The 136238-nt window shown below is 46.5% G+C and overlaps 2 protein-coding genes and 2 pseudogenes across 2 annotated transcripts; 2 read left to right on the top strand and 2 right to left on the bottom strand.

Annotated features, from left to right (window-relative positions):
• Window positions 1-171: 171 nt before the first annotated feature.
• Window positions 172-2397, top strand: LOC135530348 (ras-related and estrogen-regulated growth inhibitor-like protein; the record flags this gene model as incomplete). The annotated part of the gene is made up of 2 exons (XM_064958681.1): window positions 172-320; window positions 1566-2397. Coding segments are annotated over 2 exons (435 nt in total), but the record flags the coding sequence as incomplete, so codon positions are not given.
• A 24609-nt stretch (window positions 2398-27006) lies between these two features.
• On the top strand, window positions 27007-50814 carry LOC135530351 (interleukin-17 receptor A-like; annotated as a pseudogene).
• A 3767-nt stretch (window positions 50815-54581) lies between these two features.
• LOC135530350 (transmembrane protein 121B-like) lies at window positions 54582-56749 on the bottom strand. Its single transcript, XM_064958682.1, has one exon. It carries the CDS (start codon window positions 56578-56580, stop codon window positions 55351-55353), a length of 1230 nt encoding a protein of 409 aa, XP_064814754.1. The 5' UTR covers window positions 56581-56749; the 3' UTR covers window positions 54582-55350.
• A 1884-nt stretch (window positions 56750-58633) lies between these two features.
• On the bottom strand, window positions 58634-107913 carry LOC135530349 (probable E3 ubiquitin-protein ligase makorin-1; annotated as a pseudogene).
• Window positions 107914-136238: the final 28325 nt, after the last annotated feature.

The following is a 136238-nucleotide window of genomic DNA, read 5'->3' as shown; positions in this document are numbered from 1 at the left end:
GGGAGGACAGGCTCGTTGTAATGAATGGAATGGGGTTTCTCTCATTCCATTCCAGCCTTATTCTATTCCAGCCATTACTATGAGCCCACCCTCCCTTCACCAGCCTCCACTGGTGTGTATCAGATTGCTTGGTTATAGCAACAAGTCCTTGCTGTTTGTGTTGCTCTGCAGGCCTGTGAGGGGAAGTCGACTCTGACCGACCAGATCCACTGGGCTGATGGCTTCGTAGTGGTCTATGACATCAGTGACCGCTCCTCCTTCATCAAGGCTAAAGCCATAGTACACCTGATCAGAGAGTTAAACCTGGGAGTGGCCAAGAGGTAACCACACACCTGTCCAGTCCAGCCACTCACCTGTCCAGTCCATCCACTCACCTGTCCAGTCCGTCCACTCACCTGTCCAGTCCGTCCACTCACCTGTACAGTCCGTCCACTCACCTGTCCAGTCCGTCCACTCTCCTGTCCAGTCCGTCCACTCACCTGTCCAGTCCGTCCACTCACCTGTCCAGTCCGTCCACTCACCTGTCCAGTCCGTCCACTCACCTGTCCAGTCCGTCCACTCACTGTCCAGTCCGTCCACTCTCCTGTCCAGTCCGTCAACTCTCCTGTCCAGTCCGTCCACTCACCTGTCCAGTCCGTCCACTCACCTGTCCAGTCCGTCCACTCACCTGTCCAGTCCGTCCACTCACCTGTCCAGTCCGTCCACTCACCTGTCCAGTCCGTCCACTCACCTGTCCAGTCCGTCCACTCACCTGTCCAGTCCGTCCACTCTCCTGTCCAGTCCGTCCAGTCCGTCCACTCACCTGTCCAGTCCGTCCACTCACCTGTCCAGTCCGTCCACTCACCTGTCCAGTCCGTCCACTCACCTGTCCAGTCCGTCCACTCTCCTGTCCAGTCCGTCCAGTCCGTCCACTCACCTGTCCAGTCCGTCCACTCACCTGTCCAGTCCGTCCACACTCCTGTCCAGTCCGTCCAGTCCGTCCACTCTCCTGTCCAGTCGTCCACTCTCCTGTCCAGTCGTCCACTCTCCTGTCCAGTCGTCCACTCTTCTTGACCTCATTTTGACATGCCTCTGGTAAGAAAGTGTCATGTAAAATGGAAGAGGGTGTCATTTTCAGATGTCCCGTAGTCTTTAAATGTCACTCAACCTGTCCTCCTGGTTTGTCTTGTCTTACATCCAGGGACTCGTTATGTCCGTCCTTATTGTGTCTCATATATTTTTATTTCCTGCTAATCCTGTCTTCCTCCTCTCTCTCTGTCTCTCTCTCTCTGTCTCTCTCTCTCTCTCTGTCTCTCTCTCTCTCTGTCTCTCTCTCTCTGTCTCTCTGTCTCTCTCTCCTCTCTGTCTCTCTCTCTCTCTGTCTCTCTCTCTCTCTGTCTCTCTCTGTCTCTGTCTCTCTCTGTCTCTCTCTCTCTCTGTCTCTCTCTCTGTCTCTCTCTCTGTCTCTCTCTGTCTCTCTCTCTGTCTCTTTCTCGGTCTCTCTCTCGGTCTGTCTGTCTCTCTCTGTCTCTCTGTCTCTGTCTCTCTCTCTCTGTGTCTCTCTCTCACACACACACACACATCAGGGATGCAGACACTCTGGTGTTCCTGGTGGGTAACAAGCAGGACCTGTGTCACGTGAGGGAGGTGCGTCGAGAGGAAGGCCAGCGTCTGGCAGCCGAGTCCCAGACCCAGTTCTACGAGCTCTCAGCCGCAGAACACTACCAGGAAGTGGTCCTCATGTTCTCGAAGATGGTCCACAACGCCAGCCTTGGGGGCAAGGCCAAGGAGAGGAGACGGAGACCTAGTGGCTCCAAGTCCATGGCCAAACTCATCACTAATGTCTTCGGGAAGCGGAGGAAATCAGTGTGAAAGGGGTGATGGGAAAGGTCAAGTGTTTACCCCAGGCCTAAAGAAGCCTTGTTACTTTGTTAGTCCCCTTGGGACTGTTGTTGAATGGTGAAAGGGATTGTGGGAAAAGGTCGATAACGTTGAATGGACCCACCAACAACAACAACATGGGCTTCACCTACTTTACTTGCTGTTGCTATTATTATTGTTGATCATGAAAAGAGTCAATAATAATTAGACCCCCCACCAACCTCCACTCCTCTGGTTGCCAACCACCAAGGGACAGCTCTATGTGGTATAAATGGTTCTTCACATAGAACAGAGCTTAGTGGACTGATAGGACTGCTGCTACTTACAGACATTCTGACTCGTGCTTACCATACTCTCTACTGTGTGTGTTTGTGTGTGTGTAAATGATACCACAGGGAGACTCCGTTATTAGCTATGTAGAGTATATGATACCACAGGGAGACTCCATTATTAGCTATGTAAAGTATATCACCACATGGGGAGACTCCATTATTATCTATGTAAAGTATATCACCACATGGGGAGACTCCATTATTAGCTATGTAAAGTAAATGATACCACGGGGAGACTCCATTATTAGCTATGTAAAGTAAATGACACCAGGGGGAGACTCCATTATTAGCTATGTAAAATATATGATACTATAGGGAGACTCCATTATTAGCTATGTAAAATATATGATACTACAGGGAGACTCCATTATTAGCTATATAAAGTAAATGATACCACGGGGAGACTCCATTATTAGCTATGTAAAATATATGATACTATAGGGAGACTCCATTATTAGCTATGTAAAATATATGATACTACAGGGAGACTCCATTATTAGCTATATAAAGTAAATGATACCACGGGGAGACTCCATTATTAGCTATGTAAAGTAAATGACACCACAGCAAGACTCCATTATTAGCTATGTAAAATCTATGATACTATAGGGAGACTCCATTATTAGCTATGTAAAATATATGATACTACAGGGAGACTCCATTATTAGCTATATAAAGTAAATGATACCACAGGGAGACTCCATTATTAGCTATGTAAAGTAAATGACACCACGGGGAGACTCCATTTGTTGTTATGTAAAGTAAATGATACCACAGGGAGACTCCATTATTAGCTATATAAAGGAAATAACACCACGGGAGACTCCATTATTAGCTATGTAAAGTAAATGATACCACGGGAGACTCCATTATTAGCTATGTAAAGTAAATGATACCACGGGAGACTCCATTATTAGCTATGTAAAGTAAATGATACCACGGGGAGACTCCATTATTAGCTATCTAAAGTAAATGATACCACGGGGAGACTCCATTATTAGCTATGTAAAGTAAATGATACCACGGGGAGACTCCATTATTACCTATGTAATGTAAATGATACCACGGGGAGACTCCATTATAGGGATGTAAAGTAAATGATACCACGGGGAGACTCCATTATTAGCTATGTAAAGTAAATGATACCACGGGGAGACTCCGTTATTAGCTATGTAACGTAAATGATACCACGGGGAGACTACATTATTAGCTATGTAAAGTAAATGATACCACGGGGAGACTCCATTATTAGCTATGTAAAGTAAATGATACCACGGGGAGACTCCATTATTAGCTATGTAAAGTAAATGACACCACGGGGAGACTCCATTGTTAGCTATGTAAAATAAATGATACCACGGGGAGACTCCATTATTAGCTATGTAAAGTAAATGACACCACGGGGAGACTCCATTGTTAGCTATGTAAAATAAATGACACCACGGGGAGACTCCATTATTAGCTATGTAAAGTAAATGATACCACGGGGAGACTCCATTATTAGCTATGTAAAGTAAATGACACCACGGGGAGACTCCATTGTTAGCTATGTAAAATAAATGACACCACGGGGAGACTCTATTATTAGCTATGTAAAGTAAATGATACCACGGGGAGACTCCATTATTAGCTATGTAAAGTAAATGACACCACGGGGAGACTCCATTATTAGCTATGTAAAGTAAATGACACCACGGGGCGACTCCATTATTAGCTATGTAAAGTAAATGTTACCACAGCGAGACTCCATTATTAGCTATGTAAAATATATGATACTATAGGGAGACTCCATTATTAGCTATGTAAAATATATGATACTACAGGGAGACTCCATTATTAGCTATATAAAGTAAATGATACCACGGGGAGACTCCATTATTAGCTGTGTAAAGTAAATGACACCACGGGGAGACTCCATTATTAGCTATGTAAAGTAAATGACACCACAGCGAGACTCCATTATTAGCTATGTAAAATATATGATACTATAGGGAGACTCCATTATTAGCTATGTAAAATATATGATACTATAGGGAGACTCCATTATTAGCTATGTAAAGTATATGATACTACAGGGAGACTCCATTATTAGCTATGTAAAGTAAATGACACCACGGGGAGACTCCATTAGTTATGTAAAGTAAATGATACCATGGGGAGACTCCATTATTATCTATGTAAAGTAAATGATACCATGGGGAGACTCCATTATTAGCTATGTAAAGTAAATGATACCACGGGGAGACTCCATTAGTTGTTATGTAAAGTAAATGATACCACAGGGAGACTCCATTATTAGCTATGTAAAGTAAATGATACCAGGTGGAGACTACATTATTAGCTATGTAAAGCAAATGACACCACGGGGAGACTCCATTATTAGGTATGTAAAGTAAATGACACCACGGGGAGACTCCATTATTAGCTATGTAAAGTAAATGACACCACAGCGAGACTCCATTATTAGCTATGTAAAATATATGATACTATAGGGAGACTCCATTATTAGCTATGTAAAATATATGATACTACAGGGAGACTCCATTATTAGCTATATAAAGTAAATGATACCACGGGGAGACTCCATTATTAGCTATGTAAAGTAAATGACACCACAGCGAGACTCCATTATTAGCTATGTAAAATATATGATACTATAGGGAGACTCCATTATTAGCTATGTAAAATATATGATACTATAGGGAGACTCCATTATTAGCTATGTAAAGTATATGATACTACAGGGATACTCCATTACTAGCTATGTAAAGTAAATGACACCACGGGGAGACTCCATTAGTTGTTATGTAAAGTAAATGATACCACGGGGAGACTCCATTATTAGCTATGTCAAGTAAATAATACCATGGGGAGACTCCATTATTAGCTATGTAAAGTAAATGATACCACGGGGAGACTCCATTAGTTGTTATGTAAAGTAAATGATACCACGGGGAGACTCCAATATTAGCTATGTAAAGTAAATGACACCATGGGGAGACTCCATTATTAGCTATGTAAAGTAAATGACACCACAGGGAGACTCCATTATTAGCTATGTAAAGTAAATGACACCACGGGGAGACTCCAATATTAGCTATGTAAAGTAAATGACACCACGGGGAGACTCCATTACTGGCCCTATTGCCTCTACTGCTCAATGCATGCCACAGTGGCAGACACAGTCCATGTTTCATACATCTTTCATTATGACTCATCTGTATCCCAAATAGCACCCTATATATGTATATATATATATAATGCACTATGTTTGACCAGAGCCCTATGGGCCCTTATCGAAAGTAATGCACTAAATAGGGAACAGGGTGCCATTTGGGCTGCTGCCTGAATACCGCTACTGAAGAGAGCCAGCAGTTTATTGGCATGGAGGTTGTTTTGGGGGGGAAATTCTCTCTGTGGTTACTGTGGTTTCCATGGAAATGTATGGTATCATAAAATAATGTCTGTCTGTTTAGTTCCATCTTCATGTTGTTAATTATAAACTCAGAAAATAATGTAAAACTATAATAAACACTGTAATCAAGTCTAGTTGTGGTTTTATGGAGGTGTGTGTGTGTGTGTGTGTGTGTGTGTGTGTGTGTGTGTGTGTGTGTGTGTGTGTGTGTGTGTGTGTGTGTGTGTGTGTGTGTGTGTGTGTGAAGAAATAAACCAACTGTAAAAAGACATTTGAAAATAACAGTAGCGGGGCTATATACAGGCACCGGTTAGTCAGGCTGATTGAGGTAGTATGTACATGTAGGTATTGTTGAAGTGACTATGCATATATGATGAACAGAGAGTAGCAGTAGTGTAAAAGAGGGGTTAGCAGGTGGTGGGTGGTGGGACGCAATGCAGATAGCCCGGTTAGCCAATGTGCGGGAGCACTGGTTGGTCGGGCCAATAGAGGTAGTATGTACATGAATGTATAGTTAAAGTGACTATACATATATGATAAACAGAGAGTAGCAGCAGCGTAAAAAGAGGGGTTGGGGGGGGGCACACAATGCAAATAGTCCGGGTAGTCATTTGATTACCTGTTCAGGAGTCTTATAGCGTGGGGGTAAAAACTGTTGAGAAGCCTTTCTGTCCTAGACCTGGCACTCCGGTACCGCTTGCCATGCGGTAGTAGAGAGAACAGTCTATGACTTGGGTGGCTCCGGTCTTTGACAATTTTGAGGGCCTTTTTCTGACACCGCCTGGTGTAGAGGTCCTGGATGGCAGGCAGCCTTGCCCCAGTGATGTACTGGGCCGTACGCACTACCCTCTGAAGTGCCTTGTGGTGCCTTGCCTGTACCAGGCAGTGATGCAACCAGGATACTCTCGATGTTGCAGCTGTAGAACCTTTTGAGGATCTCAGGACCCATGCCAAATCTTTTTAGTTTCCTGAGGGGGAATAGGCATTGTTGTGCCCTCTTCACAACTGTCTTGGTGTGTTTGAACCGTTCCAGTTTGTTGTTGATGTGGACACCAAGGAACTTTAAGCTCTCAACCTGCTCCACTGCAGCCCCTTCGATGAGAATGGTGGCGTGCTCGGTCCTCCTTTTCCTGTAGTCCACAATCTCCTTAGTCTTGGTTATGTTGAGGGATAGGTTGTTATTCTGGCACCAACCGGCGAGGTCTCTGACCACCTCCCTATAGGCTGTCTCGTCGTTGTCGGCGATCAGGCCTACCACTGTTGTGTCGCCTGCAAACTTAATGATGGTGTTGGAGTCGTGCCTGGCCTGACCATGCAGTCGTGGGTGAACCGGGAGTACATGAGGGTACTGAGCACGCACCCCTGGGGAGCTCCAGTGTTGAGGATCAACGTGGCAGATGTGTTGTTACCTACCCTCACCACCTGGGGGCGGCCCATCAAGAAGTCCAGGATCCAGTTGCAGAAGGAGGTGTTTAGTCCCAGGTTCCTTAGCTTAGTGATGAGCTTTGAGGGTAATATGGTGTTGAACGCTGAGCTGTAGTCAATGAACAGCATTCTCACATAGGTGTTCCTTTTGTCCAGGTGGGAAAGGGCAGTGCGGAGTGCAATAGAGATTGCGTCATCTGTGGATCTGTTTGGGCGGTATGTAACCACTAGGTAGCCTAGTGGTTAGAGCGTAGGGGTGGCAGGGTAGCCTAGTGGTTAGAGCGTAGGGGCGGCAGGTAGCCTAGTGGTTCGAGCGTAGGGATGGCAGGGTAGCCTAGTGGTTAGAGCGTAGGGGCGGCAGGTAGCCTAGTGGTTCGAGCGTAGGAGCGGCAGGTAGCCTAGTGGTTCGAGCGTAGGAGCGGCAGGTAGCCTAGTGGTTAGAGCGTAGGGGCGGCAGGTAGCCTAGTGGTTCGAGCGTAGGAGCGGCAGGTAGCCTAGTGGTTCGAGCGTAGGAGCGGCAGGTAGCCTAGTGGTTAGAGCGTAGGGGCGGCAGGTAGCCTAGTGGTTAGAGCGTAGGGGTGGCAGGGTAGCCTAGTGGTTAGAGCGTAGGGATGGCAGGGTAGCCTAGTGGTTAGAGCGTAGGGGTGGCAGGGTAGCCTAGTGGTTAGAGCGTAGGGGTGGCAGGGTAGCCTAGTGGTTAGAGCGTAGGGGCGGCAGGGTAGCCTAGTGGTTAGAGCGTAGGGGCGGCAGGTTAGCCTAGTGGTTAGAGTGTAGAGGTGGCAGGGTAGCCTAGTGGTTAGTGTAGGGGCGGCAGGGTAGCCTAGTGGTTAGAGTGTAGGGGCTGCAGGGTAGCCTAGTGGTTAGAGTGTAGGGGCAGCAGGGTAGCCTAGTGGTTAGAGTGTAGGGGCAGCAGGGTAGCCTAGTGGTTAGAGCGTAGGGGCGGCAAGTTAGCCTAGTGGTTAGAGTGTAGGGGCGGCAGGGTAGCCTAGTGGTTAGAGTGTAGGGGCAGCAGGGTAGCCTAGTGGTTAGAGCGTAGGGGCGGCAGGGTAGCCTAGTGGTTCGAGCGTAGGACTATTAACCTAAAAGGTTGCAATAAAATCCCCGAGCTGACAAGGTTAAAATCTGTTGTTCTGCCCCTGAACAAGGCAGTTAAGAACAAATTCTTATTTTCAATGATGGCTCCGAGGTAAAAGAACAAACACATTTATCATCTCTACAAATCACACGGATTTAAAACCCAAAATACCACGGGTGTCTTTTTGTGTGTAAATCAACACCTATTTGGATGGTTTCTTGGTAAAGGGGATTATGATCTCATCCAGCTCAGACATTTCCAGCACTCTAGTGTTGTCTTTCCATTCTAGGGCTTCGCTCTCTCTTAAGAATCAACCAGACAATTAATACTCATTTTACTGTAAATCAACCAGATAAATAATACTCATTACTGTAAATCAACCAGACAAATAACTCATATTACTGTAAATTAATCTGACAAATAATACTCATTTTACTGTAAATCAACCAGATAAATAATACTAATTTTACTGTAAATCAACCAGACAATTAATACTCATATTACTGTAAATCAACCGGACAAGAAGCATATTTGATGTTTTCGTTGGTAAAGGGGATTATGACCTCACCCAGTTCAGCCATTTTCAGCGCCTGAGCTGTGTTTTGGCTTTCCATGCTCGGGGCGCTCTGCTATAGCCTGGTTACACCACACTGAAAGCTGCTCTCACCTTTGGCTTTCCATGCTCGGGGCGCTCTGCTATAGCCTGGTTACACCACACTGAAAACTGCTCTCACCTTTGGCTTTCCATGCTCGGGGCGCTCTGCTATAGCCTGGTTACACCACACTGAAAACTGCTCTCCCTTTGGCTTTCCATGCTCGGCGCGCTCTGCTATAGCCTGGTTACACCACACTGAAAGCTGCTCTCACCTTTGGCTTTCCATGCTCGGGGCCCTCTGCTACAGCTTGGTTAAACCAGACTGAAAGCTGCTCTCACCTTTGTCTCAATTCAGAATACCTCTTGGCAAGACTCAACTAGACAAAGAATGGTGTTTAAAGCTGTGGTGTTATGGTGTGAAGCAGGTTGACAGGTTGGTTGTCACACATGTACGAATCTCTTCTCACACACACACACACACACACACACACACACACACACACACACACACACACACATATACACACACACACACACACACACACACACAGACAGAGAGACACACAGTTGCCATCAACATCCCCCAGGCCTCAAGCCCTTCTCTACATCAGGGTGTGACAGTGTGAATGAGTCTGTTTAACAGACTACCTATACATAGCTGCTCTGCAATTGGGGGGGAGGGAGAGGGAGAGAGAGATCATCGGAAAGTAAACATAGCTGCTCTGCAATGGAGAGAGAGAGAGAGAGATCATCGGAAAGTAAACATAGCTGCTCTGCAATGGAGAGAGCGAGAGGGAGGTCATCGGAAAGTAAACATAGCTGCTCTGCAATGGAGAGAGAGAGGTCATCGGAAAGTAAACAAACACAAAGCCCAGATGCTCTCGTTGCGTCTGACAACAGCTAGGCCCCGAGGCCGACTCACGGAGTAGAAAATAGACCCAGGCCCCGGTCAATCTCACACGTCGGAGGGTCATTATCTGTTATGTCGTCTGAAGCAGTTTCCTTTCCCATTAGGATGGGCAGTGTTAGTGGTGGTTGAAGAGACGTGACAATATTCTCCACAGATGACTACGTTTCACCCAAACCATGTGGTTTAACTTCCCATGAGTGATCTGATACATAGTGTACATTACCCATCCTGACCAGGGAATAGGGTTCCATTTAACCAGGGAATAGGGTTCCATTTAACCAGGGAATAGGGTTCCATTTGACCAGAGAATAGGGTTCTATTTGACCAGAGAATAGGGTTCCATTTAACCAGAGAATAGGATTCCATTTGACCAGAGAATAGGGTTCCATTTCACCAGAGAATAGGGTTCCATTTGACCAGAGAATAGGGTTCCATTTGACCAGAGAATAGGATTCCATTTGACCAGAGAATAGGGTTCCATTTGACCAGAGAATAGGGTTCCATTTGACCAATGAATAGGGTTCCATTTGACCAGAGAATAGGATTCCATTTGACCAGAGAATAGGGTTCCATTTGACCAGATAATAGGGTTCCATTTGACCAAGGAATAGGGTTCCATTTGACCAGAGAATAGGATTCCATTTGACCAGAGAATAGGGTTCCATTTGACCAGAGAATAGGGTTCCATTTGACCAGAGAATAGGGTTCCATTTGACCAAGGAATAGGGTTCCATTTGACCAGAGAATAGGATTCCATTTGACCAGAGAATAGGGTTCCATTTGACCAGAGAATAGGGTTCCATTTGACCAGAGAATAGGGTTCCATTTGACCAGAGAATAAGGTTCCATTTGACCAGAGAATAGGGTTCCATTTGACCAGGGAATAGGGCTCCATTTGACCAGAGAATAGGGTTCCATTTGACCAGAGAATAGGGTTCCATTTGACCAGGGAATTGGGCTCCATTTAACCAGAGAATAGGGCTCCATTTAACCAGAGAATAGGGTTCCATTTAACCAGGGAATAGGGCTCCATTTGACCAGAGAATAGGGTTCCATTTGACCAGAGAATAGGGTTCCATTTGACCAGAGAATAGGGTTCTATTTGACCAGAGAATAGGGTACCATTTGACCAGAGAATAGGGTTCCATTTCACCAGAGAATAGGGTGCCATTTGACCAGAGAATAGTGTTCCATTTGACCAGAGAATAAGGTTCCATTTGACCAGAGAATAGGGTTCCATTTGACCAGAGAATAGGGTTCCATTTGACCAGGGAATTGGGCTCCATTTAACCAGAGAATAGGGCTCCATTTAACCAGAGAATAGGGTTCCATTTAACCAGGGAATAGGGCTCCATTTGACCAGAGAATAGGGTTCCATTTGACCAGAGAATAGGGTTCCATTTGACCAGAGAATAGGGTTCCATTTGACCAGAGAATAGGGTTCCATTTGACCAGGGAATTGGGCTCCATTTAACCAGAGAATAGGGCTCCATTTAACCAGAGAATAGGGTTCCATTTAACCAGGGAATAGGGCTCCATTTGACCAGAGAATAGGGTTCCATTTGACCAGAGAATAGGGTTCCATTTGACCAGAGAATAGGTTTCTATTTGACCAGAGAATAGGGTACCATTTGACCAGAGAATAGGGTTCCATTTCACCAGAGAATAGGGTGCCATTTCACCAGAGAATAGTGTTCCATTTGACCAGAGAATAAGGTTCCATTTGACCAGAGAATATGGTTCCATTTGACCAGAGACTAGGGTTCCATTTGACCAGAGAATAGGGTTCCATTTGACCAGAGATTAGGGTTCCATTTGACCAGAGAATAGGGTTCTATTTGACCAGAGAATAGGGTTCTATTTGACCAGAGAATAGGGTTCCATTTGACCAGAGAATAGGGTTCCATTTGACCAGAGAATAGGGTTACATTTGACCAGAGAATATGGTTCCATTTCACCAGAGAATAGGGTGCCATTTGACCAGGGAATAGGGTTCCATTTGACTAGAGAATAGGGTTCCATTTGACCAGAGAATAGGGTTCCATTTCACCAGAGAATAGGGTGCCATTTGACCAGAGAATAAGGTTCCATTTGACCAGAGAATAGTGTTCCATTTGACCAGAGAATAAGGTTCCAGTTGACCAGAGACTAGGGTTCCATTTGACCAGAGAATAGGGTTCCATTTGACCAGAGAATAAGGTTCCATTTGACCAGAGAATAGGGTTCCATTTGACCAGAGAATAGGGTTCCATTTGACCAGAGAATAGGTTTCTATTTGACCAGAGAATAGGGTTCCATTTGACCAGAGAATAGGGTTCCATTTGACCAGAGAATAGGGTTCCATTTGACCAGAGAATAGGGTTCCATTTGACCAGAGAATAGGTTTCTATTTGACCAGAGAATAGGGTTCCATTTGACCAGAGAATAGGGTTCCATTTGACCAGAGAATAGGATTCCATTTGACCAGAGATTAGGGTTCCATTTGACCAGAGAATAGGGTTCTATTTGACCAGAGAATAGGGTTCCATTTGACCAGAGAATAGGGTTCCATTTGACCAGAGATTAGGGTTCCATTTGACCAGAGAATAGGGTTCTATTTGACCAGAGAATAGGGTTCCATTTGACCAGAGAATAGGGTTCCATTTGACCAGAGAATAGGGTTACATTTGACCAGAGAATATGGTTCCATTTCACCAGAGAATAGGGTGCCATTTGACCAGGGAATAGGGTTCCATTTGACCAGGGAATAGGGTTCCATTTGACTAGAGAATAGGGTTCCATTTGACCAGAGAATAGGGTTCCATTTCACCAGAGAATAGGGTGCCATTTGACCAGAGAATAAGGTTCCATTTGACAAGGGAATAGGGTTCCATTTGACCAGGGAATAGGGTTCCATTTGACCAGAGAATAGGGTTCCATTTGACCAGAGAATAGGGTTCCATTTGACCAGAGAATAGGTTTCCATTTAACCAGAGAATAGGGTTCCATTTAACCAGAGAATAGGGTTCCATTTGACCAGAGAATAGGGTTCCATTTGACCAGAGAATAGGTCTCCATTTGACCAGAGAATAGGATTCCATTTAACCAGAGAATAGGGTTCCATTTAACCAGAGAATAGGGTTCCATTTGACCAGCGAATAGGGTTCCATTTGACCAGAGAATAGGATTCCATTTAACCAGAGAATAGGGTTCCATTTAACCAGAGAATAGGGTTCCATTTAACCAGAGAATAGGGTTCCATTTAACCAGAGAATAGGATTCCATTTGACCAGAGAATAGGGTTCCATTTCACCAGAGAATAGGGTTCCATTTGACCAGAGAATAGGGTTCCATTTGACCAGAGAATAGGATTCCATTTGACCAGAGAATAGGGTTCCATTTGACCAGAGAATAGGGTTCCATTTGACCAATGAATAGGGTTCCATTTGACCAGAGAATAGGATTCCATTTGACCAGAGAATAGGGTTCCATTTGACCAGATAATAGGGTTCCATTTGACCAAGGAATAGGGTTCCATTTGACCAGAGAATAGGATTCCATTTGACCAGAGAATAGGGTTCCATTTGACCAGAGAATAGGGTTCCATTTGACCAGAGAATAGGGTTCCATTTGACCAGATAATAGGGTTCCATTTGACCAAGGAATAGGGTTCCATTTGACCAGAGAATAGGATTCCATTTGACCAGAGAATAGGGTTCCATTTGACCAGAGAATAGGGTTCCATTTGACCAGAGAATAGGGTTCCATTTGACCAAGGAATAGGGTTCCATTTGACCAGAGAATAGGATTCCATTTGACCAGAGAATAGGGTTCCATTTGACCAGAGAATAGGGTTCCATTTGACCAGAGAATAGGGTTCCATTTGACCAGAGAATAAGGTTCCATTTGACCAGAGAATAGGGTTCCATTTGACCAGGGAATAGGGCTCCATTTGACCAGAGAATAGGGTTCCATTTGACCAGAGAATAGGGTTCCATTTGACCAGAGAATAGGGTTCCATTTGACCAGGGAATTGGGCTCCATTTAACCAGAGAATAGGGCTCCATTTAACCAGAGAATAGGGTTCCATTTAACCAGGGAATAGGGCTCCATTTGACCAGAGAATAGGGTTCCATTTGACCAGAGAATAGGGTTCCATTTGACCAGAGAATAGGGTTCTATTTGACCAGAGAATAGGGTACCATTTGACCAGAGAATAGGGTTCCATTTCACCAGAGAATAGGGTGCCATTTGACCAGAGAATAGTGTTCCATTTGACCAGAGAATAAGGTTCCATTTGACCAGAGAATAGGGTTCCATTTGACCAGAGAATAGGGTTCCATTTGACCAGAGAATAGGGTTCCATTTGACCAGAGAATAGGGTTCCATTTGACCAGAGAATAGGGTTCCATTTGACCAGAGAATAGGGTTCCATTTGACCAGGGAATTGGGCTCCATTTAACCAGAGAATAGGGCTCCATTTAACCAGAGAATAGGGTTCCATTTAACCAGGGAATAGTGCTCCATTTGACCAGAGAATAGGGTTCCATTTGACCAGAGAATAGGGTTCCATTTGACCAGAGAATAGGGTTCTATTTGACCAGAGAATAGGGTACCATTTGACCAGAGAATAGGGTTCCATTTCACCAGAGAATAGGGTGCCATTTCACCAGAGAATAGTGTTCCATTTGACCAGAGAATAAGGTTCCATTTGACCAGAGAATATGGTTCCATTTGACCAGAGACTAGGGTTCCATTTGACCAGAGAATAGGGTTCCATTTGACCAGAGATTAGGGTTCCATTTGACCAGAGAATAGGGTTCTATTTGACCAGAGAATAGGGTTCTATTTGACCAGAGAATAGGGTTCCATTTGACCAGAGAATAGGGTTCCATTTGACCAGAGAATAGGGTTACATTTGACCAGAGAATATGGTTCCATTTCACCAGAGAATAGGGTGCCATTTGACCAGGGAATAGGGTTCCATTTGACCAGGGAATAGGGTTCCATTTGACTAGAGAATAGGGTTCCATTTGACCAGAGAATAGGGTTCCATTTCACCAGAGAATAGGGTGCCATTTGACCAGAGAATAAGGTTCCATTTGACCAGAGAATAGTGTTCCATTTGACCAGAGAATAAGGTTCCAGTTGACCAGAGACTAGGGTTCCATTTGACCAGAGAATAGGGTTCCATTTGACCAGAGAATAAGGTTCCATTTGACCAGAGAATAGGGTTCCATTTGACCAGAGAATAGGGTTCCATTTGACCAGAGAATAGGTTTCTATTTGACCAGAGAATAGGGTTCCATTTGACCAGAGAATAGGGTTCCATTTGACCAGAGAATAGGGTTCCATTTGACCAGAGAATAGGGTTCCATTGACCAGAGAATAGGTTTCTATTTGACCAGAGAATAGGGTTCCATTTGACCAGAGAATAGGGTTCCATTTGACCAGAGAATAGGATTCCATTTGACCAGAGAATAGGTTTCTATTTGACCAGAGAATATGGTTCCATTTGACCAGAGACTACGGTTCCATTTGACCAGAGAATAGGGTTCCATTTGACCAGAGATTAGGGTTCCATTTGACCAGAGAATAGGGTTCTATTTGACCAGAGAATAGGGTTCCATTTGACCAGAGAATATGGTTCCATTTGACCAGAGAATAGGGTTACATTTGACCAGAGAATATGGTTCCATTTCACCAGAGAATAGGGTGCCATTTGACCAGGGAATAGGGTTCCATTTGACCAGGGAATAGGGTTCCATTTGACTAGAGAATAGGGTTCCATTTGACCAGAGAATAGGGTTCCATTTCACCAGAGAATAGGGTGCCATTTGACCAGAGAATAAGGTTCCATTTGACCAGAGAATAGGGTTCCATTTGACAAGGGAATAGGGTTCCATTTGACCAGGGAATAGGGTTCCATTTGACCAGAGAATAGGGTTCCATTTGACCAGAGAATAGGGTTCCATTTGACCAGAGAATAGGTTTCCATTTAACCAGAGAATAGGGTTCCATTTAACCAGAGAATAGGGTTCCATTTGACCAGAGAATAGGGTTCCATTTGACCAGAGAATAGGTCTCCATTTGACCAGAGAATAGGATTCCATTTAACCAGAGAATAGAGTTCCATTTAACCAGAGAATAGGGTTCCATTTGACCAGCGAATAGGGTTCCATTTGACCAGAGAATAGGATTCCATTTAACCAGAGAATAGGGTTCCATTTAACCAGAGAATAGGGTTCCATTTAACCAGAGAATAGGGTTCCATTTAACCAGAGAATAGGGTTCCATTTGACCAGAGAATAGGGTTCCATTTGACCAGAGAATAGGATTCCATTTGACCAGAGAATAGGTTTCTATTTGACCAGAGAATATGGTTCCATTTGACCAGAGACTACGGTTCCATTTGACCAGAGAATAGGGTTCCATTTGACCAGAGATTAGGGTTCCATTTGACCAGAGAATAGGGTTCTATTTGACCAGAGAATAGGGTTCCATTTGACCAGAGAATAGGGTTCCATTTGACCAGAGAATAGGGTTACATTTGACCAGAGAATATGGTTCCATTTCACCAGAGAATAGGGTGCCATTTGACCAGGGAATAGGGTTCCATTTGACCAGGGAATAGGGTTCCATTTGACTAGAGAATAGGGTTCCATTTCACCAGAGAATAGGGTGCCATTTGACCAGAGAATAAGGTTCCATTTGACCAGAGAATAGGGTTCCATTTGACAAGGGAATAGGGTTCCATTTGACCAGGGAATAGGGTTCCATTTGACCAGAGAATAGGGTTCCATTTGACCAGAGAATAGGGTTCCATTTGACCAGAGAATAGGTTTCCATTTAACCAGAGAATAGGGTTCCATTTAACCAGAGAATAGGGTTCCATTTGACCAGAGAATAGGGTTCCATTTGACCAGAGAATAGGTCTCCATTTGACCAGAGAATAGGATTCCATTTAACCAGAGAATAGGGTTCCATTTAACCAGAGAATAGGGTTCCATTTGACCAGCGAATAGGGTTCCATTTGACCAGAGAATAGGATTCCATTTAACCAGAGAATAGGGTTCCATTTAACCAGAGAATAGGGTTCCATTTAACCAGAGAATAGGGTTCCATTTAACCAGAGAATAGGGTTCCATTTGACCAGAGAATAGGGTTCCATTTGACCAGAGAATAGGGTTCCATTTGACCAGAGAATAGGGTTCCATTTGACCAGGGAATAGGGTTCCATTTAACCAGAGAATAGGGTTCCATTTGACCAGAGAATAGGGTTCCATTTGACCAGGGAATAGGGTTCCATTTGACCAGAGAATAGGGTTCCATTTGACCAGAGAATAGGGTTCCATTTGACCAGAGAATAGGGTTCAATATGACCAGAGAATAGGGTTCCATTTGACCAGAGAATAGGGTTCAATATGACCAGAGAATAGGGTGTCATTTGACCAGAGAATAGGGTTCCATTTGACCAGAGAATAGGGTTCCATTTGACCAGAGAATAGGGTTCCATTTGACCAGAGAATAGGGTTCCATTTGACCAGGGAATAGGGTTCCATTTAACCAGAGAATAGGGTTCCATTTGACCAGAGAATAGGGTTCCATTTGACCAGGGAATAGGGTTCCATTTGACCAGAGAATAGGGTTCCATTTGACCAGAGAATAGGGTTCCATTTGACCAGAGAATAGGGTTCAATATGACCAGAGAATAGGGTTCCATTTGACCAGAGAATAGGGTTCAATATGACCAGAGAATAGGGTGTCATTTGACCAGAGAATAGGGTTCCATTTGACCAGAGAATAGGGTTCCATTTGACCAGAGAATAGGGCTCCATTTGACCAGAGAATAGGATTCCATTTGACCAGAGAATAGGGTTCCATTTGACCAGAGAATAGGGTTCCATTTGACCAGAGAATAGGGTTCCATTTGACCAGAGAATAGGGTTCCATTTGACCAGAGAATAGGGTTCCATTTGACCAGAGAATAGGGTTCCATTTGACCAGAGAATAGGGTTCCATTTGAGCGACAGCCTGACAGCCCAAATCAAAACCAATATTATCTGTCACTTGCTTCGTAAACAACAGGTGTAGACTAACAGTGCAATGCTTACTGACGGGCCCTTCCCAACAACAGGTGTAGACTAACAGTGTAATGCTTACTGACGGGCCCTTCCCAACAACACGTGTAGACTAACAGTGAAATGCTTACTGACGGGCCCTTCCCAACAACACGTGTAGACTAACAGTGTAATGCTTACTGACGGGCCCTTCCCAACAACAGGTGTAGACTAACAGGTGTAGACTAACAGTGTAATGCTTACTGACGGGCCCTTCCCAACAACACGTGTAGACTAACAGTGTAATGCTTACTGACGGGCCCTTCCCAACAACAGGTGTAGACTAACAGTGTAATGCTTACTGACGGGCCCTTCCCAAAAACAGGTGTAGACTAACAATGTAATGCTTACTGACTTGCCCTTCCCAACAATGTAGAGAGTAAGAAAATAGAGAAATAATTGAATAGTCATAATAAATCCACAATGGGTAACGATAACTTGGCTACATACAGGGAGTACCAGTACTGAGTCAATGTGTAGGGGTACGAGGTAATAACTTGGCTTTAAACACGGGGTACTAGTACTGAGTCAATGTGTAGGAGTACGAGGTAATAACATAGCAATATACACGGGGTACCAGAACCGAGTCAATGTGCAGGGGTACGAGGTCATAACTTGGCTTTATACACTGGGCACCAGAACCGAGTCAATGCGCAGGGGTACGAGGTCATAACTTGGCTATATACACTGGGCACCAGAACCGAGTCAATGCGCAGGGGTACGAGGTCATAACTTGGCTATATACACGGGGTACCAGAACCGAGTCAATGTGTAGGGGTACGAGGTCATAACTTGGCTTTATACACTGGGCACCAGAACCGAGTCAATGCGCAGGGGTACGAGGTAATAACTTGGCTATATACACTGGGCACCAGAACCGAGTCAATGTGTAGGGGTACGAGGTCATAACTTGGCTATATACACTGGGCACCAGAACCGAGTCAATGTGTAGGGGTACGAGGTCATAACTTGGCTTTATACACTGGACACCAGAACAGAGTCAATGTGCAGGGGTACGAGGTCATAACTTGGCTATATACACTGGGCACCAGAACAGAGTCAATGTGCAGGGGTACGAGGTCATAACTTGGCTTTATACACTGGACACCAGAACAGAGTCAATGTGCAGGGGTACGAGGTCATAACTTGGCTATATACACTGGGCACCAGAACAGAGTCAATGTGCAGGGGTACAGGGGTACGAGGTCATAACTTGGCTTTATACACTGGACACCAGAACAGAGTCAATGTGTAGGGGTACGAGGTCATAACTTGGCTTTATACACTGGACACCAGAACAGAGTCAATGTGCAGGGGTACAAGGTCATAACTTGGCTATTAACAGGATAGATAAACACTAGCAGAAGCGGATGTGATGAGTCAAAAAGGGTCAATGCAGATAGTCCGGGTCGCTATTTAGTTAACTATTTAACTAACTATTTATCAGTGTTATGGCTCGGGGGTAGAAGCTGTTCAGTCTTATGGCTCGGGGGTAGAAGCTGTTCAGTCTTATGGCTCGGGGTAGAAGCTGTTCAGTCTTATGGCTCGGGGGTAGAAGCTGTTCAGTCTTATGGCTCGGGGGTAGAAGCTGTTCAGTCTTATGGCTCGGGGGTAGAAGCTGTTCAGTCTTATGGCTCGGGGGGTAGAAGCTGTTCAGTCTTATGGCTCGGGGGGTAGAAGCTGTTCAGGGTCCTGTTGGTCCCAGACTTGGTGCATCGGTAGCGCTTGCAGTCAGGTAGCAGAGAGACTATGGTGGCTGGAGTCTGACACATTTTTAGGGCCTCATCAGCCGGTGACTGATGTGGTAAAACTCCTCAATGCCATTGGATGAATCCCGGGACATGTTCCACTCTGTGCTGGAGATGCAGTCCTGGAGCTTAGCATCCTCTATATTGAACGCGTCACTGGTACTTCCTGTTTGAGCCATGTTTGCCAAATGGAGGGTAGAGCTTTGTGTGCATTTCTGTATGTGGCCACTAGGAGCGCCACTTCTCAATTAACAATTTCCTGTTTGCTTATGGGCCAATTTAATATTTTTATTTTTATTTATTTTTTACCTTTATTTAACTAGGCAAGTCAGTGGAAACAGGCTAATTCTTATTTACAATGACGGCCTAGGAACAGTGGGGTTAACTGCCTTGGAATAGTGGGGTTAACTGCCTTGGAATAGTGGGGTTAACTGCCTAGGAACAGTGGGGTTAACTGGCTAGGAACAGTGGGTTAACTGGCTAGGAACTGTGGGTTAACTGCCTTGGAATAGTGGGGTTAACTGCCTAGGAACAGTGGGGTTAACTGGCTAGGAACAGTGGGATTAACTGCCTAGGAACGGTGGGGTTAACTGGCTAGGAACAGTGGGTTAACTGCCTAGGAACAGTGGGTTTAACTGCCTTGTTCAGGGGCAGAACAACAGATGTTTTACCTTGTCAGCTCAGGGGATTAGATCTAGCAACCTTTCAGTTACTGGCCCAACGCTCTAACCACTAGGCTACCCTGCCGCCTCTACACTCTAACCACTAGGCCACCTATACAGCTGGTTGAGTGCGGTCTTAGTGCCAGCATCAGTTAGTGGTGGTAAATAGACAGCTACCATTAAAATATAGATGAAAACTCTGTCTGTAAAATAGTGTGGTCTGCAGCTTATCATGAGGTACTCTACCTCGGGTGAGTAGAAACTCAAGACTTCCCTAATATTAAAGAACCAGCTGTTGTTAACAGAGAGACACACCCCTCCCCCTTTAGCTTACCCCCAGCTAGATGGACACTGAGTGGACAAAACATTAGGAACACCTGCTCTTTCCATGACATCGACTGACCAGGTGAATCCAGGTGATAGCTATGATCCCTTATAGAATCATAGATAGATGTCACAAATCCACTTCAGTCAGTGTAGATGAAGGGGAGGAGACAGGTTAAATAAGGATTTTTTTAAGCCTTGAGATAATTGAGACATGGATTGTGTATGTGTGTCATTCAGAGGGTGAATGGGCAAGACAAAAGATTTAAGTGCCTTTGAACAGGGTATGGAAGTAGGTGCCAGGTGCACCCATTTGAGTGTGTCAAGAATTGCAAAGATGCTGTTTTTTTTTCACGCTCAACAGTTTCCCCTGTGTATCAAGAATGGTCCTACACCCACTGGACATCCAGCCAACTTGGAAAAGGAAGAGACTGCGTAAGAGAGGCCGACCTGCGGGGCACCCTGACGAAACTACCACCTTTCCCCTCCGGGTTTATTTGGCGAACGTTCAATCACTGGAGAATAAACTGGAGCAGCTCCACGTCGAAGGTTAGCGATGGCTGTCCTGATGTCCTGAAACCTCTTTCTGGTCGTAGGAAACAGAAACGACGGTGGAAACAGAAGCTCAAGATGAGCTCAAAACAAAAAAAACAAGAAAGCAGAACTGGTCAGGAGCGAGTAAAACGGCAGCTGTCCATTGCAGCGTCATACCACCTAACGGCCATGTGTGAAGTGTCTGTAACAGTTCAGGATGGGGGGGGGGGGGGTCACCGTGCCTCTCCAGTAGAGCAGAGACTCTGTCATGGGGGCTGTTCAGAGAGGTTGTTTAATGCCTAATATCAAACCTGGGAGTCACCGTGCCTCTCCAGCAGAGCAGAGACTCTGTCATGGGGGCTGTTCAGAGAGGTTGTTTAATGCCTAATATCAAACCTGGGAGTCACCGTGCCTCTCCAGTAGAGCAGAGACTCTGTCATGGGGGCTGTTCAGAGAGATTGTTTAATAATGCCTAATATCAAACCTGGGAGTTGTGTGCTGCTACCCACAGCAGGTACAGGTGTTCTCACTGATGTTATGGGACAGGACATGGGCTGATGAAGAGGAGCATCTAGCAGGTGGGACTGAGATGTTTAGACACTGAGTGGGCTTGAAGTGTGTGTGTGTGTGTGTGTGTGTGTGTGTGTGTGTGTGTGTGTGTGTGTGTGTGTGTGTGTGTGTGTGTGTGTGTGTGTGTGTGTGTGTGTGTGTGTGTGTGTGTGTGTGTGTGTGTGTTACAGTAATATTCGTTGTAGGCTATCATTAATCCTCATTGGAGACACGTTAGTTGAATCATGAATCACTATTAATTTTCCTGTTTACACTGGGCAACTGCTGTTTCTACTGGGCCTCTGCTGTTTCCACTGGGCCTCTACTGTTTCCACTGGGCCTCTGCTGTTCCACTGGGCCTCTGCTGTTTCCACTGGGCCTCTACTGTTTCCACTGGGCCTCTGCTGTTCCACTGGGCCTCTGCTGTTTCTACTGGGCCTCTGCTGTTTCCACTTGGCCTCTGCTGTTTCCACTGAGCCTCTACTGTTTCTACTGGGCCGTCGCTGTTTCTACTGGGCAGCTGCTGTTTCCACTGGGCCTCTGCTGTTTCCACTGGGCAGCTGCTGTTTCCACTGGGCAGCTGCTGTTTCCACTGGGCAGCTGCAGTTTCCACTGGGCAGCTGCTGTTTCCACTGTGCCGTAGCTGTTTCCTCTGGGCCTCCTCTGTTTCCACTGGGCCTCTGCTGTTTCCACTGGGCCTCTGCTGTTTCCACTGGGCCTCTGCTGTTTCCACTGGGCCTCTGCTGTTTCCACTGGGCAGCTGCTGTTTCCACTGGTCCGCTGCTGTTTCCACTGGGCCTCTGCTGTTTCCACTGGTCCGCTGCTGTTTCCTCTGGGCCTCTGCTGTTTCCTCTGGGCCTCTGCTGTTTCCACTGGGCCTCTGCTGTTTCCACTGGGCCTCTGCTGTTTCCTCTGGGCCTCTGCTGTTTCCTCTGGGCCTCCTCTGTTTCCACTGGGCCGCTGCTGTTTCTACTGGGCCTCTGCTGTTTCCAAACGGCGCCATATTCCCAACATAGTGCATACTTTTGACCAGAGCCCCATAGGCCCTTGTCAAAAGTAGTGCACTAAATAGGGAATAGGGTGCCATTTGGGACAAAGACCTAGTGCTCCACCACATAAGATGGCATTATAATTAGAGCAATAAGGCATGGGGGGGGGGTGTGTGGTATATGGCCAATATACCACGGCTTAGGGATGTTCTTAGGCACGACGCACGATTCATAGGAGTGACTGAAAGGACTGTTAGGATGTTAGTTAATTTAGTAGTCTGGGTTGTCAGGTCATATAGAGGATTCATAGTAGTAACTGACAGGACTGTTAGGATGTTAGTTAATTTAGTAGTCTGGGTTGTCAGGTCATAGAGGATTCATAGTAGTAACTGACAGGACTGTTAGGATGTTAGTTAATTTAGTCGTCTGGGTTGTCAGGTCATATAGAGGAATATATACGTGTGTTGTCACTTGTTAAGCATCCTAAGTAGTATATATGTGTTGTCATCCACTTAAAGGATGACTGAGTTAGTAGTTTTATTTTTTGCCATTATTTCATTTTTTTGGACATGTCAATTTTATTTTCTGAGATTTTAGAGAATTCTGAAAATATTTTTCCGTAGTGTTCAATATCGGTCCGGTATATCAGTTTATATTCATGTTTACCAGTACTGACACCTGTTACGTTTGTGTCCAGTCCAATTATTCTTTAAGCGGTTCAATTGCCAGTGGAAACAGGAGGGGAGAGAGAGGACATCCCTGTCTTGTGCCCCTTTTCTAAAGTCATTTCATCTGGTAATGTATTATTTGTGTATATATTTTGCTTTAGGACATTTTATATAAAAAATGTATCAAATTTTGTTTTTTCAGCTGGAAAACTGAAAGCTTCCATAGTTTTGCTTTAAAAAAGCTAATTTGATACGGTAGAAAGACTTTTCGACGAATCTATATCCTGTTTTTTAGCGTACTGTATTAAAGTGAAACATGTTCTTCTGTTAGTTTGTCTATTTATAACAGACAATTGAATCCATTAAATTGTTTGATTGATATGTACAGTGCATATTCGTAAAGAATTCCCGATTGAATCCGTTTTAGAATAAGGCCGTGACGTAACAAAAAGTCAAAGAGTCTGAATACTTTCCCGAATGCACCGTGTCAAGTCTGACAGCATCCTTATGACCCAATACCTCTGTAAATGTTCTGTCTCTCTGCACAATGATCTATCTCATTCAGTCATTAACGTGTCTCATTTTCAAAGTGATTTAATGAATAGGAAAAACTGAGACTGTGCAAGGGTCAGTTCAGGTTCTTTGTCATTCTGTGTGGCTCAGTCGGTAGAGCATGGCGCTTGCAACGCCAAGCGTCGTGGGTTCGATTCCCGCTGGGGCCACCCATATGTGAAAGTAGTGGCCCCAGCCGACTTGTAAGTCGCTTTGGACAAAAGCGTCTGCTAAATGGGATATATTATTATTATTATATATTCTTTTTAAAACTTATTTAAAAAAAAAAAATATTCAATAGAGTATAGATGCAATCACCTCAACTGTTCATTCTTCAGACATGGTCTTCTGCCACCTGGTGGCTCAATCGCTTGCATTACATCCCAGGCGACAAACTCAGAGGCGAGTGTCTGCGGGTTTTCAACCCTCCCTTGTAATTGATTGACGAATTAAGGTCACTGATTAGTAAGGAACTCTCCTCACCTGGTTGTTTTAGGCCTCGATACTCTGACCCTGGGGGAATACTACCATCTACTGGTCAATGGGACGAAATGCACCCTACACTGAAAGCTCAGCAGAAGTCAAATACACAGTATGTCGTTGTTCTACCTCCTCTGGTAGTAAGCCTACACTCTTAGAATAAATAATCTAGTTCTACACAGTAACTGTATATAGTTATATATAGTTATCTAAAACACATAGTTATAAATAGTTCTCTAGTTATACATAGTTATATAGTTATCTAGTTATATATAGTTATATATAGTTCTCTAGTTATACATAGTTATACATAGTTATCTAATATATATAGTTCTCTAGTTATACATGGTTATATATAGTTATCTAATTATACATAGTTATATATAGTTCTCTAGTTATACAGTTATATATAGTTATCTAGTTATACATAGTTATATATAGTTATCTAGTTATACATAGTTGAAGTCAGAAGTTTACATACACTTAGGTTGGAGTCATTAAAACCACTCCACAAATGTCTTGTTAACAAACTATAGTTTTGGCAAGTCGGTGAGGACATCTACTTTGTGCAAGACACAAGTCATTTTTCCAACAATTGTTTACAGGCAGATTATTTCACTTATAATTCGCTGTATCACAATTCCATTGGGTCAGAAGTTTACATACACTAAGTTGACTGTGCCTTTAAACAGCTTGGACAATTCCATTGGGTCAGAAGTTTACATACACTAAGTTGACTGTGCCTTTAAACAACTTGCACAATTCCAGAAAAATATGTCATGGCTTTAGAAGCTTCTGATAGGTTAATTGACATCATTTGAGTCAATTGGAGTAGTACCTGTGGATGTATTTCAAGACCTACCTTCAAACTCAGTGCCTCTTAGCTTGACATCATGTGAAAATCAAAATAAATTAGTCAAGACCTCAGAAAACAATTGTAGACGTCCACAAGTCTGGTTCATCTTTGGGAGCAATTTCCAAACGCCTGAAGGTACCTCGTTCATCTGTACAAACAATAGTACTTAAGTATAAACACCATGGGACCACGCAGCCATCATACCGCTCAGGAAGGAGACGTGTTCTGTCTCCTAGAGATGAACGTACTTTGGAGCAAAAAGTGCAAATCAATCCTAGAACAAAAGCAAAGGACCTTGTGAAGATGCTGGAGGAAACAGGTACAAAAGTATCTATATCCACAGTAAAAATGAGTCCTATATCGACATTACCTGGAAGGCCACTCAGCAAGGAAGAAGCCTCTGCTCCAAAAACCTCCATAAGAAAGCCAGACTACGGTTTGCAACTGCACATGGGGACAAAGATCGTACCTTTTGGAGAAATGTCCTCTGGTCTGATGAAACAAAAATAGAACTGTTTGGCCATAATGACCATCGTTACGTTTGGAGGAAAAGGGGGAGGCTTACAAACTGAAGAACACCATCCCAACTGTGAAGCACGGGTGTGGCAGCATCATGTTGTGGGGGTGCTTTGCTGCAGGAGGGACTGGTGCACTTCACAAAATAGATAGCATCATGAGGAAAGAAAATTATGTGGATATATTGAAGCAACATCTCAAGACATCAGTCAGGAAGTTAAAGCTTGGTCGCAAATGGGTCTTCCAAATGGACAATGACCCCAAGCATACTTCCAAAGTTGTGGCAAAATGGCTTAAGGACAACAAAGTCAAGGTATTGGAGTGGCCATCACAAAGCCCTGACTTCAATCCTACAGAACATGTGTGTGCAGAACTGGAAAAGTGTGTGCGAGCAAGGAGGCCTACAAACCTGACTCAGTTACACCAGCTCTGTCAGGAGGAATGGGACAAAATTCACCCAACTTATTATGGGAAGCTTGTGGAAGGCTACCCAAAACGTTTGACCCAAGTTAAACAATTTAAAGGCAATGCTACCAAATACTAATTGAGTGTATGTAAACTTCTGACCCACTGGGAACGTGATGAAAGAAATAAAAGCTGAAATAAATAATTCTCTCTACAATTATTCTGACATTTCACATTCTTAAAATAAAGTGGTGATCCAAACTGACATAAGACAGGGATTTGTTACTAGGATTAAATGTCAGGAATTGTGAAAAACTGATGTTTAAATGTATTTAGCCAAGGTATATGTAAACTTCAACTGTATATAGTTATCTAATTATATATAGTTATGTATTTATAGTTGTTTTTAGTTATTTAATTATACATAGTTATATATAGCTATCTAATAGTTATATATAGTTATCTAGTTATATATAGTTATCGAGTTATACATAGTTATATAGTTATGTAGTTATAGTTGTTTTTAGTTATTTAATTATACATAGTTATATATAGTTCTCTATTTATACATAGTTATATATAGTTATCTAGTTATACATAATTATACATAGTTATATATAGTTCTCTAGTTATACATAGTTATATATAGTTCTCTAGTTATACATAGTTATATATAGTTCTCTAGTTATAAATAATTATATATAGTTATCTAGTTATACATAGTTATATATAGTTCTCTAATTATACATAGTTATATATAGTTCTCTAGTTATATAGTTATACATAGTTGTATAATCAAAAAAGGTTATCAAATACAAATATGATAACTTGGAGTGAAACAAGTCTAACTGGAAATACAAACATGCAATGACTATAATACACGTGTACTGTATGATACGCTCTCAAATGGCACCCTATTCCTTCATAGTGCACTACTTCTGGCCCGATCCCTATTAGACCTGGTTAAAAGTATTGCACTACACAGGAAATAGGGTGCCATTTTGGGAGAACGCCTATATACCCACGCACCTGACACACACAGAGTGGAAGGAAAGAAAACAATATTTCCAGTAGGTCAGGTGTTCTTTTCATTTGCATAACCACCAGGAAGTTACAGTAAGTTAACCATTTAGACGTTGTTCCGACCTTCCTTCACGGGTAGTTCTGGGGATTTACCTTCATGAGACATTTCGTGGACTCCTCGTGTGAATGGCATCTCATTTATTGTCTGTCTAGTATAGCCTGCTGGGTTGTACAGTAAATGCGCGTTTGCAGATTAGAGATAGTTTTTCTTTGTTTCAATGGCGACGTGTGCGTTACATGTATGATTCCCAATGACAATTGGAAATGTGTTGTTTTTGAGCTGTGAAAATGATTCGCGGAAGGAAAGCTACTTGCTTTTGACCTAACGAAAATGAAGTTACTTCTCACGGTGGGATTGTTGTTGGCGTTTGTCTCTACTTCATCAAGTCTACGGATCTTGGAATGGCCCACACTAAACTGTACTCAAGAGGTAAATGACGGCTGACTTTTAAAAATGTATTCGGCAAAAGAGTCAAACTCTCTCAGTGCTTTTGCGTCAGTACATCCGGCGGTGGTTGGGAGTCCGGTAGTGCGGCGCACAATTGTCCCAGAGTCGTCTGGGTTTGACCGGGGTCGGACGTTATTGTAAATACGAATTTGTTCTTAATTAACTGACTTGCTTAGTTAAATAAAAGTGACATAAAAAATAAAAGATGTAAGTGCCGTATCTATAATCCGTCCATCAGGCTGACTTGAATTATGCCTCAGGCTACTCATTTTCTTGATCATGATAAGATAAATGTCTAATCAAAAGAGATGAATACTCATTCTATCATTCTTTGAAATTGTCATATTATTAACAAAAAATACCACTAATCTAAGCAAGTACATTTATTTGTAAATCATTCAAAACTATTAAAAGACAAATGCAGCTGTTTTAAAAATAATATTAATCTAATTTACAGCCTTGTGATGTCACTGGGCAGGCCCTGTGATGTCACTGGACAGGCCTTGTGATGTCACTGGACAGGCCTTGTGATGTCACTGGACAGGCCTTGTGATGTCACTGGACAGGCCTTGTGATGTCACTGAGCAGGCCTTGTGATGTCACTGGACAGGCCTTGTGATGTCACTGGACAGGCCTTGTGATGTCACTGGGCAGGCCTTGTGATGTCACTGGGCAGGCCTTGCGATGTCACTGGGCAGGCCTTGCGATGTCACTGGGCAGGCCTTGCGATATCACTGGGCAGGCCTTGCGATGTCACTGGGCAGGCCTTGTGATGTCACTGGGCAGGCCTTGTGATGTCACTGGGCAGGCCTTGTGATGTCACTGGGCAGGCCTTGTGATGTCACTGGGCAGGCCTTGTGATGTCACTGGGCAGGCCTTGCGATGTCACTGGGCAGGCCTTGCGATATCACTGGGCAGGCCTTGCGATGTCACTGGGCAGGCCTTGTGATGTCACTGGGCAGGCCTTGTGATGTCACTTTACAGCCTTGTGATGTCACTGGGCAGGCCTTGCAATGTCACTGGGCAGGCCTTGCGATATCACTGGGCAGGCCTTGCGATATCACTGGGCAGGCCTTGCGATATCACTGGGCAGGCCTTGCGATGTCACTGGGCAGGCCTTGCGATGTCACTGGGCAGGCCTTGTGATGTCACTGGGCAGGCCTTGTGATGTCACTGGGCATGCCTTGTGATGTCACTGGGCAGGCCTTGTGATGTCCCTGGGCAGGCCTTGTGATGTCACTGGGCAGGCCTTGTGATGTCACTTTACAGCCCTGTGATGTCACTGGGCAGGCCTTGTGATGTCACTGGGCAGGCCTTGTGATGTCACTTTACAGCCTTGTGATGTCACTGGGCAGGCCTTGTGATGTCACTGGGCAGGCCTTGTGATGTCACTGGGCAGGCCAACATTTTCAGTGGTCTTTTATGAACTAGTTTACCACCTGGCCGGCCAAAACTCCATCCCGCTAAAACGAGCCGCCATTTCAGGAAGGCTTTTCAAACAGCACTTTAATACTAAACGGGCATTATCAACATATTCACAATATTATTCCAACCTCATAGTGTGGAAATATATCTACAACAGAGAAAAGTCAGGTTTGCGCCAGACTTAACAGAAATATACGATTAGTCCCATCGTACATTCTAAGTTGTTGTTGTTTCTTGTTCTATGGTTTTCATTTGTTCATGTGCCTGTGTGCATTCCTCTTTTTGTGCAGGGTTTGAGATGCGAAGCCAACATCAGTGAGTAGTATCTCTAAACGTACCGTAGACTGTTACTATTGGTCCACACAGTGTTTTCCATTGTGTGGTTATTGTGTTCAGACCAGCTGGGATCACGGTTGCCTGGTTCCTTTATGATGTGATAGTTGATCACGTCCTTCATCAATAAGTGTAATAAAGAAAACATTTCTGTTCAAAGTAGACATATTGGATTAAAATCCCCTCTGCTCCCCTCCCCCCTCTGCTCTGCTCCCCCCTTCTCTCCTTCCCTCCCCTCTCCCCCTCCCCTCCCATCTCCACCCCTCTCCCCCCCTCCCATCTCCTCCCCTCTCCCCCTCCCCTCCCATCTCCTCCCCTCTCCCCCTTCCCCTCCCATCTCCTCCCCTCACATCTCCTCTTCTCTCCTTCCCTCCTCTCTCCCCTCCCCTCCCATCTCCTCCCCCTCTCCCCCCTCCCATCTCCTCTTCTCTCCTTCCCTCCCCTCTCTCCCCTCCCATCTCCTCCCCTCTCCCCCCTCCCCTCCCATCTCCTCTTCTCTCCTTCCCTCCCCTCTCCCCCTCCCCTCCCCCTCCCCTCCCCTCTCCTCCTCCCCCCCTCTCTCCCCTCCCCTCTCTCCCCTCCCATCTCCCCCTCTCCTCCCATCTCCCCCTCCCCTCTCTCCCCTCCCCTCTCCTCCTCCCCCTCCCCTCTCTCCCCTCCCCCTCTCCCCCCCTCTCCTCCTCCCCCTCTCTCCCCTCTCTCCCCCTCCCCTCTCCTCCTCCCCTCTCTCCCTCCCATCTCCTCTTCTCTCCTCCCTCTCTCCCTCCCATCTCCTCTTCTCTCCTCCCCTCCACTCCCCTCCCCTCTCCACCCCTCTCCCCCCTCCCCTCGCCTCCATAGATAACTGCCTGGATCCTGGGTGGTTGAAGCCTCGGCGCTACACTCCTAACAGCCCAGTGAACCTAGAGGTGGAGCTGGACACTAGAAAAGATGAGGAGGGACACCTGGTGCCTGTTTTAGTGGCCCGATGGAAAGCTCAGGATGACGGTGGGTTGACTGGCCACTATCACAATGTGACATGACCTTGCCTCCCTATTAAAGCTCACTAATCCATAGGGTGCTGTTTGTTACATGTGTTATAAGTGGAGAGGAGCACTAGAAGTATATCAGCACTTTGTGACTTTTACGCTTCTTCTTCACCTTCTTCACCTTCTTCTCCTTCACCTTCTCCTTCACCTTCTTCACCTTCTTCTTTACCTTCTTCACCTTCTTCTTCACCTTCTTCTCCTTCACCTTCTTCTTCTCCTTCACCTTCTTCTTCTCCTTTACCTTCTTCTTCTCCTTCACCTTCTTCTTCTCCTTCACCTTCTTCTTCTCCTTCACATTCTTCTTCTCCTTCACCTTCTTCTTCTCCTTCATCTTCTCCTTCTTCTCCTTCACCTTCTTCTTCTCCTTCACCTTCTTCTTCTCCTTCACCTTCTTCTTCTCCTTCTTCTCCTTCACCTTCTTCTTCTCCTTCACCTTCTTCTTCTCCTTCACCTTCTTCTTCTCCTTCACCTTCTTCTTCTCCTTCATCATCTTCTTCTTCTCCTTCTTCTCCTTCATCTTCTTCTTCTCCTTCACCTTCTTCTTCTCCTTCACCTTCTTCTTCTCCTTCTCCTTCACCTTCTTCTCCTTCACCTTCTTCTTCTCCTTCACCTTCTTCTTCTCCTTCACCTTCTTCTTCTCCTTCTTCTCCTTCACCTTCTTCTTCTCCTTCACCTTCTTCTTCTCCTCCACCTTCTTCTTCTCCTTCACCTTCTTCTTCTCCTTCTTCTTCTCCTTCACCTTCTCCTTCACCTTCTTCTTCACCTTCTTCTTCTCCTTCACCTTCTTTTTCACCTTCTTCTTCTCCTTCACCTTCTTCTTCACCTTCTTCTTCTCCTTCACCTTCTTCTCCTTCTTCTTCTCCTCCTCCTTCTTCTCATCAGGAAGCATTAGTTCCCTGAAAGGAACAGAGCTTCATGTTTTGATGGAAGCCACCAACCAGAATCTGTGTGTTCGGTACCAATTCTTCGACAAGATGTCCATGCGTAATCCAGCACATGAACAGGTAAGGACGGCATTACAAGTGATCAATTCAATGGCATATATCCATTCACACGTGACTCACCCTAGTAAACAGACTGTCTGTTTTCTCTCAGTGGTCTTTCTCCCTGGATCGAGTGGTGGTTGAACCCGGCCTGTCATACGTTGTCTCAGTCTCCAACCTCCCCAAACCCAACCTGAAACACTCTGGTTACAACATCGATCAACATATCACTGTGCCCGGTGAGAACCGTACCTTTTGGGTGAGATTAGTAAAACACAGCGTAGAGACTTTGTACAGTCGTCTACTGTCTCTTCCTACTGCACATTGGATTGGCATCGACAGCTTTTCATTCAATTCCTGAAACATACGTTTTATAACGTTTAAGTTCAAAATTCAGTTCATTCATGAACAGTGAGGTAATAGATGTTATTTCACCTTAGATTGTAAAGATCCCAAGATTCAGAGGAGCAAGGTGTGTTTGGAGAGCGGTGAGTGACCAATCACATTACTGTTATATTATATGAGTGACCAATCACATTACTGTTATATTATATGAGTGACCAATCACGTTACTGTTATATTATATGAAGTGGTGAGTGACCAATCACATTACTGTTATATTATATGAGTGACCTATCACATTACTGTTTATATTATGTGAAGTGGTGAGTGACCAATCACATTACTGTTTATATTATGTGAAGTGGTGAGTGGCCAATCACATTACTGTTTATATTATGTGAAGTGGTGAGTGACCAATCACATTACTGTTTATATAATGTGAAGTGGTGAGTGACCAATCACATTACTGTTTATATTATGTGAAGTGGTGAGTGACCAATCACATTACTGTTATATTATATGAGTGACCAATCACATTACTGTTTATATTATGTGAAGTGGTGAGTGACCAATCACATTACTGTTATATTATATGAGTGACCTATCACATTACTGTTTATATTATGTGAAGTGGTGAGTGACCAATCACATTACTGTTTATATTATGTGAAGTGGTGAGTGGCCAATCACATTACTGTTTATATTATGTGAAGTGGTGAGTGACCAATCACATTACTGTTTATATTATGTGAAGTGGTGAGTGACCAATCACATTACTGTTTATATTATGTGAAGTGGTGAGTGACCAATCACATTACTGTTCTATCTTAAGATCAAGTCATACAGGTATAATGTTCATAGTGTATTGTGACGGGTCTTGACTTGGACTGAAACAGGTTCCAGTCCTCATTTTGGGTTCCACTGTTTATACTCACAGGAACTCCTCAATACTTTTATATAAATACATCAAATAAATAGACAATAACAATAAAATATAATATTCTATAAGAGGTGTACGCACACAAGTAGTAGAACGTTCCAGTAGTAGAATGTTCCAGTAGTAGAACGTTCCAGTAGTAGAACCTTCCAGTAGTAGAATGTTCCAGTAGTAGAATGTTCCAGTAGTAGAACATTCCCGTAGTAGAACATTCCAGTAGTAGAACATTCCAGGATGCTGCTACTCAGTGCTGACATGGTTCCTTTGTTGCTGTGTGAAGGGAGTCTGTGGAGACCTAACACTACGCTGGAGCGGTCTACTGGACCACAAGGCAGAACCACGCTCACTGTTGGGTTCAGTACAGACCAGCACTCACACAACTACCGAGTCTCACTACTGTGCTCCAGCAACCGACAATGGCAGGACACAGACATGGTATGGTTATTGATGTTATGAAGGGCTTATGAAGGGCTTATGAAGGGCTTATGAAGTCAATAGGTATATGTAGGTTCCCTTTAACTAATTAGTCCTCCCGAGTGGTGCAGCGGTCTAAGGCACTACATCTCAGTGCTAGAGGCGTCACTACAGACCATGGTTCGATCCCGGGCTGTATCACAACTGGTCGTTGATCGGGAGTCCCGTAGGGCGGCGCACAATTGGCCCAGCGTTGTCCGGGTCAGGGGAGGGTTTGTCCGGGGTAGGCCGTCATTGTAAAATTAGAATTTGTTCTTAACTGACATGCCAAGTTAAATAAAAAAATAAATAAACTAAAACGTGTCCCAAATGACACCCTACTCCCTATCAAGTGAACTACTTATCGGCTTCTGGTCAAAAGTAGTGCACTATATAGGGAATAGGGTGCTCTATTATTTATTTTTTTACATCCTTCTCATTGCGTAAAGAACTGCATCATCAGCAGAATTGTGTCTGTCGCTCGCTACACCACGTCAAAGGACATCGGTTGATTTTTTTTTTTTTACCTTTATTTAACTAGGCAAGTCACTTGAGAACAAATTCTTATTTTCAATGACGGCCTAGGAACAGTGGGTTAACTGCCTGTTCAGGGGCAGAACAAACGATTTGTACCTTGTCAGCTCGGGGGTTTGAACTTGCAACCTTCCGGTTACTAGTCCAACGCTCTAACCACTAGGCTACCTGCCGCCTCTACACTCTAACCACTAGGCTACCTGCCGCCTCTACACTCTAACCACTAGCTACCCTGCTGTAGGAGACGTGTTGTTTTCCCTTCCAGTGGTTTGACCTAGAACATTTAGGTTTTCAAAGCGAGACACTGCACATCCTGTGTCACACTACATCGCTGTGGTTCTGACCCACATTCTAATCTTCTTCTAATCTTCTTCACACGTACAGAGCATTCGGAAAGTATTCAGACCCCTTGACCATTTTGTTACATGTTGTTACGTTACAGCCTTGTTCTAAAATGGATTACATTGTTTTTTTTACTCATCAATCTACACACAATACCCCATAATGACATCACAGTACCCCATAATGACATCACAATACCCCATAATGACATCACAATACCCCATAATGACATCACAATACCCCATGATGACATCACAATACGCCATAATGAAAAAGCAAAAAACAGTTTTTTTAGAAATTGTATTAAAAAAAGCCTGGAAATATCACATTTACATAAGTATTCAGTATTTTGTTGAAGCATCTTTGTTAGAGATGACAGCATCGATTCTTCTTGGGTATGACGCTACAAGCTTGGCACTCCTGTATTTGGGGAGTTTCTACCATTCTTCTCTGCAGATCCTCTCAAGCTCGGTGTCAGTTTAGATGGGGAGCGTTACTGCACAGCTATTTTCAGGTCTCTCCGGAGATGTTCGATCGGGTTCAAGTCTAAGCTCTGGCTGGTCCACTCAAGGACATTCAGAGACTTGTCCCAAAGCCACTCCTGTGTTGTCTTGGCTGTGTGCTTAGGGTTGTTGTCCTGTTGGAAGGTGAACCTTCTCCACAGTCTGAGGTCCTGAGCGCTCTGGAGCAGGTTTTCATCAAGGATCTCTCTGTTCTTTGCTCCGTTCATCTTTCCCTCGATCCTGACTAGTCTCCCAGTCCCTGCCGCTGAAAAGCATTCCCACAGCATGATGCTGCCACCACCATGCTTCACTGTAGGGATGGTGTCAGGTTTCATCAGACCGGAGAATCTTGATTCTTATGGTCTGAGAGACCTTTAGACCAAGCTGGCTGTCATGTGCCTTTTATTGAGGAATGGCTTCCGTCTGGCTGCTCTACCATAATGGCCTGATTGGTGGAGTGCTGCAGAGATGGGTGTCCTTCTGGAAGGTTCTCCCATCTCTACAGAGGAATCCAGGAGTTCTTGATCACCTCCCTGACCAAAGCCCTCCTCCCCCGATTGCTCAGTTTGGCTGGGCGACCAGCTCTAGGAAGAGTCTTGGTGGTTCCAAACTTCTTCCATTTAAGAATGATGGAGGCCACTGTGTTCTTGGGACCTCATGGCCTGGTTTCTGCTCTGACCTGCACTGTCCACTGTGGGACCTTATATAGACAGGTGTGTGCCTTTCCAAATATATGTCCAATCAATAGAATTGACCACAGGTGGACTCCAATCAAGTTGTAGAAACATCTGAAGGATGATCAATGGAAACAGGATGCTCCTCAACTCATTTTACAGTCTCATAGTAAAGGGTCTGAATCCTTATATAAATAAAGTATTTCTGGTTTTTATTTGTAATACGTTTGCCAAAATTTCTAAAACCATGTTTTTGCTTTGTCATTATGGGTTATTGTGTGTAGATTGCTGAGATGTGTTTATATTTAATTGAATCCATTTTAGAATAAGGCTGTAACATAACAACATGTGGAAAATGTCAAGGGGTCTGAATACTTTCCCAAGGCACTGTGTACCTGCGCCTTTATGATTTATTTTTATTTTACCTTTATTTAACCAGGCAAGTCAGTTAAAGAACAAATTCTTATTTTCAATGACGGCCTAGGAACAGTGGGTTAACTGCCTTGTTCAGGGGGCAGAACGACAAATTTGTACCTTGTCAGCTCGGGGATTCGAACTTGCAACCTTTCGGTTACTGGTCCAACGCTCTAACCACTAGAAAGATAAGGGAGTTCATATCTGTCACGGGATTCTTCTGTTGAAGGAGAGGCGGACCCAAATGCAGCGTGGTTATTTTTGTACATTTTTGTATCATTGTATTATTTTTGTACTTTAATAAAGATGAAAATAGAACAATCTACAAAACAAGAAAGGTGAAAAAACCAAAACACCCCTATCTGTTGCAACAAACACAAAGACAGGAACAATCACCCACAAACCCCAACACCAAACAGGCTACCTAAATATGGTTCCCAATCAGAGACAATGACTAACACCTGCGTCTGATTGAGAACCATATCAGGCCCAAACACAGAAACAGACAAACTAGACACACAACATAGAATGCCCACTCAGATCACACCCTGACCAAACAAAACATAGAAACATACAACGCAAACTATGGTCAGGGTGTGACAATATCTTTTGTTTTGCTTTTAAGACCAACCAGACAAGGCTGACTGTAGTGTTTGACCTGGAGAAGTGGCCCCAGACCTGTTGCTATTTTGATGTGGAGGTAAGTCCCCCTTTACAACTTTACAACCTGCTTGTTTCCGTCAAATTAGCTCGTCAGCGTTCAGCAACGCTAGACGTTTATGTTGTTGACCTGTTGTGTGTACCTGATAGTGGCCTAGTAAAAGCTTTGTTTTCGTCCTACTAGATCCATCCGTTTTTTAGCCAGTGCAACAACGACTGTGTACGAAGAAGGAAAACGTTTAACATATGTGGTAGGTTCATCCACAAGTCTATTACATTACGTGGTAAAAATAGGATAGATTTCATGTTCTCCACTAGCAACACACTGATGTGATTTCAGAGACCTCTCCGACTGTGTTAACGGGAGATTCTTCATCTCCTAAAGTCTACACAGCCACAGCAGCCGCGGTGGTGCTGCTGGTCGGTGGAATGGTCTGCTGTCTCGTCTGTCAACTACGGACACGGAGAAAGAAAGGTGAGTTGAGGAAAGATGCCATTATCGCTCACTTATTATCTCTCACTTAATATCGCTCACTTATTATCGCTCACTTATTATCGCTCACTTATTATCTCTCACTTAATATCGCTCACTTATTATCTCTCACTTATTATCGCTCACTTATTATCGCTCACTTATTATCTCTCACTTATTATCGCTCACTTATTATCTCTCACTTATTATCGCTCACTTATTATCTCTCACTTATTATCTCTCACTTATTATCGCTCACTTATTATCGCTCACTTATTATCTCTCACTTATTATCGCTCACTTATTATCTCTCACTTATTATCGCTCACTTATTATCGCTCACTTATTATCTCTCACTTATTATCGCTCACTTATTATCGCTCACTTATTATCTCTCACTTATTATCTCTCACTTATTATCTCTCACTTAGTATCTCTCACTTATTATCTCTCACTTATTATCGCTCACTTATTATCTCTCACTTATTAACGCTCACTTATTATCGCTCACTTATTATCGCTCACTTATTATCGCTCACTTATTATCTCTCACTTATTATCTCTCACTTATCTCTCACTTATTATCGCTCACTTAGTATCTCTCACTTATTATCGCTCACTTATTATCTCTCACTTATTATCGCTCACTTATTATCGCTCACTTATTATCGCTCACTTATTATCTCTCACTTATTATCTCTCACTTATTATCGCTCACTTATTATCGCTCACTTATTATCTCTCACTTATTATCTCTCACTTATTATCTCTCACTTAGTATCTCTCACTTATTATCTCTCACTTATTATCGCTCACTTATTATCTCTCACTTATTAACGCTCACTTATTATCGCTCACTTATTATCGCTCACTTATTATCTCTCACTTATTATCTCTCACTTATCTCTCACTTATTATCTCTCACTTATTATCGCTCACTTATTATCGCTCACTTATTATCTCTCACTTAGTATCTCTCACTTATTATCGCTCACTTATTATCTCTCACTTATTATCTCTCACTTATTATCTCTCACTTATTATCTCTCACTCATTATCTCTCACTCATTATCGCTCACTCATTATCGCTCACTTATTATCTCTCACTTATTATCGCTCACTTAATATCGCTCACTTATTATCTCTCACTTAGTATCTCTCACTTATTATCTCTCACTTATTATCTCACATATTATCTCTCACTTAATATCGCTAACTTAATATCGCTCACTTAATATCGCTCACTTATTATCTCTCACTTATTATCTCACTTATTATCTCTCACTTATTATCTCACTTATTATCTCTCACTTATTATCTCTCACTTATTATCCCACATATTATCTCTCACTTATTATCTCTCACTTAATATCGCTAACTTATTATCTCTCACTTAATATCGCTCACTTAATATCGCTCACTTATTATCTCTCACTTATTATCTCACTTATTATCTCTCACTTATTATCTCTCACTTATTATCTCACATATTATCTCTCACTTATTATCTCTCACTTAATATCGCTAACTTATTATCTCTCACTTAATATCGCTCACTTAATATCACTCACTTATTATCTCTCACTTATTATCTCTCACTTATTATCTCACATATTATCTCTCACTTAATATGTATTGGAAATCGGTTATTCGGTGCTCCTCAGTGACAAACAAGTTATTTTGACAAGTCTCTATTTGACTTACTTTGGCTGTTCAGAAATGAAGGCATTTATAATATGTATATAATATGCTTCATTACTGCACGGTCATGTAGCCATAACTAAATGCATGACATTAATTAAGACATTAGCAGAATATGATGGTTAAGAAATGAGGATGGATTTTGGGACTAAATGGTCTGTGGGAGGAGAGGAGGAGCATCAATCTGACTTCCTGTTTCATAGTTTCATCCTTCCCTCTCTGTCTTTCTCTGTCTTTGTCTCTCCCTCCCTTCCCTCTCTCTCTCTCCCTCTCCTCCTTCCCTCTCGGTCTGTCTCTGTCTCTCCATCTCTCTCTCCCTCCCTTCCCTCTCTCTCTCCCTCCCTACCTCTATCTCTCTCTTTCCCTCCCCTCCTTCCCTCTCTGTCTTTCTCTGTCTCTCCCTCCCTTCCCTCTCGCTCTCCCTCTCCTCCTTCCCTCTCGGTCTGTCTCTCTCTCCGTCTCTCCCTCCCTCCCTACCTCTATCTCTCTCTTGCACTCCCCTCCTTCCCTCTCTTTCTCTGTCTCTCCCTCCCTCCCTTCCCTCTCTCTCTCCCTCTCCTCCTTCCCTCTCGGTCTGTCTCTGTCTCTTCGTCTCTCTCTCCCTCCCTTCTCTCTCTCTCCCTCCCTTCTCTCTCTTTCCCTCCCCTCCTTCCCTCTCTGTCTTTCTCTGTCTCTCTGTCTCTCCCTCCCTTCCCTCTCTCTCTCCCTCCTTCCCTCTCGTTCTCTCTCTGTCTCTGTCTCTCCATCTCTCTCCCTCCCTTCCCTCTCTCTCTCCCTCCCTACCTCTATTTCTCTCTTTCTTCCCTCTCTGTTTTTCTCTGTCTCTCTGTCTCTCCCTCCCTTCCCTCTCTCTCTCCCTCCTTCCCTCTCATTCTCTCTGTCTCTGTCTCTCCATCTCTCTCCCTCCCTTCCCTCTCTCTCCCTCCCTACCTCTATTTCTCTCTTTCTTCCCTCTCTGTTTTTCTCTGTCCCTCTGTCTCTCCCTCCCTTCCCTCTCTCTCTCCCTCCCTACCTCTATTTCTCTCTTTCCCTCCCCTCCTTCCCTCTCTGTCTCTCCCTCCCTTCCCTCTCTCTCTCCCTCCCCTCCTTCCCTCTCATTCTCTCTCTGTCTCTGTCTCTCCCTCCTTTCCCTCACTCACTCTCTCCCTCCCTACCTCCATCTCTCTCTCTTTCCCTCCCCTCCTTCCCTCTCTGTCTCTCCTTCAGCCCCACCAGGCCCCTATCCCCCAGCTATAGAGCCAGAGGCCCAGACTCCTCATCTCCCCAGGGTTCCTCCCAAGGTGTTGGTGATCTACTCTCAGGACCATCCTCTCTACAGGAAGATAGTTCTGAAGCTCTGTGCCTTCCTCCAGGCCAAGTGTGGAACCGAGGTTGTGTTGGACCTTCTAGACACAACCTGGCTGGGCACTGTGGGGAGACTACCCTGGCTGGAGTGGCAGAGACAACAGGCGGGTAGACCCCAGGAGTGCTGATCTAGGATCAGGTGTCCCTTGTTCATGTAATATCCATCAATATAATCTAAAAGGCTAAACTGCTCCTAGATCAGTTGTCCTACTCTGAAACGCTTTATACATACAGGCCAAGTAGAGAAGAGGACGAGACGGTGAGGAAGTAAAAGTGTTGTTGGTTCCCTGTACCGTTGTTCCCTTTAGCAAGGAAAGAAATCTGTTTCCACAGATGGATGGATTGATAAATCTGTCTCTCCTCTCCCCTCTTCTCTCCTCTCTTATTCTCTCCTCCCTCTCTCCTCTTCTCTCCTCTCTTATTCTCTCCTCCCCCTCTCTCCTCTTCTCTCCTCTTCTCTCCTCACCCCTCCCCTCTCTTCTCTTCTTTTATTTTCTACTCTTCTCTCCTCTCCTCCTATATTCTCCTCTTCTTTTGCCTTCTCCTCTCTCCTCTTCTCTTCCCTCCTCTCCTCTCTTGTCCTCTCCTCCCCCTCTCTCCTCTTCTCTTCCCTCCTCTCTTGTCCTCTCCTCCCCCTCTCTCCTCTTCTCTTCCCTCCTCTCCTCTCTTGTCCTCTCCTCCCCCTCTCTCCTCTTCTCTTCTCCCCCTCTCTTCTCTTCTCTTCTCTTCTCTCCTCTCCCTCTCTCCGCTTCTCTCCTACAGGTCAACAAATCCTCAGACAAGATCCTGGTCCTCTGTTCTCGTGGCGTCCAGGCCAAGTGGAGGGCGATGTGTGGCCAGAGTCGTGTGACGTTGAGAGAGGACCTCCGGTCGCCCATCGACGACATGCTGACGCCGGCCCTCAACCTCTTCCTGCCTGACATGCAGCAGGCCGCCGCGCTGGGGAAGTACATGGTGGCCTACTTTGACGAGGTCGGCAGCGAGCGAGACGTGCCGTCTGTCTTCGACATCGCTGTGAAGTACAAGCTGATGAAGCACTTTGAGGAGCTCTGCTTCAGGATCCTCGACCAGGAGAAGTACGCACCGGGACAGGTCAGTTTGTTGATGGGATCTCCCTATGCTTCCTGCCTGGTCTGTTGTTCTGTACCCTAGTGTATGGGACAGGTACGGCCAGTCTGGTCCCAGCTTTCTAAAGGTAATAGTTAGGGGATGCACGATATATCGGTGAACACATCGGAATCTGACGATATTAGCTAAAAAAATGACGACATCTGTATCGGCCCGATGTCTAGTTTAACGTCGATGTTAAAAACCGGATGTCAAAGCTGACGCGCATACCTACATACCATACCTACATACCATACCTACATACCATACCTACATACCATACCTACATGACATACCATACCTACATACCATACCTACATACCATACCTACATACCATACCTAGATAACATACCTACATACCATACCTACATACCATACCTACATACCATACCTACATACCATACCTACATACCATACCTACATAACATACCTACATACCATACCTACATAACCTAATGACGCCACGTAAAATGTTACGCTACACTTGCAACACAGCATCCCTAACCTCGCCCACAATGTCTGCTGTGTGGATCGAGCAGTCAACAAGTCCAGCAGCCATTTGAAAGAGTTTGGGTCTTTGAGTGTCAAAAAAGATACAGTAGCTCTGTCAAAGCTGTACAGAAAAGTCTGCAACCAATCAAACACCGGCCACGAACGATGTGTTTACAATACCGCGTTGGTAATAAAGCATAATTTGTTCGACCGCAACTTCTGGGGTAGCGAGCTTTAGCTTGGTACCTAGTTAGCTTTAGCTTGGTACCTAGTTAGCTTTAGCTTGGTGCCTAGCTAGCTTTAGCTTGGTACCTAGTTAGCTTTAGCTTGGTACCTAGCTAGCTTTAGCTTGGTGCCTAGCTAGCTTTAGCTTGGTGCCTAGCTGGCTTTAGCTTGGTACCTAGCTGGCTTTAGCTTGGTGCCTAGCTAGCTTTAGCTTGGTACCTAGCTAGCTTTAGCTTAATACCTAGCTAGCTTTAGCTTGGTACCTAGCTAGCTTTAGCTTGGTACCTAGCTAGCTTTAGCTTGGTACCTAGCTAGCTTTAGCTTAATACCTAGCTAGCTTTAGCTTGGTACCTAGCTAGCTTTAGCTTGGTACCTAGCTAGCTTTAGCTTGGTACCTAGCTAGCTTTACCTAGCTAGCTTTAGCTTGGTACCTAGCTAGCTTTACCTAGCTAGCACCAATACAACCAGCCTGAAAACAATGACCATTAGAAACTGCAGTCATTTCCATTATTCTTAGCAAGGATTTAGGAATCCTTGTGAGTAAGTATTAGCTAGGTTGCCACTTGGTTGTTCGACTATTGAAATTTAACTTAAGTTCATGAAAATAAATAGCTATCCAGCTACTTAACCCTGTTGCCCAAAGCTAACGTTATAAGCAGCCAGCTAGCTTCATCTGGCTAGTGAGGCTCGACCGGACCGGGTTATGTGTTGTGAAGCTAGCCACAATAAGGATTAGGCACAATAGTGGAATTTGCGGATTGCCTTCAAAATAAAAGTACCTCTGAAAGTGAGGCAGAAGGTTACAATTGGTGGAGTCATGCCATATTTAGACTAGATAATGTTAAACGAGGTTGGAATGTGAAGCAATGAAATGGGGTATCAGTCAACTCGGTGACATCCTGCCCACAAATGTTCTATGGGATTGAGGTCAGGGCTTTGTGATGGCCACTCCAATACCTTGACTTTGTTGTCCTTAAGCCATTTTGCCACGACTTTGGAAGTATGCTTGGGGTCATTGTCCATTTGGAAGACCCATTTGCGACCAAGCTTTAACTTCCTGACTGATGTCTTGAGATGTTGCTTCAATATATCCACATAATTGTCCTGCCTCATGATGCCATCTATTTTGTGAAATGCACCAGTCCGTCCTGCAGCAAAGCACCCCCACAACATGATGCTGCCACCCCCGTGCTTCACGGTTGGGATGGTGTTCTTCGGCTTGCAAGCCTCCCCCTTTTTCCTCCAAACATAACGATGGTCATTATGGCCAAACAGTTCTATTTTTGTTTCATCAGACATCAGACATTTCTCCAAAAAGCACGATCTTTGTCCCCATGTGCAGTTGCAAACCGTAGTCTGGCTTTTTTATGGCGGTTTTGGAGCAGTGTCTTCTTCCTTGCTGAGCGGCCTTTCAGGTTATGTCGATATAGGACTAATTTTACTGTGGATATAGATACTTTTATACCTGTTTCCTCCAGCATCTTCACAAGGTCCTTTGCTGTTCTGGGATTGATTTGCATTTTCGCTCCAAAGTACGTTCATCTCTAGGAGACAGAACACGTCTCCTTCCTGAGCGGTATGATGGCTGCGTGGTCCCATGGTGTTTATACTTGCGTACTATTGTTTGTACAGATGAACGTGCTACCTTCAGGTGTTTGTAAATTGCTTCCAAGGATGAACCAGACTTGTGGAGGTCTACAATTTTTTTTCTAAAGAAACAATTCTGAGGTCTTGGCTGATTTCTTTTGATTTTCACATGATGTCAAGCAAAGAGGCACTGAGTTTGAAGGTAGGCCTTGAAATACATCCACAGGTACACCTCCAATTGACTCAAATTATGTCAATTAGCCTATCAGAAGCTTCTACAGCCATGACATCATTTTCTGGAATTTTCCATGTTGTTTAAAGGCACAGTCAACTTAGTGTATGTAAACTTCTGACCCACTGGAATTGTGATACAGTGAATTATAAGTGAAATATTCTGTCTGCAAACAATTGTTGGAAAAATGACTTGTGTCTTGCACAAAGTAGATGTCCTAACCGACTTGCCAAAACTATAGTTTAACAAGAAATTTGTGGAGTGGTTGAAAAAAACGAGTTTTAATGACTCCAACCGAAGTGTATGTAAACAACTGACTTCAACTGTAGCTATATATGTAGCTAGCTAACGATAGCTACGTAAACAGATGTCGTTTTGCATCCATGAGCTAGCTAGCTTTTTGACCAGCACTGAAGGTGCACGAGACAACTTTACCAGCATCATAGTATACTGTACGTATCGATGAATCGTTGTGACACATGAAATACAAGTGATCGTGTAATCAATGTGTCATAACTACGTAAAAAAAATGAATGAACATGTTAAATTATTAAGTGACGTGCAGTCATATTCAGATCCTGATTGGTCAAATAGTGTATATTTATCGTGTATCTTGTTTGACATGTAAAGACCCAAACAGCGTTCCATAGAAATCCTGGTTGAGAATGAAACGACTGAACAGCGAAACAGCACAGGAAGTGAAAGAAACAGGTTTTGATGATGTTTTACTGGTAATGGGGACATAAGTAAATGCCAACAAAATTACTTTAAGGGTCAGTGGTGTGTGTGTGTGTGTGTGTGTGTGTGTGTGTGTGTGTGTGTGTGTGTGTGTGTGTGTGTGTGTGTGTGTGTGTGTGTGTGTAACCTTTATTGAACTAGGCTAGTCAGTTATTCACAATGACGGCCTACCCAGGCCACTTGTGCGTCGCCCTATGGGACTCCCAATCACGGCCGGATGTGATACAGCTCTGGATTCGAACCATGGACTATAGTGACGTCTCATGCAGTGCCTTAGACCTCTGCGTCCATGTGTGTGTTAACTATTTAACTTAAAAGTTTAAATATCGGTTATTTGTTTGGCAAGGAAAATATCGGTTACCGGCCAAACATGTCATACTGGTGCATCACTAGTAGCAGTGAGGCCCACAGTGGAAATAAGGTGCTAGCTTCTGGGCCTGGCTCCTTAGTGGGTGGGCCTGGCTCCTTAGTGGGTGGGCCTGGCTCCTTAGTGGGTGGGACTGGCTCCTTAGTGGGTGGGACAGGCTCCTTAGTGGGTGGGCCTGGCTCCTTAGTGGGTGGGCCTGGCTCCTTAGTGGGTGGGCCTGGCTCCTTAGTGGGTGGGACTGGCTCCTTAGTGGGTGGGACAGGCTCCTTAGTGGGTGGGCCTGGCTCCTTAGTGGGTGGGCCTGGCTCCTTAGTGGGTGGGCCTGGCTCCTTAGTGGGTGGGCCTGGCTCCTTAGTGGGTGGGCCTGGCTCCTTAGTGGGTGGGACTGCCTGCCAAGTGGGTGGGCCTGGCTCCTTGGTGGGTGGGCCTGGCTCCTTAGTGGGTGGGACTGCCTGCCAAGTAGGTGGGCCTGGCTCCTGATTAACTGGGCCTGGCTGCCAAGTGGGTGGGCCTGGCTGCCAAGTGGGTGGGCCTGGCTCCTTAGTGGGTGGGACTGCCTGCCAAGTGGGTGGGCCTGGCTCCTTGGTGGGTGGGACTGCCTGCCAAGTGGGTGGGCCTGGCTCCTTGGTGGGTGGGCCTGGCTCCTTAGTGGGTGGGACTGCCTGCCAAGTGGGTGGGCCTGGCTCCTGATTAACTGGGCCTGGCTGCCAAGTGGGTGGGCCTGGCTGCCAAGTGGGTGGGACTGGCTCCTTGGTGGGTGGGCCTGGCTGCCAAGTGGGTGGGCCTGGCTCCTGATTAACTGGGCCTGGCTGCCAAGTGGGTGGGCCTGGCTGCCAAGTGGGTGGGACTGGCTCCTTGGTGGGTGGGCCTGGCTGCCAAGTGGGTGGGCCTGGCTCCTTAGTGGATGGGCCTGGCTGCCAAGTGGGTGGGCCTGGCTCCTTATTGGATGGGCGTGCCTGCCAAGTGGGTGGGCCTGGCTCCTTATTGGATGGGCCTGCCTGCCAAGTGGGTGGGCCTGGCTCCTGATTAACTGGGCCTGGCTGCCAAGTGGGTGGGCCTGCCTGCCAAGTGGGTGGGCCTGGCTCCTGATTAACTGGGCCTGGCTGCCAAGTGGGTGGGCCTGCCTGCCAAGTGGGTGGGCCTGGCTCCTGATTAACTGGGCCTGGCTGCCAAGTGGGTGGGCCTGGCTCCTTAGTGGATGGGCCTGCCTGCCAAGTGGGTGGGCCTGGCTCCTGATTAACTGGGCCTGGCTGCCAAGTGGGTGGGCCTGGCTCCTTAGTGGATGGGCCTGCCTGCCAAGTGGGTGGGCCTGCCTGCCAAGTGGGTGGGCCTGGCTCCTTAGTGGATGGGCCTGCCTGCCAAGTGGGTGGGCCTGGCTCCTGATTAACTGGGCCTGGCTGCCAAGTGGGTGGGCCTGGCTCCTGATTAACTGGGCCTGGCTGCCAAGTGGGTGGGCCTGGCTCCTGATTAACTGGGCCTGGCTGCCAAGTGGGTGGGCCTGGCTCCTGATTAACTGGGCCTGGCTGCCAAGTGGGTGGGCCTGGCTCCTGATTAACTGGGCCTGGCTGCCTAGTGGGTGGGCCTGGCTCCTTAGTGGATGGGCCTGCCTGCCAAGTGGGTGGGCCTGGCTCCTGATTAACTGGGCCTGGCTGCCAAGTGGGTGGGCCTGGCTCCTTAGTGGATGGGCCTGCCTGCCAAGTGGGTGGGCCTGGCTCCTGATTAACTGGGCCTGGCTGCCAAGTGGGTGGGCCTGGCTCCTGATTAACTGGGCCTGGCTGCCAAGTGGGTGGGCCTGGCTCCTGATTAACTGGGCCTGGCTGCCAAGTGGGTGGGCCTGGCTCCTGATTAACTGGGCCTGGCTGCCTAGTGGGTGGGCCTGGCTCCTTAGTGGATGGGCCTGCCTGCCAAGTGGGTGGGCCTGGCTCCTGATTAACTGGGCCTGGCTGCCAAGTGGGTGGGCCTGGCTCCTTAGTGGATGGGCCTGCCTGCCAAGTGGGTGGGCCTGGCTCCTGATTAACTGGGCCTGGCTGCCAAGTGGGTGGGCCTGGCTCCTTAGTGGATGGGCCTGCCTGCCAAGTGGGTGGGCCTGGCTCCTGATTAACTGGGCCTGGCTGCCAAGTGGGTGGGCCTGGCTCCTGATTAACTGGGCCTGGCTGCCAAGTGGGTGGGCCTGGCTCCTGATTAACTGGGCCTGGCTGCCAAGTGGGTGGGCCTGGCTCCTGATTAACTGGGCCTGGCTGCCAAGTGGGTGGGCCTGGCTCCTGATTAACTGGGCCTGGCTGCCAAGTGGGTGGGCCTGGCTCCTTAGTGGATGGGCCTGCCTGCCAAGTGGGTGGGCCTGGCTCCTGATTAACTGGGCCTGGCTGCCTAGTGGGTGGGCCTGGCTCCTGATTAACTGGGCCTGGCTGCCAAGTGGGTGGGCCTGGCTCCTTAGTGGATGGGCCTGCCTGCCAAGTGGGTGGGCCTGGCTCCTGATTAACTGGGCCTGGCTGCCTAGTGGGTGGGCCTGGCTCCTGATTAACTGGGCCTGGCTGCCAAGTGGGTGGGCCTGGCTCCTTAGTGGATGGGCCTGCCTGCCAAGTGGGTGGGCCTGGCTCCTGATTAACTGGGCCTGGCTGCCTAGTGGGTGGGCCTGGCTCCTGATTAACTGGGCCTGGCTGCCAAGTGGGTGGGCCTGGCTCCTTAGTGGATGGGCCTGCCTGCCAAGTGGGTGGGCCTGGCTCCTGATTAACTGGGCCTGGCTGCCTAGTGGGTGGGCCTGGCTCCTGATTAACTGGGCCTGGCTGCCAAGTGGGTGGGCCTGGCTCCTTAGTGGATGGGCCTGCCTGCCAAGTGGGTGGGCCTGGCTCCTGATTAACTGGGCCTGGCTGCCTAGTGGGTGGGCCTGGCTCCTGATTAACTGGGCCTGGCTGCCTAGTGGGTGGGCCTGGCTCCTGATTAACTGGGCCTGGCTGCCAAGTGGGTGGGCCTGGCTCCTGATTAACTGGGCCTGGCTGCCAAGTGGGTGGGCCTGGCTCCTGATTAACTGGGCCTGGCTGCCAAGTGGGTGGGCCTGGCTCCTGATTAACTGGGCCTGGCTGCCAAGTGGGTGGGCCTGGCTCCTGATTAACTGGGCCTGGCTGCCAAGTGGGTGGGCCTGGCTCCTGATTAACTGGGCCTGGCTGCCTAGTGGGTGGGCCTGGCTCCTTAGTGGATGGGCCTGCCTGCCAAGTGGGTGGGCCTGGCTCCTGATTAACTGGGCCTGGCTGCCAAGTGGGTGGGCCTGGCTCCTTAGTGGATGGGCCTGCCTGCCAAGTGGGTGGGCCTGGCTCCTGATTAACTGGGCCTGGCTGCCTAGTGGGTGGGCCTGGCTCCTTAGTGGATGGGCCTGCCTGCCAAGTGGGTGGGCCTGGCTCCTGATTAACTGGGCCTGGCTGCCAAGTGGGTGGGCCTGGCTCCTGATTAACTGGGCCTGGCTGCCAAGTGGGTGGGCCTGGCTCCTGATTAACTGGGCCTGGCTGCCAAGTGGGTGGGCCTGGCTCCTGATTAACTGGGCCTGGCTGCCAAGTGGGTGGGCCTGGCTCCTGATTAACTGGGCCTGGCTGCCAAGTGGGTGGGCCTGGCTCCTTAGTGGATGGGCCTGCCTGCCAAGTGGGTGGGCCTGGCTCCTGATTAACTGGGCCTGGCTGCCTAGTGGGTGGGCCTGGCTCCTGATTAACTGGGCCTGGCTGCCAGTGGGTGGGCCTGGCTCCTTAGTGGATGGGCCTGCCTGCCAAGTGGGTGGGCCTGGCTCCTTAGTGGATGGGCCTGCCTGCCAAGTGGGTGGGCCTGGCTCCTGATTAACTGGGCCTGGCTGCCTAGTGGGTGGGCCTGGCTCCTGATTAACTGGGCCTGGCTGCCAAGTGGGTGGGCCTGGCTCCTTAGTGGATGGGCCTGCCTGCCAAGTGGGTGGGCCTGGCTCCTGATTAACTGGGCCTGGCTGCCTAGTGGGTGGGCCTGGCTCCTGATTAACTGGGCCTGGCTGCCAAGTGGGTGGGCCTGGCTCCTTAGTGGATGGGCCTGCCTGCCAAGTGGGTGGGCCTGGCTCCTGATTAACTGGGCCTGGTTGCCTAGTGGGTGGGCCTGGCTCCTGATTAACTGGGCCTGGCTGCCAAGTGGGTGGGCCTGGCTCCTTAGTGGATGGGCCTGCCTGCCAAGTGGGTGGGCCTGGCTCCTGATTAACTGGGCCTGGCTGCCTAGTGGGTGGGCCTGGCTCCTTAGTGGATGGGCCTGCCTGCCAAGTGGGTGGGCCTGGCTCCTGATTAACTGGGCCTGGCTGCCTAGTGGGTGGGCCTGGCTCCTGATTAACTGGGCCTGGCTGCCTAGTGGGTGGGCCTATGCCCCCCAGCCACGGCTGCGCCCCTGCCCAGTCATGTGAAATCCACAGATTAAGGCCCAATAAATTCATTTCCATTGACTGATTTCCTGATATGAACTGTAACTCAGTAAAATCTTCAAAGTTGTTGCGTTTATATTTTTCTGTTCAGTATATTTTGAACGTGTCAAATAAAATGAATGATTTAATTCAAATCAGGTCAGCCACATCGAGGGATCGGAGTGGAAGAGTACTTCAAATGTCCACCGGGGAGAGATCTGCGCGACGCCATCGAAGCCTTCCAGGCCTTCCAGTTAGAGAACCCAGACTGGTTTGAACAGGAGTGTGTTGACATCAACGCAGAGGAGGAAGTGTTCGCAGTGACAGAGTATGACGCTCTACTGGAAAAGCCGGTCGTGCCTGTTCTAGAGTTTGTTCCAGAATACAGGAAGGGGCCTCCTGTTCTAGAGTTTGTTCCAGAATACAGGAAGGGGCCTCCTGTTCTAGAGTTTGTTCCAGAATACAGGAAGGGGCCGCCTGTTCTAGAGTTTGTTCCAGAATACAGGAATGGGCCACCTGTTCTAGAGTTTGTTCCAGAGTACAGGAAGGAGCCTCCTGTTCTAGAGTTTGTTCCAGAATACAGGAAGGGGCCACCTGTTCTAGAGTTTGTTCCAGAATACAGGAAGGAGCCTCCTGTTCTAGAGTGTGTTCCAGAATACAGGAAGGGGCCACCTGTTCTAGAGTGTGTTCCAGAATACAGGAAGGGGCCACCTGTTCTAGAGTTTGTTCCAGAATACAGGAAGGGGCCTCCTGTTCTAGAGTGTGTTCCAGAATACAGGAAGGGGCCTCCAATCTCCAGCTATGATGTAGAGATCAATGAAGACAGCCAGGGAGTCCAGGTCTTGACTCCTGAAGTGAAACTGGAAGGTAAGGTTATCAGAGGGGAGTGGAATAATAGCACAAACAGACTGGTGCCCAGGCTAAAGGGGTTTGGTACAACAGAAGAAATGTCTGTGTGGGAGGAATTAATAAAGTCGTCTTCTTCCAGGTCATGGGTCGTGTGTGCTGGAGCTTCTTCCAAGGGTCAGCTCCGACAGCCACCAGGTGTACCCATCATACCCAGTCGTTGAGGCCCCACCCGGGGTACTTATCTCTGATCTGCACCCCCATGCCCTGGAGAGTCAACCCTGTGGGTTGTCAGATCTTCTCCCGAGTGAGCCACCCTTGGCCAGAGAGAACTGTCTCCACCTACAGGAGAGGTGGGGAACAGCAGACCGTTGCCCTCGAGAGAACGAGGAAGAGGAGGAGGCATACAGTCCTTCTTGTCAACCCTCGGTTGACACCCTGGAACAACTCATGTCTCTCCAGCTGTCACTCTGTGGTCTCAGTGGTATCCCAGAAATCACCTCTGTGTCCACAGAGAACGGCTACCTATCACAACCGCGTGGAGAGATGGACCTATCACTTCCTGTCAAGGTGGGCCAATCACGACTGTCCTTCAGCTCCATCCAGGTTACCCCACCTGTACCGATGGATAGTCAGATTCAGTACCTCCTTCCCCTGCCAGAGAGAAGCCACTCCCAGCCGGTGGAGATGGAGGAGGGTGGGGAGGTGATGGAGCCTGCTGCCCAGGAGAAGAGACCTGTCAGTGGGTCAGACCTGGGCTATATCTCCAGGAGCTCCTTCCAACAGTACTCTTCTGTCCACTACCCTGTAGGAGAGGACAGCGACAATCCACTGGTGGCACTGGCCAGGCTACAACAGGCTCTCTACCTAAACAATTAAATACTCTGGCTTCTGCAATAAAATGTGGAGAGAACGTTCGTAGAAAACAGGTGTTAATCAAATACTCTGGATCATAAACACTTTAGTTGTTCAGCATCGTCTTTTCATATTGTTATAACACTATTGTCTATAAAAGTTTTCCTTGTTTGAAATGATGAACAAACCTGGAGTCAATGAATCAGCCAATGGGTTTGTACAGCATAATCCATATATTTTGTTCTGACATCACTTCCTTATATCTGGTTGTACAAGACAATAAAACGTGATCGTGTCCATATTGCAGATATACAGAATACACGTCATTCTACACGTAGAATTTGCTTTCTGTAAACAATAACCAGTCTCTGTTTTCCTGTACACTATTTGGGAATCAAGATTTTTGTCCCAAATAGCACACCTATTCCCTACATAGCACACCTATTCCCTACATAGTGCACTAATTTTGACCAGAGCCCTGTGGACACAAGCCTCAAATAGAAAATCCCATTTAATGGGTTCAAGAAAACGTTCATGCTGGAAACAGAAGCATAGTATCTGTTAAATATAAATCCCATGTTAACAAATCAAATTGAGTCAGTCAGAGTTAGTCTTGGTCTCTTTTAACAAGTATTCTAGATCCAAGAAAGAAAGCCCTTGGTGGTTCAGTACTTCTTCTAGTGGCCTATAACTGGACATAAAATATATATTTTTTGTTGTTGTCCGTACATACATTGTTACAACCTGTCTTTTATCTAGCCTGGGTACCTGTCTGATTGTGTTGTTATGACAACTCATGACAATGAGAAATGGAGTTGGTGAGAGCACAAACAGATCCAGGGGGCCAGGCTATCTTGTATCATCGCTAAACATATCCAGGGTGCCCAGGCTATCTTGTATCATCTCTAAACACATCCAGGGGGCCCATGCTATCTTGTATCATCTCTAAACAGATCCAGGGGCCCAGGCTATCTTCTCTAAACAGATCCGGGGCCCAGGCTATCTTGTATCATCTCTAAACACATCCAGAGGGCCAGGCTATCTTGTATCATCTCTAAACACATCCAGGGGGCCAGGCTATCTTGTATCATCTCTAAACAGATCCAGGGGGCCAGGCTATCTTGTATCATCTCTAAACACATCCAGGGGGCCAGGCTATCTTGTAGCATCTCTAAACACATCGAGGGGGCCAGGCTATATTGTATCATCTCTAAACACCAAGTACAAATTGTAACCATTTCAATATCTCAATATGCAGCAGTGGCAATATGCAGCCAACACAAGGCTAGGTAGAAGGACACCTCAGTCCAATCAGCCAACACAAGGCTAGGTAGAAGGACACCTCAGTCCAATCAGCCAACACAAGGCTAGGTAGAAGGACACCTCAGTCCAATCAGCCAACACAAGGCTAGGTAGAAGGACACCTCAGTCCAATCAGCCAACACAAGGCTAGGTAGAAGGACACCTCATTCCAATCAGCCAACATAAGGCTAGGTAGAAGGACACCTCATTTCAATCAGCCAACACAAGGCTAGGTAGAAGGACACCTCAGTCCCATCAGCCAACACAAGGCTAGGTAGAAGGACACCTCAGTCCAATCAGCCAACACAAGGCTAGGTAGAAGGACACCTCAGTCCAATCAGCCAACACAAGGCTAGGTAGAAGGACACCTCAGTCCAATCAGCCAACATAGGGCTAGGTAGAAGGACACCTCAGTCCAATCAGCCAACACAAGGCTAGGTAGAAGGACACCTCAGTTCAATCAGCCAACACAAGGCTAGGTAGAAGGACACCTCAGTTCAATCAGCCAACATAAGGCTAGGTAGAAGGACACCTCATTTTAAATCCCTCAATATAAATATCCTAGTTTGACTTTATATGATAAAATATAATTTCCTTTTATTCCACAACACTTCATGAAGAAACCCATCAACAATCCTCCATTGTTCACTTCACACTGCACTCAAAAAGGCACATTTTCTTTTCTTAAGTGTTTTTTCTTCTTCATTCCTATTCATCACCTACCTGCATAATCATCATAGCCTGGTCTCAGATCAGTTGGTGTTCTAGCCAACTCCATACCACACAAACAGTTTGGCGTGCATTGAGGCTGAGTAACAAGGAGCTGGCGTGATGGCACGTACAGACTGGAACCCAGGCTATATTCAGCTCTCTCTTTTTTTCCCCATCAGGAAGTGAAGGACAAGCAGGAACAGGATCACCATTAGGTTGAATGAATTATATCACATCCAAGATCTATTTTAATGACCAGAGGGCGAGGCACTGGAAACTAAAGGGACTACTTTTTGTAACACAGTAAATACAAGATGGCGGTTGATGTTGCGTAACTGTACAATAGTGTCTTCTCTGCAGACTGCGGTCATTACCAATATGTATTTGGGTACTTTTTTTTTTATCAAACATCATTTTTGGTGTTTTTCACTGTATGAGAAGATCAATGAGGAGAAACAGAGACCTACAGTTTGAGATGACAAGTGTACGATCGTGATTTATTCTCCGATCTGTCTGTAATTCCTGCATTCTCTCGACCCTGTTCTATCGGTTGCAGAGTGACCTATATTTCTCTCATCCACATAAGGGTCTTCTGTTAGGTAATAATAGCAGTGTTTTTGTGTGTTTTTTCTTAAATCCAGAGTTCCGGCAATAGGATGTCAAACACCTCGCATATCAACGCCACACCCATCTGATTACGCATATCAACGCCACACCCATCTGATTACGCATATCAATGCCACACCCATCTGATTACGCCTATCATCGCCACACCCATCTGATTACGCATATCATCGCCACACCCATCTGATTACGCATATCATCGCCACACCCATCTGATTACGCATATCAACGCCACACCCATCTGATTACGCATATTACATTTACATTACATTTAAGTCATTTAGCAGACGCTCTTATCCAGAGCGACTTACAAATTGGTGAATTCACCTTCTCAACGCCACACCCATCTGATTACGCATATCAACGCCACACTCATCTGATTACGCATATCAACGCCACACCCATCTGATTACGCCTATCATCGCCACACCCATCTGATTACGCATATCATCGCCACACCCATCTGATTACGCATATCATCGCCACACCCATCTGATTACGCATATCAACGCCACACCCATCTGATTACGCATATTACATTTACATTACATTTAAGTCATTTAGCAGACGCTGTTATCCAGAGCGACTTACAAATTGGTGAATTCACCTTCTCAACGCCACACCCATCTGATTCCACAAACACACATTCCTTCATAGCACCTTGGAGCAGATTGTCTCATCATGTTTGATCGAAACAATATCACATTTATATTCACTTTTTTGAAGCTCCGTTCATTTCTGGGTGACAAATTGGCAAGGCTGACACTGTATAGATTCCATCAGTCAAGACTGTCAGTACACATGTTGACAGACAGACAGACAGACAGACAGACAGACAGACAGACTGACAGACAGACAGACAGACAGACAGACAGACAGACAGACAGACAGACAGACAGACAGACAGACAGACAGACAGACAGACAGGTTACAGACAGACAGAGACACAGTATATTAAAGAGGATGCTCTATTGCTGCCTGCTCTATCTCATATCATCATGACACAGAGAGACAGACAGACAGCCAGCCAGACAGACAGACAGACAGACAGACAGACAGACAGGTTACAGCCAGCCAGACAGACACAGAGAGACAGACAGACACAGAGAGACAGACAGACAGACAGACAGACAGACAGACAGACAGACAGACAGACACAGAGAGACAGCCAGACAGACAGCCAGACAGACAGACACAGAGAGCCAGACAGACAGACACAGAGAGAGACAGACAGACACAGAGAGACAGCCAGCCAGACAGACAGACAAACAGACAGACAGACACAGGTTACAGACAGACAGAGATGATATGTCTGTCTGTCTGTCTGTGTGTCTGTCTGTCTGTCTGATATGAGATAGTATATTAAAGAGGATGCTCTATAGCTGCCTGCTCTAATATACTATCTCATATCATCATGACACAGAGAGACAGACAGACAGACAGACAGACAGACAGACAGACAGACAGACAGATCATCATGACACATTGTCGTGCCACTTCAAAGCATACAGTAAAATACATATGGTGATGTCAAATTCTTTAAGAAATATCAATTGATTTATATTGATAACATGAAATATTCCCCCCAAAATAGTTTAGGAAAGGAGAGGACATGATTAAACATTAGAATCATTACAAATACCGCAATTACACACTAATTAGGTATCTATATTACCACAAGGTTTCCATCTATTCATTGATTAGGAAATGCTATTTGGAAGTTTCACAGATTGAGAGACAAGACTTCACCAATGTAAAACATGACTTTACATCGACATTGACACCATATCCAAGACTCCCATTTCAAAACGACAATCGTTGGCCAGTGGCCAGCTCTTAAGCAGGTGTAGTTGATGCATAATGATTCTGTAGCACCTGTTGTTATCAAATGTTCTTCTGACATCTGAATAAATGACAAAATCGTCAATAAGGCTGTCGTTGATTGACACCTGTGGGTGTGCATCCTCATTGGCACCCTATTCCCTATATAGTGCACTCCCTTTGATCATAACCCTATTAGCCCTGGCCAAAAGTAGGTGCACTATATAGGGCATAGGGTGCCGTTTAAGGGTGTATCCCTGTCCCTCAAAATTCTTCCTTCAGCATCACTCATGTGCCTTCCACCCTCCAGGGGGATAAAATAAAATCCCGGCCGTTTTAGGTCTAGGTAGTGACGGCCAGGGTGAGATCCAAGCCGGGCCTATGACTGCGTGGTAACCGCTAGCGTGTTAACATATCCATGGGGACACATATCGTTCTCTGAGACACAGTGAGAGAACTGCGCCGGGTTGCTTCCCTCACCGAACCTCCTGACTCCCCGCACTGTGAAACACTGTTCTATCAGCTCCAGACACTTACAGGCCAGGAAGAACATATTCTTGAACATGAACACTGAGACGGGCATCTTGTGAACATACACCTGGAAACACCGCACCACCAGAAGTGGAGCGTTGACCAACACACCGACCAGGAACCTAGCCCAGACCCAGCGACAGCGCATCTCGGAGGCTGTCAACTCGTATAACCACACCACTGGGACGCCCAGGGCGATGAAATAGACCGAGATGACCGTGTATTTTAAATAGACCGTCGGTATCTCGTTCTTCAGAAACAACTCCACCAGGGTAAAACAGTCTGCGAGGTCCAGACAGGTGGTTATGAAGCAGCTTTGGGACCGGTGGCGCGTCGCTCCGTTCTGGTCCTCGGTGATAGAATTGACGAGACAGTAGAGTAACGGGACCGAGAGCAACGTGATAATCTTAAATCCGGTTACACCGAACGGAACTTTGAGCGCGATGAGATCTAATATCGAAGTCTCTAGAATGAGGACTATTTTAGGGGTGCAGGCGATCACGTAGATTAACCAGGCCAGGTAGGCGTAGGTAAACTCGCCGAGATTACAGCCGAATATAGAGTTCTTTTGGTGGAACCCACACGCCCGCTCTCTCTTGCTCCTGGCGTTCTTCATGAAGAAGATCCCCCAGCCAGAGATCACCACCAGATCCGTGGCGATCCACGAACACCAGTACAGATCCGTGAAGATAATGAGGTAGAAATCTAGAATGCCTCCTTGGAATATCAGAATGAGGAAACACAGGATCTTGTAGAGAACGTTCCTCTTGGACCTCTGGCCGAACAAGGGAGCGGTCTGCATGAATTCCTCAGAGGTCATGATATAGGCGTCTGTAATAGCGGAGGATACTCCGGATACCAGCGGCTTGATGGAGCTCTCGTCTGGGTTGATGCTCCCCGCGGACGTCTGTGTGTCCCTCCTGGACGAGGCGCTACGTATGAACAGCTGTCCGACTCCGTAGTCCGGGGCGAATGAAACCGGTGAGTCGGGGCAGATCACAGCTGCTTGGGGATGGGGATAGCTGGAGCTGGCCTTGGGATTGTCGGCGGCACCAATTTCTGCTATCATTGTATGCATGTATTTGCGCGTTCGCTTCTCTTTCTCTCCTCTCGTATTTTTCTTCCCTGGTTTGGTAGTGATAGATGCTTTGAGCACAGAGTTTCTAAATCCAGAGGCGCAATATCGCGATACTTCCGGGAACAAGCCAGTGTTGATGGCTTGAGAAGTCAATGAGAGACGTGAAAAATTCCACCTTAGTTAACTTTCTCAAAATCTAAAGGCACAACCTATATTCGAGCCAAAGTCTTGAGTAGTTGAACGTGTTGTCACTCCAACTTCCGGAAAGTGACAAACTGACACGTTTTAATTTTCCTTAAAGAAAATGACTTTATATTGAAGGAGTGGCCTTTAATTTGACGGCATGCACAATGACGTAATTTTTCCGCATGCGCCTAGCTTGCCAACATTGCCATGACATCGCCTACAAGCGTGATCGGAGATTTCTATTGGAGAAGCAGTTTCGACCCGTCTTCCTACTGTACTGTCTTTGCTTTTAGGTTGGAGCGCGAGAGGGGGCGTGGCGTAAACCAAGGCATGGAGTTTCTCTCCCACTGGAATGAAATGCGGTGGACGGAATTATTGTTGTGTGCAGATGCGTATCACCAATCGTTTTGTTCATTTGAGCTTTCCAGGGTTTTTAAATTGAGACTCCTTTCCCAATATTCGGCAACATTGGACACGAATCATACTGTTGATATAACAGTTGATCTATCCCTAGGATTTGTTAAGCAACATCCCTTGGTATTATAGGAGTGCCTGGCAAATGATAGGCAAGGCTATTTATAAAGTGAGGAGCCAGGAATAGATTAGTTATAATTCCATCACCTCTTCAGAGATGTCATACAGGAAGTAGAGGCTCCATGTCTAGAGGTGACAGGAAGTAGAGGCTTCATCACTTGAGGTGACAGGAAGTTGAGGCTCTATGTCTAGAGGTGACAGGAAGTAGAGGCTCCATGTCTAGAGGTGACAGGGAGTAGAGGCTCTAGCCCTATAGCTCTGGTGCAGGGCATCGTTGTGCTCTCACCATCCATCACTATCTGTAATGAGCTAGCAGCCTGAAGACACCCTGGACCAGCACTAGTCTAGCCCTCTGGTCTGAAGCATTTCTAGCTGAATCCTCTAGTAGAGTAAATGGACGACTGGTGTCTCCATGTGTCCAGAACACCGGGACCTCAGTTACCCAGGCTTCATCCCACCCTGTTAAATGGACTACCAGAACCTGTTACCCAGGCTTCATCCCACCCTGTTAAATGGACTACCAGAACCTGTTACCCAGGCTTCATCCCACCCTGTTAAATGGACTACCAGAACCTGTTACCCAGGCTTCATCCCACCCTGTTAAATGGACTACCAGAACCTGTTACCCAGGCTTCATCCCACCCTGTTAAATGGACTACCAGAACCTGTTACCCAGGCTTCATCCCACCCTGTTAAATGGACTACCAGAACCTGTTACCCAGGCTTCATCCCACCCTGTTAAATGGACTACCAGAACCTGTTACCCAGGCTCCATCCCACCCTGTTAAATGGACTACCAGAACCTGTTACCCAGGCTTCATCCCACCCTGTTAAATGGACTACCAGAACCTGTTACCCAGGCTTCATCCCACCCTGTTAAATGGACTACCAGAACCTGTTACCCAGGCTTCATCCCACCCTGTTAAATGGACTACCAGAACCTGTTACCCAGGCTTCATCCCACCCTGTTAAAATGGACTACCAGAACCTGTTACCCAGGCTTCATCCCACCCTGTTAAATGGACTACTGGCGTCTCCATGTGTCCAGAACACCGGGACCTCGGTTACCCAGGCTTCAATTCCCCACCGGACACAGACATGTCATTAAACATGCTGAGGTTGACTGGCTGGGACGGCAACAGACCTTCAGAGTGAGGACAAAGCAAAGCAGAGAATGCTAAACCTTGAACGACTGTTCCAACAAAATAATAAAATAACAAAATAATGCATTCTGGGTAACACAACAGAACCACCATGTCAGAGCCACCACTTAAAATGTAGAAATGCAAGTGAAATTACAAAACGTATAAAGACACAAGTGTACTACAAGCCGTAATATCGGAGCACAAGTTTAATGATCAATAATTAATATTCCACTCAGTCAAGCAACCCTGGTATCTTTGATAATAAACTTTTAATTTCAAGTCATGATGGATGGTTGTGGACCATAGAAAATCAACAAGAGAAACATAATATACAGTGCATTCTAATGAGAGTTCAAAGAGAAGTAGTAGTGACCAGACCGGACTGTGTTCCACATGGCACCCTCTCTAGACCACTGGTAGTTCCACTAGAGCCCTACGGTATAAGGATCAGACCTGGTAGAGTTCATGCCCCCGAGGGGGGGGGGGGTGCAATGCAACAATATTGGGAAGGTGTTCCTAATGTTTTGTCCACTCAGTGTATCGTCACAATATGGCGCCACAGTGCCACTCGATGACTCTATCAGCTCGGTTCTGAGGAGAGACTTGTCATTAGGTACCACAGGTGTTCCTGAATAATAGCTGCGATTTGATTGGGGCAGGGGACGGTAAAATAAAAGTGGACTTGGGCCCATTTAAAACAAACAACAACTTTAGATATTGTAAGTTGTTCCCCGAAGTCAGTCCCCCCCCCCACCTTGACAGAGGAGTCGTCCTCCTCCCCCTCCTTGACAGAGGGAGTTCCCACCACCAGGGAGGAGGGAAAGAGAGTGAATCAAGAGGGTACACATGTGAATGTACGAAGTCGACAGGACTGCCGTCTCCCTCCACCCAATATACTCAGTGCATGACCAGAGGACTACAATACCCATGACCACCACAGACATGACATCATCACCAGGAAGTATAGTTGTGTAGAGTTGGTTTTGGTGCATCATCCTCAAAACAAAAAACAACAAAAAACAAGTCTTAAAAACATCACCTGGGTAAAAATGGTAAGTCAAACCCACGTCCACAAATAAACACTGTTTATTAGCGATATTTTCAAAAATGTTTGTAATTTTTTCCCCCTCGTTTTTTTGTTGTTGTTATTTTTTATTTTTTTACATGAACCTGACATGGATAGATAAATTCACAAGGACAGGATGTTTCTAGAAAAATGGTTTCACACCCACCTGTTTCTCATTTACATTTTTTTCCCTCATTATTCTTTTTTCTTCTTCTTCATGTAGTTGATTTCTGAATGAACGGCCTGCCCCAAAGGCACTGCCACAACAGAGGAGAGAAGCTACTGTCCAAACACACAAGACAGTCCATTCTACAGCGGTGAAGAGGGGTAGTCGAAACGATAAAGGGTCTAAACATTAGGGAGTGGTGCTATAGGTAAATCTCGTAGATATCGTCCAGCTCTTCGTGAAACAAGTCCCATTCGTCCTCCGAGTCCGTGACGTCGTCGTCGGTTCCCGCGGCGAGGAGCATGAGGAGCATCTCGCTCAGTTCAAGGTCACCATCTCCTCGTCCTCGTTGTCCAAAGAGTCGCTGCTGTTCTCCCGCTCTTCAAATAGGTCCCACAGGGGTGTCCTCCTCGAGTTCTGGAGGGAGAACAGGAATATAAAAAAAATAAAAAACAGGAATTAGTTTCGGTATTACGAAAGCAGAACAGGAAGCGTTTACAATAGGGCTGAGAACGTCTGGACTGTAAACACAAGATGTCCAAATGCCAGATCAGTGTCTGTTAAACGTATGACCCCCCATAGGAAAACCAAAAATGGTCTTGTCCTTTCTGTCAGAAATAGATCATTTTGTCAGGGCAGCGTCTCACCCTGTTCCTGCCGTTGCACCCTGCTGGTCTCCTCTGGGGCTCCTCCAGCCGCCCGCCAGGGAAGGCGTGTTTGTAGAAGCAGTTGGAGCCAAACGGGCAGGTGCCCCGACCCTGGTCGAAGTAACGACAGGCTTTAGTCCTGAGGAACAGAGACGGACCGTCAGCAGAGGACTGTGATTATTACAGATATAGATAAGGAACAGAGAGACAGACCCCCCCCCCCCCCCCTCCCATCGTCAGTACATATCTTATCCCCCCTCCCATCATCAGTACATATCTTACCCCCCACCCCCTCCTATCATCAGCACATATCTTACCCCCCCCCCCCATCATCAGTACATATCTTACCCCCCACCCCCCTCCTATCATCAGTACATATCTTACCCCCCTCCTATCATCAGTACATATCTTACCCCCCTATCATCAGTACATATCTTACCCCCTATCATCAGTACATATCTTACCCCCCTATCATCAGTACATATCTTACCCCCCACCCCATCAGTACATATATCTTACCCCCCCCCCCCTCCTATCATCAGCACATATCTTACCCCCCCCATCATCAGTACATATCTTACCCCCTCCTATCATCAGTACATATCTTACCCCCCCCCTCCTATCATCAGTACATATCTTACCCCCACCCCATCAGTACATATATCTTACCCCCCCTCCTATCATCAGCACATATCTTACCCCCCTCCTATCATCAGTACATATCTTACCCCCCTATCATCAGTACATATCTTGCCCCCCTCCTATCATCAGTACATATCTTACCCCCCCCTCCTATCATCAGTACATATCTTACCCCCCCCTATCATCAGCACATATCTTACCCCCTATCATCAGTACATATCTTACCCCCCCTATCATCAGTACATATCTTACCCCCCCCTCCTATCATCAGTACATCTTACCCCCCTATCATCAGTACATATCTTACCCCCCTCCTATCATCAGTACATATCTTACCCCCCTCCTATCATCAGTACATATCTTACCCCCCTCCCATCATCAGTACATATCTTACCCCCCCCTCCCATCATCAGTACATATCTTACCCCCCCCATCATCAGTACATATCTTACCCCCCTATCATCAGTACATATCTTACCCCCCATCATCAGTACATATCTTACCCCCCCATCATCAGTACATATCTTACCCCCCTATCATCAGCACATATCTTACCCCCATCATCAGTACATATCTTACCCCCCCCCATCATCAGTACATATCTTACCCCCCCTCCTATCATCAGCACATATCTTACCCCCCCCATCATCAGTACATATCTTACCCCCCATCATCAGTACATATCTTACCCTCCCCCATCAGTACATATCTTACCCCCCCCCCCCTATCATCAGTACATATCTTACCCCCCCCCCCATCATCAGTACATATCTTACCCCCCCCTATCATCAGTACATATCTTACCCCCCCCCATCATCAGTACATATCTTACCCCCCTATCATCAGTACATATCTTACCCCCCCCCCCCATCAGTACATATCTTACCCCCCATCATCAGTACATATCTTACCCCCCATCATCAGTACATATCTTATCCCCCCATCATCAGTACATATCTTATCCCCCCCATCATCAGTACATATCTTACCCCCCCCATCATCAGTACATATCTTACCCCCATCATCAGCACATATCTTATCCCCCCATCATCAGTACATATCTTACCCCCACCCCATCAGTACATATCTTACCCCCCCATCATCAGTACATATCTTACCCCCCCCCCCATCAGTACATATCTTAGTACATATCTTACCCCCCATCATCAGTACATATCTTACCCCCACCCCATCAGTACACATCTTACCCCCCCCATCATCAGCACATATCTTACCCCCCCATCATCAGTACATATCTTACCCCCCCCATCAGTACATATCTTACCCCCCACCCCATCAGTGCATATCTTACCCCCCCATCAGTACACATCTTACCCCCCCCCTATCATCAGTACATATCTTACCCCCCTATCCCATCATCAGTACATATCTTACCCCCCACCCCATCAGTACATATCTTACCCCCCCATCATCAGCACATATCTTACCCCCCTCCTATCATCAGTACATATCTTACCCCCCTCCTATCATCAGTACATATCTTACCCCCCCCCCATCATCAGTACATATCTTACCCCCCTATCATCAGTACATATCTTACCCCCCTCCTATCATCAGTACATATCTTACCCCCCTCCTATCATCAGTACATATCTTACCCCCCCCCCTATCATCAGTACATATCTTAACCCCCCCCCCCCCATCATCAGTACATATCTTACCCCCATCCCATCATCAGTACATATCTTACCCCCTCCCCTATCATCAGTACATATCTTACCCCCCCATCAGTACATATCTTACCCCCTATCATCAGTACATATCTTACCCCCCTATCATCAGCACATATCTTACCCCCCCCCATCATCAGCACATACATATCTTACCCCCCATCATCAGTACATATCTTACCCCCCCCCTATCATCAGTACATATCTTACCCCCCTATCATCAGTACATATCTTAACCCCCCCATCATCAGTACATATCTTACCCCCATCATCAGTACATATCTTACCCCCCCCCATCAGTACATATCTTACCCCCATCATCAGTACATATCTTACCCCCCCTATCATCAGTACATATCTTACCCCCACCCCCATCATCAGTACATATCTTACCCCCCATCATCAGTACATATCTTACCCCCCCATCATCAGTACATATCTTACCCCCCCCATCATCAGTACATATCTTACCCCCCCCTCCCATCATCAGTACATATCTTACCCCCCATCATCAGTACATATCTTACCCCCTCCCATCATCAGTACATATCTTACCCCCATCATCAGTACATATCTTACCCCCCCTATCATCAGTACATATCTTACCCCCCCCTATCATCAGTACATATCTTACCCCCTATCATCAGTACATATCTTACCCCCCCCCCCATCATCAGTACATATCTTACCCCCCCCTATCATCAGTACATATCTTACCCCCCCATCATCAGTACATATCTTACCCCCCCCTATCATCAGTACATATCTTACCCCCCCCTATCATCAGTACATATCTTACCCCCCCTCCTATCATCAGTACATATCTTACCCCCCCCATCATCAGTACATATCTTACCCCCCCATCATCAGTACATATCTTACCCCCCCCCCCATCATCAGTACATATCTTACCCCCCCATCATCAGTACATATCTTACCCCCATCATCAGTACATATCTTACCCCCCCCCATCATCAGTACATATCTTACCCCCCTCCTATCATCAGTACATATCTTACCCCCCCATCATCAGTACATATCTTACCCCCATCATCAGTACATATCTTACCCCCCCCTCATCATCAGTACATATCTTACCCCCCATCAGTACATATCTTACCCCTCATCAGTACATATCTTACCCCCCATCATCAGTACATATCTTACCCCCATCATCAGTACATATCTTACCCCCCAGCACATATCATCAGTACATATCTTACCCCCCCCCCCATCATCAGTACATATCTTACCCCCCCCCATCAGTACATATCTACCCCACCCCATCAGCACATATCTTACCCCCCCCCCATCATCAGTACATATCTTACCCCCATCATCAGTACATATCTTACCCCCCCCACCATCAGTACATATCTTACCCCCCATCATCAGCACATATCTTACCCCCATCATCAGTACATATCTTACCCCCCATCATCCCCCCCCATCATCATCAGTACATATCTTACCCCCCTATCATCAGCACATATCTTACCCCCCTCCCATCAGTACATATCTTACCCCCCATCATCAGTACATATCTTACCCCCTCCCATCATCAGTACATATCTTACCCCCCATCATCAGTACATATCTTACCCCCCCATCATCAGTACATATCTTACCCCCCCCATCATCAGTACATATCTTACCCCCTCCTATCATCAGTACATATCTTACCCCCTATCATCAGTACATATCTTACCCCCCCCATCATCAGTACATATCTTACCCCCTCCATCATCAGTACATATCTTACCCCCCTATCATCAGTAATATCTTAACCCCCCTCCCATCATCAGTACATATCTTACCCCCATCATCAGTACATATCTTACCCCCCCCCATCATCAGTGCATATCTTACCCCCCTCCATCATCAGTACATATCTTACCCCCCACCCATCATCAGTACATATCTTACCCCCCCATCATCATCAGTACATATCTTACCCCCCCCCTATCATCAGTACATATCTTACCCCCTATCATCAGTACATATCTTACCCCCCTATCATCAGTACATATCTTACCCCCCCATCATCAGTACATATCTTACCCCCCATCCCTTACCCCCTATCATCAGTACATATCTTACCCCCCATCATCAGTACATATCTTACCCCCCCCCATCATCAGTACATATCTTACCCCCATCATCATCAGCACATATCTTACCCCCCCCATCATCAGTACATATCTTACCCCCCATCATCAGTACATATCTTACCCCCTCCTATCATCAGTACATATCTTACCCCCCTCCATCATCAGTACATATCTTACCCCCCTATCATCAGTACATATCTTACCCCCTCCCCCATCATCAGTACATATCTTACCCCCCATCCCATCAGTACATATCTTACCCCCCATCAGTACATATCTTACCCCCCCCCATCATCAGTACATATCTTACCCCCCCCATCATCAGTACATATCTTACCCCCCCATCATCCACATATCTTTAGTCATCAGTACATATCTTGCCCCCCCCCCATCAGTGCATATCTTACCCCCCTATCATCAGTACATCTTACCCCATCATCAGTACATATCTTACCCCCCTATCCCCTTACCCCCCCATCATCAGTACATATCTTACCCCCTATCATCAGCACATATCTTACCCCCCCCCCTATCATCAGTACATATCTTACCCCCCCCCATCATCAGTACATATCTTACCCCCCCCCCATCATCAGTACATATCTTACCCCCCCCTATCATCAGTACATATCTTACCCCCCCCCCTATCATCAGTACATATCTTACCCCCCCCCATCATCAGTACATATCTTACCCCCCCCATCATCAGTACATATCTTAACCCCCTCCCATCATCAGTACATATGTTAACCCCCCCCCATCCCATCAGTACATATCTTACCCCCCCTCCTATCATCAGTACATATCTTACCCCCCTCCCATCATCAGTACATATCTTACCCCCCCATCATCAGTACATATCTTACCCCCCATCATCAGTACATATCTTACCCCCCCATCATCAGTACATATCTTACCCCCACCCTATCATCAGTACATATCTTACCCCCTATCAGTACATATCTTACCCCCCATCATCAGTACATATCTTACCCCCCCTCCCATCATCAGTACATATATCTTACCCCCATCATCAGTACATATCTTACCCCCCCATCAGTACATATCTTAACCCCCCATCATCAGTACATATCTTACCCCCCCCATCAGCACATATCTTACCCCCCCCATCATCAGTACATATCTTACCCCCCATCATCAGTACATATCTTACCCCCTATCATCAGTACATATCTTACCCCCCCCATCATCAGTACATATCTTACCCCCCCCCTATCATCAGTACATATCTTACCCCCCTCCTATCATCAGTACATATCTTACCCCCCCACCATCAGTACATATCTTACCCCCCCCATCATCAGTACATATCTTACCCCCCATCATCAGTACATATCTTACCCCCCCCTCCCATCATCAGTACATATCTTACCCCCCCATCATCAGTACATATCTTACCCCCCCCATCATCAGTACATATCTTACCCCCCTCCTATCATCAGTACATATCTTACCCCCCTATCATCAGTACATATCTTACCCCCCCATCATCAGTACATATCTTACCCCCCATCATCAGTACATATCTTACCCCCCCCCTATCATCAGTACATATCTTACCCCCCCATCAGCACATATCTTACCCCCCCATCATCAGTACATATCTTACCCCCCTCCTATCATCAGTACATATCTTACCCCCCCCATCATCAGTACATATCTTACCCCCCCCTATCATCAGTACATATCTTACCCCCCCCTATCATCAGTATCATCAGTACATATCTTACCCCCCACCCATCAGCACATATCTTACCCCCCCCCATCATCAGTACATATCTTACCCCCCCATCATCAGTACATATCTTACCCCCACCCCATCAGTACATATCTTACCCCCCCATCATCAGTACATATCTTACCCCCCCCATCATCAGTACATATCTTACCCCCCCATCATCAGTACATATCTTACCCCCCCCATCAGTGCATATCTTGCCCCCCTATCATCAGTACATATCTTACCCCCCCCCATCATCAGCACATATCTTACCCCCCTATCATCAGTACATATCTTACCCCCCCCCCTATCCCATATCTTATCCATCAGTACATATCTTACCCCCCCCATCATCAGTACATATCTTACCCCCCCTATCATCAGTACATATCTTACCCCCCATCATCAGTACATATCTTACCCCCCCCATCATCAGTACATATCTTACCCCCCCCACATATCAGTACATCATCTTACATATCTTACCCCTCCTATCATCAGTACATATCTTACCCCTCCTATCATCAGTACATATCTTACCCCCCTCCCATCATCAGTACATATCAACCCCCATCCCATCGTCAGTACATATCTTACCCCCCCTATCATCAGTACATATCTTACCCCCCCCTATCATCAGTACATATCTTACATCAGTACCTTACCCCCCTATCATCAGTACATATCTTACCCTCCCCATCATCAGTACATATCTTACCCCCCACCCTATCATCAGTACATATCTTACCCTTACCCCCCCATCATCAGTACATATCTTACCCCCCCCCTCCCATCATCAGTACATATCTTACCCCCCTATCATCAGTACATATCTTACCCCCCATCATCAGTACATATCTTACCCCCCTATCATCAGTACATATCTTACCCCCCCATCATCAGTACATATCTTACCCCCCATCATCATCAGTACATATCTTACCCCCCCCCATCATCAGTACATATCTTACCCCCCATCATCAGTACATATCTTACCCCCCTCCCCCCATCATCAGTACATATCTTACATATCTTACCCCCCCTCATCAGTACATATCTTACCCCCCTATCATCAGTACATATCTTACCCCCCCTCCTATCATCAGTACATATCTTACCCCCCCCTATCATCAGTACATATCTTACCCCCTCCTATCATCAGTACATATCTTACCCCCCCCCATCAGTACATATCTTACCCCCCCTCCTATCATCAGTACATATCTTACCCCCCCCCTATCATCAGTACATATCTTACCCCCTCCCATCATCAGTACATATCTTACCCCCTCCTATCATCAGTACATATCTTACCCCCTATCATCAGTACATATCTTACCCCCCTCCTATCATCAGTACATATCTTACCCCCCCCTATCATCAGTACATATCTTACCCCCCATCATCAGTACATATCTTACCCCCCCCATCCTATCATCAGTACATATCTTACCCTCCTATCATCAGTACATATCTTACCCCCCTCCCATCATCAGTATAGTCTTCCATCCCCTTCCTCAATCAGTACATATCTTGTATCATCATCTATCTTACCCCCCCATCATCAGTACATATCTTACCCCCTCCCATCATCAGTACATATCTTACCCCCCCCATCATCAGTACATATCTTACCCCCCCCCATCATCAGTACATATCTTACCCCCTCCTATCATCAGTACATATCTTAGTCAGTCATATCTTACCCCCCTATCATCAGTACATATCTTACCCCCCCCCCCCTATCATCAGTCATATCTTATCAGTACATATCTTACCCCCTATCATCAGTACATATCTTACCCCCATCAGTACATATCTTACCCCCCCCCCATCAGTACATATCTTACCCCCCCCCCCATCATCAGTACATATCTTACCCCCCTATCATCAGTACATATCTTACCCCCCTATCATCAGTACATATCTTACCCCCCCATCATCAGTGTATATCTTACCCCCATCATCAGTACATATCTTACCCCCTCCTATCATCAGTACATATCTTACCCCCCCTATCATCAGTACATATCTTACCCCCCTATCATCAGTACATATCTTACCCCCCCCCCTCCTATCATCAGTACATATCTTCAGCACATATCTTACCCCCATCATCAGTACATATCTTACCCCCATCAGTACATATCTTACCCCCCATCATCAGTACATATCTTACCCCCATCATCAGTATATCTTACCCCCCATCATCAGTACATATCTTACCCCCCCCATCATCAGTACATATCTTACCCCCCCCCATCAATAATATCTTACCCCCTATCATCAGTACATATCTTACCCCCTCCTATCATCAGTACATATCTTACCCCCCCTCATCAGTACATATCTTACCCCCCTATCATCAGTACATATCTTACCCCCCCTCCTATCATCAGTACATATCTTACCCCCCCTATCATCAGTACATATCTTACCCCCCCTCCTATCATCAGTACATATCTTACCCCCCCCCCTATCATCAGTACATATCTTACCCCCCCCCATCATCAGTACATATCTTACCCCCCATCATCAGTACCTCATCATCAGTACATATCTTACCCCCCCATCATCAGTACATATCTTACCCCCCTCCCCATCAGCACATATCTTACCCCCCCATCATCAGTACATATCTTACCCCCCATCAGTACATATCTTACCATCATCAGTACATATCTTACCCCCCCCCATCATCAGTACATATCTTACCCCCCCCCATCATCAGCACATATCTTACTGTCCCATCATCAGTACATATCTTACCCCCCCATCATCAGTACATATCTTACCCCCTCCTATCATCAGTACATATCTTACCCCCCCCCATCATCAGTACATATCTTACCCCCCCCAGTACATCATCATCAGTACATATCTTACCCCCCTATCATCAGTACATATCTTACCCCCCTCCTATCATCAGTACATATCTTACTCCCCCTATCATCAGTACATATCTTACCCCCTATCATCAGTACATATCTTACCCCCCCTCCTATCATCAGTACATATCTTACCCCCCCCTATCATCAGTACATATCTTACCCCCCCCCCCCCATCATCAGTACATATCTTACCCCCCCCCCATCATCACCTTACCCCTCCTATCATCAGTACATATCTTACCCCCCCCCCCCCCCATCATCAGTACATATCTTACCCCCCCCATATCTTACCCCCCCCCCCCCCATCAGTACATATCTTACCCCCCCCATCATCAGTACATATCTTACCCCCCCTCCTATCATCAGTACATATCTTACCCCCCTATCATCAGTACATATCTTACCCCCCCTCCTATCATCAGTACATATCTTACCCCCCCTATCATCAGTACATATCTTACCCCCCCATCATCAGTACATATCTTACCCCCCTCCCATCATCAGTACATATCTTACCCCCCCTATCATCAGTACATATATCTTACCCCCTCCCATCATCAGTACATATCTTACCCCCCATCATCAGTACATATCTTACCCCCCCCATCATCAGTACATATCTTACCCCTCCTATCATCAGTACATATCTTACCCCCCATCATCAGTACATATCTTACCCCACCCCATCAGCACATATCTTACCCCCCCATCATCAGTACATATCTTACCCCCCCATCATCAGTACATATCTTACCCCCATCATCAGTACATATCTTACCCTCCCCCCATCATCAGTACATATCTTACCCCCCCCCCCCCATCATCAGTACATATCTTACCCCCTCCCATCATCAGTACATATCTTACCCCCCCCCCATCATCAGTACATATCTTACCCCCCTATCATCAGTACATATCTTACCCCCCATCATCAGTACATATCTTACCCCCCCATCAGTACATATCTTACCCCCCACCCCATCAGTACATTCTTACCCCCCCCCCCATCATCAGTACATATCTTACCCCCCACCCCATCAGTACATATCTTACTTCATCAGTACATATCTTACCCCCCCCCCCATCATCAGTGCATATCTTACCCCCCTATCATCAGTACATATCTTACCCCCCATCATCAGCACATATCTTACCCCCCTATCATCAGTACATATCTTACCCCCCTATCATCAGCACATATCTTACCCCCTCCTATCATCAGACATAACTTACCCCCCCATCCTTACTCATCAGTGGTATCTTGTCCCACATATCTTACCCCCTATCATCAGTACACTTAATCTTACTATCTTCCTTCATCAGCACATATCTTGTCCCCCCCATCATCAGTACATATCTTACCCCCCCATCATCAGTACATATCTTACCCCCCCCTTGTCATCACGGATATCATCAACATATCTTACCCCCCCTATCATCAGTACATATCTTACCCCCTATCACTATATCTTACCCCCCTGAAAACTATCATCAGTACATATCTTACCCCCCATCATCAGTACATATCTTGTCCCCCTCCCATCATCAACATATCTTACTTCCTTACTTGATCAGTACATTCTTACCCCCTCCTATCATAATAACTATCTTCCCCCCTCCCATCATCAGTCATATCTTACCCCCATCATCAGATATCTTACCCCCCCTACTTCCCATCATCAGATATCTTACCCCCCTATCATCAGTATCTTGGCCCCCCATCATCAGTACATATCTTACGGATCATCAGTACATATCTTACCCCCCCCTATCATCAGTACATATCTTACCCCCCCATCAGCACATATCTTACCCCCCATCATCAGTTATCTTACCCCCCATCATCAGTACATATCTTACCCTCCCATCATCAGTACATATGGCCCCTGTCAGTACATATCTTACCCTCCCATCATCAGTACATATCTTACCCCACCTATCATCAGTACATATCTTACCCCTCATGGCACATATCTTGCCCCCCTCCTATCAGTACATATCTTACCCCCCCATCATCAGTACATATCTTACCCCCCCTATCATCAGTACATATCTTACCCCCCCATCATCAGTACATATCTTAATCATCAGTACATATCTTACCCCTCCCTATCATCAGCATATCTTACCCCCCCATCATCAGCATATCTTACCCCCTGTCATCAGTACATATCTTAATCAGTACATATCTTACCCCTATCATCAGCATTATCTTAGCCTCCCATCATCAGTACATATCTTACCCCCCCATCATCAGTACATATCTTACCCCCTCCCATCATCAGTACATATCTTACCCCCCATCATCAGTACATATCTTACCCCCCATCAGCACATATCTTACTTACCCCCCTTACCCCCTATCATCAGTACATATCTTACCCCCTATCATCAGTACATATCTTACTAATCATCAGTACATATCTTACCCCCTATCATCAGCACATATCTTACCCCCTCCCAGTACATATCATCATCAGTACATATCTTACCCCCCACCCCCCATATCTTACCCCCACCCCATCAGTACATATCTTACCCCCCCATCAGCACATATCTTGCCCCCCCCATCATCAGTACATATCTTACCCCCCCTATCATCAGTACATTATCTTAGCCTGGGGGGGCACATATCTTACCCCCCCCATCATCAGTACATATCTTACCCCCCCCATCATCAGTACATATCTTACCCCCCCCCCCCCCATCATCAGTACATATCTTACCCCCATCCAGCACATATCTTAATCATCAGTACATATCTTACCCCCCTATCATCAGTGCATATCTTACCCCCAGCCCATCAGTCAGTACATATCTTACCCCCACCATCATCAGTACATATCTTACCCCCCTATCATCAGTACATATCTTACCCCCCCTCCCATCATCAGTACATATCTTACCTCCTATCATCAGTACATATCTTACCCCCCTCCCATCATCAGTACATATCTTACCCCCCCATCATCAGTACATATCTTATTATCATCAGCATATCTTACCCCCCCCCTATCATCAGTACATATCTTACCCCCCCATCATCAGTACATATCTTACCACTATAATGCATTCTTACCCCCCCATCAAGCCATATCTTACCCCCCCTAGATCAAGTACATATCTTACCCCCCATCATCAGTACATATCTTATTATCAAGCCATATCTTGATATCTTACCCCTCCTATCATCAGTACATATCTTACCCCCTCCCATCATCAGTACATATCTTACCCCCCTATCATCAGTACCTTACCCCCTATCATCAGTACATATCTTACCCCCTATCATCAGTACATATCTTACCCCCCTATCATCAGTACATATCTTATTATGAAGCCTGGGGGGGTACATATCTTACCCCCCCATCATCAGTACATATCTTACCATCATCAGTACATATCTTACCCCCCCCCCCCATATCAAGCCAGTACATATCTTACCCCCCCCATCATCAGTACATATCTTACCCCCCCCTCATCATCAGTACATATCTTACCCCCCATCATCAGTAATATCTTACCCCCCTTATCATCAGTACAGCCCCCCCCCATCATCAGTATAATCATCAGTACATATCTTAACCCCATCATCAGTACATATCTTATTCATCAGTACATATCTTACCCCCATCATCAGTACATATCTTACCCCCCCTATCATATAATATCTTATCCTGGGGTCAGTACATATCTTACCCCCCTCCCATCATCAGTACAATCTTACCCCCCCCCATCATCAGTACATATCTTACCCCCATCATCATAATGCATTATGAAGTACATATCTTACCCCCCCCCTATCATCAGTACATATAGCCCCATCATCAGTACATATCTATATCATCAGCATATCTTAAGCCTCATCAGTACATATCTTATATCATCAGTACATATCTTACCCCCCTATCATCAGTACTATAATGCATTCTTACCCCCTCAAGCCATCAGGGGTATCTTACCCCCCCATCATCAGTACATATCTTACCACCCATCATCAGTACATATCTTACCCCCAGCCATCATCAGTACATATCTTACCCCCCCCATCATCAGCTATCTTACCCCCCCCATATCATCAGTACATTCTGAAGCCTCCTATCATCAGAGGATCTTACCCCCCCTCAGTACATATCTTACCCTATCATCAGTACATATCTTAAGCCCATCATCAGTACATATCTTACCCCCCCATCATCAGTACATATCTTACCCCCCCTATCATCAGTACATATCTTAAGCCTGGGGGGATACCCCCCCATCATCAGTACATATCTTACCCCCCACCCCATCAGTACATATCTTACCCCCCCCATCATCAGCCATATCTTATACCCCCTATCATCAGTACATATCTTACCCCCCCCTATCATCAGTACATATCTTACCCCCCTTCATCAGTACATATCTTACCCCCCTCCTATCATCAGTACATACTTACCCCCCCTCCCATCATCAGTACATATCTTAACCCCTCCTATCATCAGTACATATCTTACCCCCTATCATCAGTACATATCTTACCCCCTCCTATCATCAGTACATATCTTACCCCCCCCTATCATCAGCACATATCTTACCCCCCTATAATCAGTACATATCACCTCCTATCATCAGTACATATCTTACCCCCCCCCCCATCATCAGTACATATCTTACCCCCATCATCAGCCTGGGGGGTACATATCTTACCCCCTCCCATCATCAGTACATATCTTACCCCCCCATCATCAGTGCATTCTGAAGCCCCATCATCAGTACATATCTTACCCCCCATCATCAGTACATATCTTAACCACTATCATCATGCATATCTTACCCCCCCATCATCAGTACATATCTTACCCCCATCATCAGTACATATCTTAACCCCTATCATCAGTACATATCTTACCCCCCTCCATCATCAGTACATATCTTACCCCCCCCCTATCATCAGTACATATCTTACCCCCTCCTATCATCAGTACATATCTTACCCCCTCCTATCATCAGTACATATCTTACCCCCCCAGTACATATCTTATCAGTACATATCTTACCCCCTATCATCAGTACATATCTTACCCCCCTCCTATCATCAGTACATATCTTACCCCCATCATCAGTACATATCTTACCCCCCTCCCATCATCAGTACATATCTTACCCCTGGGGGGTACATATCTTCACCCCTTACCCCCATCATCAGTACATATCTTACCCCCCCTATCATCAGTACATATCTTACCCCCCCCTATGCATCAGTACATATCTTACCCCCCTATCATCAGTATATCTAAATCATCAGTACATATCTTAACCATCATCAGTGCATATATTAAGCCTCAGGGGGGATCTTACCCCCCCCATCATCAGTACATATCTTACCCCCCATCATCAGTACATATACCCCCCATCAGTACATATCTTAAGCCTCAGGGGATATCTTACCCCCTCCCATCATCAGTACATATCTTAACCCCCTATCATCATAATGCATTCATCAGAAGCTTTACCCCCCCCCATCATCAGTACATATCTTAATCATCAGTACATATCTTAACCATCATCAGCAATGCATTCATCAGTACATATCTTACTGGGGGGTATATCTTAAATCAGTAATAGCTAACCATCTAGTAATGCATTATCATCAGTACTGGGGGATACTCCCATCATCAGGTATATCTTACCCCTATCATCAGTACATATCTTACCCCCTCCCATCATCAGTACATATCTTACCCCCCTCCTATCATCAGTACATATCTTACCCCCTACTCAGTACATGCTTATCCCATCATCAGTACATATCTTACCCCCCCCCCCCCCCATCATCAGTACATATCTTACCCCCCATCATCAGTACATATCTTACCCCCCTTACCCCCCCATCATCATACATATCTTACCCCCCTTCATCAGTACAGCTTACCCCCCCCTCCTCCTATCAGTACATATCTTACCCCCTCCCATCATCAGTACATATCTTGAAGCCTGGGGGTATCTTACCCCCCCATCATCAGTACATATCTTACCACATCAGTACATATCTTACCCCCCTCCTATCAAGCCATATCTTACCCCCTATCATCAGTACATATCTTACCCCCCCCTATCATCAGTACATATCTTACCCCCCCCATCATCAGTACATATCTTACCCCCTCCCATCATCAGTACATATCTTACCCCCCCTATCATCAGTACATATCTTACCCCCCCCCATCAGTACATATCTTAATCAGTACATATCTTACCCCCTATCATCAGTACATATCTTACCCCCCCCATCATCAGCCTTACCCCCCCCCCTCCATCATCAGTACATATCTTCATCCCCCCCCCATCATCAGTACATATCTTACCCCCTCCCATATCAGTACATATCTTACCCCCCCATCATCAGTACATATCTTACCCCCCCATCATCAGTACATATCTTACCCCCTCCCATCATCAGTACATATCTTAATCATCAGTACATATCTTACCCCCCCCATCATCAGTACATATCTTATTCATCAGTACATATCTTACCCCCCCATCATCAGTACATATCTTACCCCCCCCCTCATCAGTATAGCTTACCCCCCCATCATAGTACATATCATTATCAGAATATCCTCCCATCATCAGTACATATCTTACCCCCTATCATCAGTACATATCTTACCCCCCCCCTATCATCAGTACATTCTTACCCCCTCCCATCATCAGTACATATCTTACCCCCCCCCTCCCATCATCAGTACATATCTTACCCCCATCATCAGTACATGCTTACCCCCCCCATCATCAGTACATATCTTACCCCCCCCCCATCAGCACATATCTCATCATCAGCTATCTTACCCCCTCCCCATCATCAGTACATATCTTACCCCTCCCATCATCAGTACATATCTTACCCCCTCCTATCATCAGTACTATCTTACCCCCTCCCATCATCAGTACATATCTTACCCCCCCCCTATCATCAGTACATATCTTACCCCCCTCCTATCATCAGTACATATCTTACCCCCCCATCATCAGTACATATCTTACCCCCTCCTATCATCAGTACATATCTTACCCCCCTATCATCAGTACATATCTTACCCCCCTCCTATCATCAGTACATATCTTAATCATCAGTACATATCTTACCCCCTCCTATCATCAGTACATATCTTACCCCCCTATCATCAGTACATATCTTACCCCCCTATCATCAGTACATATCTTACCCCCCTGGGGGGTACATATCTTACCCCCCACCCATCAGTACATATCTTACCCCCCCCATCATCAGTACATATCTTACCCCCCCCCATCATCAGTACATATCTTACCCCCCTATCATCAGTACATATCTTACCCCCCCCATCATCAGTACATATCTTACCCCCCCTCCTATCATCAGTACATATCTTACCCCCCCCCATCATCAGTACATATCTTACCCCCCTATACATCACCCCATCCCATATCATGCATATCTTACCCCCCCCCATCATCAGTACATATCTTACCCCCCCCCCATCATCAGTACATATCTTACCCCCCCCTATCATCAGTACATATCTTACCCCCCCCATCATCAGTACATATCTTACCCCCCCTCCTATCATCAGTACATATCTTACCCCCCTCCCTCCTATCATCAGTACATATCTTACCCCCCCCATCATCAGTACATATCTTACCCCCCCTATCATCAGTACATATCTTACCCCCCCAATCAGCAGTACATATCTCAGTACATATCTTACCCCCCTCCCTATCATCAGTACATATCTTACCCCCCCCCTATCATCAGTACATATCTTACCCCCCCCCTATCATCAGTACATATCTTACCCCCCCCAGTACCCATCATCAGTACATATCTTACCCCCTCCTATCATCAGTACATATCTTACCCCCCTCCCATCATCAGTACATATCTTACCCCCCATCATCAGTACATATCTTACCCCCCTCCTATCATCAGTACATATCTTACCCCCCCCCATCATCAGTACATATCTTACCCCCCTCCTATCATCAGTACATATCTTACCCCCCCCCTATCATCAGTACATATCTTACCCCCCCTATCATCAGTACATATCTTACCCCCCCCCTCATCATCAGTACATATCTTACCCCCCCTATCATCAGTACATATCTTACCCCCCCCATCATCAGTACATATCTTACCCCCCCCATCATCAGTACATGATCATCAGTACATATCTTACCCCCCTCATCAGTACATATCTTACCCCCCCCCCATCATCAGTACATATCTTACCCCCCCATCATCAGTACATATCTTACCCCCTATCATCATCAGTACATATCTTATCAGTACATGTCTTACCCCCCCATCATCAGTACATATCTTACCCCCCATCATCAGTACATATCTTACCCCCCCCCTATCATCAGTACATATCTTACCCCCCATCATCAGTACAGGTTACCCCCCACCCCCTTACCCCATCAGGGTACATATCTTACCCCCCCATCAGTACATATCTTAGGTCAGTACATATCTTACCCCCCCCCCCATCATCAGTACATATCTTACCCCCCCATCATCAGTACATATCTTACCCCCCATCATCAGTACATATCTTACCCCCCCCATCATCAGCACATATCTTACCCCCCTCCCATCATCAGTACATATCACCCCCCTATCATCAGTACATATCTTACCCCCCCTCCTATCATCAGTACATATCTTACCCCCCATCAGTACCTGTACCCCCCTATCATCAGTACATATCTTACCCCCTCCTATCATCAGTACATATCTTACCCCCCTATCATCAGGTGTATCTTGATCATCAGTACATATCTTACCCCCCTCCTATCATCAGTACATATCTTACCCCCCATCATCAGTACATATCTTACCCCCCTATCATCAGTACATATCTTACCCCCCCCCCTATCATCAGTACATATCTTGTATCATCAGTACATATCTTACCCCCCCCATCATCAGTACATATCTTACCCCCCCCCCATCATCAGTACATATCTTACCCCCCACCCCATCAGACATATCTTACATCATCAGTACATATCTTACCCCCCCCATCATCAGTACATATCTTACCCCCCCCCAGGTACAGGTGTCTTCCCCACCCCATCAGCATATCTTACCCCCCCCCCATCAGTACATATCTTACAGGTCATCAGCACATATCTTACCCCCTCCCCATCATCAGTACATATCTTACCCCCTATCATCAGTACATATCTTACCCCCTCCTATCATCAGTACATATCTTACCCCCCTCCTATCATCAGCACATATCTTACCCCCCCCTATCATCAGCACATATCTTACCCCCCTATCATCAGTACATATCTTACCCCCCCATCATCAGTACATATCTTACCCCCCTATCATCAGTACATATCTTACCCCCCTCCTATCATCAGGTATCTTACCCCCTCCTATCATCAGTACATATCTTACCCCCTATCATCAGTACATATCTTACCCCCCTATCATCAGCACATATCTTACCCCCCCCATCATCAGTACATATCTTACCCCCCCTATCAGTATATCTTACCCCCCATCAGTACATATCTTACCCCCCTATCATCAGCACATATCTTACTGATCATCAGTACATATCTTACCCCCCTATCATCAGTACATATCTTACCCCCTCCTATCATCAGTACATATCTTACCCCCCTATCATCAGTACATATCTTACCCCCTCCTCATCAGCACATATCTTACCCCCCTCCCATCATCAGTACATATCTTACCCCCCCCTATCATCAGGTATCTTACCCCCCCTCCTATCATCAGTACATATCTTACCCCCCCCTCCTATCATCAGTACATATCTTACCCCCCTATCATCAGTACATATCTTACCCCCCCCCTCCTATCATCAGTACATATCTTACCCCCCCCATCATCAGTACATATCTTACCCCCCCATCATCAGTACATATCTTACCCCCTCCTATCACCAGTACATATCTTACCCCCTATCATCAGTACATATCTTACCCCCCCTTCATCAGCACATATCTTACCCCCCTGTCATCAGTACATATCAGGTATCATCAGTACATATCTTAACCCCCCCCATCATCAGTACATATCTTAACCCCCCATCATCAGTACAGGTCTTAACCCCCCCCCATCAGTACATATCTTACCCCCCACCCCATCAGCACATATCTTACCCCCCCATCATCAGTACATATCTTACCCCCCCATCATCAGTACATATCTTACCCCCACCCCATCAGTACATATCTTACCCCCCCCCATCAGCACATATCTTACCCCCCCCTGATCAGTACATATCTTACCCCCCCCTCATCAGTACATATCTTACCCCCCCCCACCCCATCAGTAGATATCTTATGGTCATCAGCACATATCTTACCCCCTATCATCAGGTACATATCTTACCCCCCTCCTATCACCAGTACATATCTTACCCCCCCCCTCCTATCATCAGGTACATATCTTACCCCCCTATCATCAGTACATATCTTACCCCCCTCCTATCATCAGCACATATCTTACCCCCCCTATCATCAGTACATATCTTACCCCCCCCCCTATCATCAGCACATATCTTACCCCCCCTCCTATCATCAGTACATATCTTACCCCCCCTATCATCAGTACATATCTTACCCCCCTATCATCAGCACATATCTTACCCCCCCCCTATCATCAGCACATATCTTACCCCCCTCCCATCATCAGTACATATCTTACCCCCCTCCTATCATCAGTACATATCTTACCCCCCCCCTATCATCAGCACATATCTTACCCCCCTATCATCAGTACATATCTTACCCCCTATCATCAGTACATATCTTAACCCCCCATCATCAGTACATATCTTAACCCCCCATCATCAGTACATATCTTAACCCCCCATCATCAGTACATATCTTACCCCCACCCCATCAGCACATATCTTACATCATCAGTACATATCTTACCCCCCCCATCATCAGTACATATCTTACCCCCCCCATCATCAGTACATATCTTACCCCCCACCCCATCAGTACATATCTTACCCCCACCCCATCAGCACATATCTTACCCCCCTATCATCAGTACATATCTTACCCCCCCATCATCAGTACATATCTTACCCCCCCATCATCAGTACATATCTTCTCATGGTACATATCTTACCCCCCTATCATCAGTACATATCTTACCCCCCCCCATCATCAGTACATATCTTATATCATCAGCACATATCTTACCCCCCCCCCATCATCAGTACATATCTTACCCCCCCCATCATCAGTACATATCTTACCCCCCCCCATCAGTACATATCTTACCCCCCTATCATCAGGGATATCTTACCCCCCCCTATCATCAGCACATATCTTACCCCCCTATCATCAGTACATATCTTACCCCCCCTCCTATCATCAGTACATATCTTACCCCCCTCCTATCATCAGTACATATCTTACCCCCCCCATCATCAGTACATATCTTAACCCCCCTCCCATCATCAGTACATATGTTACCCCCATCCCATCGTCAGTACATATCTTACCCCCTCCTATCATCAGTACATATCTTACCCCCGGTCCCTATCATCAGTACATATCTTACCCCCCCCCCCCCATCATCAGTACATATCTTATCCCCCCATCATCAGTACATATCTTCCCCCCATCATCAGTACATATCTTACCCCCCCCATCATCAGTACATATCTTACCCCCCCACCCCCATCATCAGTACATATCTTAGGATCATCAGTACATATCTTACCCCCCCATCATCAGTACATATCTTACCCCCCCATCATCAGTACATATCTTATCCCCCCCATCATCAGTAATATCTTACCCCCCCATCATCAGTACATATGGCCCCCATCATCAGTACATATCTTACCCCCCCCCCCCCCCATCATCAGTACATATCTTATCCCCCCTCATCATCAGTACATATCTTATCCCCCCTCATCAGTACATATCTTATCCCCCCCCATCATCAGTACATATCTTACCCCCCATCATCAGTACATATCTTACCCCCCCCCCATCATCAGTACATATCTTACCCCCCATCATCAGTACATATCTTATCCCCCCATCATCAACATATCTTACCCCCCCCATCATCAGAATCTTATCCCCCCCCATCATCAGTACATATCTTACCCCCATCATCAGTACATATCTTATCCCCCCCCATCATCAGTACATATCTTATCCCCCCCCCATCATCAGTACATATCTTACCCCCCCCTATCATCAGTACATATCTTATCCCCCCCATCATCAGTACATATCTTATCCCCCCCATCATCAGTACATATCTTATCCCCATCATCAGTACATCTTATCCCCCCCCATCATCAGTACATATCTTACCCCCCCCCATCATCAGTACATATCTTACCCCCTCATCATCAGTACATATCTTATCCCCCCCCCCCATCATCAGTACATATCTTATCCCCCCCCATCATCAGTACATATCTTATCCCCCCCCCCCCCCCCCATCATCAGTACATATCTTATCCCCCCCATCATCAGTACATATCTTATCCCCCCATCATCAGTACATGGCTTATCCCCCCCATCATCAGTACATATCTTATCCCCCCCCATCATCAGTACATATCTTATCCCCCCCATCATCAGTACATATCTTATCCGCCCCATCATCAGTACATATCTTACCCCCCCATCATCAGTACATATCTTATCCCCCCCCCATCATCAGTACATATCTTATCCCCCCCCATCATCAGTACATATCTTATCCTCCCCATCATCAGTACATATCTTACCCCCCCCATCATCAGTACATATCTTACCCCATGCCATCCTTGTATTTCTGTATCAGTTTCTGCTTGTCTTCCTTGTCCTCCACCCAGTACTCACTGGGGATGACGTTCTGTGGACGTTATCCGACACTCTGGACAGGACCTGGGAAGAGGGAGGTTTAGTTGGACGGGACCCAACACTCTAAACAGCTGTAGTAGTCTCGTCTTAGTAAGCTGTAGTAGTCTCGTCTACCTCAATAAGCTGTAGTAGTCTCGTCTACCTCAATAAGCTGTAGTAGTCTCGTCTTCCTCAATAAGCTGTATTAGTCTCGTCTTCCTCAATAAGCTGTAGTAGTCTCATCTTCCTCAATAAGCTGTAGTAGTCTCATCTACCTCAATAAGCTGTAGTCGTCTCATCTTCCTCAATAAGCTGTAGTCGTCTCGTCTACCTCAATAAGCTCTAGTAGTCTCATCTTCCTCAATAAGCTGTAGTAGTCTCATCTACCTCAATAAGCTGTAGTAGTCTCATCTACCTCAATAAGCTGTAGTAGTCTCGTCTACCTCAATAAGCTCTAGTAGTCTCATCTTCCTCAATAAGCTGTAGTAGTCTCATCTTCCTCAATAAGCTGTAGTAGTCTCATCTTCCTCAATAAGCTGTAGTAGTCTGTCTACCTCAATAAGCTGTAGTAGTCTCATCTTCCTCAATAAGCTGTAGTAGTCTCATCTACCTCAATAAGCTGTAGTCGTCTCATCTACCTCAATAAGCTGTAGTAGTATTGTCTACCTCAATAAGCTGTAGTAGACTCATCTTCCTCAATAAGCTGTAGTAGTCTCATCTTCCTCAATAAGCTGTAGTAGTCTCATCTTCCTCAATAAGCTGTAGTAGTCTCATCTTCCTCAATAAGCTGTAGTAGTCTCATCTTCCTCAATAAGCTGTAGTAGTCTCATCTTCCTCAATAAGCTGTAGTAGTCTCATCTTCCTCAATAAGCTGTAGTAGTATTGTCTTCCTCAATAAGCTGTAGTAGTCTCGTCTACCTCAATAAGCTGTAGTAGTCTCGTCTACCTCAATAAGCTGTAGTAGTCTCGTCTTCCTCAATAAGCTGTAGTAGTCTCATCTTCCTCAATAAGCTGTAGTAGTCTCATCTTCCTCAATAAGCTGTAGTAGTATTGTCTACCTCAATAAGCTGTAGTAGTCTCATCTACCTCAATAAGCTGTAGTAGTCTCATCTACCTCAATAAGCTGTAGTAGTATTGTCTACATATTGCAGCATACACTGCTTTGGTTTTAGGTCTATATTTATTTATTGTCATGTGTTCATTGTATTTTTTACTACGTGCTGCAAAAGTAATTGTCCCTCGGGATAATGAAAACTACTTCCTTACTTGATGGTCTTGTCCCTCAGGATAATGAAAACTACTTCCTTACTTGATGGTCTTGTCCCTCAGGATAATGAAAACTACTTCCTTACTTGATGGTCTTGTCCCTCAGGATAATGAAAACTACTTCCTTACTTGATGGTCTTGTCCCTCGGGATAATAACTACTTCCTTACTTGATGGTCTTGTCCCTCGGGATAATAACTACTTCCTTACTTGATTATCTTGCTCTCGAACGTCTTGGCGCTCCTCCACTTGCGGATGCACTTGAGGCAGTAGCAGTGGCAGCAGTTGGACAGGATGCCGAAGCGTCTCTCACTGGGGTTGGCCTTGTCAAACACCACCTCCATACACACGCCACACTGCATGTCCTTACTGCGCTGGATGGCAAACGACAGCTCCATGTCCTTCTCATGGGCCTCGATGCAAGCCTGAAGAGGAACAACAAAGGTATAGCTAACCACTATAATGCATTATGAAGCCTGGGGGGGGTACTAAAGGTATAGCTAACCACTATAATGCATTATGAAGCCTGGGGGATAGAAAAGGTATAGCTAACCACTATAATGCATTATGAAGCCTGGGGGGGATACTAAAGGTATAGCTAACCACTAATGCATTATGAAGCCTGAGGGGGTGTGTACTAAAGGTATAGCTAACCACTAATGCATTATGAAGCCTGGGGGGAATACTAAAGGTATAGCTAACCACTATAATGCATTATGAAGCCTGGGGGGGATACTAAAGGTATAGCTAACCACTATAATGCATTATGAAGCCTGGGGGGGATACTAAAGGTATAGCTAACCACTATAATGCATTATGAAGCCTGGGGGGAATACTAAAGGTATAGCTAACCACTATAATGCATTATGAAGCCTGGGGGGGATACTAAAGGTATAGCTAACCACTATAATGCATTATGAAGCCTGGGGGGAATACTAAAGGTATAGCTAACCACTATAATGCATTATGAAGCCTGGGGGGATACTAAAGGTATAGCTAACCACTAATGCATTATGAAGCCTGGGGGAATACTAAAGGTAAAGCTAACCACTATAATGCATTATGAAGCCTGGGGGTACTAAAGGTATAGCTAACCACTAATGCATTATGAAGCCTGGGGGAATACTAAAGGTAAAGCTAACCACTATAATGCATTATGAAGCCTGGGGGGGTACTAAAGGTATAGCTAACCACTAATGCATTATGAAGCCTGGGGGGAATACTAAAGGTATAGCTAACCACTATAATGCATTATGAAGCCTGGGGGAATCCAAAGGTATAGCTAACCACTATAATGCATTATGAAGCCTGGGGGGGGCTAAAGGTATAGCTAACCACTATAATGCATTATGAGGCCTGGGGGGGGGGGGGAATACTACAGGTATAGCTAACCACTATAATGCATTATGAAGCCTGGGAGGAATACTAAAGGTATAGCTAACCACTATAATGCATTATGAAGCCTGGGGGGTACTAAAGGTATAGTAACCACTATAATGCATTATGAAGCCTGGGGGGGTGTATAGCTAACCACTAATGCATTATGAAGCCTGGGGGAATACTAAAGGTAAAGCTAACCACTATAATGCATTATGAAGCCTGGGGGAATCCTAAAGGTATAGGTAACCACTATAATGCATTATGAAGCCTGGGGGGAATACTAATGGTATAGCTAACCACTATAATGCATTATGAAGCCTGGGGGGGTACTAAAGGTATAGCTAACCACTATAATGCATTATGAAGCCTGGGGGGAATACTAAAGGTATAGCTAACCACTATAATGCATTATGAAGCCTGGGGGGGGGGGGTCCTAAGGGTATAGCTAACCACTATAATGCATTATGAAGCCTGGGGGGAATACTAAAGGTATAGCTAACCACTATAATGCATTATGAAGCCTGGGGAATACTACAGGTATAGCTAACCACTATAATGCATTATGAAGCCTGGGGGGGGGGGTACAGCTAACCACTATAATGCATTATGAAGCCTGGGGGGGTACTAAGGGATAGCTAACCACTATAATGCATTATGAAGCCTGGGGGGCATAAAGGTATAGCTAACCACTATAATGCATTATGAAGCCTGGGGGGGGGGGTACTAAGGGTATAGCTAACCACTATAATGCATTATGAAGCCTGGGGGGGGATACTAAAGGTATAGCTAACCACTATAATGCATTATGAAGCCTGGGGGGGGCATAAGGGTATAGCTAACCACTATAATGCATTATGAAGCCTGAGGGGGGGGGTACTAAAGGTATAGCTAACCACTATAATGCATTATGAAGCCTGGGGGTACTAAAGGTATAGCTAACCACTATAATGCATTATGAAGCCTGAGGGGGGGGGTACTAAGGGTATAGCTAACCACTATAATGCATTATGAAGCCTGGGGGTGGAGGATAAAGGTATAGCTTACCACTAGAATGCATTATGAAGCCTGGGGGATACTACAGGTATAGCTAACCACTATAATGCATTATGAAGCCTGGGGGGATACTAAAGGTATAGCTAACCACTATAATGCATTATGAAGCCTGGGGGGGGGATACTACAGGTATAGCTAACCACTATAATGCATTATGAAGCCTGGGGGGGGGAATACTAAAGGTATAGCTAACCACTATAATGCATTATGAAGCCTGGGGGGATAGAAAAGGTATAGCTAACCACTATAATGCATTATGAAGCCTGGGGGGGATAGAAAAGGTATAGCTAACCACTATAATGCATTATGAAGCCTGGGGGAGACCGTAATATATAAATACAGTATCTGACAGTAAAACAAGGAGACTAAGTACCACACAGCTGAGTTACATTAATTAACGCCTCACAAATGCATCTTGATTTGACCTTGGTGTGTTCTGATGGAGGGGTCGTATGTTGACAGGTACAGGTGTGTTCTGACGGAGGGGCGTGTGTTGACAGGTACAGGTGTGTTCTGACGGAGGGGCGTGTGTTGACAGGTACAGGTGTGTTCTGACGGAGGGGCGTGTGTTGACAGGTACAGGTGTGTTCTGACGGAGGGGCGTGTGTTGACAGGTACAGGTGTGTTCTGACGGAGGGGCGTGTGTTGACAGGTACAGGTGTGTTCTGACGGAGGGGCGTGTGTTGACAGGTACAGGTGTGTTCTGACGGAGGGGCGTGTGTGACAGGTACAGGTGTGTTCTGACGGAGGGGCGTGTGTTGACAGGTACAGGTGTGTTCTGACGGAGGGGCGTGTGTTGACAGGTACAGGTGTGTTCTGACGGAGGGGCGTGTGTTGACAGGTACAGGTGTGTTCTGACGGAGGGGCGTGTGTTGACAGGTACAGGTGTGTTCTGACGGAGGGGCGTGTGTTGACAGGTACAGGTGTGTTCTGACGGAGGGGCGTGTGTTGACAGGTACAGGTGTGTTCTGACGGAGGGGCGTGTGTTGACAGGTACAGGTGTGTTCTGACGGAGGGGCGTGTGTTGACAGGTACAGGTGTGTTCTGACAGAGGGGCGTGTGTTGACAGGTACAGGTGTGTTCTGACGGAGGGGCGTGTGTTGACAGGTACAGGTGTGTTCTGACGGAGGGGCGTGTGTTGACAGGTACAGGTGTGTTCTGACGGAGGGGCGTGTGTTGACAGGTACAGGTGTGTTCTGACGGAGGGGCGTGTGTTGACAGGTACAGGTGTGTTCTGACGGAGGGGCGTGTGTTGACAGGTACAGGTGTGTTCTGACGGAGGGGCGTGTGTTGACAGGTACAGGTGTGTTCTGACGGAGGGTGTGTTGACAGGTACAGGTGTGTTCTGACGGAGGGGCGTGTGTTGACAGGTACAGGTGTGTTCTGACGGAGGGGCGTGTGTTGACAGGTACAGGTGTGTTCTGACGGAGGGGCGTGTGTTGACAGGTACAGGTGTGTTCTGACGGAGGGGCGTGTGTTGACAGGTACAGGTGTGTTCTGACGGAGGGGCGTGTGTTGACAGGTACAGGTGTGTTCTGACGGAGGGGTCGTGTGTTGACAGGTACAGGTGTGTTCTGACGGAGGGGTCGTGTGTTGACAGGTACAGGTGTGTTCTGATGGAGGGGCGTGTGTTGACAGGTACAGGTGTGTTCTGATGGAGGGGTCGTGTGTTGACAGGTACAGGTGTGTTCTGATGGAGGGGCGTGTGTTGACAGGTACAGGTGTGTTCTGATGGAGGGGCGTGTGTTGACAGGTACAGGTGTGTTCTGATGGAGGGGCGTGTGTTGACAGGTACAGGTGTGTTCTGATGGAGGGGCGTGTGTTGACAGGACCGTTACCTTGGTGTGTTCTGATCGCTGTGCGTCGTTGGAGGGATGGAGCACCTGCAGACCGCACATGTCACACACGTCGCCGTGGAGATAGGCACAGTTGAGTCCATAGCGACACTCCCCCATGGCGGCGTAGGGACACAGAGTCTTCCTCAACTCCTTATCGTCTCCCGCCGGGTCTTTCTCTCGCTCCATCAGAGGACTCATCCCCGAGCCTTCAGACTTCACCGGGTCTGACGAGGAGGGGGAAGAGGAGGGGGAGAGAGGTGAGCGAAAAGGAGAGAGAGGTGGCGAGCCAGACACACACCCTGAATTAAGACACATGGAAACAGTCATCGACTTGGCGCCAACAAAATGGTGCCATTTATTTACCTCATGAGTCTGGTGGTCCTATAAACCAACTTGTAAATAAAAAGATGCTAAAATGCCCCCAAAAGGTAACAAAATCAACCAGAAGTCGCCCTCTCTCACTCACTCACTCACTCACTCACTCACTCACAGAAAAATACACCTGCTCAGTGGGAGACTGGATTGGGGAGCATTTGGCAGCAGACCAAACAGAAAGGGGATTCTGGGTATTCCAAGATGGCACCCCCATTTCCTATATAGAGACATTTCTGACCGGTGCCCACAGGGGCCAAAAGTACCGACTTAGTAGGTGACTGACAGTACATCATGTCCATCCTACAGGGAGACAGGAGGGACAAACAGAACGTGTCTTATTGACTTAGTAGGTGACTGACAGTATATCATGTCCATCCTACAGGGAGACAGGAGGGACAAACAGAACGTGTCTTATTGACTTAGTAGGTGACTGACAGTATATCATGTCCATCCTACAGGGAGACAGGAGGGACAAACTGATCGCTACATTCCAATCATCCATAAAGGCTTTTCATTTCACACCGCGTCCGGCCACATGGCAGAAGTTGGCAGACTGGCACTGTTGGCATATCAGTGGCTCAAGCTGAGGACACCCTGACAGACTGACACAAACTCACCCTGTCAGCAGTTGGGCTAGCTAAGGACACCATCTGCCTCTCAAATGGAACTCTATTCTGTACAGAGCGCACGGATTAAGACCGTAGTAACTAGGGTGTCCTTTTGACCGTAGTAACTAGGTGTCCTTTTGACCGTAGTAACTAGGGTGTCCTTTTGACCGTAGTAACTAGGGTGTCCTTTTGACCGTAGTAACTAGGGTGTCCTTTTGACCGTAGTAACTAGGGTGTCATTTTGACCGTAGTAACTAGGGTGTCATTTTGACCGTAGTAACTAGGGTGTCATTTTGACCGTAGTAACTAGGGTGTCCTTTTGACCGTAGTAACTAGGGTGTCCTTTTGACCGTAGTAACTAGGGTGTCCTTTTGACCGTAGCTTTGCTCTCCTCCTCCACTTCCACAGTTGAGCTAGCTAAGGATACCAGTCCCAAACAGCACCCTACTCCCTATACACAGTGTACAAAACATTAGGAACACCTACTCTTTCCATGACATAGACTGACCAGGTGAAAGATGAGATCCCTTATTGATGTTACCTGTTAAATCCACTTCAATCAGTGTAGATGAAGGGGAGGAGACAGGTGGTTTAAACATTTTTTTAAATTAAGTCTTGAGATGGATTGTGATGTGTGCCATTCAGAGGGTGAATGGACAAGACTAAATATTTCTGTGCCTTTGAACGGGGTACGGTAGTAGGTGCCAGGCGCACCGGTTAGAGTCAAGAACTGCAGCGCTGCTGGGTTTTTCCATGCTCAACAGTTTCCCGTATGTGTCTGAATGATCCACCACCCAAAGACCATCCAGACAACTTGACACAACTGTTGGGAAGCATTGGAGTCAACATGGGACCAGCATCCCTGGGGAACGCTTTTCAACACCTTGTAGAGTCAACATGGGACCAGCATCCCTGGGGAACGCTTTTCAACACCTTGTAGAGTCAACATGGGACCAGCATCCCTGGGGAACGCTTTTCAACACCTTGTAGAGTCAACATGGGACCAGCATCCCTGTGGAACGCTTTTCAACACCTTGTAGAGTCAACATGGGACCAGCATCCCTGGGGAACTTTTCAACACCTTGTAGAGTCAACATGGGACCAGCATCCCTGTGGAACGCTTTTCAACACCTTGTAGAGTCAACATGGGACCAGCATCCCTGGGGAACCTTTCAACACCTTGTAGAGTCAACATGGGACCAGCATCCCTGTGGAACGCTTTTAACACCTTGTAGAGTCAACATGGGACCAGCATCCGTGTGGAACTTTTCAACACCTTGAGAGTCAACATGGGACCAGCATCCCTGTGGAACGCTTTCGACACCTTGTAGAAGCCAGTAGGGCTGCACGATTAATTGATCACATTGAGACAACATGGCTCTGGGGTTAAGAAAGCTTTAGCAGCCTGGGTCCTGAATGAGGACCAACCAGTGTGACAGCAATCACGGTGGTAAAGACCACTGCGTTGAATGACTGGACCAGACAGGCTGCACCTTGCTTCGGTACGTGCTACATGTTAAGGCACTTTAACTTAATAATTTCAATAATAATAAAGTAATTATGTAAAGTAGGCTTCTGTCACAAGCTTCTGAGACACACTTACCCCTTCCACAATAGTATGGCTGGCCTGGTACAAACTCCGCCGCCATAACCCAGTCCCCCTGCCCCTGATCCATGAGGGTTCTCTGGGCCGTCTGCCGACTGACCACCCGCCGATCCACTGGGAACATGGATGCTATACGTATTGTGAAAGGGCGCAGGCGGAGGCAGGGGGTGGCAGCGACGGCACGTCTTCTTTAGAGTGTTCAAACCTGGGAGGGAGGGAGAGCGAGAGAAGGGGGAGAGAGAGAGAGAAGGGGGAAAGAGAGAGAAGGGGGAGAGAGAGAGAGAAGGGGGGAGAGAGAGAGAGAAGGGGGGGGAGAACTCAGAAGGGGGAGGGGGGAGAGAGAGAGGGGGAGAGAGAACAAGGGGGTCGAGAAGGGGGAGAGAGAGAGAGAGAAGGGGGAGAACAGAGAAGGGGGAGAGAGAGCAAGGGGGAGAGAGAGAGAAGGGGGAGAGAACAGAAGGGGGAGAGAGAGAGAGAAGGGGGAGAGAGAGAGAAGGGGGAGAGAAGAAGGGGGGAGAGAGAAGGGAAAGAGAGAAGGGAGAGACAGAGAAGGGAGAGAGAGAGAAGGGAGAGAGAGAGAAGGGAGAGAGAGAAAGGGAGAGAGAGAGAGGGAGAGAGAGAGAAGGGAGAGAGAGAGAAGGGAGAAGATGAGAGAGAGAGGGAGAGAAGAGAGAGGGAGAGAGGGAGAGAGGGAGACTGGGAGAGAGGGAGAGAGAGATGAGAGAGAGGAGAGAGAGAAACAGGGAGAGGGGAGGAGGGACCAGGGAGGAGGGAAGGGAGTCAGGGAGAGAGGGGGAGGAGGGAGAGGGGAGGAGGGAGAGGGGAGAAGGGAGGAGGGAGAGAGAGGGAGGGAGAGAGAGGAAGAAGGGGGGAGGTCAGAGAGCAAATGAGACAGGTCAGAAAAAGACGAGACAAAATAATAATTTAAATGATTCAATGTGAAGGTTCTCTTGCAGGGAACTGAACTCATCTTTACAACCAACTTTTAATTGAAGACAAAACTTCACCGTAGCTCCCTCAGAACCTTACACTATTGACATATATTTTAATATTTATTTAACATTTAACTAGTTAACTTGTTGGAGATCATTTTATATAGATGGTAAACAGAAGGGGGCCTAATATTGTTATATTGAAAACATAGCTCAAAATCAATCCAAACCTGTGCTGTGGTTCCTCATTCGCAAGACGACTGTTGGTGTTGTCGTTAGAATTATATATATATTATTGGATGTAATGGTATGTTGTTTTGTGGCTGTGTAAAGGCCATTACCTGCCCTCGGACTACGGATGCTAATTAGCTTTTGGCTAACCCGGAGCACACTTACATGGATGTTAAATTATTGTAAAATTGATGTGTGTGCATTGTCCCCTAAAAATGTAGTAACAGTCAACACAGATGTGTATAAAATCCCAACTGAGTAGTGTAGTACTAGTCTACACACTATACAACTCAGTTGGAATTCTATATATAAACATCTGTGTAGATGATAACTAACGTTTACATAACACGTTCTCAGGCTAGCATCTTCTCAGCTGTCAACATTAAAAACAGAGAGAGTACAGACCACTGCTATGAAGAGTCAAGATGTCAACGTTAAAAACAGAGAGTACAGACCACTGCTATGAAGGAAGAGTCAAGATGTCAACATTAAAAACAGAGAGTACAGACCACTGCTATGAAGGAAGAGTCAAGATGTCAACGTTAAAAACAGAGAGAGTACAGACCACTGCTATGAAGAGTCAAGATGTCAACATTAAAAACAGAGAGTACAGACCACTGCTATGAAGAGTCAAGATGTCAACGTTAAAAACAGAGAGTACAGACCACTGCTATGAAGAGTCAAGATGTCAACATTAAAAACAGAGAGTACAGACCACTGCTATGAAGGAAGAGTCAAGATGTCAACATTAAAAACAGAGAGAGTACAGACCACTGCTATGAAGAGTCAAGATGTCAACGTTAAAAACAGAGAGTACAGACCACTGCTATGAAGGAAGAGTCAAGCTGTCAACGTTAAAAACAGAGAGTACAGACCACTGCTATGAAGGAAGAGTCAAGATGTCAGCATTAAAAACAGAGAGAGTACAGACCACTGCTATGAAGAGTCAAGATGTCAACATTAAAAACAGAGAGTACAGACCACTGCTATGAAGGAAGAGTCAAGATGTCAACATCAAAAACAGAGAGAGTACAGACCACTGCTATGAAGGGTCAAGATGTCAACATTAAAAACAGAGAGAGTACAGACCACTGCTATGAAGAGTCAAGATGTCAGCATTAAAAACAGAGAGAGTACAGACCACTGCTATGAAGGAAGAGTCAAGATGTCAACATTAAAAACAGAGAGAGTACAGACCACTGCTATGAAGGAAGAGTCAAGATGTCAACATTAAAAACAGAGAGAGTACAGACCACTGCTATGAAGGAAGAGTCAAGATGTCAACATTAAAAACAGAGAGAGTACAGACCACTGCTATGAAGGAAGAGTCAAGATGTCAACATTAAAAACAGAGAGAGTACAGACCACTGCTATGAAGGAAGAGTCAAGATGTCAGCATTAAAAACAGAGAGAGTACAGACCACTGCTATGAAGAGTCAAGATGTCAGCATTAAAAACAGAGAGAGTACAGACCACTGCTATGAAGAGTCAAGATGTCAGCATTAAAAACAGAGAGAGTACAGACCACTGCTATGAAGAGTCAAGATGTCAGCATTAAAAACAGAGAGAGTACAGACCACTGCTATGAAGAGTCAAGATGTCAGCATTAAAAACAGAGAGAGTACAGACCACTGCTATGAAGGAAGAGTCAAGATGTCAACGTTAAAAACAGAGAGAGTACAGACCACTGCTATGAAGGAAGAGTCAAGATGTCAACATTATAAACAGAGAGAGTACAGACCACTGCTATGAAGAGTCAAGATGTCAGCATTAAAAACAGAGAGTACAGACCACTGCTATGAAGGAAGAGTCAAGATGTCAACATTAAAAACAGAGAGTACAGACCACTGCTATGAAGGAAGAGTCAAGATGTCAACATTAAAAACAGAGAGTACAGACCACTGTTATGAAGGAAGAGTCAAGATGTCAACATTAAAAACAGAGAGAGTACAGACCACTGTTATGAAGGAAGAGTCAAGATGTCAGCATTAAAAACAGAGAGAGTACAGACCACTGCTATGAAGAGTCAAGATGTCAGCATTAAAAACAGAGAGTACAGACCACTGCTATGAAGAGTCAAGATGTCAACATTAAAAACAGAGAGAGTACAGACCACTGCTATGAAGAGTCAAGATGTCAGCATTAAAAACAGAGAGAGTACAGACCACTGCTATGAAGAGTCAAGATGTCAGCATTAAAAACAGAGAGAGTACAGACCACTGCTATGAAGGAAGAGTCAAGATGTCCCTCTGGGGACTGGGCCTCGGTTTAGACTACAGCTGAAGACCTCTGGGGACTGGGTCTAGGTTTCTACTAGTCTACTTAGAGACCCAGACCGTCTCTGCTACTGCTGCTAGCCACCCTGGCCTTACAGACAAACTCAAGCATTGGGTAAACAAGAGGTGCAGATGGTGGGAGCAAGGACCGGGGGGGCGGGTGGAGAGACCGGAGGGGGATGAGGAACGCATTAATAAAATGACTTAAGAGCCGTGGAATCACACGAACCAACAGGGGAGGAGGGCAGTCAAAGAGAACAGCGAAGAGAGACACCGTTATGCAATTACCATCCTGCCCTGCAGTTCTCTCTCCCATCCTGCCCTGCAGTTCTCTCTCCCATCCTGCCCTGCAGTTCTCTCTCCCATCCTGCCCTGCAGTTCTCTCTCTCTCATCCTGCCCTGCAGTTCTCTCTCTCTCATCCTGCCCTGCAGTTCTCTCTCTCCCATCCTGCCCTGCAGTTCTCTCTCTCCCATCCTGCCCTGCAGTTCTCTCTCCCATCCTGCCCTGCAGTTCTCTCTCCCATCCTGCCCTGCAGTTCTCTCTCCCATCCTGCCCTGCAGTTCTCTCTCCCATCCTGCCCTGCAGTTCTCTCTCCCATCCTGCCCTGCAGTTCTCTCTCCCATCCTGCCCTGCCCTCTCCCATCCTGCCCTGCAGTTCTCTCTCCCATCCTGCCCTGCAGTTCTCTCTCCCATCCTGCCCTGCAGTTCTCTCTCCCATCCTGCCCTGCAGTTCTCTCTCCCATCCTGCCCTGCAGTTCTCTCTCCCATCCTGCCCTGCAGTTCTCTCTCCCCATCCTGCCCTGCAGTTCTCTCTCCCATCCTGCCCTGCAGTTCTCTCTCCCATCCTGCCCTGCAGTTCTCTCTCCCATCCTGCCCTGCAGTTCTCTCTCCATCCTGCCCTGCAGTTCTCTCTCCCATCCTGCCCTGCAGTTCTCTCTCCATCCTGCCCTGCAGTTCTCTCCCATCCTGCCCTGCAGTTCTCTCTCCATCCTGCCCTGCAGTTCTCTCTCCATCCTGCCCTGCAGTTCTCTCTCCATCCTGCCCTGCAGTTCTCTCTCCATCCTGCCCTGCAGTTCCTGCATCCTGCCCTCAGTTCTCTCCATCCATCCTATAGAATAATGAGAGCTGATACATCCATCATATGGACCTTCCTCCCTCCTCTAGCCCCCTTTCCTCCTAACTCCCCCTAACTCTTCTTCCTCCCTCCTCTCGCCCCCTATAGAATAACAACATATGGACTGACTGAGGAATCCCATACCAACATCAGGTCAATGCTACCATGTTCAAGTCCTCCTTCAGGTCTAGTTACATACCAACAGGTCAATGCTACACATGTTCAAGTCCTCCTTTAGGTCTAGTTACATAACATCAGGTCAACGCTACACATGTTCAAGTCCTCCTTTAGGTCTAGTTACATAACATCAGGTCAATGCTGACTGTTCAAGTCCTCCTTCAGGTCTAGTTACATACCAACAGGTCAATGCTACACATGTTCAAGTCCTCCTTCAGGTCTAGTTACATACCAACAGGTCAATGCTACACATGTTCAAGTCCTCCTTTAGGTCTAGTTACATACCATCAGGTCAATGCTACACATGTTCAAGTCCTCCTTTAGGTCTAGTTACATAACAACATCAGGTCAATGCTACACATGTTCAAGTCCTCCTTCAGGTCTAGTTACATAACATCAGGTCAATGCTACACATGTTCAAGTCCTCCTTTAGGTCTAGTTACATACCAACATGTCAATGCTACACATGTTCAAGTCCTCCTTTAGGTCTAGTTACATACCAACAGGTCAATGCTACACATGTTCAAGTCCTCCTTTAGGTCTAGTTACATAACATCAGGTCAATGCTACACCGGTTCTGGTCTAAGCCGTCTCAGTGGGAAAGCTAGAAGGCAAATGCTCACAGAGTCAGCAGCCTATGTATGGACTATGCAAATCCTTGTTATTACCATCTCGGCTAGACGGCTAACAAAAGCAAATTGAGTGCATCCCAAATAGCACCCTTATCCCCGATATAGAGCACTACATTTGATAAGGGCCCTGGGTCAAAAGTAGTGCACTAAATAGGGAAAGGGGGAGCCTTTTTGGGGACACAGACAAATTCTGTAAACAGACAGTTGACCTGGGAGCATGCTAGCAGCGGTAACTATGGGATGGTTACTATGGGGATGCTGCTAAAAGCAGACCAATAGGAGAGAGAGAGACGCTGTCTGAATTAACTGGTTGAACTCGTGTTCTGGTTTAAAGACTCAATGAGGAGTCATATATATATATATATATATATATATGCCTGCATCGTGGCTCCTGGATATCATTGGTTTAGCCTATTGTTAAAAAAATATATTAAAAAAAAAAAAACCGCAAATAGTAGTCAAATAGTAGTCCATTTAAAAATGTTTACTCGTACCTGCTAGCCCATTACAAAACTCTCACTTCACATAATACATACGACTCCTCAAAGGAGTGTCTCAACTCGGCACAATTAAAACATGTCTACTCGGCGCCATTTCAGTCTCAAGCCCATTTCCCAGCCGGCCATTTTGTTTTTAAAACAGATAACACCATGAAAGGCCTTGCTTGGACAAACATTCCTAGGAGTAACACAACAACACCGGATAGAATTACAACCCAAGATTATTTACACAGTAAGAGACATTGTAGGGCAGTCTGACTTCCTCAGAACACAATGTAAATATGGGTGTTTGATTTGGAGTGTTCTGAGTTGTTGGGTAATTGTCATGTTGACCTAGCGAGCCTGGGCGGTTTGGACAATCTTGCCCACTCCAACGGTCATTGTAATGACCAACCATAGGAGTTGGCAAGACCTCAAACATCTAGCACCGGGCTAATGTTTAACATCTAGCACCGGGCTAATGTTTTCCATCTGGGACCGGGCTAATGTTTTCCATCTGGCACCGGGCTAATGTTTTCCATCTGGGACCGGGCTAATGTTTTCCATCTGGGACCGGGCTAATGTTTTCCATCTGGGACCGGGCTAATGTTTTCCATCTGGGACCGGGCTAATGTTTTCCATCTGGGACCGGGCTAATGTTTTCCATCTGGGACCGGGCTAATGTTTTCCATCTGGGACCGGGCTAATGTTTTCCATCTGGGACCGGGCTAATGTTATCCATCTGGGACCGGGCTAATGTTTTCCATCTGGGACCGGGCTAATGTTTTCCATCTGGGACCGGGCTAATGGTTTCCATCTGGGACCGGGCTAATGGTTTCCATCTGGGACCAGGCTAATGTTATCCATCTGGGACCGGGCTAATGTTTTCCATCTGGGACCGGGCTAATGTTTTCCATCTGGGACCGGGCTAATGTTTTCCATCTGGGACCAGGCTAATGTTTTACATGTCAGTCATTTAGCAGACACTCTTATCTAGAGAGACTTACAGTTATTGCATTCATCTCCAGATAGCTAGGTGGACCAGTCATAGTCAGTACATTCATCTCCAGATAGCTAGGAGGGACAACAACACATCCCATTTACCCCACTGTCCTGACTTTAGGGGGGGGGGGGCTTGTTCCACCATTGGGGTGCCAGGACAGAGAAGAGATTTGACTGGGTTGAGAGGGTGCTGCACTCCTGTATGGGTGGGAGAGCACAGAGACCAGAGGTGGCGGAATGGAGTGCTTGCGTTGGGATGTAGGGTTTGAGCCTGAAGGTGAGGTTCCCCTTGCTGCTCCGTAGGCGAGCACCAGGGTCTTGAAGATGTGAGATACGACTGGAAACCAGTGGAGTGTACGGAGGAGCGTGGCGACATGGGAGAAGGTTTGAACACCAGGCGACTGCGGCGCTCTGGATACATTTCAGGGGGTCTTGGAGTGAGCAGACCTTCCCCGGGAGAGAGGAAGAGCAGCTCTGTTTTGTCGAGGTTCAAGTGGTGGGCCGACATCGAAGCTGAGATGTCTGCCAGGCACGCAGAGATGCGCGTCGCCACCTGGGTGTCAGAAGGGGGAGGGAGGATAAAAGTAGTTGAGTGTCATCCGCTTAGCAATGATAGGAGAGGCCATGTGAGGATGACAGAGCCGAGTGACTTGAAGAGAAAAGAGAGGGCCTAGAACCAAGCCCTGGGGGACACCACTAGTAAGTGGTGCAGATTCAAATCCACTCAACATCACCTGGTAGGAGCGGCTTGCCGGGTAGGACGCAATCCAGGAGGGTGCAAAGTCTGAAATGCAGAACCCTCTAAAAAGGTAGAAAGTTGGATCGGATGGTTCACGGTGTCAAAGGCAGCAGATAGATTTAGGAGGATGAGAACAGAGGAGAGAGAGAGAGGAGTCAGCTTTGGCAGAGCGGAGAACCTCTGTGACAGAGAGAAGAGCAGTCTCGGTTGAGTGACCCGTCTTGAAGCCTGACTGGTTAGGGTCAAGAAGATCGTTCTGAGAGAGATAACGAGAGAGTTGGTCAGAGAAGACCCCCCCCTTCAAGCGTTTTGGAAAGAATAGAATAACGGTCTGTAGTTTGACGTAATAGATGTTGAGTGTTGGTTTCTTGAGGGGAGATCTATGTGAGTGGGACCACTGGACTCCGTAGGCTGAGTGAATGAGGAGCGGCTGTAGTCAACCATTTTGTTTCAAAGTGGTTGACAAAGTCCTCCACAGAGAGGGAGGAGAAAGTGGAGAAGAGTTTCAGGGTTGAAGGAAGAAGCTTGAAATGTAGGGTGATAAAAAGCAGCTTCAGCAGCGCAAACAGAGGAGGAGAAAGTAGAGTGGAAGGATGATAGGCCCTCCAGAAGTTACATTTCCCTCCATTTCCGCTCAGCGAGTCACTCAGCCAGGAGGTCGGGCCAGGAAGAAAGGGGACAGAGAGTCTAACAAAGAAGAGAGTAGGGCCGAAGAGGCAGAGTCAGGAGACAAGAGGGAGAAGCATTTAGCAGAAGGAAGAGAGGATAGGAGAGAAGAGGAGAGAGTAGTGGGGGAGAGAGAGGGGGCGAAGAATGCGGCATAGCATGACCATATGGGTAGTGGCTGGGGGAGAGATGGAGAGGAGAGTAGTAGGGGGGGTGCAGTGGGTTTGGCAGGCGATCAGCCTCTAGTGAAGATGAGGTCAAGCGTATTGCCTTGTGAGTGGGAGGTGACTGGGAAAGGGTGACGTCAAAGAGGAAAGGACTGGAAAGAAAGCGGGGGAGAGAAATCAATTGAAGTCAGCCGTCGGGAGGGTTGAAGTTACCAAGTACGATGAGTGGTGAGCCATCGTCAGGAAATGAGCTCCTCAAGATGTCAGGCTCATTGAGGAACTCTCCAAGAGCACCAGAGGGGTATCCTACGAAGCAGGTTTGAGGAGTTAGCGAGGCGACTGAGTTCAACTCGGGATAACTGGTCATACAAAAGTGGCTGAAATGTTAGCCTAGTGCGTTTCTATGGCAACGAGTTCTTCAGAACGAACCTGCTCTGGGGCAGGTTAACACACGGCTAACTCCACTTACCCTGAACAAAATGACTGACCCGCGAGTTGAGAACCAATTAAAATCTAATTACCTCCCGCTTGCAAAGATTGCATCCCCTTAATTTGAGGAAGATGACTGATTAAATATTTAAAAAATTTATGAGTGATTTTTTTTGGGTGTTAGTCATGTATAATATATAACATTACACATTTAGTAATGACACAACACATTTTAAAACTTCATGCAATGTACCACTTTTGCATGACTTAATATCGGAAAAGGTGTAGGAAAAGAAGCACCTGTGCATGGATAAGATAAGCACACCAAAGATAGCAGCACCGATAATAAAGACGCCACTTCTAAGAGCCTGCTTCACACCATCGCCTGCTTCACACCATAGCCTGCTTGCCTGACCTGGAATGTGAAGGTCACTGAAGCTGGGAAGGTTTTCTAAGTCGCTCTATATTGCTTCCTGCTATACCCCTCAGGTGGGAGATAGATAATGTTACGCTTCAGAGGACAAGTGACAGTGACAGCATTTAAAATGAGGAGATGGACAGGTGAGAGAATCTCCACTTAGGAGAAACGAGTAGCCCTGTGCCAAAACCGCCATGACCCAGATGCTCTCGGACGACGAGAGAAAACATAGGCAGATGAAGAAACAGCAGCTGGAGGCGCAGTGTGCTCTGGGTAATCCATGTCTCCATCAGGAGGCTGGTATGACGGCAGATGTTGTCCCATTACCAGGGCCCTTAATGATCTCTAGCCTGATCCCTGGTATGGACATGTGCATGCAAGCAACGTGAACAACATGTTGACATGAGGAAACCGCTGCGGTGTTTCGTGGCGTTACGTTCTTAGGTGTCAGATGATTCCCCAGAAGAGAATTCCACTATATAGCCTGCTAACGGTTCTCAGAAGAAAAGCTGACTGACCAGTCACAGTCAATACTAAAACATACTGTATCAGTCAATACTAAAACATACTGTATCCTACTGCTGTCTCCGTCAATACTAAACATACTGTATCCGTCAATACTAAACATACTGTATCCTACTGCCGTCTCAGTCAATACTAAACATACTGTATCCGTCAATACTAAACATACTGTATCCGTCAATACTAAAACATACTGTATCCTACTGCCGTCTCAGTCAATACTAAACATACTGTATCCGTCAATACCAAAACATACTGTCTCAGTCAATACTAAACATACTGTCTCAGTCAATACTAAACATACTGTATCCGTCAATACCAAAACATACTGTCTCAGTCAATACTAAACATACTGTATCAGTCAATACTAAACATACTGTATCAGTCAATACTAAACATACTGTATCAGTCAATACTAAACATACTGTATCCTACTGCCGTCTCAGTCAATACTAAACATACTGTATCCGTCAATACTAAAACATACTGTCTCAGTCAATACTAAAACATACTGTATCCTACTGCCGTCTCAATCAATACTAAACATACTGTATCCGTCAATACTAAAACATACTGTATCCTACTGCCGTCTCAGTCAATACTAAAACATACTGTATCCGTCAATACTAAACATACTGTATCCTACTGCCGTATCAGTCAATACTAAGCATACTGTATCCTACTGCCGTCTCAGTCAATACTAAACATACTGTATCCGTCAATACTAAAACATACTGTATCCTACTGCCGTCTCAGTCAATACTAAACATACTGTATCCGTCAATACTAAAACTACTGTATCCTACTGCCGTCTCCGTCAATACTAAACCTACTGTATCCTACTGCCGTCTCCGTCAATACTAAACATACTGTATCCTACTGCCGTCTCCGTCAATACTAAACCTACTGTATCCTACTGCCGTCTCCGTCAATACTACACCTACTGTATCCTACTGCCGTCTCCGTCAATACTAAACCTACTGTATCCTACTGCCGTCTCCGTCAATACTAAACATACTGTATCCTACTGCCGTCTCCGTCAATACTAAACCTACTGTATCCTACTGCCGTCTCCGTCAATACTAAACCTACTGTATCCTACTGCCGTCTCCGTCAATACTAAACCTACTGTATCCTACTGCCGTCTCCGTCAATACTAAACCTACTGTATCCTACTGCCGTCTCCGTCAATACTAAACATACTGTATCCTACTGCCGTCTCTGTCAATACTAAACATACTGTATCCGTCAATACTAAAACATACTGTATCCTACTGCCGTCTCCGTCAATACTAAACCTACTGTATCCTACTGCCGTCTCCGTCAATACTAAACCTACTGTATCCTACTGCCGTCTCCGTCAATACTAAACATACTGTATCCTACTGCCGTCTCCGTCAATACTAAACATACTGTATCCTACTGCCGTCTCCGTCAATACTAAACATACTGTATCCTACTGCCGTCTCCGTCAATACTAAACATACTGTATCCTACTGCCGTCTCCGTCAATACTAAACTTACTGTATCCTACTGCCGTCTCCGTCAATACTAAACCATACTGTATCCTACTGCCGTCTCCGTCAATACTAAACCTACTGTATCCTACTGCCGTCTCCGTCAATACTAAACCTACTGTATCCTACTGCCGTCTCCGTCAATACTAAACCTACTGTATCCTACTGCCGTCTCCGTCAATACTAAACCTACTGTATCCTACTGCCGTCTCCGTCAATACTAAACCTACTGTATCCTACTGCCGTCTCCGTCAATACTAAACCATACTGTATCCTACTGCCGTCTCCGTCAATACTAAACCATACTGTATCCTACTGCCGTCTCCGTCAATACTAAACCTACTGTATCCTACTGCCACCTCCGTCAATACTAAACCTACTGTATCCTACTGCCGCCTCCGTCAATACTAAACATACTGTATCCTACTGCCGTCTCCGTCAATACTAAACCTACTGTATCCTACTGCCGTCTCCGTCAATACTAAACCTACTGTATCCTACTGCCGTCTCCGTCAATACTAAACCTACTGTATCCTACTGCCGTCTCAGTCAATACTAAACCCAATGTATCCTACTGCCGTCTCAGTCAATACTAAAACATACTGTATCCGTCAATACTAAACCTACTGTATCCTACTGCCGTCTCCGTCAATACTAAAACATACTGTATCCGTCAATACTAAACCTACTGTATCCTACTGCCGTCTCCGTCAATACTAAAACATACTGTATCCGTCAATACTAAACCTACTGTATCCTACTGCCGTCTCAGTCAATACTAAACCTAATGTATCCTACTGCCGTCAATACTAAACATACTGTATCCTGCAGCCAATGGCCTGCATCTAAGATGTAAACACAGCCTTTGATCGGCTGTCAGTGTGTTAACTGAAGCTCCCAAAGACTGAAATAAGATATCTGTTTGAGTGCACTTGAAGTATGCAGAATGCAATATGAACGGTCTTTATCATTCTTGGCATCCGACCGCAAGGCACTACAGAGGGTAGTGTATACAGCCCAGTACATCACTGGGGCAGAGCTCCCTGCCATCCAGGACCTCTATACCAGGCGGTGTCAGAGGGTAGTGTATACAGCCCAGTACATCACTGGGGCCGAGCTTCCTGCCATCCAGGACCTCTATACCAGGCAGTGTCAGAGGGTAGTGTGGACAGCCCAGTACATCACTGGGGCCGAGCTTCCTGCCATCCAGGACCTCGATACCAGGCGGTGTCAGAGGGTAGTGTATACAGCCCAGTACATCACTGGGGCCGAGCTTCCTGCCATCCAGGACCTCGATACCAGGCGGTGTCAGAGGGTAGTGTATACAGCCCAGTACATCACTGGGGCAGAGCTTCCTGCCATCCAGGACCTCTATACCAGGCAGTGTCAGAGGGTAGTGTATACAGCCCAGTACATCACTGGGGCAGAGCTTCCTGCCATCCAGGACCTCGATACCAGGCGGTGTCAGAGGGTAGTGTATACAGCCCAGTACATCACTGGGGCAGAGCTCCCTGCCATCCAGGACCTCTATACCAGGCAGTGTCAGAGGGTAGTGTATACAGCCCAGTACATCACTGGGGCCGAGCTCCCTGCCATCCAGGACCTCGATACCACCTTCCGTGATTGGCAGACGTAGTACCATGGAGAGTACACAAGTTCTGATTGGTTTACAGTTTAGTACTCCACGGCGTTTGCCTGTCCAGCTAGCAAACTTAAGTACTTTGAAATAATTTGCAAAAATTGACTTTGCCAATCAGAAATTTGTTCAGAATAAATAAATATACACAAAATGTAAAAACAAGCTCCTCCCTCCACAGTAGTGCTGAGTGGTTAACCAACATTAGGTTTTTTCATTATTTATTTATTTTTTAAACAAATTGACCGACATTGATTCAATGACTTGAATTCCATTTCGTTCTGGTGTTTGTGAGCCCAACACGCAGTTTCTCTAGAGAGAAATCAAATGATTTCCCAGATTTCTCTCAAATTAAGTTAGGAACGATGTAGGAAGTGGTAGATTTCATTAAGCAAATATTCAACCTAGTTTAGCGCAGAAATGTGGTAATTACCTACAATGACCATAATTCATTGCGCCATTTTTTTTGTCCGACTCAGAGAGTGATCAGAGAGAAAGAGGCGAATGCGAGATGTTTTACTCTTAGAAAAATAAGTACAACGACTTTCTATGGGCTTATTTTGGATCTAAGCTTGTCAGCTTGCCTTCCTGCCTTTGGGACAATGACTGCCATTGTTAGGGCCGGGGACATGAGCATCTCATCAATGTTAACAGATCTTTGGACGGATACACTTTCTACGCCTGCTACGTTGGGCTAGATACACTCAGAGCACATGAGAGAGAAACTCACACAACAACGACAGGGACAGAGACAGTTTGTGAAAGTATACCTCATCTACTATGAAGAACTAGTACAATGAGTTTCAGACAGCTCTGCAGCCATACTTGGGCAGGCTAGCTAAGTAGAATGAGTACAGACTACAGGCAGTACAGTGTGGGCAGGCTAGCTAAGTAGAATGACTACAGACTACAGACAGTACAGTGTGGGCAGGCTAGCTAAGTAGAATGAGTACAGACTACAGGCAGTACAGTGTGGGCAGGCTAGCTAAGTAGAATGAGTACAGACTACAGACAGTACAGTGTGGGCAGGCTAGCTAAGTAGAATGAGTACAGACTACAGGCAGTACAGTGTGGGCAGGCTAGCTAAGTAGAATGAGTACAGACTACAGGAAGTGCAGTGTGGGCAGGCTAGCTAAGTAGAATGAGTACAGACTACAGGCAGTACAGTGTGGGCAGGCTAGCTAAGTAGAATGAGTACAGACTACAGGCAGTACAGTGTGGGCAGGCTAGCTAAGTAGAATGAGTAGACTACAGGAAGTGCAGTGTGGGCAGGCTAGCTAAGTAGAATGAGTACAGACTACAGGAAGTGCAGTGTGGGCAGGCTAGCTAAGTAGAATGAGTACAGACTACAGGCAGTGCAGTGTGGGCAAGCTAGCTAAGTAGAATGAGTACAGACAGTACAGTGTGGGCAAGCTAGCTAAGTAGAATGAGTACAGACAGTACAGTGTGGGCAGGCTAGCTAAGTAGAATGACTACAGACTACAGGCAGTGCAGTGTGGGCAAGCTAGCTAAGTAGAATGAGTACAGACAGTACAGTGTGGGCAGGCTAGCTAAGTAGAATGAGTACAGACAGTACAGTGTGGGCAGGCTAGCTAAGTAGAATGAGTACAGACAGTACAGTGTGGGCAGGCTAGCTAAGTAGAATGAGTACAGACTACAGGCAGTGCAGTGTGGGCAGGCTAGCTAAGTAGAATGAGTACAGACTACAGGCAGTGCAGTGTGGGCAGGCTAGCTAAGTAGAATGAGTACAGACTACAGGCAGTACAGTGTGGGCAGGCTAGCTAAGTAGAATGACTACAGACTACAGGCAGTGCAGTGTGGGCAAGCTAGCTAAGTAGAATGACTACAGACTACAGGCAGTACAGTGTGGGCAAGCTAGCTAAGTAGAATGAGTACAGACTACAGGCAGTGCAGTGTGGGCAGGCTAGCTAAGTAGAATGAGTACAGGCAGTACAGTGTGGGCAGGCTAGCTAAGTAGAATGAGTACAGACTACAGGCAGTGCAGTGTGGGCAGGCTAGCTAAGTAGAATGAGTACAGACAGTACAGTGTGGGCAGGCTAGCTAAGTAGAATGAGTACAGACTACAGGCAGTACAGTGTGGGCAGGACAAAGTTAGACAGCCTGGCTGGCTGCTACAGCCTGAACAGAGATGAGGTGATCAGGCTACTTTAAGGAATGAAAAATAAGTCATTAAAGATAACTAAGTAATATCCAAAACTGAAATATTTATAATTTCATTGACATCTACCCAATGTGGAACTTAGAGACAATGGAATATTTGTAATGTTTTGGCAATTGAATGTTCACTCTTTTGGGCTTTGGAATTTCCATGAAAAGCTCTAAAATAATTGTAACGCAATTTCATGTAAATATCTGACCCGACCTCAAAAAGCACCAAATAACTCAGTTCTATAATCTCAAAAACTAAAGCAGATAGCTTGCTATGGCCCACCACCTACAAGGGGGCTTGCTATGGCCCACCACCTACAAGGGGGCTTGCTATGGCCCACCACCTACCAGATAGCTTGTTATGGCCCACCACCTACAAGGCAGCTTGCTATGGCCCACCACCTACCAGGCAGCTTGCTATGGCCCACCACCTACCAGGCAGCTTGCTATGGCCCACCACCTACAAGGCAGCTTGCTATGGCCCACCACCTACAAGGGGGCTTGCTATGGCCCACCACCTACCAGATAGCTTGTTATGGCCCACCACCTACCAGGCAGCTTGCTATGGCCCACCACCTACCAGGCAGCTTGCTATGGCCCACCACCTACAAGGCAGCTTGCTATGGCCCACCACCTACAAGGCAGCTTGCTATGGCCCACCACCTACAAGGCAGCTTGCTATGGCCCACCACCTACCAGATAGCTTGTTATGGCCCACCACCTACAAGGCAGCTTGCTATGGCCCACCACCTACCAGGCAGCTTGCTATGGCCCACCACCTACCAGATAGCTTGCTATGGCCCACCACCTACAAGGCAGCTTGTTATGGCCCACCACCTACAAGGCAGCTTGCTATGGCCCACCACATACAAGGGGGCTTGCTATGGCCCACCACCTACCAGGCAGCTTGTTATGGCCCACCACCTACAAAGGGGCTTGCTATGGCCCACTACCTACAAGGGGGCTTGCTATGGCCCACCACATACAAGGAACATATTAAACTTTAAATAAGGTTTACCTGCATCGGTCGCCGAACACACAGTTTCCTTTCTGAAAGAACTTGCAAATCATAGCTGCAGCTGGTTGACTGGTGTTGAGATCATGGGAATATCGACAGTTGATGCCTTCTTTGCAAAGCCCATGCATGAAATACCTGCGAATAAACCAAAAGACAAAAAAGTCACACAAATGATTTGAAATTTGCTCTGTTGAAATACCTGCGAAATGGAAAGACAAAATTGAAAATGTCTGTTGAAGTTATTTCACGTCGATTACAACAGAGGTGTTCAAACAAACAGCCTGAATGTAGCTTTTGAACCAAACGATGATGCTCGCTGTAAAACGTTACTGTGGGAATATGAAGACTAAAAACAATTCTTCCTGTTATCAATATTATTATTTTTTTAATCACTTGCGACAAAATAAAGGCCTAAATGATACCAATATTTCAGGAGCTTTGACTCAATACTCCATTGGTGTAACGACAACTAATATCCAGCGGAATTCAAAGACCAGTGGATAACTAGTAAACACAGTAGCACTATTACAGAAGTGGCGTTGATGACCACGTTCAGAGTGTAATTAACATTAGATAACAAAGTAAACACTGGCTTATATAATTCTAGCGAGTTAGCTGGTTGTCTCTACCGCATTTCATCTTTGGTCGAGGAATGCGAGCTCTGCGAAATATCCAACCATATTTACACCCCCCGGAATCATTTCAGTGTTTGGCTGATAAATATTATCATATTAAAATCATAAAATGGTTTAATTATATTGAATTCAGTGTCTGTTTGCCGCTGGTTTTCCATGCGTTTTCCTGTTGTGTTGCCATTGCGGATGTTACTGTGTTTCACTTTGAATCGTATGGGGGAATATCTCTCTAGTTAATAATGTCTCAACTGCAGGACGAACCAGTTTTACCATCGGCTGCCTGTATCACAACAAAACACAGCTGGGCTTGCTACCGGAGCACAAAAGACGGCGTTGTAAAGTCGCTTAACAAACGGCCAAAACCCCGGCGTCTTGGTTACAAACCATGAACAACATCAACATAGTGGTGCTAAATTGATCCCCGGGTCTTGTCGTTACCTGCAGGTGACGTGTTTGGTCCAGGTTCCTGGTATTGCTGGAGCCGCTGAAGCTGCTGCCTCCGCCATTGCTGTTATGTTGAGGTTGAAGCCCAGTACCCGGATCTTCCCGGAAAGTCGATCTCCGAATCGGGAATCTTCGGAAAATCGACGCTGCTGCTGTTTCTCTTCATGTGACCTGTAATGTAATGAAGCCGAGTACCCGGATCTTCCGGAAAGTCGAGCTCCGAATCGGGGATCTTCGGAAAATCGACGCTGCTGCTGTTTCTCTGCGTGTGACCTGTAATGAAGCCCATGCACCAACCTACCTACCGCCAGAGGGCACGCCAGAGCAGCAGGATATTTCAGGCAAATCAATCAAATAATCTGAACACAGATAGAACAATGAGCCAGATATTTTACCGGATGTATAAATGTGAAGCATCTGGTTGGGTCAAATATGGGGATGAGAAGAAGCCCAGTGGACGGCAGTGGAGAAGATCGAGGGCGATTCATTTTGACCGAGATTATGTAAATTCTCATCTATGAATAATTTGATCTCAATACAGTCTTCTGTTCCCCAAACAAGAATTTGTTACAAACGGAGTGGACACATTTTTGTTGATTTTACCCTTTGCCAAAGTTGTAAAATGTTTTGTTGTTTAGGAACGTAGGCATCCCCTAACGGAAATATGCAAATAATGAACGTACCAATAGGATCGAGCTAGCTAGGATCTGCTCCCTGCTTGCTTGTTCCGCCCACTATGACTAATTTGTTCCCATCGGAAACGACAGGCTGGCATATCTTGGGTCAGTTGTAAAAATCTTTGATTCACATTATGAGGTCATAATAAACTGGCAGAACAGATATGCTGTTATGCAAATGCAACATCACATCTTGAGGTGTGCAGCGGTCTAAGGCACTGCATCGCCAGTGTCACCACAGACCTTGGTTCGATCCCGGGCTGTATTACAACCGGCTGTGATCGTCCCATAGGGTGACGCCAAATGGCCTAGCGTCGTCCGGGTAAGTGGAGGGTTTGGCCGGGGTAGGCTGTCATTGTAAATAAGAATTTGTTCTTGAACGACTTGTCTAGTTAAATAAAAAATACATTTTTACATCGATTGCGTAAATCACCCTTTCATATCAGAATTTACACAAAGTCATTTAAGAAGTAGACAATTCATTATGATGTAGTTGTAACACTATCTATGTGTTCAGAGAACAAAATGGAGCTCAACTCAACGACTCTGAATGAAAGAACAGGAACAAATGCATAGATTCTCTTAACTACAGATTCTAACACCAGATAATGTGAGTTAACCACATTTCTTTTGGTATCCATTATTATTTACCTTTATTTAACTAGGCAAGGCAGTTAAGAACAAATACTTATTCACAATGACGGCCAAGGAACAGTGGGTTAACTGTCTAGGAACAGTGGGTTAACTGCCTTGTTCAGGGGCAGAGCAACAGATTTGTACCTTTTCAGCTCCGGGATTCAATCCAGCAACCTTTCAGTTGCCGGCACCACACGCTAACCACGAGGCTACCTGCCACCCCATACTAACCACTAGGCTAACTGCCTCTAACCACTAGGCTAACTGCCTCTAACCACGAGGCTAACTGCCACCCCATACTAACCACTAGGCTAACTGCCACCCCATACTAACCACGAGGCTACCTGCCACCCCATACTAACCACTAGGCTAACTGCCTCTAACCACTAGGCTACCTGCCACCCCATACTAACCAGCAGGCTAACTGCCTCTAACCACTAGGCTAACTACCTCTAACCACGAGGCTACCTGCCACCCCATACTAACCACTAGGCTAACTGCCACCCCATACTAACCACGAGGCTACCTGCCACCCCATACTAACCACTAGGCTAACTGCCTCTAACCACTAGGCTACCTGCCACCCCATACTAACCAGCAGGCTAACTGCCTCTAACCACTAGGCTAACTGCCTCTAACCACTAGGCTACCTGCCACCCCATACTAACCACTAGGCTAACTGCCTCTGACCACTAGGCTAACTGCCTCTAACCACTAGGCTAACTGCCTCTAACCACTAGGCTACCTGCCACCCCATACTAACCACTAGGCTAACTGCCTCTAACCACTAGGCTAACTGCCTCTAACCACTAGGCTAACTGCCTCTAACCACTAGGCTACCTGCCACCCCATACTAACCACTAGGCTAACTGCCTCTAACCACTAGGCTAACTGCCTCTAACCACTAGGCTAACTGCCTCTAACCACTAGGCTACCTGCCACCCCATACTAACCACTAGGCTAACTGCCTCTAACCACTAGGCTAACTGCCTCTAACCACTAGGCTACCTGCCACCCCATACTAACCACTAGGCTAACTGCCTCTAACCACTAGGCTACCTGCCACCCCATACTAACCACTAGGCTAACTGCCTCTAACCACTAGGCTAACTGCCTCTAACCACTAGGCTACCTGCCACCCCATACTAACCACTAGGCTAACTGCCTCTAACCACTAGGCTAACTGCCTCTAACCACTAGGCTAACTGCCTCTAACCACTAGGCTACCTGCCACCCCATACTAACCACTAGGCTAACTGCCTCTAACCACTAGGCTAACTGCCTCTAACCACTAGGCTACCTGCCACCCCATACTAATCACTAGGCTACGCGCCACTAGGCTACCTGCCACCCCATACTAACCACTAGGCTACCTGCCACCCCATACTAACCACTAGGCTAACTGCCTCTAACCACTAGGCTAACTGCCTCTAACCACTAGGCTACCTGCCACCCCATACTAACCACTAGGCTACCTGCCACACCATACTAACCACTAGGCTACCTGCCACCCCATACTAACCACTAGGCTACCTGCCACCCCATACTAACCACTAGGCTACCTGCCACACCATACTAACCACTAGGCTACCTGCCACCCCATACTAACCACTAGGCTACCTGCCACACCATACTAACCACTAGGCTACCTGCCACCCCATACTAACCACTAGGCTACCTGCCACCCCATTCTAACCACTAGGCTACCTGCCACCCCATTCTAACCACTAGGCTACCTGCCACCCCATACTAACCACTAGGCTACCTGCCACCCCATACTAACCACTAGGCTAACTGCCTCTAACCACTAGGCTAACTGCCTCTAACCACTAGGCTACCTGCCACCCCATACTAACCACTAGGCTACCTGCCACACCATACTAACCACTAGGCTACCTGCCACCCCATACTAACCACTAGGCTACCTGCCACCCCATACTAACCACTAGGCTACCTGCCACACCATACTAACCACTAGGCTACCTGCCACCCCATACTAACCACTAGGCTACCTGCCACACCATACTAACCACTAGGCTACCTGCCACCCCATACTAACCACTAGGCTACCTGCCACCCCATTCTAACCACTAGGCTACCTGCCACCCCATTCTAACCACTAGGCTACCTGCCACCCCATACTAACCACTAGGCTACCTGCCACCCCATTCTAACCACTAGGCTACCTGCCACCCCATTCTAACCACTAGGCTACCTGCCACCCCATTCTAACCACTAGGCTACCTGCCACCCCATACTAACCACTAGGCTACCTGCCACCCCATTCTAACCACTAGGCTACCTGCCACCCCATTCTAACCACTAGGCTACCTGCCACCCCATACTAACCACTAGGCTATGCGCCACTAGGCTACCTGGTTATACTGGGAGTTATAGGGTAGGTACTGTTTGGTGTAGCACAGAGAATTGCCAACCAACCTCAGCGATACCGTCTTCGTCCTTGATTTGTGTACGTCATCTTGTCTATTTCAAGTCTTCTCATTGGTTGAGACGGGAGGGTTTCCACCCCAAAGTGTCACATGTCATGATGACAGACTCCTATATCGAAAATTTTACCAAAACTTTTTTTTTTTGCTAACTTACATTTTACCTGGTGTTACAATGTGTAGATTGTATTCCCACTGGGTCGGTCTAGACATCCTAAACAGGAAATGCTATTGACTTACTCCCAAAGAAGTTATTGATTTTCACAGGTCTGTGTGTGTCGCTGTTGGCGGGGTAGATCATTCCATTTCCATCCCTTTCCAATCCTCTGCTACATCAATACTTCAACCCCTGTGAACTTCATAGTATGGAGTAAATCAAATCAAATCCAAGTTTATAGGTCTCGTACGCTGATTTGCAGATGTTATCGCAGGTGAAATGCAGCAGTGCAGTAATATCTAGCAACACGATAACAATACACACATCCATCCAAAAGTGAATGAGCTGTCAAGAGTCCTGAATATAAATATATATGTACACTACATTCGGGAAGTATTCAGACCCCTTCCCTTGTCCCACATTTTGTTACATTCCAGCCTTATTCTAAAATGGATGAAATAAAACAGGTTCCTCATCAATCTACAAACAATACCCCATAATGACATCACAATACCCCATAATGACACACAATACCCCATAACGACATCACAATACCCCATAATGACATCACAATACCCCATAATGACATCACAATATCCCATAATGACATCACAATACCCCCATAATGTTTTTTAGACATTTTTTGTAAATTAATGAAAAATAAAAAACAGTGGTCCTCCCGAATGGCACAGCGTTCTAAGGCACTACAGCCTGGGGTTTGATCCCGAGTGGCACAGCGTTCTAAGGCACTACAGCCTGGGGTTTGATCCCGAGTGGCACAGCGTTCTAAGGCACTACAGCCTGGGGTTTGATCCCGAGTGGCACAGCGTTCTAAGGCACTACAGCCTGGGGTTTGATCCCGAATGGCACAGCGGTCTAAGGCACTACAGCCTGGGGTTTGATCCCGAATGGCACAGCGTTCTAAGGCACTACAGCCTGGGGTTTGATCCCGAGTGGCACAGCGGTCTAAGGCACTACAGCCTGGGGTTTGATCCCGAGTGGCTCAGCGGTCTAAGGCACTACAGCCTGGGGTTTGATCCCGAGTGGCACAGTGGTCTAAGGCACTACAGCCTGGGGTTTGATCCCGAATGGCACAGCGTTCTAAGGCACTACAGCCTGGGGTTTGATCCCGAATGGCACAGCGGTCTAAGGCACTACAGCCTGGGGTTTGATCCCGAATGGCACAGCGTTCTAAGGCACTACAGCCTGGGGTTTGATCCCGAGTGGCACAGCGGTCTAAGGCACTACAGCCTGGGGTTTGATCCCGAGTGGCACAGCGTTCTAAGGCACTACAGCCTGGGGTTTGATCCCGAGTGGCTCAGCGGTCTAAGGCACTACAGCCTGGGGTTTGATCCCGAGTGGCACAGCGGTCTAAGGCACTACAGCCTGGGGTTTGATCCCGAGTGGCACAGTGGTCTAAGGCACTACAGCCTGGGGTTTGATCCCGAGTGGCTCAGCGGTCTAAGGCACTACAGCCTGGGGTTTGATCCCAGGCAGTGTAACAAACTGCCGTAACCCGGGAGTCCCAAAGGACGGAGCACAATTGGCCCAGTGTCGTCCGGTTTAGGGGAGGGTTTGTCCGGGCGCCTGCAAGCTGACTTCGGTCGTCAGACTACCGACACATTGGTGCAGCTGGCGGATGTTAAGAAGCGTGGTCTGGCGGGTCATGTTTCGAGGACGCTTGACTCGCCCTTCGCCTCTCCCAAGCCCGTTGGGGATTTGCAGCGATGAAACAAGATCGAAAAAAAGTGGAGAGACAAAGGGGGTAGGATACAAAAAAATATCTACCTTATTTACATAAGTATTCAGAACCTTTGCTTTGAGACCCGAAATTGAACTCAGGTGCATCCTGTTTCCATTGATGATCCTTGAGCTGTTTCTCCACCTGTGAAAAATGTAATTGATTGGATATGATTTGGAAAGGCACACACCTGTCTACATAAGGTCCCACAGTTGACAGTGCATGTCAGAGCAAAAACCAAGCAATGAGGTTAAAGGAATTGTTCGTAGAGCTCCGAGACAGGATTGTGTCGAGGCACAGATCTGGGGAAGGGTGCTAAAAAATGTTTGCAGCATTGAAGGTCCCCAAAAACAGAGTGGCCTCCATCATTCTTAAGTGCAAGAAGTTTGAAACCACCAAGGCTCTACCTAGAGCTGTGGCCGCCTGGCCAAACTGAGCAATCAGGGGAGAAGGGCTTTGGCCAGGGAGTTGATCAAGAACCTGATGGTCACTCTGACAGAGATCCTGAGTTCCTCTGTGGAGATGGGAGAACCTTCTAGAAGGACAACCATCTCTGCAGCACTCCATCAATCAGGCCTCTATGGTTGAGTCGACAGACAAAAGCCACTCCTCAGTAAAAGGCACATGACAGCCCGCTTGGAGTTTGCCAAAAGGCACCTAAAGGACTCAGACCATGAGAAACAAGATTCTCTGGTCTGATTAAAACAAAATTAAACTATTTGGCATGAATGCCAAGTGTCACGTCTGGGGAAAACCTGGCACTATCCCTACAGTGAAGCATGGTTGTGGCAGCATCATGCTGTTGGGGTATTTTTCAGCGGCAAAGACTGGGAGACTAGTCAGGATCGAGGGAAAGATGAACGGAGCAAAATACAGAGAGCTCCATGATGAAAACCTGCTCCAGAGCGCTCAGGACCTCAGAATGGGGCAAAGGTTCACCTTCCAAAAGGACAACGACCCGAAGCACACAGCCAAGACAACACAGGAGTCGCTTCGGGACAAGTCTCTGAATGTCCTTGAGTGGCCCAGCCGGAGCCCGGATTTGAACCCGATCAAACATCTCTGGAGAGACCTGAAAATAGCTGTGCAGCGACGTTCCCCATCCAACCTGACAGCGCTTGAGAGGATCTGCAGAGAACAATGGGAGGAACTCACCAAGTACAGGCGTGCCAAGCTCGTAGCGTCATACCCAAGAAGTCTCGAGTCTGTAATCGCTGCCAAAAGTGCTTAAACAAAATACTGAGTAAAGGCTCTGAATACTTATGGAAATCTAATATTTCCTTTTTCTTTGTTATAAATTTGCCAGAATATTTGCTTTGTAATTATGGGGTATTGTGATGTCATTATGGGGTATTGTGATGTCATTATGGGGTATTGTGATGTCATTATGGGGTATTGTGATGTCATTATGGTAGAGTGTGTGTAGATTGCTGAGGGGAAAAAATGATTTAATCTATTTCAGAATAAGGCTGTAACGTAACAAAATGTGGAAAAATTCAAGCAGTCTGAATACTTTCCGGAACGCCCTGTATATAAGACCAACATGCATATTCAGTGAGAGGGACAGAACAACATGCATATTCAGTGAGAAGGACAGAACAACATGCATATTCAGTGAGAGGGACAGAACAACATGCATATTCAGTGAGAGGGACAGAACAACATGCATATTCAGTGAGAAGGACAGAACAACATGCATATTCAGTGAGAGGGACAGAACAACATGCATATTCAGTGAGAGGGACAGAACAACATGCATATTCAGTGAGAGGGACAGAACAACATGCATATTCAGTGAGAGGGACAGAACAACATGCATATTCAGTGAGAAGGACAGAACAACATGCATATTCAGTGAGAGGGACAGAACAACATGCATATTCAGTGAGAGGGACAGAACAACATGCATATTCAGTGAGAGGGACAGAACAACATGCATATTCAGTGAGAGGGACAGAACAACATGCATATTCAGTGAGAGGGACAGAACAACATGCATATTCAGTGAGAGGGACAGAACAACATGCATATTCAGTGAGAGGGACAGAACAACATGCATATTCAGTGAGAGGGACAGAACAACATGCATATTCAGTGAGAGGGACAGAACAACATGCATATTCAGTGAGAGGGACAGAACAACATGCATATTCAGTGAGAGGGACAGAACAACATGCATATTCAGTGAGAGGGACAGAACAACATGCATATTCAGTGAGAGGGACAGAACAACATGCATATTCAGTGAGAGGGACAGATCAACATGCATATTCAGTGAGAGGGACAGGACAACATGCATATTCAGTGAGAGGGACAGGACAACATGCATATTCAGTGAGAGGGACAGGACAACATGCATATTCAGTGAGAGGGACAGAACAACATGCATATTCAGTGAGAGGGACAGGACAACATGCATATTCAGTGAGAGGGACAGGACAACATGCATATTCAGTGAGAAGGACAGAACAACATGCATATTCAGTGAGAGGGACAGAACAACATGCATATTCAGTGAGAGGGACAGAACAACATGCATATTCAGTGAGAGGGACAGAACAACATGCATATTCAGTGAGAGGGACAGATCAACATGCATATTCAGTGAGAGGGACAGGACAACATGCATATTCAGTGAGAGGGACAGGACAACATGCATATTCAGTGAGAGGGACAGGACAACATGCATATTCAGTGAGAGGGACAGAACAACATGCATATTCAGTGAGAGGGACAGAACAACATGCATATTCAGTGAGAGGGACCTCAAAAACCTATTTTGCTCTTTGTTAATTGAAAGAGAGAGGACAAGGGAAAGAGGGTTGTGGTGGGGGAAGTGAGGAAACAGAAAGAGAGAGAGAGAGAATCTGCACCTGTTGTGTGGGTGCCACTAGAGGGCACTAAAACGCTGTGTTTTTATTTTGACTTTATAGGTGAATGTGTGTGTGTGTGTGTGTGTGTGTGTGTGTGTGTGTGTGTATGTTGAAGTTCCGGTGCCGGTTGGAGCGAGCGGCCGCATCTACACTTCGGTCCGCAGGTAGTATAACTTTTTATAACTTTTCATTACATTTCGTTATAGTACAACGGTTTGATTTGTCTAATCTTAGCAATTTCTTCTTAGCCAGCTACATAGCCGTCCTTGTATCAACGACAATTGCATAATTATCGTATTTCGTCGTCCTAACGTATCTGCCCAGCAGCTAGCTAAGCAGCTAGCTAAGCAGCTAAGCAGCTAGCTAACATCCACTGTCCACTAGCACTGTAGAAACTATTACACTCAACTGAACGACTCGATTAGCGTAGTGTCAGCTAGCTACATAGTTGTCTTCGTATCCAAGATAATTGTGCAGTTTAGAGTGTGTAGACTTAGAGTGATTATCTTAATTTACCGAGGTTAGCTAGCCAGCTATTTGTCGTCCTTAACGTAGGAAATGCTGCTAGCTAGCTAGCCAACAGCTAGCCAACCTCTACCGAATTGAACTCCAACTACCCGGTCAACATTCCGCGTCGTTCCACAGGTAGTATCACATTTTCATTTCACTTCATTACAGTACAACGGTTTGATTTGTTTGATCGTAGCGAGCCAGCTACATAGCCGTCTTTGTATCTAAGACAATTGTGTAGTCTAGAGCGATTTTCTAGGTTAGCTGGCCAGCTATTGTCGTTCTTCTAACGTAGCTAGCCAGCTAGCCCCCGAATAGCAGCACCGTAGTAACTATTACAGTACAACGGTTTGTTTTGTTTGATCGTAGCTAGCTAGATACATAGCCGTCTTTGTATCTAAGACAATTGTGTAGCCTAGAGCGATTTTCTAGGTTAGCCAGCCAGCTATTGTCGTTCTTTTAAGTAACGGAACGCAATCAACCTTGCTAGCTAGCCAGCTAGCCCCGAATAGCAGCACTGTAGAAACTATTACACTCGACGGAACGACTTGATTAGTGTAGTGTCAACATCGCAGCCACTACCAGCTAGCCTACTCCAGCAGTACTGTTTCATTTCAATCATTTTAGTCAATAAGATTCTTGCTACGTAAGCTTAACTTTCTGAACATTCGAGACGTGTAGTCCACTTGTCATTCCAATCTCCTTTGCATTAGCGTAGCCTCTTCTGTACCCTGTTAACTATGTGTCTATCTATCCCTGTTCTCTCCTCTCTGCACAGACCATACAAACGCTCCACACCGCGTGGCCGCGGCCACCCTAATCTGGTGGTCCCAGCGCGCACGACCCACGTGGAGTTCCTGGTCTCCGGTAGCCTCTGGAACTGCCGATCTGCGGCCAACAAGGCAGAGTTCATCTCAGCCTATGCCTCCCTCCAGTCCCTCGACTTCCTGGCACTGACGGAAACATGGATCACCACAGATAACACTGCTACTCCTACTGCTCTCTCTTCGTCCGCCCACGTGTTCTCGCACACCCCGAGAGCTTCTGGTCAGCGAGGTGGTGGCACCGGGATCCTCATCTCTCCCAAGTGGTCATTCTCTCTCTCTCCCCTTACCCATCTATCTATCGCCTCCTTTGAATTCCATGCTGTCACAGTTACCAGCCCTTTCAAGCTTAACATTCTTATCATTTATCGCCCTCCAGGTTCCCTCGGAGAGTTCATCAATGAGCTTGATGCCTTGATAAGCTCCTTTCCTGAGGACGGCTCACCTCTCACAGTCCTGGGCGACTTTAACCTCCCCACGTCTACCTTTGACTCATTCCTCTCTGCCTCCTTCTTTCCACTCCTCTCCTCTTTTGACCTCACCCTCTCACCTTCCCCCTACTCACAAGGCAGGCAATACGCTCGACCTCATCTTTACTAGATGCTGTTCTTCCACTAACCTCACTGCAACTCCCCTCCAAGTCTCCGACCACTACCTTGTATCCTTTTCCCTCTCGCTCTCATCCAACACTTCCCACACTGCCCCTACTCGGATGGTATCGCGCCGTCCCAACCTTCGCTCTCTCTCCCCCGCTACTCTTTCCTCTTCCATCCTTTCATCTCTTCCCTCTGCTCATACCTTCTCCAACCTTTCTCCTGACTCTGCCTCCTCAACCCTCCTCTCTTCCCTTTCTGCATCCTTTGACTCTCTATGTCCCCTATCCTCCAGGCCGGCTCGGTCCTCCCCTCCCGCTCCGTGGCTCGATGACTCATTGCGAGCTCACAGAACAGAGCTCCGGGCAGCCGAGCGGAAATGGAGGAAAACCCGCCTCCCTGCGGACCTGGCATCCTTTCACTCCCTCCTCTCTACATTTTCCTCCTCTGTCTCTGCTGCTAAAGCCACTTTCTACCACTCTAAATTCCAAGCATCTGCCTCTAACCCTAGGAAGCTCTTTGCCACCTTCTCCTCCCTTCTGAATCCTCCTCCCCCTCCCCCCCCTCCCTCTCTGCAGATGACTTTGTCAACCATTTTGAAAAGAAGGTCGACGACATCCGATCCTCGTTTGCTAAGTCAAACGACACCGCTGGTTCTGCTCACACTGCCCTACCCTGTGCTCTGACCTCTTTCTCCCCTCTCTCTCCAGATGAAATCTCGCTTCTTGTGACGGCCGGCCGCCCAACAACCTGCCCGCTCGACCCTATCCCCTCCTCTCTCCTCCAGACCATTTCCGGGGACCTTCTCCCTTACCTCACCTCGCTCATCAACTCATCCCTGACCGCTGGCTACGTCCCTTCCGTCTTCAAGAGAGCGAGAGTTGCACCCCTTCTGAAGAAACCTACACTCGATCCCTCCGATGTCAACAACTACAGACCAGTATCCCTTCTTTCTTTTCTCTCCAAAACTCTTGAACGTGCCGTCCTTGGCCAGCTCTCCCTCTATCTCTCTCAGAATGACCTTCTTGATCCAAATCAGTCAGGTTTCAAGACTAGTCATTCAACTGAGACTGCTCTTCTCTGCATCACGGAGGCGCTCCGCACTGCTAAAGCTAACTCTCTCTCCTCTGCTCTCATCCTTCTAGACCTATCGGCTGCCTTCGATACTGTGAACCATCAGATCCTCCTCTCCACCCTCTCCGAGTTGGGCATCTCCGGCGCGGCCCACGCTTGGATTGCGTCCTACCTGACAGGTCGCTCCTACCAGGTGGCGTGGCGAGAATCTGTCTCCTCGCCACGCGCTCTCACCACTGGTGTCCCCCAGGGCTCTGTTCTAGGCCCTCTCCTATTCTCGCTATACACCAAGTCACTTGGCTCTGTCATAACCTCACATGGTCTCTCCTATCATTGCTATGCAGACGACACACAATTAATCTTCTCCTTTCCCCTTCTGATGACCAGGTGGCGAATCGCATCTCTGCATGTCTGGCAGACATATCAGTGTGGATGACGGATCACCACCTCAAGCTGAACCTCGGCAAGACGGAGCTGCTCTTCCTCCCGGGGAAGGACTGCCCGTTCCATGATCTCGCCATCACGGTTGACAACTCCATTGTGTCCTCCTCCCAGAGCGCTAAGAACCTTGGCGTGATCCTGGACAACACCCTGTCGTTCTCAACCAACATCATGGCGGTGGCCCGTTCCTGTAGGTTCATGCTCTACAACATCCGCAGAGTACGACCCTGCCTCACACAGGAAGCGGCGCAGGTCCTAATCCAGGCACTTGTCATCTCCCGTCTGGATTACTGCAACTCGCTGTTGGCTGGGCTCCCTGCCTGTGCCATTAAACCCCTACAACTCATCCAGAACGCCGCAGCCCGTCTGGTGTTCAACCTTCCCAAGTTCTCTCACGTCACCCCGCTCCTCCGCTCTCTCCACTGGCTTCCAGTTGAAGCTCGCATCCGCTACAAGACCATGGTGCTTGCCTACGGAGCTGTGAGGGGAACGGCACCGCAGTACCTCCAGGCTCTGATCAGGCCCTACACCCAAGCAAGGGCACTGCGTTCATCCACCTCTGGCCTGCTCGCCTCCCTACCATTGAGGAAGTACAGTTCCCGCTCAGCCCAGTCAAAACTGTTCGCTGCTCTGGCCCCCAATGGTGGAACAAACTCCCTCACGACGCCAGGACAGCGGAGTCAATCACCACCTTCCGGAGACACCTGAAACCCCACCTCTTCAAGGAATACCTAGGATAGGATAAGTAATCCTTCTCACCCCCCCCCTTAATGTCTTAAATGCACTATTGTAAAGTGGCTGTTCCACTGGATGTCAGAAGGTGAATTCACCAATTTGTAAGTCGCTCTGGATAAGAGCGTCTGCTAAATGACTTAAATGTAAAATGTAAGTGTGTGTGTGTGTGTGTGTGTGTGTGTGTGTGTGTGTGTGTGTGTGTGTGTGTGTGTGTGTGTGTGTGTGTGTGTGTGTGTGTGTGTGTGTGTGTGTGTGCGTGCGTGCGTGCGTGCGTGCGTGCGTGCGTGCGTGCGTGTGTGTATGCACCCACATCCCTTTCCCACTCATGCCTACTTGTGCCTGTATGTCTCTCTCTCTGTGCCACTTACCGATGCCTCGTTATGACACAGACACCTCGTTAGTGTACCACAGGTAATTAGAACAGCCCTGCGAGAGGCTATCACTGCTTCTTGATTAGCTATGATTTGCATGATTTCAAGCTGAGCCTGAGCCACCAACCAGCACGCACATACACACGCACACACACAAACACTGAGCTCAAGGCAGAAAGCAATGACTTTGCCAGATTGACAGCCAGCCCTGTCTCCTCTACTCATACAGTCAGCCCTGTCTCTCCTACTCATACAGACAGCCCTGTCTCTCCTACTCATACAGACAGCCCTGTGTCTCCTACTCATACAGCCAGACCTGTCTCCTCTACTCATACAGCCAGCCCTGTCTCTCCTACTCATACAGACAGCCCTGTGTCTCCTACTCATACAGACAGCCCTGTCTCTCCTACTCATACAGATAGCACTGTCTCCTCTACTTATACAGCCAGCCCTGTCTCTCCTACTCATACAGACAGCCCTGTCTCTCCTACTCATACAGACAGCCCTGTCTCTCCTACTCATACAGCCAGACCTGTCTCCTCTACTCATACAGCCAGCCCTGTCTCTCCTACTCATACAGACAGCCCTGTCTCTCCTACTCATACAGACAGCCCTGTCTCTCCTACTCATACAGACAGCCCTGTCTCTCCTACTCATACAGACAGCCCTGTCTCTCCTACTCATACAGACAGCCCTGTCTCCTCTACTCATACAGCCAGCCCTGTCTCTCCTACTCATACAGACAGCCCTGTCTCTCCTACTCATACAGACAGCCCTGTCTCTCCTACTCATACAGCCAGCCCTGTCTCCCCTACTCATACAGCCAGACCTGTCTCTCCTACTCATACAGACAGCCCTGTCTCTCCTACTCATACAGCCAGCCCTGTCTCTCATCTACTGATACAGCCAGCCCTGTCTCTCCTACTCATAGAGCCAGCCCTGTCTCCTCTACTCATACATACAGTCCTGTCTCTCCTACTCATAGAGCCAGCCCTGTCTCTCCTACTCATACAGCCAGCCCTGTCTCTCCTACTCATACAGCCAGCCCTGTCTCTCCTCTACACATACAGCCAGCCCTGTCTCTCCTCTACTCATACAGCCAGCCCTGTCTCTCCTAGTCATACAGCCAGCCCTGTCTCTCCTCTACACATACAGCCAGCCCTGTCTCTCCTCTACTCATACAGCCAGCCCTGTCTCCCCTACTCATACAGCCAGCCCTGTCTCTCCTCTACACATACAGCCAGCCCTGTCTCTCCTCTACTCATACAGCCAGCCCTGTCTCCCCTACTCATACAGCCAGCCCTGTCTCTCATCTACTGATACAGCCAGCCCTCTCTCTCCTACTCATAGAGCCAGCCCTGTCTCCTCTACTCATACATACAGTCCTGTCTCTCCTACTCATAGAGCCAGCCCTGTCTCTCCTACTCATACAGCCAGCCCTGTCTCTCCTACTCATAGAGCCAGCCCTGTCTCCTCTACTCATACATACAGTCCTGTCTCTCCTACTCATAGAGCCAGCCCTGTCTCTCCTACTCATACAGCCAGCCCTGTCTCTCCTACTCATACAGCCAGCCCTGTCTCCTCTACACCTACAGCCAGCCTCATGGAATAGTTTATCAGTAGTGAACCAGAGATCAATTAGGATGGTGGATTGATTGAAATCTGTGTATTATGATCATGATCAACAGTAATCTTACTCTCCACTTCAGACATGTGTCTGCCGCTGTAAAAGGTAGTTAGTGTGTGTTAGTTAATAAGCCTCGTCCCGAGACAGAACGGTCCGTAGTAATACTGTAACGCTGCTGGGTTGAGGTTTCTGCCAATCCACCCAGGCATAGTGACTGTCTGGTTTGAGGATCAATATTTTTTTTATAACCTAATTTTGTCCTCAAACAGCAGTAGCAAAGAATGTGTCTTCTCCTTTTTGCGACACTGGGTTAAGTTCTCCTCAGTTTGGTCTGTCTTGTATTCTGGGATGTCAGGAGTATGGCAGAACTGTATTCTGGGAAGTCAGGAGTATGGCAGAACTGTATTCTGGGAAGTCAGGAGTATGGCAGAACTGTATTCTGGGATGTCAGGAGTATGGCAGAACTGTATTCTGGGAAGTCAGGAGTATGGCAGAACTGTATTCTGGGAAGTCAGGAGTATGGCAGAACTGTATTCTGGGAAGTCAGGAGTATGGCAGAACTGTGTTCTGGGAAGTCAGGAGTATGGCAGAACTGTATTCTGGGAAGTCTGGAGTATGGCAGAACTGTATTCTGGGATGTCAGGAGTATGACAGAACTGTATTCTGGGAAGTCAGGAGTATGGCAGAACTGTGTTCTGGGAAGTCAGGAGTATGGCAGAACTGTATTCTGGGAAGTCAGGAGTATGGCAGAACTGTGTTCTGGGAAGTCAGGAGTATGGCAGAACTGTATTCTGGGAAGTCAGGAGTATGGCAGAACTGTATTCTGGGAAGTCAGGAGTATGGCAGAACTGTATTCTGGGAAGTCAGGAGTATGACAGAACTGTATTCTGGGAAGTCAGGAGTATGGCAGAACTGTATTCTGGGAAGTCAGGAGTATGACAGAACTGTATTCTGGGAAGTCAGGAGTATGACAGAACTGTATTCTGGGAAGTCAGGAGTATGGCAGAACTGTATTCTGGGATGTCAGGAGTATGGCAGAACTGTATTCTGGGAAGTCAGGAGTATGGCAGAACTGTATTCTGGGATGTCAGGAGTATGGCAGAACTGTATTCTGGGAAGTCAGGAGTATGGCAGAACTGTATTGTATATATGTATATGATATAGGTACCTCAGGTGGGTTAGGATGGGCTCGTGGTAAGAGCTGGAGCGGAATTCAGTGGAATGGTATCAGACACATCAAACCCATTGGTTTCCATGGTTTCCAGGTGTTTGATGCAAATCCCTTGCGCGCCGTTCCAGACGTTATTATGAGCCCTCCTCCCCTCAGCAGCCTCCTCTGGTGAGTACGGCTGGAATAAAAAAGGCCCCAGACAATGGTAGAAATAGTATAAGCATGACAGAAGGATAAGTTAGGGGGAATAAGTTAGGGAGAATAGGTTAGGGGGAATTAGTTAGGGAGAATAGGTTAGGGAGAATAAGTTAGGGGGAATAAGTTAGGGATAGTAAGTTAGGGGGAATAAGTTAGGGGGAATAAGTTAGGGAGAGTAAGTTAGGGGGAATAAGTTAGGGAGAATAAGTTATGGAGAATTAGTTAGGGAGAATAAGTTAGGGGGAATAAGCTAGGGAGAATAGGTTAGGGGAATAAGTTAGGGGAAATAAGTTAGGGAGAATAGGTTAGGGGGAATAAGTTAGGGGGAATAAGTTAGGGAGAATAGGTTAGGGAGAATAAGTTAGGGGGAATAAGTTGAGGAGAATAAGTGAGGGAGAATTGGTTAGGGGGAATAAGTTAGGGAGAATAGGTTAGGGGGAATAAGTTAGGAGGAATACGTTAGGGAGAATAGGTTAGGGAGAATTAGTTAGGGGGAATAAGTTAGGGAGAATAAGTTAGGGAGAATAGGTTAGGGAGAATTAGTTAGGGAGAATAAGTTAGGGGGAATAAGTTAGGGAGAATAAGTTAGGGAGAATAGGTTAGGGAGAATTAGTTAGGGGGAATAAGTTAGGAGGAATACGTTAGGGAGAATAGGTTAGGGAGAATAGGTTAGGGGGAATAAGTTAGGGGGAATAAGTTAGGGGGAATAAGTTAGGGAGAATTAGTTAGGGGGAATAAGTTAGGGAGAATTAGTTAGGGAGAATTAGTTAGTGGGAATAAGTTAGGAGGAACAAGTTAGGGGAAAGTCCTTTGTCACAGCAATGATCTTCAGGTTTCCCACTTTGCTGTTGTTTAACGTTTGGTTACCACGACAAAAGCTGTCCTTCGGGGTACAGGTGAGAGGTTAGCTAGGTAGGAGGTAGACGACGCAGGAGATCACGGCGATGCTTTCTGCTCGTGGGTGCTGGGAATTGTCTTGACATTTTCCAGCATCTACACTTCCTGAACTCTTACGCCTCAGAGCGACGACAGGTGTCGATTGGATGTTGCTGAATAGCGACATAAGCAGACCTCCGGAGACGAACAGATCAGTAGCTGAAGAAAAGTCTTTATAAATCCCCAATCAGCCGCACATCCCCTTTAACAGTCCTTTGATAAAAGGTCGTGGCAACATGATTCTGTAAGGCTCACAGCTTGGAGAAATTCTCACAGACCTCAGTACATTAACGTGTCTGTCAATGCAGCTCTAGTCACCCTCATACAAGACCACTGATCCTGAGGGCTCAGTCGCCTTGGAGAGACATTCTATACTGTAAACCTTGTGTTTCCATGTTCAGTGTGTGTGTGTGTGTGTGTGTGTGTGTGTGTGTGTGTGTGTGTGTGTGTGTGTGTGTGTTTGTGTAGCAGATGTCTTTATGACATCAGCACATTTATGCGAACTCCTCTATGAGCAACGCATGGTAAACAAGGATGTGCTGTCACCGTGGATACCGGGCTGGAACACGGAACACAGCTCGTGTTTGAGGAGAGGGAAGTGATGAAAGCTTGTACAATACACACACAATGTTTTGATGTCACCCAACCAAAAAAACAACAACAGGCAATTTTTTTACAAAATGGAAAACGTGTTGAAGCTTTCAAACAAACCCTCTTGATATGATCTCACCGGAGGAGATATAGAGGGTTATAGCGGAGTGGAACACTTGTGGAGATCACAAGAGGCAACCTTTCTGTTCCTCTTTACTCTGCTAACCCTTTAATCCGTTACTATTGAGCCCTATTTCTGTATTTATTGACTCTAGGGGATTTAAGCAACGTACATCAAACAGTCAGAGGTAACTGTGTAGACTTACGACAGTGTTATTGATGGAAACGGATGGGGAATAGCAAGCAGCAGATGCTAAAGGAAGCCAAGCTTCCCCAAAAATATTTGATCAATAAAAAAATAACAATTATAAAATAAGTTATCTTTCGTCTCTCTGTGTTTTCATAATTTTCGGAAAATTCGCAAGTGGCTGAATCTCACCAGAGAAATCGTCCGTGCGAAGGAAACGTGTAGCCCATGTTATCTGATGCTGTCTGAAACAAAGGAAGCATGTAGACCATGTATCTGATGCTGTCTGAAACAAATGAAACATGTAGACCATGTATCTGATGAAGCATGTAGACCATGTATCTGATGAAGCATGTAGACCATGTATCTGATGAAACATGTAGACCATGTATCTGATGAAACATGTAGACCATGTATCTGATGAAGCATGTAGACCATGTATCTGATGAAACATGTAGACCATGTATCTGATGAAACATGTAGACCATGTATCTGATGCTGTCTGAAACAAAGGAAGCATGTAGACCATGTATCTGATGAAACATGTAGACCATGTATCTGATGCTGTCTGAAACAAATGAAGCATGTAGACCATGTATCTGATGCTGTCTGAAACAAATGAAACATGTAGACCATGTATCTGATGAAACATGTAGACCATGTATCTGATGAAACATGTAGACCATGTATCTGATGCTGTCTGAAACAAAGGAAGCATGTAGATCATGTATCTGATGAAACATGTAGACCATGTATCTGATGAAACATGTAGACCATGTATCTGATGCTGTCTGAAACAAATGAAACATGTAGACCATGTATCTGATGCTGTCTGAAACAAAGGAGTATGACATGTTGACACCATAGCATTTGATTGATTGACACAATCATTTGGCCTCCCTCGATAAAGAAATGTAAAAAATAATTAGGCAATAAGCGTTGAATTAAGCTCAACTGTGGGTTATCCTGGAGCAGCACAACTCCACCCAAGGGAAGCCAGTTTGGATTTGGCTTCAAACCAACCAAATCACATCCTCAGCATAAGGTCATCATTGTCAAAAAAAACGTGTCTTATTCTGGCCTGCTTGTGTTGATGTCCTGCTGTAGCTAGCTTGCGTTGATGTCCTGCTGTAGCTAGCTTGTGTTGATGTCCTGCTGTAGCTAGGTTGTGTTTATGTTCTGCTGTAGCTAGCTTGTGTTGATGTCCTGCTGTAGCTAGCTTGTGTTGATGTCCTGCTGTATCTAGCTTGTGTTGATGTCCTGCTGTAGCTAGGTTGTGTTGATGTCCTGCTGTAGATAGCTTGTGTTGATGTCCTGCTGTAGCTAGGTTGTGTTGATGTCCTGCTGTAGCTAGGTTGTGTTGATGTCCTGCTGTAGCTAGCTTGTGTTGATGTCCTGCTGTAGCTAGCTTGTGTTGATGTCCTGCTGTAGCTAGCTTGTGTTGATGTCCTGCTGTAGCTAGCTTGTGTTGATGTCCTGCTGTAGCTAGGTTGTGTTGATGTCCTGCTGTAGCTAGCTTGTGTTGATGTCCTGCTGTAGCTAGCTTGTGTTGATGTCCTGCTGTAGCTAGGTTGTGTTGATGTCCTGCTGTAGCTAGGTTGTGTTGATGTCCTGCTGTAGCTAGGTTGTGTTGATGATCTGCTGTAGCTAGGTTGTGTTGATGTCCTGCTGTAGCTAGGTTGTGTTGATGTCCTGCTGTAGCTAGGTTGTGTTGATGTCCTGCTGTAGCTAGGTTGTGTTAATGTCCTGCTGTAGCTAGCTTGTGTTGATGTCCTGCTGTAGCTAGCTTGTGTTGATGTCCTGCTGTAGCTAGCTTGTGTTGATGTCCTGCTGTAGCTAGCTTGTGTTGATGTCCTGCTGTACCTAGGTTGCTAAATCATCCCTTTCCTAGGCCATGGATGGACATGGAGATTTGGACTTGTGGTTTTGACTTTCTTTGTACAAGCCAATGATTATGACGGTGATTTTGATCATAAATGAATATGTTGTGCCACTGGCCTGAGACGATTGAAGTTCAATATGTAGCCTAGTAGGCTAGCGTTTACTAGCTAGCTAACTTAGCTGGTTCATTGTTGCCGATGTGAGGAAGTCAGGCTAGCAAGCATTTGAGCTAGTTAGCCTATAAAACAAAAACTAAAAGTGTACTGTATGACAGAGACATAGACGGTTTTGCCAACATGAAAGAGAGAAGGATGACATTGGTGAATCAACTAGTCTGCAAGTAGGGCGAGTCAACTTAATTTGTATTACTAGTGCGCGCAAGTACCATGGACAGACACATGATAATTAGCAACATTGATGAGACTAAATCGTTTTTTTGGTATCTTTACGTTTGTTTTAAGTGTATTAAACTAAGCTTATATAGCCTTGTGGATTTGATGATGTTTAACGGGTGCTGGAATAGCAGAGGCAGGGCTCCTGTTGTCTTTTTGCTGACTTGTGGTAACTTGTGGTTCCAAATCAGTTGTTGTTTAGTAAACTGTTGAAAACATTAACTTGCTTGAGGGCTCCCGAGTGGTGCAGCGGTCCAAGGCACTGCAATCTCAATGCTAGAGGCGTCACTACAGACACCCTGGTTTGAATCCAGGCTGTATCACAACCGGCCGTGATTGGGAGTTCCATAGGGCGGCGCACAATTGGCCCAGCGTCGACTGGATTTGGCTGGTGTAGGCCGTCATTGTAAATAAGAATTTGATCTGAACTAACTTGCCTAGTTAAATAAAATAAAACATGTGACCATGCTGCAGGTTTGTTACATGCAATATTTGCTTTGTGGACTTCATCGGACAGATGTTGCTCTCCGGTTTTGTGATGAAACAAACATGTAGTTTAATTTATTCCTCAACTGTGTGACTGTTGTCTTTTCGTTGTCACGGGCCTTATTGTATATCACAGTGGCATATGAACTAATGGGTTATAGAGCAGACAACGCAATTATCACAACAACATTGGTTGAAATATGGCTTCTTTTACTGGCTTGGTTTCCCCGGGGATTTTACCCACGTACCTCTACTGATAGCAGGAGGGGTAACAGAGTTGATGTTCAGGAAAACATTTTGGAGTGTTTGTCACACTCATCTCAGTTGGTTTGTGATTCATCCCACAGTACAGTGCTTCTGAATATGTGCATCGTAAAGGAATGAGAATCCTGCATCATAAAGGAATGAGAATCCTACATCATAAAGGAATGAGAATCCTACATCATAAAGGAATGAGAATCCTACATCATAAAGGAATGAGAATCCTACATCATAAAGGAATGAGAATCCTACATCATAAAGGAATGAGAATCCTACATCATAAAGGAATGAGAATCCTACATCATAAAGGAATGAGAATCCTACATCATAAAGGAATGAGAATCCTACATCATAAAGGAATGAGAATCCTACATCATAAAGGAATGAGAATCCTACATCATAAAGGAATGAGAATCCTGCATCATAAAGGAATGAGAATCCTACATCGTAAAGGAATGAGAATCCTACATCATAAAGGAATGAGAATCCTACATCATAAAGGAATGAGAATCCTGGCAAACGGTCAGAAGTTGCGTTCCAAATGGCACCCTATTCTCCATATTTATTGCCTTTCCTCCCTTATCCTACCTCATTTGCACATGCTGTACATAGATTTTCCTACTGTATTATTGAGTGTATGTTTGTTTATTCCATGTGTAACTCTGTGTTGTTGTATGTGTCGAACTGCTTTGCTTTATCTTGGCCAGAGGTCGCAGTTGTAAATGAGAACTCGTTCGAAAACTAGTCTACCTGGTTAAATAAAGGTGAAATTAATTAATGAATTAAATATGTTGTACTGCTTTTGAGCAGCAAACAAGGACAGAAGAAGAGGCGTGTTGGTGGAGACAGCCTGTGCAGTGCAGCAGACAGCAACCCAAATATGTTTAATAAACACCTTTATCCTGCCAGGGACAGGAGTGGTTCATTAGGTTTAAATGGATGGTTGATTTGTCTTCATTATGAGGTCTCAGCGCAGATCAGAACAGTGAACACAAAAGACAACGAGAGAGAGAGAAGGAAAATACTCTCTCTCACCTGTAGTGTTTCAGAAAGAGGTCTATAAACAAGCCCCATTTTAAAAACCAACAGGACCATGTTGGAGAAGCAAACAACTTGCTATCACTGAGGATGAGAATCCTGCATCGTAATAGAATGAGAATCCTGCATCGTAATAGAATGAGAATCCTGCATCGTAAAAGAATGCGAATCCTGCATCGTAATAGAATGAGAATCCTGCATCGTAAAAGAATGCGAATCCTGCATCGTAATAGAATGAGAATCCTGCATCGTAAAAGAATGCGAATCCTGCATCGTAATAGAATGAGAATCCTGCATCGTAATAGAATGAGAATCCTGCATCGTAATAGAATGAGAATCCTGCATCGTAAAAGAATGCGAATCCTGCATCGTAATAGAATGAGAATCCTGCATCGTAAAAGAATGAGAGTCCTGCATCGTAAATGAATGAGAATCCTGCATCATAAAATAATGAGAATCCTGCATCGTAAAGGATTGAGAATCCTGCATCGTAAAGGAATGAGAATCCTGCATCATAAAATAATGAGAATCCTGCATCATAAAGGAATGAGAATCCTGCATCATAAAATAATGAGAATCCTGCATCGTAAAGGAATGAGAATCCTGCATCGTAAAGGAATGAGAATCCTGCATCATAAAATAATGAGAATCCTGCATCATAAAGGAATGAGAATCCTGCATCATAAAGGAATGAGAATCCTGCATCGTAAAGGAATGAGAATCCTGCATCACTTCAGTTTTATAATTCAGTCAAAATAAGTTCTTGACTGAACTGATAACAGAATTGACCCCAACATTGATCCCTGTGGCACTCCCTGTCCATCACCTGTCATCACCCTCATCCGAATTGGCCCGTTAAGAGGAGAGATTAGACTCCACAGAGCATTGCTTGGAGACCAAACACACACTGCCACCCTTGGAAACTGGATAATCACAGGTGTAAGTGCCACAGGTGTGGTTCCAATATTAGACCTGGAATGGACATTCAATGGCGTCTGACCCCCAAAAAAATCTATGGAGGTATTTCCTTTGAGACAGAATACCATTATACAGTTGTACAATAAAGGTCAAATGAGAATCCTATGAAGGAATTGCTTTGACACGGTGACCGTATACCATCTTACCGTGTGGCAGAATAACTCTGAGTGCCCTCCAAAAGAACTGAAAAGCTTCATTACTCTCTGAGTGACGGCTCACTAATTTGGACGTCAGCAACCGTCGTCACCGAGTCTGTTTTGCAGACGTGTTTTGGCTAGGAGTTGCCTGGAGGCCCAGAAAAAAAAAGGTCTGAGTCCTAAATGGCACCCTACTACTTTTTGTAGTGCCCTACTTTTGACCAGGGGCCCATAGGACTCAGGTTAAAAGTACACTCTTAGAAGAAAAAGGGGTTCCACAAAAGGGTTCTTTGCGGAGGGATGAGGGTTCTACCAGGAACCGTTTTGATCTAAAGAACCCCTTTTGGAAGACAAAGGGTTCTTTGACGATTCTTTGGAATGCAAGAAGGGTTCATTGGAATGCAGGAAAGGGTTCTACATTAAACCATATATCATATTTCCCAGCATGCTGTGTTGCATGTTGATTTTATGTTTTTTTTATTTTTATATCTGTGTTCTTGAATGTACATTGATTGATTCATTAATTTAATGCTACTCAAAGATAAATAGAGAACATTTTTCTAAACGAATCCAATCTGTTAGTAGTTGCACCTGTTCCTGAGACAGTTGTTCCAGTTTAAAGGATTGAGGTAGTCTCAGTATTCAATCTCCCCAACCCTGGCAGTTATTCTGAATGCAGGTTGCAGGTGATAAACAATTCCACTTGTTGGATATCCTAACTCTGACTAGATTCCAATAGTGATTAAACATCCCTTTGCAAGCCAGAATAATGTGACTTGCAGGCCCGATGTGGCCTGTAAACCAGGAGTTTCCATACACCATTGTGTTAGGGTATAAAAACTAATAAGGCTGGTGGAACCGTTCATAGAGGCTTCTAGAAATAACGCTTATATTATAAAATGGTTATTGGTAGAACCCTTCATAGAGGGTTCTAGAAAGAACGCTTGTATTATAAAATGATTATTGGTAGAACCCTTCATAGAGGGTTCTAGGTAGAACCATATACAGAGAGTTCTATGAAGAACCCTACATGAAGGGTGCTAGGCAGAACCCTCTGCAAAGGGTTCTACCTAACTGTTATGTACTTGAGTGAAGACCCAAAAGCGGTTTTAACAGAAAACAGAGTTCTTTAATAAAAAAACAGGAATGGCATAAATCCTCTTCCAACGTAGTCAATGGAACAAAAGAACGTAGTATAATGCAGGATGCACCTGCCAGGCAGACTCCGACAGGATAGGACAAGGTGGAAGCAAACGGGACGACAGCCTGCTTCTGGTATCAAAAACACAAACAAGAATCAGACACTGAAAGTAGCAGGAACAGAGAGAGAAATAGAGACCTAATCAGAGGGGGAAGAGAGAACAGGTGGGGAAAGAGTGAACGAGCTAGTTAGGGGAAATGTAGAACAGCTGAAGAATGAGAGACAGAGAAGGTAACCTAAAAAGACCAGCAGAGAGAGACAGAGTGAAGAGAAAGGACAGGAACAGACATAACAAGACATGACAGTACCCCCACTCACCGAGCGCCTCCTGGCGCACTCGAGGAGGAAACCTGGCGGCAACGGAGGAAATCATCGATCAGCGAACGGTCCAGCACGTCCCGAGAGGGAACCCAACTCCTCTCCTCAGGACCGTACCCTCCCAATCCACTAGGTACTGATGACCACGGCCCCGAGGGCGCATGTCCAAAATCTTACGAACCCTGTAGATGGGTGCGCCCTCGACAAGGATGGGGGGAGGGACGGACGGGGGCGCGAAGAACGGGCTTAACACAGGAGACATGGAAGACCGGGTGAACGCGACGAAGATAGCGCGGGAGAAGAAGTCGCACTGCGACAGGATTAATGACCTGAGAAATACGGAACGGACCAATGAACCGCGGGGCCAACTTGCGAGAAGCTGTCTTAAGGGGAAGGTTCTGAGTGGAGAGCCATACTCTCTGACCGCAACAATATCTAGGACTCTTGGTCCTACGCTTATTAGCGGCCCTCACAGTCTGCGCCCTATTACGGCAAAGTGCCGACCTGACCCCCTTCCAGGTGCGCTCCCAACGCTGGACAAAAGCCTGAGCGGAGGGGACGCAGGACTCGGCGAGCTGAGAAGAGAACAGCGGAGGCTGGTACCCGAGGCTACTCTGAAAAGGGGATAGACCGGTAGCAGACGAGGGAAGCGAGTTGTGGGCGTACTCTGCCCAGGGGAGCTGTTCTGACCAAGACGCAGGGTTACGAAAAGAAAGACTGCGTAAAATGCGACCAACAGTCTGATTGGCCCGTTCGGCTTGACCGTTAGACTGGGGATGAAAGCCGGACGAGAGACTGACGGAAGCCCCAATCAAACAGCAAAACTCCCTCCAAAATTGGGACGTGAACTGCGGGCCTCTGTCGGAAACGACGTCAGAAGGAAGGCCATGAATACGGAAAACATTCTCGATAATGATCTGAGCCGTCTCCTTAGCAGAAGGGAGCTTATCGAGAGGAATGAAATGAGCCGCCTTAGAGAATCTATCGACAACCGTAAGAATAACTGTCTTCCCCGCTGATGAAGGCAGTCCGGTGATAAAATCTAAAGCGATGTGAGACCACGGTCGAGAGGGAATGGGAAGCGGTCTGAGACGGCCGGCAGGAGGAGAGTTCCCAGATTTAGTCTGCGCGCAGACCGAACAAGCGGCGACAAATCGACGCGCGTCACGTTCCCGAGTGGGCCACCAGAAACGCTGGCGAATGGAAGCGAGCGTACCCCGAACGCCGGGGTGGCCGGCTAACTTGGCAGAGTGGGCCCACTGAAGAACGGCCGGACGAGTAGGAACGGGAACGAACAGAAGGTTCCTAGGACAAGCTCGCGGCGACGGAGTGTGAGCGAGTGCTTGCTTTACCTGCCTCTCAATTCCCAGACAGTCAACCCGACAACACGCCCGTCAGGGAGAATCCCCTCGGGGTCGGTGGAGACCTCAGAAGAACTGAAGAGACGAGATAAAGCATCAGGCTTGGTGTTTTTTGAGCCCGGACGATAAGAAATAACAAACTCGAAACGAGCGAAAAACAGAGCCCAACGAGCCTGACGCGCATTAAGTCGTTTGGCTGAACGGATGTACTCAAGGTTCCTATGGTCAGTCCAAACGACAAAAGGAACGGTCGCCCTCCAACCACTGTCGCCATTCGCCTAGGGCTAAGCGGATGGCGAGCAGTTCGCGATTACCAACATCATAGTTACGTTCTGACGGCGATAAGCGATGAGAGAAAAACGCGCAAGGATGGACCTTGCCGTCAGAGAGAGAGCGCTGAGAAAGAATGGCTCCCACGCCCACCTCTGACGCGTCAACCTCAACAACAAACTGTCTAGAGATGTCAGGTGTAACAAGAATAGGAGCGGATGTAAAACGATTCTTAAGAAGATCAAAAGCTCCCTGGGCGGAAACGGACCACTTAAAGCACGTCTTAACAGAAGTAAGGGCTGTGAGGGAAGCTGCCACCTGACCGAAATTACGGATGAAACGACGATAGAAATTAGCGAAGCCCAGAAAGCGCTGCAGCTCGACGCGTGACTTAGGAACGGGCCAATCAATGACAGCCTGGACCTTAGCGGGATCCATCTTAATGCCCTCAGCGGAAATAACGGAACCGAGAAAAGGGACAGAGGCGGCATGAAAAATGCACTTCTCAGCCTTCACATAAAGACAGTTCTCCAAAAGGCGCTGGAGGACGCGTCGCACGTGCTGAACATGAATCGAGAGAGACGGAGAAAAAATCAGGATATCGTCCATGTAAACGAAAACAAAAATGTTCAGCATGTCTCTCAGGACGTCGTTAACTAGTGCCTGAAAGACAGCTGGAGCGTTAACGAGGCCGAAAGGAAGAACCCGGTATTCAAAGTGCCCTAACGGAGTGTTAAACGCCGTCTTCCACTCGTCCCCCTCCCTGATGCGCACGAGATGGTAGGCGTTACGAAGGTCCAATTTGGTGAAAAACCTGGCTCCCTGCAGGATCTCGAAGGCTGAAGACATAAGAGGAAGCGGATAACGATTCTTAACTGTTATGTCATTCAGCCCTCGATAATCCACGCATGGGCGCAGGGACCCGTCCTTCTTCTGAACAAAAAAAACCCCTGCTCCGGCGGGAGAGGAGGAGGAGACTATGGTACCGGCGTTGAGCGAAACCGACAAATAATCCTCGAGAGCCTTACGTTCGGGAGCCGACAGAGAGTATAATCTACCCCGGGGGGGAGTAGTTCCCGGAAGGAGATCAATACTACAGTCATACGACCGGTGTGGAGGGAGAGAAGTGGCCTTGGAACGACTGAACACCGTGCGCAGATCGTGATACTCCTCCGGCACCCCTGTCAAATCGCCAGGCTCTACCTGTGAAGAAGAGACAGAGTAAACAGGAGGGATAGCAGACATTAAACAGGTCACATGACAAGAAACATTCCAGGATAGGATAGTATTACTAGACCAATTAATAGAAGGGTTATGGCGCACTAGCCAGGGATGACCCAAAACAACAGGTGTAAAAGGTGAACGAAAAATTAAAAAAGAAATGGTTTCGCTATGATTACCAGAAACAGTGAGGGTTAAAGGCAGCGTCTCACGCTGAATCTTGGGGAGAGAACTACCATCTAAAGCGAACAAGGCCGTGGGCTCCCCTAACTGTCTGAGAGGAATGTCATGTTCCCGAGCCCAGGTCTCGTCCATAAAACAGCCCTCCGCCCCAGAGTCTATCAAGGCACTGCAGGAAGCAGATGAACCGGGCCAGCGGAGATGGACCGGAAAGGTAGTGCGTGATCCAGAAGGAGAGGCCTGAGTAGTTGCGCTCACCAGTAGCCCTCCCTTTACTGATGAGCTCTGGCTTTTACTGGACATGAGGTGACAAAATGACCAGCGGAGCCGCAGTAGAGACAGAGGCGATTGGTGATTCTCCGTTCCTTCTCCTTGGCCGAGATGCGGATACCCCCAGCTGCATAGGCTCAGCATCCGAGCCGGCGGAGGAGGGTGGCAGTGATGCGGCAGGTGGCAGTGATGTGGAGAGGGGAGCAACGGAGAACGCGAGCTCCTTTCCACGAGCTCGGCGACGAAGATCAAACCGTCGCTCTATGCGAATAGCGAGAGCTATTAAGGAGTCCAGACAGGAAGGAACCTCCCGGGAGAGGATCTCATCCTTAACCTCGACGAGGAGACCCTCCAGAAAACGAGCGAGCAAAGCCGGCTCGTTCCAGTCACTAGAGGCAGCGAGAGTGCGAAACTCAATAGAATAATCCGTTATGGATCTATTCCCCTGACATAGGGAAGACAGGGCCCTGGAAGCCTCCTCGCCAAAAACAGAACGGTCAAAAACCCGTATCATCTCCTCCTTAAAGTCCTGATACTGGTTAATACACTCAGCCCTCGCCTCCCAGATTGCCGTGCCCCACTCACGCGCCCGTCCGGTAAGGAGAGAAATGACGTAGGCGATGCGGGCTGCGCTCCTGGAGTAAGTGTTGGGCTGGAGAGAGAACACCACATCACACTGAGTGAGGAATGAGCGGCACTCAGTGGGCTCCCCAGAGTAACA

Source organism: Oncorhynchus masou, unplaced genomic scaffold, assembly GCF_036934945.1.
Source record: "Oncorhynchus masou masou isolate Uvic2021 unplaced genomic scaffold, UVic_Omas_1.1 unplaced_scaffold_1323, whole genome shotgun sequence".
NCBI lineage: Eukaryota > Metazoa > Chordata > Actinopteri > Salmoniformes > Salmonidae > Oncorhynchus > Oncorhynchus masou.
The sequence above is the reverse complement of the archived record's forward strand: the minus strand, read 5'-3'. Positions and strand labels throughout refer to the sequence as shown.

What these genes read in the sequence shown, in the direction of transcription:
- LOC135530350 (XM_064958682.1), bottom strand. Translation starts at nt 56,580, where the DNA reads ATGCATACAATGATAGCAGAAATTGGTGCCGCCGACAATCCCAAGGCC.